This window comes from Saccoglossus kowalevskii, chromosome 18 (genome assembly GCF_978046115.1).
Source record: "Saccoglossus kowalevskii chromosome 18, keSacKowa6.1, whole genome shotgun sequence".
Taxonomy (NCBI): domain Eukaryota; kingdom Metazoa; phylum Hemichordata; class Enteropneusta; family Harrimaniidae; genus Saccoglossus; species Saccoglossus kowalevskii.
In genome coordinates, this window is record NC_140658.1 from 3218002 (window position 1) to 3343639 (window position 125638).

A 125638-nucleotide genomic window follows, 5' to 3' on the forward strand; every position below is an offset into this window, starting at 1 on the left:
AGACTGTGGGTAACATATATCAATGATCTATGTATGTACTCTGTCAAGACTATGGGTAACATGTATCAATGATCTATAGATGCACTCTGGTAAAACTACGTGTAAAATGTATCAATGATCTATGGATGCACTCTGTCAAGACTATGGTATCATGTATCAATGATCTATGGATGTACTCTGTCAAGACTATGGGTAACATGTATCAATGATCTATGGATGTACTCTGTCAAGACTATGGGTAACATATATCAATGATCTATGGATGTACTCTGTCAAGACTATGGGTAACATGTATCAATGATCTATGGATATACTCTGTCAAGACTATGTGTAACATGTATCATTGACCTGTGGATGCATTCTGTCATGACTATGTGTAACATGTATCAATGATCTATGGATGTACTCTGTAAAGACTATGGGTAACATGTATCAATGATCTATGGATGTACTCTGTCAAGACCATGGGTAACATGTATCAATGATCTATGGATGTACTCTGTCAAGACAATGTGTAAAATGTATCAATGATCTATAGATGCACTCTGTCAAGACTATGGATAACATATATCAATGATCTATGGATGTACTCTGTCAAGACTATGGGTAACATGTAACAATGATCTGTGGATGTACTCTGTCAAGACTATGGGTAACATGTATCAATGATCTATGCATGCACTCTGTCAAAACTATGGGTAACATATATCAATGATCTATGGATGTACTCTGTCAAGACTATGGGTAACATGTATCAACGACCTATGGATGTACTCTGTCAAGACTATGTCTAACATGTATCAATGATCTATAGATGCACTCTGTCAAGACTAATGGTAACATGTATCAATGATCTATAGATGTACTCTGTCAAGACTATGGTAACATGTATCAATGATCTATGGATGTGCTCTGTCAAGACTATGAATAACATGTATCAATGATCTATGGATGTACTCTGTCAAGACTATGTGTAACATGTATCAATGATCTATGGATGTACTCTGTCAAGACTATGTGTAACATGTATCAATGATCTATGGATGTACTCTGTCAAGACTATGGGTAACATGTATCAATGATCTATGGATGTACTCTGTCAAGACTATGGGTAACATGTATCAATGATCTATGGATGTGCTCTGTCAAGACAATGGGTAACATGTATCAATGATCTATAGATGTACCCTGTCAAGACTATGGGTAACATGTATCAATGATCTATAGATGCACTCTGTCAAGACTATGGGTAACATATATCAATGATCTATAGATGTACTCTGTCAAGAGTTTGGGTAACATGTATAAATGATCTAAGGATGTACTCTGTCAAGACTATGGGTAACATGTATCAATGATCTATGGATGTACTCTGTCAAGACTATGGGTAACATGTATCAATGATCTATGGATGTACTCTGGTAAGACTATTGGTAACATGTATCAATGATCTATGCATGTACTCTGCCAAGACTATGGGTAACATGTATCAATGATCTATGTATGTACTCTGTCAAGACTATGGGTAACATGTATCAATGATCTATGGATGTACTCTGTCAAGACTATGGGTAACATGTATCAATGATCTATGGATGTACTCTGGTAAGACTATGGGTAACATGTATCAATGATCTATGCATGTACTCTGTCAAGACTATGGGTAACATATATCAATGATCTATGTATGTACTCTGTCAAGACTATGGGTAACATGTATCAATGATCTATGGATGTACTCTGTCAAGACTATGGGTAACATGTATCAATGATCTATGTATGTACTCTGTCAAGACTATGGGTAACATGTATCAATGATCTATGGATGTACTCTGCCAAGACTATGTGTAACATGTATCAATGATCTATAGATGTACTATGTCAAGACTATGGGTAACATGTATCAATGATCTATAGATGCACTCTGTCAAGACTATGGGTAACATTTATCAATGATCTATGGGTGTACTCTGTCAAGACTATGGGTAACATATATCAATGATCTATGGATGTACTCTGTCAAGACTATGGGTAACATGTATCAATGATCTATGGATATACTCTGTCAAGACTATGTGTAACATGTATCAATGACCTGTGGATGCATTCTGTCATGACTATGTGTAACATGTATCAATGATCTATGGATGTATTCTATCAAGACTATGTGTCACATGTATCAATGATCTATGGATGCACTCTGTCAAGACTATGTGTAAAATGTATCAATGATCTATGGATGCACTCTGTCAAGACTATGTGTAACATCTATCAATGATCTATGGATGTACTCTGTCAAGACTATGTGTAAAATGTATCAATGATCTATGGATGCACTCTGTCACGACTATGTGTAACATGTATCAATGACCTATGGATGCACTCTGTTATGACTATGTGTAACATGTATCAATGATCTATGGATGTACTCTGTCAAGACTATGGGTAACATGTATCAATGATCTATAGATGCACTCTGTCAAGACTATGGATAACATATATCAATGATCTATGGATGTACTCTGTCAAGACTATGGGTAACATGTATCAATGATCTGTGGATGTACTCTGTCAAGACTATGGGTAACATGTATCAATGATCTATGGATGTACTCTGTCAAGACTATGGGTAACATATATCAATGATCTATGGATGTACTCTGTCAAGACTATGGGTAACATGTATCAATGACCTATGGATGTACTTTGTCAAGACTATGTCTAACATGTATCAATGATCTACAGATGCACTCTGTCAAGACTAATGGTAACATGTATCAATGATCTATAGATGTACTCTGTCAAGACTGTAGGTAACACGTATCAATGATCTATGGATGTACTCTGTCAAAACTATGGTAACATGTATCAATGATCTATGGATGTGCTCTGTCAAGACTATGGGTAACATGTATCAATGATCTATGGATGTACTCTGTCAAGACTATGGGTAACATGTATCAATGACCTATGGATGTACTCTGTCAAGACTATGGGTAACATGTATCAATGATCTATGGATGTACTCTGTCAATACTATGGGTAACATGTATCAATGATCTATAGATGCACTCTGTCAAGACTATGGATGACATGTATCAATGATCTATGGATGCACTCTGTCAAGTCTATGGGTAACATATATCAATGATCTATGGATGTACTCTGTCAAGACTATGGGTAACATGTATCAATGATCTATAGATGTACTCTGTCAAGACTATGGGTAACATGTATCAATGATCTATGGATGCACTCTGTCAAGACTATGGGTAACATGTATCAATGATCTATGGATGTACTCTGTCAAGACTATGGGTAACATATATCAATGATCTATGGATGTACTCTGTCAAGACTATGTGTACCTTGTATCAATGATCTATGGATGTACTCTATCAAGACTATGTGTAACATGTATCAATGATCTATGGATGTACTCTGTCAAGACTATGGATGACATGTATCAATGATCTATGGATGCACTCCGTCAAGACTATGGATAACATGTATCAATGATCTATGGATGTGCTCTGTCAAGACCATGGGTAACATGTATCAATGATCTATGGATGTACTCTGTCAAGACTATGTGTAACATGTATCAATGATCTATGGATGTACTCTGTCAAGACTATGTGTAACATGTATCAATGATCTATGGATGTACTCTGTCAAGACTATGTGTAACACGTATCAATGATCTATGGATGTACTCTGTCAAGACTATGGGTAACATGTATCAATGATCTATGGATGTACTCTGTCAAGACTATGGGTAACATGTATCAATGATCTATGGATGTGCTCTGTCAAGACAATGGGTAACATGTATCAATGATCTATAGATGTACCCTGTCAAGACTATGGGTAACATGTATCAATGATCTATAGATGCACTCTGTCAAGACTATGGGTAACATATATCAATGATCTATAGATGTACTCTGTCAAGAGTTTGGGTAACATGTATAAATGATCTAAGGATGTACTCTGTCAAGACTATGGGTAACATGTATCAATGATCTATGGATGTACTCTGTCAAGACTATGGGTAACATGTATCAATGATCTATGGATGTACTCTGGTAAGACTATTGGTAACATGTATCAATGATCTATGCATGTACTCTGCCAAGACTATGGGTAACATGTATCAATGATCTATGTATGTACTCTGTCAAGACTATGGTAACATGTATCAATGATCTATGGATGTACTCTGTCAAGACTATGGGTAACATGTATCAATGATCTATGGATGTACTCTGGTAAGACTATGGGTAACATGTATCAATGATCTATGCATGTACTCTGTCAAGACTATGGGTAACATATATCAATGATCTATGTATGTACTCTGTCAAGACTATGGGTAACATGTATCAATGATCTATGGATGTACTCTGTCAAGACTATGGGTAACATGTATCAATGATCTATGTATGTACTCTGTCAAGACTATGGGTAACATGTATCAATGATCTATGGATGTACTCTGCCAAGACTATGTGTAACATGTATCAATGATCTATAGATGTACTATGTCAAGACTATGGGTAACATGTATCAATGATCTATAGATGCACTCTGTCAAGACTATGGGTAACATTTATCAATGATCTATGGGTGTACTCTGTCAAGACTATGGGTAACATATATCAATGATCTATGGATGTACTCTGTCAAGACTATGGGTAACATGTATCAATGATCTATGGATATACTCTGTCAAGACTATGTGTAACATGTATCAATGACCTGTGGATGCATTCTGTCATGACTATGTGTAACATGTATCAATGATCTATGGATGTATTCTATCAAGACTATGTGTCACATGTATCAATGATCTATGGATGCACTCTGTCAAGACTATGTGTAAAATGTATCAATGATCTATGGATGCACTCTGTCAAGACTATGTGTAACATCTATCAATGATCTATGGATGTACTCTGTCAAGACTATGTGTAAAATGTATCAATGATCTATGGATGCACTCTGTCACGACTATGTGTAACATGTATCAATGACCTATGGATGCACTCTGTTATGACTATGTGTAACATGTATCAATGATCTATGGATGTACTCTGTCAAGACTATGGGTAACATGTATCAATGATCTATAGATGCACTCTGTCAAGACTATGGATAACATATATCAATGATCTATGGATGTACTCTGTCAAGACTATGGGTAACATGTATCAATGATCTGTGGATGTACTCTGTCAAGACTATGGGTAACATGTATCAATGATCTATGGATGTACTCTGTCAAGACTATGGGTAACATATATCAATGATCTATGGATGTACTCTGTCAAGACTATGGGTAACATGTATCAATGACCTATGGATGTACTTTGTCAAGACTATGTCTAACATGTATCAATGATCTACAGATGCACTCTGTCAAGACTAATGGTAACATGTATCAATGATCTATAGATGTACTCTGTCAAGACTGTAGGTAACACGTATCAATGATCTATGGATGTACTCTGTCAAAACTATGGTAACATGTATCAATGATCTATGGATGTGCTCTGTCAAGACTATGGGTAACATGTATCAATGATCTATGGATGTACTCTGTCAAGACTATGGGTAACATGTATCAATGATCTATGGATGTACTCTGTCAAGACTATGGGTAACATGTATCAATGATCTATGGATGTACTCTGTCAAGACTATGGGTAACATATATCAATGATCTATGGATGTACTCTGTCAAGACTATGGGTAACATGTATCAATGATCTATGGATGTACTCTGTCAAGACTATGGGTAACATGTATCAATGATCTATGGATATACTCTGTCAAGACTATGGGTAACATGTATCAATGATCTATGGATGCACTCTATCAAGACTATGTGTAACATGTATCAATGATCTATGGATGCACTCTGCCAAGACTATGTGTAAAATGTATCAATGATCTATGGATGCACTCTGTCAAGACTATGTGTAACATGTATCAATGATCTATGGATGTACTCTGTCAAGACTATGGATAACATGTATCAATGATCTATGGATGTGCTCTGTCAAGACCATGGGTAACATGTATCAATGATCTATGGATGTACTCTGTCAAGACTATGTGTAACATGTATCAATGATCTATGGATGTACTCTGTCAAGACTATGTGTAACATGTATCAATGATCTATGGATGTACTCTGTCAAGACTATGTGTAACATGTATCAATGATCTATGGATGTACTCTGTCAAGACTATGGGTAACATGTATCAATGATCTATGGATGTACTCTGTCAAGACTATGGGTAACATGTATCAATGATCTATGGATGTGCTCTGTCAAGACTATGGGTAACATGTATCAATGATCTATAGATGTACTCTGTCAAGACTATGGGTAACATGTATCAATGATCTATAGATGCACTCTGTCAAGACTATGGGTAACATAGATCAATGATCTATAGATGTACTCTGTCAAGATTTTGGGTAACATGTATCAATGATCTAAGGATGTACTCTGTCAAGACTATGGGTAACATGTATCAATGATCTATGGATGTACTCTGTCAAGACTATGGGTAACATGTATCAATGATCTATGGATGTACTCTGGTAAGACTATTGGTAACATGTATCAATGATCTATGAATGTACTCTGTCAAGACTATGGGTAACATGTATCAATGATCTATGTATGTACTCTGTCAAGACTATGGGTAACATGTATCAATGATCTATGGATGTACTCTGTCAAGACTATGGGTAACATGTATCAATGATCTATGGATGTACTCTGGTAAGACTATGGGTAACATGTATCAATGATCTATGCATGTACACTGTCAAGACTATGGGTAACATGTATCAATGATCTATGTATGTACTCTGTCAAGACTATGGGTAACATGTATCAATGATCTATGGATGTACTCTGTCAAGACTATGGGTAACATGTATCAATGATCTATAGATGTACTCTGTCAAGACTATGGGTAACATGTATCAATGATCTATAGATGCACTCTGTCAAGACTATGGGTAACATTTATCAATGATCTATGGGTGTACTCTGTCAAGACTATGGGTAACATATATCAATGATCTATGGATGTACTCTGTCAAGACTATGGGTAACATGTATCAATGATCTATGGATATACTCTGTCAAGACTATGTGTAACATGTATCAATGACCTGTGGATGCATTCTGTCATGACTATGTGTAACATGTATCAATGATCTATGGATGTATTCTATCAAGACTATGTGTAACATGTATCAATGATCTGTGGATGCACTCTGTCAAGACTATGTGTAAAATGTATCAATGATCTATGGATGCACTCTGTCACGACTATGTGTAACATGTATCAATGACCTATGGATGCACTCTGTTATGACTATGTGTAACATGTATCAATGATCTATGGATGTACTCTGTCAAGACTATGGGTAACATGTATCAATGATCTATAGATGCACTCTGTCAAGACTATGGATAACATATATCAATGATCTATGGATGTACTCTGTCAAGACTATGGGTAACATGTATCAATGATCTGTGGATGTACTCTGTCAAGACTATGGGTAACATGTATCAATGATCTATGGATGTACTCTGTCAAGACTATGGGTAACATATATCAATGATCTATGGATGTACTCTGTCAAGACTATGGGTAACATGTATCAATGACCTATGGATGTACTTTGTCAAGACTATGTCTAACATGTATCAATGATCTACAGATGCACTCTGTCAAGACTAATGGTAACATGTATCAATGATCTATAGATGTACTCTGTCAAGACTGTGGGTAACACGTATCAATGATCTATGGATGTACTCTGTCAAGACTATGGTAACATGTATCAATGATCTATGGATGTGCTCCGTCAAGACCATGGGTAACATGTATCAATGATCTATGGATGTACTCTGTCAAGACTATGTGTAACATGTATCAATGATCTATGGATGTACTCTGTCAAGACTATGTGTAACATGTATCAATGATCTATGGATGTACTCTGTCAAGACTATGTGTAACATGTATCAATGATCTATGGATGTACTCTGTCAAGACTATGGGTAACATGTATCAATGATCTATGGATGTACTCTGTCAAGACTATGGGTAACATGTATCAATGATCTATGGATGTGCTCTGTCAAGACTATGGGTAACATGTATCAATGATCTATAGATGTACTCTGTCAAGACTATGGGTAACATGTATCAATGATCTATAGATGCACTCTGTCAAGACTATGGGTAACATATATCAATGATCTATAGATGTACTCTGTCAAGATTTTGGGTAACATGTATCAATGATCTATGTATGTACTCTGTCAAGACTATGGGTAACATGTATCAATGATCTATGGATGTACTCTGCCAAGACTATGTGTAACATGTATCAATGATCTATAGATGTACTATGTCAAGACTATGGGTAACATGTATCAATGATCTATAGATGCACTCTGTCAAGACTATGGGTAACATTTATCAATGATCTATGGGTGTACTCTGTCAAGACTATGGGTAACATATATCAATGATCTATGGATGTACTCTGTCAAGACTATGGGTAACATGTATCAATGATCTATGGATATACTCTGTCAAGACTATGTGTAACATGTATCAATGACCTGTGGATGCATTCTGTCATGACTATGTGTAACATGTATCAATGATCTATGGATGTATTCTATCAAGACTATGTGTCACATGTATCAATGATCTATGGATGCACTCTGTCAAGACTATGTGTAAAATGTATCAATGATCTATGGATGCACTCTGTCAAGACTATGTGTAACATCTATCAATGATCTATGGATGTACTCTGTCAAGACTATGTGTAAAATGTATCAATGATCTATGGATGCACTCTGTCACGACTATGTGTAACATGTATCAATGACCTATGGATGCACTCTGTTATGACTATGTGTAACATGTATCAATGATCTATGGATGTACTCTGTCAAGACTATGGGTAACATGTATCAATGATCTATAGATGCACTCTGTCAAGACTATGGATAACATATATCAATGATCTATGGATGTACTCTGTCAAGACTATGGGTAACATGTATCAATGATCTGTGGATGTACTCTGTCAAGACTATGGGTAACATGTATCAATGATCTATGGATGTACTCTGTCAAGACTATGGGTAACATATATCAATGATCTATGGATGTACTCTGTCAAGACTATGGGTAACATGTATCAATGACCTATGGATGTACTTTGTCAAGACTATGTCTAACATGTATCAATGATCTACAGATGCACTCTGTCAAGACTAATGGTAACATGTATCAATGATCTATAGATGTACTCTGTCAAGACTGTAGGTAACACGTATCAATGTTCTATGGATGTACTCTGTCAAAACTATGGTAACATGTATCAATGATCTATGGATGTGCTCTGTCAAGACTATGGGTAACATGTATCAATGATCTATGGATGTACTCTGTCAAGACTATGGGTAACATGTATCAATGACCTATGGATGTACTCTGTCAAGACTATGGGTAACATGTATCAATGATCTATGGATGTACTCTGTCAATACTATGGGTAACATGTATCAATGATCTATAGATGCACTCTGTCAAGACTATGGATGACATGTATCAATGATCTATGGATGCACTCTGTCAAGTCTATGGGTAACATATATCAATGATCTATGGATGTACTCTGTCAAGACTATGGGTAACATGTATCAATGATCTATAGATGTACTCTGTCAAGACTATGGGTAACATGTATCAATGATCTATGGATGCACTCTGTCAAGACTATGGGTAACATGTATCAATGATCTATGGATGTACTCTGTCAAGACTATGGGTAACATATATCAATGATCTATGGATGTACTCTGTCAAGACTATGTGTACCTTGTATCAATGATCTATGGATGTACTCTATCAAGACTATGTGTAACATGTATCAATGATCTATGGATGTACTCTGTCAAGACTATGGATGACATGTATCAATGATCTATGGATGCACTCCGTCAAGACTATGGATAACATGTATCAATGATCTATGGATGTGCTCTGTCAAGACCATGGGTAACATGTATCAATGATCTATGGATGTACTCTGTCAAGACTATGTGTAACATGTATCAATGATCTATGGATGTACTCTGTCAAGACTATGTGTAACATGTATCAATGATCTATGGATGTACTCTGTCAAGACTATGTGTAACACGTATCAATGATCTATGGATGTACTCTGTCAAGACTATGGGTAACATGTATCAATGATCTATGGATGTACTCTGTCAAGACTATGGGTAACATGTATCAATGATCTATGGATGTGCTCTGTCAAGACAATGGGTAACATGTATCAATGATCTATAGATGTACCCTGTCAAGACTATGGGTAACATGTATCAATGATCTATAGATGCACTCTGTCAAGACTATGGGTAACATATATCAATGATCTATAGATGTACTCTGTCAAGAGTTTGGGTAACATGTATAAATGATCTAAGGATGTACTCTGTCAAGACTATGGGTAACATGTATCAATGATCTATGGATGTACTCTGTCAAGACTATGGGTAACATGTATCAATGATCTATGGATGTACTCTGGTAAGACTATTGGTAACATGTATCAATGATCTATGCATGTACTCTGCCAAGACTATGGGTAACATGTATCAATGATCTATGTATGTACTCTGTCAAGACTATGGTAACATGTATCAATGATCTATGGATGTACTCTGTCAAGACTATGGGTAACATGTATCAATGATCTATGGATGTACTCTGGTAAGACTATGGGTAACATGTATCAATGATCTATGCATGTACTCTGTCAAGACTATGGGTAACATATATCAATGATCTATGTATGTACTCTGTCAAGACTATGGGTAACATGTATCAATGATCTATGGATGTACTCTGTCAAGACTATGGGTAACATGTATCAATGATCTATGTATGTACTCTGTCAAGACTATGGGTAACATGTATCAATGATCTATGGATGTACTCTGCCAAGACTATGTGTAACATCTATCAATGATCTATGGATGTACTCTGTCAAGACTATGTGTAAAATGTATCAATGATCTATGGATGCACTCTGTCACGACTATGTGTAACATGTATCAATGACCTATGGATGCACTCTGTTATGACTATGTGTAACATGTATCAATGATCTATGGATGTACTCTGTCAAGACTATGGGTAACATGTATCAATGATCTATAGATGCACTCTGTCAAGACTATGGATAACATATATCAATGATCTATGGATGTACTCTGTCAAGACTATGGGTAACATGTATCAATGATCTGTGGATGTACTCTGTCAAGACTATGGGTAACATGTATCAATGATCTATGGATGTACTCTGTCAAGACTATGGGTAACATATATCAATGATCTATGGATGTACTCTGTCAAGACTATGGGTAACATGTATCAATGACCTATGGATGTACTTTGTCAAGACTATGTCTAACATGTATCAATGATCTACAGATGCACTCTGTCAAGACTAATGGTAACATGTATCAATGATCTATAGATGTACTCTGTCAAGACTGTAGGTAACACGTATCAATGATCTATGGATGTACTCTGTCAAAACTATGGTAACATGTATCAATGATCTATGGATGTGCTCTGTCAAGACTATGGGTAACATGTATCAATGATCTATGGATGTACTCTGTCAAGACTATGGGTAACATGTATCAATGACCTATGGATGTACTCTGTCAAGACTATGGGTAACATGTATCAATGATCTATGGATGTACTCTGTCAATACTATGGGTAACATGTATCAATGATCTATAGATGCACTCTGTCAAGACTATGGATGACATGTATCAATGATCTATGGATGCACTCTGTCAAGTCTATGGGTAACATATATCAATGATCTATGGATGTACTCTGTCAAGACTATGGGTAACATGTATCAATGATCTATAGATGTACTCTGTCAAGACTATGGGTAACATGTATCAATGATCTATGGATGCACTCTGTCAAGACTATGGGTAACATGTATCAATGATCTATGGATGTACTCTGTCAAGACTATGGGTAACATATATCAATGATCTATGGATGTACTCTGTCAAGACTATGTGTACCTTGTATCAATGATCTATGGATGTACTCTATCAAGACTATGTGTAACATGTATCAATGATCTATGGATGTACTCTGTCAAGACTATGGATGACATGTATCAATGATCTATGGATGCACTCCGTCAAGACTATGGATAACATGTATCAATGATCTATGGATGTGCTCTGTCAAGACCATGGGTAACATGTATCAATGATCTATGGATGTACTCTGTCAAGACTATGTGTAACATGTATCAATGATCTATGGATGTACTCTGTCAAGACTATGTGTAACATGTATCAATGATCTATGGATGTACTCTGTCAAGACTATGTGTAACACGTATCAATGATCTATGGATGTACTCTGTCAAGACTATGGGTAACATGTATCAATGATCTATGGATGTACTCTGTCAAGACTATGGGTAACATGTATCAATGATCTATGGATGTGCTCTGTCAAGACAATGGGTAACATGTATCAATGATCTATAGATGTACCCTGTCAAGACTATGGGTAACATGTATCAATGATCTATAGATGCACTCTGTCAAGACTATGGGTAACATATATCAATGATCTATAGATGTACTCTGTCAAGAGTTTGGGTAACATGTATAAATGATCTAAGGATGTACTCTGTCAAGACTATGGGTAACATGTATCAATGATCTATGGATGTACTCTGTCAAGACTATGGGTAACATGTATCAATGATCTATGGATGTACTCTGGTAAGACTATTGGTAACATGTATCAATGATCTATGCATGTACTCTGCCAAGACTATGGGTAACATGTATCAATGATCTATGTATGTACTCTGTCAAGACTATGGTAACATGTATCAATGATCTATGGATGTACTCTGTCAAGACTATGGGTAACATGTATCAATGATCTATGGATGTACTCTGGTAAGACTATGGGTAACATGTATCAATGATCTATGCATGTACTCTGTCAAGACTATGGGTAACATATATCAATGATCTATGTATGTACTCTGTCAAGACTATGGGTAACATGTATCAATGATCTATGGATGTACTCTGTCAAGACTATGGGTAACATGTATCAATGATCTATGTATGTACTCTGTCAAGACTATGGGTAACATGTATCAATGATCTATGGATGTACTCTGCCAAGACTATGTGTAACATGTATCAATGATCTATAGATGTACTATGTCAAGACTATGGGTAACATGTATCAATGATCTATAGATGCACTCTGTCAAGACTATGGGTAACATTTATCAATGATCTATGGGTGTACTCTGTCAAGACTATGGGTAACATATATCAATGATCTATGGATGTACTCTGTCAAGACTATGGGTAACATGTATCAATGATCTATGGATATACTCTGTCAAGACTATGTGTAACATGTATCAATGACCTGTGGATGCATTCTGTCATGACTATGTGTAACATGTATCAATGATCTATGGATGTATTCTATCAAGACTATGTGTCACATGTATCAATGATCTATGGATGCACTCTGTCAAGACTATGTGTAAAATGTATCAATGATCTATGGATGCACTCTGTCAAGACTATGTGTAACATCTATCAATGATCTATGGATGTACTCTGTCAAGACTATGTGTAAAATGTATCAATGATCTATGGATGCACTCTGTCACGACTATGTGTAACATGTATCAATGACCTATGGATGCACTCTGTTATGACTATGTGTAACATGTATCAATGATCTATGGATGTACTCTGTCAAGACTATGGGTAACATGTATCAATGATCTATAGATGCACTCTGTCAAGACTATGGATAACATATATCAATGATCTATGGATGTACTCTGTCAAGACTATGGGTAACATGTATCAATGATCTGTGGATGTACTCTGTCAAGACTATGGGTAACATGTATCAATGATCTATGGATGTACTCTGTCAAGACTATGGGTAACATATATCAATGATCTATGGATGTACTCTGTCAAGACTATGGGTAACATGTATCAATGACCTATGGATGTACTTTGTCAAGACTATGTCTAACATGTATCAATGATCTACAGATGCACTCTGTCAAGACTAATGGTAACATGTATCAATGATCTATAGATGTACTCTGTCAAGACTGTAGGTAACACGTATCAATGATCTATGGATGTACTCTGTCAAAACTATGGTAACATGTATCAATGATCTATGGATGTGCTCTGTCAAGACTATGGGTAACATGTATCAATGATCTATGGATGTACTCTGTCAAGACTATGGGTAACATGTATCAATGACCTATGGATGTACTCTGTCAAGACTATGGGTAACATGTATCAATGATCTATGGATGTACTCTGTCAAGACTATGGGTAACATGTATCAATGATCTATAGATGCACTCTGTCAAGACTATGGATGACATGTATCAATGATCTATGGATGCACTCTGTCAAGTCTATGGGTAACATATATCAATGATCTATGGATGTACTCTGTCAAGACTATGGGTAACATGTATCAATGATCTATGGATGTACTCTGTCAAGACTATGGGTAACATGTATCAATGATCTATGGATGTACTCTGTCAAGACTATGGGTAACATATATCAATGATCTATGGATGTACTCTGTCAAGACTATGGGTAACATGTATCAATGATCTATGGATGTACTCTGTCAAGACTATGGGTAACATGTATCAATGATCTATGGATATACTCTGTCAAGACTATGGGTAACATGTATCAATGATCTATGGATGCACTCTATCAAGACTATGTGTAACATGTATCAATGATCTATGGATGCACTCTGCCAAGACTATGTGTAAAATGTATCAATGATCTATGGATGCACTCTGTCAAGACTATGTGTAACATGTATCAATGATCTATGGATGTACTCTGTCAAGACTATGGATAACATGTATCAATGATCTATGGATGTGCTCTGTCAAGACCATGGGTAACATGTATCAATGATCTATGGATGTACTCTGTCAAGACTATGTGTAACATGTATCAATGATCTATGGATGTACTCTGTCAAGACTATGTGTAACATGTATCAATGATCTATGGATGTACTCTGTCAAGACTATGTGTAACATGTATCAATGATCTATGGATGTACTCTGTCAAGACTATGGGTAACATGTATCAATGATCTATGGATGTACTCTGTCAAGACTATGGGTAACATGTATCAATGATCTATGGATGTGCTCTGTCAAGACTATGGGTAACATGTATCAATGATCTATAGATGTACTCTGTCAAGACTATGGGTAACATGTATCAATGATCTATAGATGCACTCTGTCAAGACTATGGGTAACATAGATCAATGATCTATAGATGTACTCTGTCAAGATTTTGGGTAACATGTATCAATGATCTAAGGATGTACTCTGTCAAGACTATGGGTAACATGTATCAATGATCTATGGATGTACTCTGTCAAGACTATGGGTAACATGTATCAATGATCTATGGATGTACTCTGGTAAGACTATTGGTAACATGTATCAATGATCTATGAATGTACTCTGTCAAGACTATGGGTAACATGTATCAATGATCTATGTATGTACTCTGTCAAGACTATGGGTAACATGTATCAATGATCTATGGATGTACTCTGTCAAGACTATGGGTAACATGTATCAATGATCTATGGATGTACTCTGGTAAGACTATGGGTAACATGTATCAATGATCTATGCATGTACACTGTCAAGACTATGGGTAACATGTATCAATGATCTATGTATGTACTCTGTCAAGACTATGGGTAACATGTATCAATGATCTATGGATGTACTCTGTCAAGACTATGGGTAACATGTATCAATGATCTATAGATGTACTCTGTCAAGACTATGGGTAACATGTATCAATGATCTATAGATGCACTCTGTCAAGACTATGGGTAACATTTATCAATGATCTATGGGTGTACTCTGTCAAGACTATGGGTAACATATATCAATGATCTATGGATGTACTCTGTCAAGACTATGGGTAACATGTATCAATGATCTATGGATATACTCTGTCAAGACTATGTGTAACATGTATCAATGACCTGTGGATGCATTCTGTCATGACTATGTGTAACATGTATCAATGATCTATGGATGTATTCTATCAAGACTATGTGTAACATGTATCAATGATCTGTGGATGCACTCTGTCAAGACTATGTGTAAAATGTATCAATGATCTATGGATGCACTCTATCAAGACTATGTGTAACATGTATCAATGATCTATGGATGCACTCTGCCAAGACTATGTGTAAAATGTATCAATGATCTATGGATGCACTCTGTCAAGACTATGTGTAACATGTATCAATGATCTATGGATGTACTCTGTCAAGACTATGGATAACATGTATCAATGATCTATGGATGTGCTCTGTCAAGACCATGGGTAACATGTATCAATGATCTATGGATGTACTCTGTCAAGACTATGTGTAACATGTATCAATGATCTATGGATGTACTCTGTCAAGACTATGTGTAACATGTATCAATGATCTATGGATGTACTCTGTCAAGACTATGTGTAACATGTATCAATGATCTATGGATGTACTCTGTCAAGACTATGGGTAACATGTATCAATGATCTATGGATGTACTCTGTCAAGACTATGGGTAACATGTATCAATGATCTATGGATGTGCTCTGTCAAGACTATGGGTAACATGTATCAATGATCTATAGATGTACTCTGTCAAGACTATGGGTAACATGTATCAATGATCTATAGATGCACTCTGTCAAGACTATGGGTAACATAGATCAATGATCTATAGATGTACTCTGTCAAGATTTTGGGTAACATGTATCAATGATCTAAGGATGTACTCTGTCAAGACTATGGGTAACATGTATCAATGATCTATGGATGTACTCTGTCAAGACTATGGGTAACATGTATCAATGATCTATGGATGTACTCTGGTAAGACTATTGGTAACATGTATCAATGATCTATGAATGTACTCTGTCAAGACTATGGGTAACATGTATCAATGATCTATGTATGTACTCTGTCAAGACTATGGGTAACATGTATCAATGATCTTTGGATGTACTCTGTCAAGACTATGGGTAACATGTATCAATGATCTATGGATGTACTCTGGTAAGACTATGGGTAACATGTATCAATGATCTATGCATGTACACTGTCAAGACTATGGGTAACATGTATCAATGATCTATGTATGTACTCTGTCAAGACTATGGGTAACATGTATCAATGATCTATGGATGTACTCTGTCAAGACTATGGGTAACATGTATCAATGATCTATAGATGTACTCTGTCAAGACTATGGGTAACATGTATCAATGATCTATAGATGCACTCTGTCAAGACTATGGGTAACATTTATCAATGATCTATGGGTGTACTCTGTCAAGACTATGGGTAACATATATCAATGATCTATGGATGTACTCTGTCAAGACTATGGGTAACATGTATCAATGATCTATGGATATACTCTGTCAAGACTATGTGTAACATGTATCAATGACCTGTGGATGCATTCTGTCATGACTATGTGTAACATGTATCAATGATCTATGGATGTATTCTATCAAGACTATGTGTAACATGTATCAATGATCTGTGGATGCACTCTGTCAAGACTATGTGTAAAATGTATCAATGATCTATGGATGCACTCTGTCACGACTATGTGTAACATGTATCAATGACCTATGGATGCACTCTGTTATGACTATGTGTAACATGTATCAATGATCTATGGATGTACTCTGTCAAGACTATGGGTAACATGTATCAATGATCTATAGATGCACTCTGTCAAGACTATGGATAACATATATCAATGATCTATGGATGTACTCTGTCAAGACTATGGGTAACATGTATCAATGATCTGTGGATGTACTCTGTCAAGACTATGGGTAACATGTATCAATGATCTATGGATGTACTCTGTCAAGACTATGGGTAACATATATCAATGATCTATGGATGTACTCTGTCAAGACTATGGGTAACATGTATCAATGACCTATGGATGTACTTTGTCAAGACTATGTCTAACATGTATCAATGATCTACAGATGCACTCTGTCAAGACTAATGGTAACATGTATCAATGATCTATAGATGTACTCTGTCAAGACTGTGGGTAACACGTATCAATGATCTATGGATGTACTCTGTCAAGACTATGGTAACATGTATCAATGATCTATGGATGTGCTCCGTCAAGACCATGGGTAACATGTATCAATGATCTATGGATGTACTCTGTCAAGACTATGTGTAACATGTATCAATGATCTATGGATGTACTCTGTCAAGACTATGTGTAACATGTATCAATGATCTATGGATGTACTCTGTCAAGACTATGTGTAACATGTATCAATGATCTATGGATGTACTCTGTCAAGACTATGGGTAACATGTATCAATGATCTATGGATGTACTCTGTCAAGACTATGGGTAACATGTATCAATGATCTATGGATGTGCTCTGTCAAGACTATGGGTAACATGTATCAATGATCTATAGATGTACTCTGTCAAGACTATGGGTAACATGTATCAATGATCTATAGATGCACTCTGTCAAGACTATGGGTAACATATATCAATGATCTATAGATGTACTCTGTCAAGATTTTGGGTAACATGTATCAATGATCTAAGGATGTACTCTGTCAAGACTATGGGTAACATGTATCAATGATCTATGGATGTACTCTGTCAAGACTATGGGTAACATGTATCAATGATCTATGGATGTACTCTGGTAAGACTATTGGTAACATGTATCAATGATCTATGAATGTACTCTGTCAAGACTATGGGTAACATGTATCAATGATCTATGTATGTACTCTGTCAAGACTATGGGTAACATGTATCAATGATCTATGGATGTACTCTGTCAAGACTATGGGTAACATGTATCAATGATCTATAGATGCACTCTGTCAAGACTATGGATGACATGTATCAATGATCTATGGATGCACTCTGTCAAGTCTATGGGTAACATATATCAATGATCTATGGATGTACTCTGTCAAGACTATGGGTAACATGTATCAATGATCTATGGATGTACTCTGTCAAGACTATGGGTAACATGTATCAATGATCTATGGATGTACTCTGTCAAGACTATGGGTAACATATATCAACGATCTATGGATGTACTCTGTCAAGACTATGGGTAACATGTATCAATGATCTATGGATGTACTCTGTCAAGACTATGGGTAACATGTATCAATGATCTATGGATGTACTCTGTCAAGACTATGGGTAACATGTATCAATGATCTATGGATGCACTCTGTCAAGACTATGGGTAACATTTATCAATGATCTATGGATGTACTCTGTCAAGACTATGGGTAACATATATCAATGATCTATGGATGTACTCTGTCAAGTCTATGGGTAACATGTATCAATGATCTATGGATGCACTCTGTCAAGACTATGGGTAACATGTATCAATGATCTATGGATGCACTCTGTCAAGACTATGGGTAACATGTATCAATGATCTATGGATGTACTCTGTCAAGACTATGGGTAACATGTATCAATGATCTATGGATGTACTCTGTCAAGACTATGGGTAACATATATCAATGATCTATGGATGTACTCTGTCAAGACTATGGGTAACATGTATCAATGATCTATGGATGCACTCTGTCATGTTTATGTGACTACAAACTCTACTCTTCAGGAATGTATTGTAGTGGAAAACAATTTTTGCATAAACTTTTTTTGCTAATTTTAGTAAAATTGTCGAACTTCTTTGACTTGTATATTTTATGTACATATATTTTATGTTTACTTATATTTTATGCCCATCTGGTTTCGAATCGTTATGTCTACTGCGAGGTGATTCGTGATGATAAGCTGTGGCACAACGGGGACTTGGGAAATTTAAAGAAATGTTGGACGCCAACAAAACATTCATAATAACGGATACTATGTATAAGAATATTTTTCAGTAATGTTACAGTTTTACTAACGAATAACGTTTACAGTGAGGTTCGTCGAAAGAAATGTACAAGGCGTCATTTGATTGGTTGACTGTTAGTTGGAAGTTGTGTCTCTTCTGAGACATGATTCTGAACATGAAGCGTAATGACATAGATATCATTAATAGCTCAATAACATGAAACATGTTGCCATAACAACAGCCAACCAATTTTTAAAGAAGACAGTTGAAATATTTGAAGTATGCATAGGACATAATTGAAAAACATCCGTCGGTTATGAACAATTGAATTGTCGTTTAAGCGTGGACATGTTTGAATCCGGGCGTTTCGACCACTGTACTAGAACAGATATGTTGGTGTACATTGTAATATGAATAGTTTCGGATTTTAAAGTGAAAGTACTGTATATACTTGCCTGTTGTAGCTCAATCTGGCTCTGTATGTTCCAAAGGGCAGAATAGAAAGTAAAGTGCAAAGCAGACTTTGTCATTTATAGCAGTACGGGGTAAGTAATTTACCCTCGTATTTAACAGTCAAACACACTTATTTTCAAAAAAATGTAGAAATGTTGAATACACACGATTTTGACGTGTAGCCGCGAGGGAAATTATCCCTCTACGTACCAGAAGGGAGGGGCAATAACTGACTCGTGTCACTCACTTCCAGTGTTACCACAGTAATTGAATGGCTTCCATCATAGACGACAGGTAGGGTTAAATGTCAATGCTACTGTCACTCAATAAATCAGTAATCTTCTCAATCGCCAATGACCCTTTTTCGACTAACTGAAATACACTATACACAGTTAACGTTGCAGATGTTGAACTACACATGTAACAGCTATAGATCTCGTGCATAGATATAATGTGTAGAATAGAATAAAATAGAATAGAATAGAACTAAGCGCATAAATCATTACATTACATCAAAACAACTAATTCAAGAATAATAACCATTTGTTTGGGTTAATCACTGTTTCAACTATACTTTTTAATTTGTTCAACATGTGTGTCGTTGGGTGCACAGAATCACTCACTGTACAACAAGAAATTTGTCTCTGGGGATTTCTTATAACACAATAATCACATAACGCTGAGCAAGTCACAAGTTATTTTTATGCTTCACAACACTGCGCAGTGATCTTGTTTTTTCACGTCCTTGTTCGCTGAAGTACGAAAACCCATGCTGAGATCACTGTGTATCCATGCGCGTACAAGAACTGGTTTTGTAAAACGTTCTCTAATTTGATAGTAGGCACAAATATCGTCCAATGGCGCGAAGTGTCACATATGAGCCTGGACTATAAAGGTTTTGTCAATGTAAACTAAAATATTACTTCAGAAATGTTGAACGCCGCAACAATGATGCCAACAATGATGAACTAAATGAACGAACACTTCAGATTAAAGTTATTACCGAATATAGAACGTCTTGGAAGTGTTATTAATTCATTTATAATGGTGTCTCGCCCACGGAAGGCGTGATGAGTCGCTGGGCAGTGCCGGCATATTCACGTAACATTTTTGTCAGCGTGTAACTTCGAAAGCTTGTGTCAGTCGCTAGAGTACACACGGTTTCATACTATTAGTGATTCACGGTGATTTTAGGAAAGCTGCTCACATATTTTATAGGTAATTTATAACATTTAAATTTAATTGAGGCAACTGGATTGGCTAATAATTCGCGTAGTGTTCCACTATGCGCCGCAAAGCCAGTAGATTCTGGTCGATACGCCAACGCACACGCACGGGTGCGTGCATTTATTCGCGGTAATGTCACGGTGATTGTTCTGATTGTTCTCATGGTCACAAACCTTACATTTTGTAATAGGCTCTCTGAAACTGTACGTCAAACACATCAATTGGAGACGAGTTCGAAATTAACCCCAAAATACTAAATACATTTTGATCACAAAATAAACAGTGCATATGTATTTATTCATTTTTATCTTTAACACAATGTTTGTCCAAGGCTTCATTTTACGTCACTGTTATCCTGTATTTTTAAAAGTGCAAATTCCATATGCTTCCACAAAGTGCATCTTGCTATAAAACATTTTCTATGACTTGCAGTAAATCGAAATTCTGTGTGACCAGCTTCATATAAAAATGCTATTATGGTAATTTGATTTCCTGACTATTACTGCTATTTCATGTGCTCTTATGTTGAACAGTAAATATGTTATAACATTTTTAAACCATTTTTAGCGTACTAGTATATGCCGTCAGCAGATTGTATTTAAATGGAAGTTTAAAGCGTGTAATTGACCCCGTGCGAACCTAACCAAGTGTAACTATTTTTGTTCGTTACCAAGCTTTAACTTTAGGTATGTAGTTTCTTTGGTAAATGGAAGGAGTCGCCGGTAGTAATTATTGCACGTTGTAACTAGGTCAAAAGCTGTACTCGTGATTTTCATTAGAAAGAGTGCATTGGAATTGTGGTAAAATCAATGTTTATCAAAACAAATGTCGCACATGCGCGGCGCGACGACCACCGCCCTTTAACGGATGTTTCTGTGTACCAATGTTCAAATATGAAAGGCCATGTGATTGGCTAGTGGAGTGGAGTTTATATCAGAATCGTCTAGAATGTATAACGTTATATGCTTTTGCAAAGTGCTGAACAGATTGCGCTATCATGTTGTGTGTATTTATCGGAGTGAATAAGCTGTTATCCTCGCGAAAGTTCCTGAATATTGACAATATGGCGAATCCGATACCCAATAACCTAGCAGAAAAATACAATTAAAAAACAAACTAACTTAACATGACTCTCTTACTGCATACAAATGAATATAATCTTTTCTCAATTTAACATGTCTCATTTTAAAATACTATTTCACACATTTGTGTCTTGTTGGTTGTTAGTGACAATAAAACAACGGGGGACTTGATGTGAAAATGCATAAATGTAATAACTGTATGTTGATCTGTAAACGTTAAATAACAAAGCATCTGAACAATGAGAGACCGAATACGCAAACTATACGCGTTGACAAAAGTTCGTGTCGTGTAATTATGTGTTTAATATGATGATCCCTGACGATCTTTTACCAGGTTGAAAATAGAATGATTAAGTACAGACGTGACTGTACAATGTCTGGTTAAGTTAATATTCTGAATGGCTAAGGAGACCATGTTTTTATATTGCAAAAGAAAACGAAAAACACACTTCACAAAAATTTAGTCAATTTAGTCGACATGCGTCTTGCCTAAAAACCGTTTTACATGGGGCAATTCTTGAGTTGACTCAACGAGCAATAACGGTTACACAAGGCAACTAACTTTGACGGCTGGTGACGAGTTGCCTGACCAATCTGACGAGTTGTCGGACCAATTTGGCAAGTTTCCTGGCCAATCTGACCGGATGTTTGACCATATTTAGATGCACGTGTGGCATATAGAAAGTGACATATAGTCATCTGGCATGCAAGAAACATAATGATAGTATGTTTTGGCTCCGGTATATCAATGCCGAGCCTTACACGTCTAAGGTAAGGTTAGAAGTTCAAGTTCGACACCTCGCAATATACGATACTGATTACTCTAATGATCATTAAACAAATGGTGCGTGCTGTACTACTTATGGTCAGTATAATGAACACGATCAATCAACACACATTAAATCTTTGCACGAGTTGTCATAGTTTATAGTCACTGTTACAATCGTGCTGTATTGTGTATTGGTATTATTTGCCACGTTCTTAGCCCAGTGTCGTTTGACTGGTCTGACCAGTACGTGTGTAGAGGTAACTCATATTTGGTCAAAATGCAATATCATATTAGTCGTTTTTATAAGAAGCTTTAAATACCGGAATACTGGCTAATAGGACAATGATACAAGGAGCCAAACCAAGGTTTCTACCCTTTTTGTGACAGCAATGTATGCAGGGAAATATATCATGTATGCAGGGAAATATACCAGGGATCACATTGAATGGCGGATAACAATATCGAATTGTTGGAAGCAAATTCGCTCTTTTCACTTTTCAATGATTACAAAAACAAGAAAAAAACATTCAGAATGACAACTAAACAACAGATCTCAGGCAAATTGTATCCACTTTTCATAACATTTCTTGCATCAATTGTGTAATGGGACTGTAACTCCCCTTATATTAACAGTGAAAATGATTTGTACCATATGTATTGTAAATAAATATCAGCTTTATTGTGATAGAGCATGTAATCTATAGAGTCCCACGGGTATCAGAAAGTATATTATGATAAAGCATGTGTCCTATGGGAACAGTAGTATCAGCCAGTGTAATGTAATAAGGTGTGTATTCTATGGGGACACTTGTATCAGCCAGTGTAGTGTTGTATGTGACCTATGGGAACAGAGAATAGTAGTATCAGTGTAGTGTAATAAGGTATGTATTCTATGGAAGCCTAGGTATCACCCAGTGTAATGTAATAAGGTATTATTCTATGGGAGCCTAGGTATCACCCAGTGTAGTGTAATAAGGTATGTATTCTATGGGAGCTTAGGTATCACCCAGTGTAGTGTAATAAGGTATGCATTCTATGGGAGCCTAGGTATCACCCAGTGTAGTGTAATAAGGTATGTATTCTATGGGAGCTTAGGTATCACCCAGTGTAGTGTAATAAGGTATGTATTCTATGGGAGCTTAGGTATCACCCAGTGTAGTGTAATAAGGTATGTATTCCATGGGAGCTTAGGTATCACCCAGTGTAGTGTAATAAGGTATGCATTCTATGGGAGCTTAGGTATCACCCAGTGTAGTGTAATAAGGTATGCATTCTATGGGAGCTTAGGTATCACCCAGTGTAGTGTAATAAGGTATGTATTTTATGGGAGCTTAGGTATCACCCAGTGTAGTGTAATAAGGTATGTATTCTATGGGAGCCTAGGTATCACCCAGTGTAGTGTAATAAGGTATGCATTCTATGGGAGCTGGGGTATCACTCAGTGTAGTGTAATAAGTTATGTATTCTATGGGAGCCTGGGTATCACCCAGTGTAGTGTAATAAGGTATGTATTCTATGGGAGCCTAGGTATCACCCAGTGTAGTGTAATAAGGTATGTATTCTATGGGAGCCTAGCTATCACCCAGTGTAGTATAATAAGGTATGTAATTCTATGAGAGCTTAGGTATCACCCAGTGTAGTGTAATAAGGTATGTATTCTATGGGAGCCTAGCTATCACCCAGTGTAGTATAATAAGGTATGTAATTCTATGGGAGCTTAGGTATCACCCAGTGTAGTGTAATAAGGTATGTATTCTATGGGAGCCTAGCTATCACCCAGTGTAGTATAATAAGGTATGTAATTCTATGAGAGCTTAGGTATCACCCAGTGTAGTGTAATAAGGTATGTATTCTATGGGAGCCTAGGTATCACCCAGTGTAATGTAATAAGGTATGTATTCTATGGGAGCCTAGCTATCACCCAGTGTAGTGTAATAAGGTATGTATTCTATGGGAGCTTATGTATCACCCAGTGTAGTGTAATAAGGTATGTATTCTATGGGAGCTTAGGTATCACCCAGTGTAGTGTAATAAGGTATGCATTCTATGGGAGCATACTAGAGCGTTATGATAAGACTTGATAAATCATGTAACAATCGACAACTGTGGTATTAGTATGTATGTAACCATGAAGCAGGTAACCTACATGATGGGGAAACGGATCATAGATCATTCCAAAGGGTAACGGTCTTATACTGGAAACACTGCATTACATGGACCATTCCAAAAAGTAACGGTCTTATACTGAAAACACTGTGTTACATGGATCATTCCGAAGGGGTAATGGTCTGATACTGAAAACACTGTGTTACATGGATCATTTCAAAGAGTAATGGTCTTATACTGAAAACACTGCGTTACATGGATTTTTCCAAAAGGGTAATGGTCTTATACTGAAAACACTGTGTTACATGGATCATTCCAAAGGGTAATGGACTTATACTGAAAACACTGCGTTACATGGATCATTCCAAAGGGTAATGGTCTTATACTGAAAACACTGCATTACATTGATCATTCCAAAGAGTAATGGTCTTATACTGAAAACACTGCGTTACATGGATCATTCCAAAGGGTAAGGGTCTTATACTGAAAACACTGTGTTACATGGATCATCCCAAAGGATAACGGTCTTATACTGAAAACACTGTTTTACATGGATCACCCCAAAGGGTAACGGTCTTATACTGAAAACACTGTGTTACATGGATCATTCCAAAGGGTAATGGTCTTATACTGAAAACACTGTGTTACATGGATCATTCCAAAGGGTAATGGTCTTATACTGAAAACACTGTGTTACATGGATCATTCCAAAGAGTAATGGTCTTATACTGAAAACACTGCGTTACATGGATCATTCCAAAGGGTAATGGTCTTATACTGAAAACACTGTGTTACATGGATCATTCCAGAGGGTAATGGTCTTATACTGAAAACACTGTGTTACATGGATCATTCCAAAGAGTAATGGTCTTATACTGAAAGCACTGTGTTACATGGATCATTCCAAAGAGTAATGGTCTTATACTGAAAACACTGTGTTACATGGAACATTCCAAAGTGTAATGGTCTTATACTGAAAACACTGCGTTACATGGATCATTCCAAAGGGTAATGGTCTTATACTGAAAACACTGCATTACATGGATCATTCCAAAGAGTAATGGTCTTATACTGAAAACACTGCGTTACATGGATCATTCCAAAGGGTAACGGTCTTATACTGAAAACACTGTGTTACATGGATCATCCCAAAGGATAACGGTCTTATACTGAAAACACTGTGTTACATGGATCATCCCAAAGGGTAACGGTCTTATACTGAAAACACTGTGTTACATGGATCATTCCAAAAGGTAATGGCCTTATACTGAAAACACTGTGTTACATGTATCATTCCAAAGGGTAATGGTCTTATACTGAATATACTGTGTTACATTGATTATTCCAAAGGGTAATAGTCTTATACTGAAAACACTGTGTTACATGGATCATTCCAAAGGGTAACGGTCTTATACTGAAAACACTCTGTTACATAGATCATTCCAAAGGGCAACGGTCTTATACTGAAAACACTGTGTTACATGGATCATTCCAAAAGGTAATGGTCTTATACTGAAAACACTGTGTTACATGTATCATTCCAAAGGGTAATGGTCTTATACTGAATATACTGTGTTACATGGATCATTCCAAAGGGTAATGGTCTTATACTGAAAACACTGTGTTACATGGATCATTCCAAAGGGTAACGGTCTTATACTGAAAACACTGTGTTACATGGATCATTCCAAAGGGTAATGGTCTTATACTGAAAACACTGTGTTACATGGATCATTCCAAAAAGTAATTGTCTTATACTGAAAACACTGTGTTACATGGATCATTCCAAAGGGTAACGGTATTATACTGAAAACACTGTGTTACATGGATCATCCCAAAGTGTAATCGTCTTATACTGAAAACACTGTGTTACATGGATCATCCCAAAGTGTAATGGTCTTATACTGAAAACACTGTGTTACATGGATCATTCCAAAGTGTAATGGTCTTATACTGAAAACACTGTGTTACATGGATCATTCCAAAGGGTAGCGGTCTTATACTGAAAACACTGTGTTACATGGATCATTCCAAAGGGTAACGGTCTTATACTGAAAACACTGTGTTACATGGATCATTCCAAAGGGTAACGGTCTTATACTGAAAACACTGTGTTACATGGATCATTCCAAAGGGTAACGGTCGTATACTGAAAACACTGTGTTACATGGATCATTCCAAAGGGTAACGGTATTATACTGAAAACACTGTGTTACATGGATCATTTCAAAGGGTAACGGTATTATACTGAAAACACTGTGTTACATGGATCATCCCAAAGTCTAATGGTCTTATACTGAAAACACTGTGTTACATGGATCATTCCAAAGGGTAACGGTCTTATACTGAAAACACTGTGTTACATGGATCATCCCAAAGGGTAATCGTCTTATACTGAAAACACTGTGTTACATGGATCATTGCAAAGGGTAATGGTCTTATACTGAAAACACTGTGTTACATATATCACCCCAAAGGGTAATGGTCTTATACTGAAAACACTGTGTTACATGGATCATTCCAAAGGGTAACGGTCTTATACTGAAAACACTGTGTTACATGGATCATCCCAAAGGGTAATCGTCTTATACTGAAAACACTGTGTTACATGGATCATTGCAAAGGGTAATGGTCTTATACTGAAAACACTGTGTTACATATATCACCCCAAAGGGTAATGGTCTTATACTGAAAACACTGTGTTACATGGATCATCCCAAAGTGTAATGGTCTTATACTGAAAACACTGTGTTACATGGATCATCCCAAAGTGTAATGGTCTTATACTGAAAACACTGTGTTACATGGATCATTCCAAAGGGTAATGGTCTTATACTGAAAACACTGTGTTACATGGATCATCCCAAAGTGTAACGGTCTTATACTGAAAACACTGTGTTACATGGATCATCCCAAAGTGTAATGGTCTTATACTGAAAACACTGTGTTACATGGATCATCCCAAAGTGTAATGGTCTTATACTGAAAACACTGTGTTACATGGATCATTCCAAAGGGTAATGGTCTTATACTGAAAACACTGTGTTACATGGATCATCCCAAAGTGTAATGGTCTTATACTGAAAACACTGTGTTACATGGATCACCCCAAAGGATAATCGTCTTATACTGAAAACACTGTGTTACATGGATCACCCCAAAGGGTAACGGTCTTATACTGAAAACACTGTGTTACATGGATCATTCCAATGGGTAACGGTCTTATACTGAAAACACTGTGTTACATGGATCATTCCAAAGGGTAACGGTCTTATACTGAAAACACTGTGTTACATGGATCATTCCAAAGGGTAACGGTCTTATACTGAAAACACTGTGTTACATGGATCATTCCAAAGGGTAATGGTCTTATACTGAAAACACTGTGTTATATGGATCATTCCAAAGGGTAACGGTCTTATACTGAAAACACTGTGTTACATGGATCATTCCAAAGGGTAATGGTCTTATACTGAAAACACTGTGTTACATGGATCATTCCAAAGGGTAACGGTCTTATACTGAAAACACTGTGTTACATGGATCATTCCAAAGGGTAATGGTTTTATACTGAAAACACTGTGTTACATGGATCATTCCAAAAAGTAATTGTCTTATACTGAAAACACTGTGTTACATGGATCATTCCAAAGGGTAACGGTATTATACTGAAAACACTGTGTTACATGGATCATCCCAAAGTGTAATCGTCTTATACTGAAAACACTGTGTTACATGGATCATCCCAAAGTGTAATGGTCTTATACTGAAAACACTGTGTTACATGGATCATTCCAAAGGGTAGCGGTCTTATACTGAAAACACTGTGTTACATGGATCATTCCAAAGGGTAACGGTATTATACTGAAAACACTGTGTTACATGGATCATTCCAAAGGGTAATGGTATTATACTGAAAACACTGTGTTACATGGATCATTCCAAAGGGTAACGGTCTTATACTGAAAACACTGTGTTACATGGATCATCCCAAAGGGTAATCGTCTTATACTGAAAACACTGTGTTACATATATCACCCCAAAGGGTAATGGTCTTATACTGAAAACACTGTATTACATGGATCATTCCAAAGGGTAACGGTCTTATACTGAAAACACTGTGTTACATGGATCATTCCAAAGGGTAATGGTCTTATACTGAAAACACTGTGTTACATGGATCATTCCAAAGTGTAATGGTCTTATACTGAAAACACTGTGTTACATGGATCATCCCAAAGTGTAACGGTCTTATACTGAAAACACTGTGTTACATGGATCATCCCAAAGTGTAATGGTCTTATACTGAAAACACTGTGTTACATGGATCATCCCAAAGTGTAATGGTCTTATACTGAAAACACTGTGTTACATGGATCATTCCAAAGGGTAATGGTCTTATACTGAAAACACTGTGTTACATGGATCATCCCAAAGTGTAATGGTCTTATACTGAAAACACTGTGTTACATGGATCACCCCAAAGGGTAATCGTCTTATACTGAAAACACTGTGTTACATGGATCATTCCAAAGGGTAACGGTCTTATACTGAAAACACTGTGTTACATGGATCATCCCAAAGTGTAATGGTCTTATACTGAAAACACTGTGTTACATGGATCACCCCAAAGGATAATCGTCTTATACTGAAAACACTGTGTTACATGGATCATCCCAAAGTGTAATCGTCTTATACTGAAAACACTGTGTTACATGGATCATCCCAAAGTGTAACGGTCTTATACTGAAAACACTGTGTTACATGGATCATTCCAAAGGGTAATGGTCTTATACTGAAAACACTGTGTTACATGGATCATTCCAAAGGATAATCGTCTTATACTGAAAACACTGTGTTACATGGATCATCCCAAAGTGTAATGGTCTTATACTGAAAACACTGTGTTACATGGATCACCCCAAAGGATAATCGTCTTACACTGAAAACACTGTGTTACATGGATCACCCCAAAGGATAATCGTCTTATACTGAAAACACTGTGTTACATGGATCATCCCAAAGTGTAATGGTCTTATACTGAAAACACTGTGTTACATGGATCATTCCAAAGGGTAATGGTCTTATACTGAAAACACTGTGTTACATGGATCATTCCAAAGGGTAACGGTCTTATACTGAAAACACTGTGTTACATGGATCATTCCAAAGGGTAACGGTCTTATACTGAAAACACTGTGTTACATGGATCATTCCAAAGTGTAATGGTCTTATACTGAAAACACTGTGTTACATGGATCACCCCAAAGGGTAACGGTCTTATACTGAAAACACTGTGTTACATGGATCATTCCAAAGGGTAATGGTCTTATACTGAAAACACTGTGTTACATGGATCATTCCAAAGGGTAACGGTCTTATACTGAAAACACTGTGTTACATGGATCATTCCAAAGGGTAACGGTCTTATACTGAAAACACTGTGTTACATGGATCATTCCAAAGTGTAATGGTCTTATACTGAAAACACTGTGTTACATGGATCATTCCAAAGGGTAGCGGTCTTATACTGAAAACACTGTGTTACATGGATCATTCCAAAGTGTAATCGTCTTATACTGAAAACACTGTGTTACATGGATCATTCCAAAGTGTAATGGTCTTATACTGTAAACACTGTGTTACATGGATCATTCCAAAGGGTAACGGTCTTATACTGAAAACACTGTGTTACATGGATCATTCCAAAGTGTAATGGTCTTATACTGTAAACACTGCGTTACATGGATCATCCAATATAATAGGGTAATTTTATAAAGCAATCAAATCCATTCATTAGCATTATGCCTTCCATCGTCACATACAAATATACACTATATTGATTACTTGAAAGTAGCAGGTCGTCTTGAAATGTAATCTGAACGTGTTTTTCGTTTGTTTGATCTTGTGTGTCCGACCGTTCTTTGTGAATGGCGAACACATTGTGAACGTAAATGTGCACGTAATTCTACACGATATAGCGTAGCTGGTGTCGGTAAATAGATAAATCTATAAACCATGGCCCCAATCAGGGTTGGCGCTGCATACTAGTATAAGCCGACTTGCTAGTTTACGTTTTGTGCGCAGTGACTGCTTAGCGAGAGCTGGTCGTAGGGCCTGTATATAAAATAGTAATAAGCTCGGTAATAAGCACGTAATAAGCTCGGTTATTAAGCATCCTTTTTTGGGGATGCCCGGTGGCCGAGGGGAAGACGTGTAGTGGCGTGAAGCTAGGCGATTAGGTGCCGTACGCGAGCGCCGGTTCGAGTCACGCACGCAGTACGTATTTACTATAATTAGACATAGTCTTTACCTTGCCGTTTATTCGGTGTTATTTGCTTACTTTACTTCCTATGTCGACAGCAACTATGAGTTTAAAAATTATTTCTCAGTACTTATTCACTGTTAAAATGCTGTACCATTACTTTCACCATCCTACTACAGCCAGATCTGAAGGCCTTTGCCGCATTCTGGCCATGCTGTGTGGCGCGTATCGCGTGGACGGGTTTCACGTTCTCTGCACGTAATAAGCTCGGTTATTAAGCATCCTTTTTTGGGGATGCCCGGTGGCCGAGGGGAAGACGTGTAGTGGCGTGAAGCTAGGCGATTAGGTGCCGTACGCGAGCGCCGGTTCGAGTCACGCACGCAGTACGTATTTACTATAATTAGACATAGTCTTTACCTTGCCGTTTATTCGGTGTTATTTGCTTACTTTACTTCCTATGTCGACAGCAACTATGAGTTTAAAAATTATTTCTCAGTACTTATTCACTGTTAAAATGCTGTACCATTACTTTCACCATCCTACTACAGCCAGATCTGAAGGCCTTTGCCGCATTCTGGCCATGCTGTGTGGCGCGTATCGCGTGGACGGGTTTCACGTTCTCTGCACGTAATAAGCTCGGTTATTAAGCATCCTTTTTTGGGGATGCCCGGTGGCCGAGGGGAAGACGTGTAGTGGCGTGAAGCTAGGCGATTAGGTGCCGTACGCGAGCGCCGGTTCGAGTCACGCACGCAGTACGTATTTACTATAATTAGACATAGTCTTTACCTTGCCGTTTATTCGGTGTTATTTGCTTACTGTATATAAAATAGTGACGTTGTTCGCTGCTGCTGTAATTAAATATACATGCATTTGTTCCTGTTAATAAAACAACTTATCGGCAAAAATTTCAAAGCAGATTGTATGCAAGTAGTAATCAGTAAGCGACAACGTAACAGTGCAACAGCCTATAGCAATGAACATAACACGAAACAGTATTGCCACCGTGACGCGCGCTAATGTATGCTAATTGAGCCAAGTCTGTGATGGTCGAATACTCGGACCTTGGCTAGCGAATACGACACACGATTTCCCACAGATGAGAGTCTAACAGATTACATGACAGATTCCTACCAGGGGTAAGAAAAATGACGTTACTATCGAATAGCAATATTGAATACTATTGGATAACAACGCCCTAATATATCGTTGGTGGGAGCTGTCTGAAATTTTACCTGCCATCAAAGAGGTACTTCAGAACTGATATTATGTTGTCTCAGAATGTTATATATGGGCATGCTAGAAAGGAATATTGGTAACATATTTGTCGAGTCTTGGGACAGGTATTAGCAATACAATACAATAGAAAGAAAATGTTAAATATTATTGTTTTGTTTTTCGTATACTGCTTAAAACAAACACTACGAGGAAGCTAATACTGAATTGTAATCCAAATTAACTAGAAAGTAACAAAATCTCAAAATTTGTTCAATTTGTTTATGACTTACATACATATTTTCACCTCATTTTTATTAATTATTGTGGATACAAGCAGCCACATCCCAAAAACTATTCCTCTGAGGGACATTACTCTCACAAGTTTTTAAAAAATTCTCAAAGTCTTACGTGTGTTATTTAATTTACTTTGGAGAGAAATTTAAAACAGTTACAGTGCCCTACATCTTGATTGATCTGGACATTTATTTACAGCACGTTCTTCCTCGCTCATTTCAAGGCCATGCCACATGCTCCTTTACGTTCAGTTTGTATTTTATTTTATTTTTAATTGCGAGAGTTCATATTTGTTAAGCATTTTGTATTTCGAAAGTCTTTCAATTATGAAGACATACCCGAACCTATATTTGATATTTTATTGAGGTCATTATTGCGGTAGAATTGCGAACGTTTAAAAAATACTATTTAGGTCTTTTTTATTTATCCCAAGGCCACGCCATACACTTCTTTACGTGGTGTTTTTATTTTTTTAGATGCTCAGACTGATTCCAACTTGTTATTTTAGGCAATTTAATTCTGTCATTGTTTGTATCGTTACGCATTTAAACAGCTACATTTCTTTGTATGACACAGTATCCACTATTATTCCAAGGTCATGGACGATCTTAATTTGGTCGATTATACAATATCATATCCCTAATTCATTTGTATGACACAGTATCCACTATTATTCCAAGGTCATGGACGATCTTAATTTGGTCGATTATACAATATCATATCCCTAATTCATTTGTATGACACAGTATCCACTATTATTCCAAGGTCATGGACGATCTTAATTCGGTCGATTATACAATATCATATCCTTAATTCATGCATTCTCATGTCGCGTGTCTGGTTTACGAGGAATCAAGCAGACGGCAGATGACATTTATAGTGTGTCACCCGCGTATCATGGGACAAATACATTAATTTGTCTGTGTTAGTATTTCCTAACTTTCCCATCATATTACTATTGTGTCTTATATTGTATTAACACCTGGAGTTAACATTCGATGTATTGTGCGTGCCTAAACACTCCCAGGCACGCCACCTATTTTCTTATTGGCAAGTCATGAGTTAAAAAGTTCTAACCAATCACATTTACTTATTTTGGGAGTCATGGTGACTCCTGATGTCACGTGATTGGTCATATAAAATAGACTTGGGCACAAGAAATATTAGAGACGAGATTCATACTTGACTTCAGAACATACCGACACTAGACTCATAGTTGATACTTCAAGCTACTCTGTGGGAATGACCCCTTGGTCAACGCCTGAGACAACATTGTAATCTGTGCTTTATGTATCCTATGTCATCAACGAATAAAGTACTATAGTTAATGCCACCCTGCATCCTTTGCCTTTTTTTTCTTTATTACATAATTTAGTTATGCGTTAGATGATCTATAATGTTACGTGTCTAATGGATTTATAATATATTTGCTTATTAACTGCAGTCCCAAATACAGGTTACATAATCGGAATGGTGCTATTATAAAGTGTAAGTAAACCAAGACTTGACTCACAGTATTAAGTCGGTGTTATTTCCGTGGCATATTTGCATGACATTACATGTTACAGACATTCACATATTTTATTAATACATAAATTATGAGAATGTGTTATAAACCCAACAAATAATGGTACTGGATCCGGTTTAGTTTAAATCTGCCGTCATAGTCGATAAAATATGAGGTGAAGATAAACTAGGTTAAAGTGATATCATCGTTTCCGGGGTATGTCAATATGATGATCAGATGGTGCTGTGTTGATAAGTGCTAATATTGATAAGTAAAATTTCATATAATTATAATTGCGATACGTGTAGCAAGGAATATAACATTGACGAATATGTAAGCTGTGAATATAACGCTGACGAATGAACAATGAGTTCAGGCTTTGATCATTTCTACGTGGACTATTGGCGGGATTATTTTAACGCTGGCATTTAAACAAATAAAATATCAGTTAAATTTTGATTCATGATTTACATGTGCTACTATAGCAACAAAAACTGGATTCCACTAATACTGTCGTTGTTCATGTGTAGCGTCTCTGCGCTCCTTTGCAGGGGCAATCATCGAATGACTGAAGGAAGCTAATAATGCTCAATTGTCGCAAGCCGCCACAACTACGCATGCGCACTGATGCAAACTAAATCACATCGACATTGTACGCTTCTCCCACGTAAAGGACGTCCTTGAGTGTAGAAAATGGCGGTACTTGGCAACGTCAATGAACCTCGGTAATAATTATAATGAATTCTCCTATCTTGTCACTGCGATAGAAAATCAACCCTTGTGTCTGAGCCGAGTAACTACACAAAAGTGCGCCCTTATTAACAACGTCGCCATGGCAACGTGTTGGGTCTATATTCGCTGCCATGCACACATACACAAGTGAAAACACTGAGCTGTTATTAACCATTGTGTTATATCCCATCGTCATGGTAATGTACGAACGGGATGTGCTGTCTTTAAGCGCTATCGCTTGGGTATTGTAACAAAAATGAACGCAGTCAGAGTGAAACCCGTCAAAATGATATATCTGCCACGCAAACACATGGCGCGATCTTTAAGATCCATTTTGTCGTTATTCGTGCGAAAAAAAAAATCGTCAATCGACGTCTGTATTAGGTGAATGTGTGATGATCCTAACATTATTAATTTCATCACCGAGTGAGTGTGTGTTTGCATGCATGCATGTGGATGAGTGTATGTAGTGAATATTCATAGCAAGTAGACCTTGTTTAGTTGTCGCACTAAAATATTGGCGGCAGTTTCCGTGTCGGTTATTAATCACTAGGAACACTTCTACCATATTTGAACTGTACTTAATCACCCGCTATTGACGTTATGCTATTTTAATCTCTATGCTCTAATGATTGAACTGGGCGCTGGGCGCGTTTTTTTGTTTTGTTTTTTTGTTTGTTTTTTTCAATTTCAGTTTCTAAAGACCGCTTTTTACACTTGGATTTCTCAGTATCCAATTTAGTCGTGAACGAGGCTGACTATATCGTCATTAAATATACGTTACGTATAAACAAACCATACTATTCTCCGCCAATGTCATTCTTTTTTGAAGATTTGTCGATTATACAACTGTGAACGACCTGGGTTCAAAATCGAACCGCGATCAGTAAGAATGCACACAACGCCTCATTAATTTCCAGTTGTTATAGGCACAACTGGAAATTAGTAGTAGTTTTAGAAGATACACATACCCTGATAACACAGATCAGTTTCAATTATATCTTTCAAATATTCTGTAACCCTGTGGATACAGTGACTCTGCTGAGAGATGACATCAAAAGTGGTCCAATTTATTTGGAACACTGCGGTCTACATGCAACCAGATATATTATTAATATACCTAGAATAATACGAAATTCGACAATGCCGAAGGGGATTACACAACGGTAACACTTACGCCGCAATGTTGTGAATGACACATATGTCTGCCGAAATGAGGTCAATTGCTGCCAGCGTTGTATCAAGCTCTACAGCAGTAGCAGAAACCCCGCTATCTTCTCCGTATCATATACCGTTGTCAATTTTTTGCGACTAGATTTCCTGAGCTATATAACGTATCTCTCTTAAACTAATGACTTGACAATGTAAGTATTTTTACTATGTCAGTTCTCTCCGGGGAGACGACTAAGCGATGATCAAACAAAATTTGTTTATGATTTACATACGATATGTGAGAGGCTTATTTGCGGGTAAGTTGTTACAACGCCGCTAGAAATGAGCGGCGAACGCGCATGCCTGACCAGCCATCTCTCGCCATCTTGTAAAGTGAAAACAGACGGTGATAACACAAAATAAACGTTATTTACCTGTACGTTAGCCTTTTATGTTGTCACCTTTGATACGGCGTTAGAATATCCTCCATGCCATGGCGCGAGATATATCAACACAACACAGGATGATGGAAAACCGCCTGAGCTATTACCGTCATCCGTGAGGGTGAGTACTGCGCATGCGTAGAAGAGACAAAGGGAGAGAAAGACGACACAAAGGAAGAGAAGCGGCTAACATTTCAAAATGCAGCACTGAAAATACGTTCGCAAATCACTACAGTTTTACTTTGCTGTTTTAGTAAAATGTAAACAAACAAATTAGTAATATATTGGAATATAATGAAAGACGTTGGTGAAATAGGCTAGATCACACGGACAGCATATTGAACGACATTCGGCAAGGTTTTTGTTTTGTTTTAACAGCGACGAGTATTAATCTCAAAATCGCTGTATTTGCATGAACAAAGCAACTCAATTTCAATGGCAATATTACAATGACAATTACTAGTATAGAATAATATGTGATTTAAATTGAGTTCGTTGATGCTTAATTAGCGCCAGTAGGGTGTTCATTTATTTCTGTGGTAGAGTGTGTTTTCTGCATCACTACCGGTATTATTTACAACCGTGTTAATATTAGCATCAAATACACCATAAAAATAGCACAGTGGATAAAGAAAATGATCATGTGATATTGGCGTGTTATTTAGAATCTGTTCATCGTTGTAGATTGTCTCTGATCCTTCTTGCACTGGTCAGGGGACCACCGGATTACCTTGGCTAAATATTGACCACCGTCGCATAAGACCACCGCACTGTCCTGTATCCTGTCCCAGTCCTACATGCCCACACATATCACGTTAATGGTACGAGTATTTGACCGTGTTCATTATACCACATTTGAATTAAACTCATCGGCTACCCCGTCCCGACCCCAAACTGGTCACATTTTATGAACATATTGACTGTCCCGACCCCACACTGGTCACATTTTATGGACATATTGACTGTCCCGTCCCAACACTGGTCATATTGTATGGACATATTGACTGTCCCGACCCAACACTGGTCACATTTTATGGACATATTGACTGTCCCGACCCCACACTGGTCACAATTTATGGACATAATGACTGTCCCGACCCAACACTGGTCACATTTTATGGACATATTGACTGTCCCGACCCAACACTGGTCACATTTTAGGGACATGTTGACTTTCCCGACCCAACACTGGTCACATTTTAGGGACATGTTGACTGTCCCGACTCAACACTGGTCACATTTTATGAACATATTGACTGTCAGGACCCAACACTGGTCACATTTTAGGGACATATTGACTGTCCCGACCCAACACTGGTCACATTTTAGGGACATATTGACTGTCCCGACCCAACACTGGTCACATTTTATGGACATATTGACTGTCCCGATCCAACACTGGTCACATTTTAGGGACATATTGACTGTCCCGACCCAACACTGGTCACATTTTATGGCCAAATTGACTGTCCCAACCCCACACTGGTCACATGTTATGGACATATTGACTGTCCCGACCCAAATCTTGTAACATTTTATGGACATATTGACTGTCCCGACCCCACACTGGTCACAATATATGGACATATTGACTGTCCCGACCCCACACTGGTCAAATTGTATGGACATATTGACTGTCCCGACCCAACACTGGTCACATTTTAGGGACATGTTGATTTTCCCGAACCAACACTGGTGACATTATATGGACATATTGACTGTCCCGACCAAACACTGGTCACAGTTTATGGACATATTGACTGTCCCGATCCAACACTGGTCACATTTTAGGGACATATTGACTGTCCCGACCCAACACTGGTCACATTTTAGGGACATGTTGACTTTCCCGACCCAACACTGGTCACATTTTAGGGACATGTTGACTGTCCCGACCCAACACTGGTCACATTTTAGGTACATATTGACTCTCCCGACCAAACACTGGTCACATATTAGGGACATATTGACTGTCCCGACCCAACACTGGTCACATTTTAGGGACAAGTTGACTTTCCCGACCCAACACTGGTCTCATTTTATGGACATATTGACTGTCCCGACCCAACACTGTTCACATTTTATGGACATAATGGCAGTCCCGACCCAATACTGGTCACATTTTAGGGACATGTTGACTTTCCCGACCCAACACTGGTCACATTTTAGGGACATATTGACTGTCCCGACCCAACACTGGTCACATTTTAGGGACAAGTTGACTTTCCCGACCCAACACTGGTCTCATTTTATGGACATATTGACTGTCCCGACCCAACACTGGTCACATTTTAGGGACATATTGACTGTCCCGACCCAACACTGGTCACATTTTAGGGACATATTGACTGTCCCGAGCCAACACTGGTCACATTTTAGGGACATATTGACTGTCCCGACCCAACACTGGTCACATTTTATGGACATTTTGACTGTCCCGACCCAACACTGGTCACATTTTAGGGACATATTGACTGTCCCGACCCAACACTGGTCACATTTTAGGGACATATTGACTGTCCCGAGCCAACACTGGTCACATTTTAGGGACATATTGACTGTCCCGACCCAACACTGGTCACATTTTATGGACATATTGACTGTCCCGATCCAACACTGGTCACATTTTAGGGACATATTGACTGTCCTGACCCAACACTGGTCACATTTTAGGGACATGTTGACTGTCCCGACCCAACACTGGTCACATTTTATGGACATATTGACTCTCCCGACCAAACACTGGTCACATTTCATGGACATATTGACTGTCCCGACACAGCACTGGTCACATTTTAGAGACATGTTGACTTTCCCGACCCAACACTGGTCACATTTTAGGGATATGTTGACTGTCCCGACCCAATACTGGTCACATTTTATGGACATATTGAATGTCCCGACCCAACACTGGTCACATTTTAGGGACATGTTGACTTTCCCGACCCAACACTGGTCACATTTTAGAGACATGTTGACTGTACCGACCCAACACTGGTCACATTTTATAGACATATTGACTGTCCCGACCCAACACTGGTCACATTTTATTGCCATATTGACTGTCCCAACCCCACACTGGTCACATTTTATGGACATATTGATACTCCCGACTAAACACTGGTCACATTTTATGGACATATTGACTGTCCCGACCCAACACTGGTTACATTTTATGGACATTTTGAGTGTCCCGACCCAACACTGGACACATGTTATGGACATATTGACTGTCCCGACCTAACACTGGTCACATTTTATGGACATATTGACTGTCCCGACCCAACACTGGTCCATTTTAGGGTCATGTCGACGGACCCGACCCAACACTGGTCACATTTTATGGACATATTGACTGTCCCGACCCCACACTGGTCACATTTTATGGACATATTGACTGTCCCGACCCCACACTGATCACATTTTATGGACATATTGACTGTCCCGACCCCACACTGGTCACATTTTATAGACATATTGACTGTCCCGACCCCACACTGGTCACATTTTATGGACATATTGACTGTCCCGACCCCACACTGGTCACATTTTATGGACATATTGACTATCCCGACCCCATACTGGTCACATTTTATGGACATATTGACTGTCCCGACCCCACACTGGTCACATTTTATGGACATATTGACTGTCCCGACCCCATACTGGTCACATTTTATGGACATGTTGACTGTCCCGACCCAACACTGGTCACATTTTATGGACATATTGACTGACCCGACCCAGCACTGGTCACATTTTATGGACATATTGACTGCCCCGACCCAACACTGGTCACATTTTAGGGACATATTGACTGTCCCGACCCAACACTGGTCACATTTTAGGGACATATTGACTGTCCCGACCAACACTGGTCACATTTTATGGACACATTGACTGTCCCGATCCAACACTGGTGACATTTTAGGGACATATTGACTGTCCCGACCCAACACTGGTCACATTTTAGGGACATGTTCACTTTCCCGACCAAACACTGGTCACATTTTAGGGACATGTTGACTGTCCCGACCCAACACTGGTCACATGTTAGGGACATATTGAGTGTCCCGATCCAACACTGGTCACATTTTAGGGACATATTGACTGTCCCGACCCAACACTGGTCACATTTTAGGGACATATTGACTGTCCCGACCCAACACTGGTCACATTTTAGGGACATATTGACTGTCCCGACCCAACACTGGTCACATTTTAGGGACATATTGACTGTCCCGATCCAACACTGGTCACATTTTAGGGACATATTGACTGTCCCGACCCAACACTGGTCACATTTTAGGGACATGTTCACTTTCCCGACCCAACACTGGTTACATTTTAGGGACATGTTGACTGTCCCGACCCAACACTGGTCACATTTTAGGGACATATTGACTCTCCCGACCAAACACTGGTCACATTTTAGGGACATGTTGACTGTACCGACCCAACACTGGTCACATTTTATAGACATATTGACTGTCCCGACCCAACACTGGTCACATTTTATTGCCATATTGACTGTCCCAACCCCACACCGGTCACATTTTATGGACATATTGATACTCCCGACCCCACACTTGTCACATTTTATGGACATATTGACTGTCCCGACCCAACACTGGTCACATTTTATGGACATTTTGAGTGTCCCGACCCAACACTGGACACATGTTATGGACATATTGACTGTCCCGACCAAACACTGGTCACATTTTATGGACATATTGACTGTCCCGACCCAACACTGGTCCATTTTAGGGACATGTTGACTGTCCCGACTCAACACTGGTCACATTTTATGAACATATTGACTGTCCCGATCCAACACTGGTCACATTTTAGGGACATATTGACTGTCCCGACCCAACACTGGTCACATTTTATGGCCAAATTGACTGTCCCAACCCCACACTGGTCACATGTTATGGACATATTGACTGTCCCGACCCAATTCTTGTAACATTTTATGGACATATTGACTGTTCCGACCCCACACTGGTCACAATATATGGACATATTGACTGTCCCGACCCCACACTGGTCAAATTGTATGGACATATTGACTGTCCCGACCCAACACTGGTCACATTTTAGGGACATGTTGATTTTCCCGAACCAACACTGGTGACATTATATGGACATATTGACTGTTCCGACCAAACACTGGTCACATTTTATGGACATATTGACTGTCCCGACCCCACACTGGTCACATTTTATAGACATATTGACTGTCCCGACCCCACACTGGTCACATTTTATGGACATATTGACTGTCCCGACCCCACACTGGTCACATTTTATGGACATATTGACTATCCCGACCCCATACTGGTCACATTTTATGGACATATTGACTGTCCCGACCCCACACTGGTCACATTTTATGGACATATTGACTGTCCCGACCCCATACTGGTCACATTTTATGGACATGTTGACTGTCCCGACCCAACACTGGTCACATGTTATAGATATATTGACTGTCCCGAACCCACACTGGTCACATTTTATGGACATATTGACTGACCCGACCCAGCACTGGTCACATTTTATGGACATATTGACTGCCCCGACCCAACACTGGTCACATTTTAGGGACATATTGACTGTCCCGACCCAACACTGGTCACATTTTAGGGACATATTGACTGTCCCGACCAACACTGGTCACATTTTATGGACATATTGACTTTCCCGATCCAACACTGGTGACATTTTAGGGACATATTGACTGTCCCGACCCAACACTGGTCACATTTTAGGGACATGTTCACTTTCCCGACCTAACACTGGTCACATTTTAGGGACATGTTGACTGTCCCGACCCAACACTGGTCACATTTTAGGGACATATTGAGTGTCCCGATCCAACACTGGTCACATTTTAGGGACATATTGACTGTCCCGACCCAACACTGGTCACATTTTAGGGACATATTGACTTTCCCGACCCAACACTGGTCACATTTTAGGGACATATTGACTGTCCCGACCCAACACTGGTCACATTTTAGGGACATATTGACTGTCCCGATCCAACACTGGTCACATTTTAGGGACATATTGACTGTCCCGACCCAACACTGGTCACATTTTAGGGACATGTTCACTTTCCCGACCCAACACTGGTTACATTTTAGGGACATGTTGACTGTCCCGACCCAACACTGGTCACATTTTAGGGACATATTGACTCTCCCGACCAAACACTGGTTACATTTTAGGGACATGTTGACTGTACCGACCCAACACTGGTCACATTTTATAGACATATTGACTGTCCCGACCCAACACTGGTCACATTTTATTGCCATATTGACTGTCCCAACCCCACACTGGTCACATTTTATGGACATATTGATACTCCCGACCCCACACTGGTCACATTTTATGGACATATTGACTGTCCCGACCCAACACTGGTCACATTTTATGGACATTTTGAGTGTCCCGACCCAACACTGGACATATGTTATGGACATATTGACTGTCCCGACCTAACACTGGTCACATTTTATGGACATATTGACTGTCCCGACCCAACACTGGTCCATTTTAGGGACATGTTGACTGTCCCGACCCAACACTGGTCACATTTTATGGACATATTGACTGTCCCGACCCCACACTGGTCTGATTTTATGGACATATTGACTGTCCCGACCCCACACTGATCACATTTTATGGACATATTGACTGTCCCGACCCCACACTGGTCACATTTTATAGACATATTGACTGTCCCGACCCCACACTGGTCACATTTTATGGACATATTGACTGTCCCGACCCCACACTGGTCACATTTTGTGGACATATTGACTGTCCCTACCCCATACTGGTCACATTTTATGGACATGTTGACTGTCCCGACCCCACACTGGTCACATTTTATGAACATATTGACTGTCTCGACCCCACACTGGTCACATTTTATGGACATATTGACTGTCCCGACCCAACACTGGTCACATGTTATTGATATATTGACTGTCCCGACCCCACACTGGTCACATTTTATGGACATATTGACTGAACCGACCCAGCACTGGTCACATTTTATGGACATATTGACTGTCCCGACCCCACACTGGTCACATTGTATGGACATATTGACTGTCCCGACCCAACACTGGTCACATTTTATGGACATATTGACTGTCCCGACCCAACACTGGTCAGATTTTGTGGACATATTGACTGTCCCGTCTTAACACTGGTCAGATTTTATGGACATATTGACTGTACCAACACCACAATGGTCATGTTTTATGGACATATTGGCTGTCCCAACACCACACTGGTCATATTTTATAGACATATTGACTGTACCAACACCACACTGGTCATATTTTATAGACATATTGACTGTCCCGACCCAACACTGGTCACATTTTATGGACATATTGACTGTCCCAACACCACACTGGTCACATTTTATTGACATATTGATTTTCCCGACCGCCACACTTCGCATTTGGGGACATATTGATTGTTTCGACTCCATACTGGTACACGCCCCCCCCCCCCCCCGTCAGTTCTCCACTGTAACTTGCGACATTGTACTGGACCTGACCCGTACCCATGCTAGCTGCTATAACTGACCCATGACTGGACCTCTTCCTAATATCATACGAGACGGGATCTAGTTATATAATCGCCATATTCCATATTAGTAACGGCAGTGAGCCTTTTGACCTTCACCTTTCGAATTACAGTGGCAACTTCTCCCATGGGTATCCCTGGCTGTGTTTTGTTTTCACCAAAAAGCAGATGCTAAGCTTTGGACGAATAGTATTGACATAAATTTAGGCTGAAAGCTCAGTGAAAGACAACTAATTTTGAATATAGACACCAGTTATACAAAAGACATATATTTTTTCTTTGTGGTTGCCGTTCACGGATTATGTCCTCAGTACCCAAGAAAATTAGTTATTAGTACGTTTCTTTTTCGTCTTTTCATTAGTTCACATATTCTTAGTGTATTTATTTATTGGCATACGGGATAGGTTTAGCACACTGAATTATTTCTTATTGTCGCAGTATTGTACTGGTGAATATTAGACAGTCGTCGGTTCTAAGTACATATCTACGTACCCGTGCGTCCTATTTCTGAATAAGGTCCCATCCACACCGTCACGCTTTGTGAGCATTATGATAGCCTCCAATACATACCATTCACACACTTACAACGAACATGTACTAATATAGAAGGTCTATTTTGGAGGCATAAGCTTCAATGAAAGAAATGACAGGCATGTTAGGGGACGATGCATTTACAAATTACACACATGCTGTGTCACATTCCTTTACACTTGGCATAACACGTTAGTATTATTCTAGTCACGTGAGACACGTGTTTAAAGTGTGCTGTCGACTCAAATCCCGGCTACACAAATTCTTTCACGCAATCATGCGAGGCTTCAAACATTAGTCGGTTGAGTTTCAGCCTCGGATAAGTTTGCATCAAGGAACACATTTTATACATAAAAACAAAATTCGATGAGTAAAATTGTTTACTTACGATGCGATACGCGAAGAAGAGGTCTTTGTAATTATGATGTACAAATATGAATTATTATAAAGTTAGAAACAGTGGTCACGTGACTAATTATCACACAACAATATCCATAGATCCATAATAATATTATGTAGAAGACAAATGTGGATTGTTAAGTCTATATTAATTTCATCAATTTCACCAATATTAAAGCCCTTGACCCAATTGTTCATACTCTTCAAAATATATATTTTTTAATGGGACCGTTTCCCTGTCTTTTCACGGTATACGCGCGTATACTGCGCGGAAATCTGAGATGATCCATTATTCGTTCAGTCACGCAAACGGAAACACACGATTTACGAACATGTGTGACCTCTTGGTGCAACAGTTGCAATATGTGACCATATGACACAGATGCACTTGACGTACATCAAAAACAACGGAATGTCAACCAAATTTAGGCAGTGTTCACACACACACCTACTGGGCGTATAAGCCAAATATGAATAGAGTAATAGAGCCACCCTCCTATATGACTCCTGAAACACCCTCTCATATAGCTCCCAAACAATTGTGCTATACCAACCAAGCTTTAGTTCAACACAATACGGTAATCGTGTTACTAAAGAAAGTATTGGTCATAAATGGAAATACATAATGTCATAGCAACACATACATTACAGACACAGTGTTACAACGGATAGCAATTTAAACGCGCGGTAATACATAATGTAAATAACAACACATATCTCACGGTAATCGCGTTACTATACATATACATAATATATACATTACAATACAAACATTACGCTAATCGTTTTACTTAGGAAAGCGGTGTACAGAAATATAAAATAGGTCAATTGGGCTGTCACTTAACGTTTTTTTTTTTGTTTTTTTTTTGGTAAAAACGAGTGTATAACACTATTATATATTAGTAAAATGCACTGATTTCCACTGAAGCCTTATTAGGTCTGTGTATTATCACAAAGCATTATTGAAATATAATGATTGGTTCTTGGGATAATAGACAATAATTTAACTAACAGATTTGCAGATTTAGATTTAGTATTTTTCACCAAAACATTATCAGGTATAGAATTATTTCTATACAGCGATATACTCGGTTGTAATGGATTAGACTAGTAGCTCTTGAGATACCAGTAGTGAAGAGCCACATATACAAGTAATTTGCATGATAGTTCTACCCATCTGTGTTTTTACTAATTTACCCCTCTCTAAAACAAGCGATGTTACAGTCGAAATAGCTCCAATGTCGTTGTAGAGTGTCATCCCCAAAACAAAGTTGATAATGTTCTATATGGTGATATATTAGTAATTTACTATGGTTATTGATACCACAATGTTCTAAATCGCAACCATGGTAAATGGCTGTTGCTATGGCAATTGTAATTGTTATCATTGTTTCAAACCATGCCATGTATCAAAATAATTCAGCATTTTCACTAAAATGACAACAATATTCACTAAAATAGAGAATTGATGATATCGACACGAAATGAACATACAAGTATCAAATCAATTAGTTACATTACAGTAAAGCTAGTAGTCGAAAATATTCACTAATAACTGAGAATTGGAGATATCGTCATGAAATTAACAAAAATCTGACAGAGGTCATGCATGCATGCATGTGCACTATCAATATCCTCACTGTAGTATCACCATTATAGTTGTTGATAGCTGATTTGCATATTGTTTTTGCACATCGCTTTTTCATTAACAAGTTTCCATCTACATTCAACAACTCAAATGGTTCAGTGGTTTGGGGGAAAAAGTCGCCCGAATTCCTTCATCCAGACATCCATTCATTCAGACGCCGGTCATATAGCTCAACGTACCTACGGTCGCAATGTACAAATTTAGGAAATTGGACATTACAGTAATCATATTACTTGGGATAGCAATGTACAGAGATAGGAATACATAATGTTCATTACAATAGATACATTACAGTAATCGGGTTACTTGGGATAGCAATGTACAGAGGCAGGAATACATAATGTTCATTACAACAAAGACATTACAGTAATCGTGTTACTTGGAATAGCAATGTACAAATTTAGGAATACATAATGTTAATTACAACACAGACATTACAGTAATCGTGTTACTTGGGATAGAAATGTACAGAGACGGGAATACATAATGTTCATTACAACACATACATTACAATAATCGTGTTACTTGGGATAGCAATGTACAGAGATAGGAATACATAATGTTCATTACAACAAAGACATTACAGTAATCGTGTTACTTGGGATAGCAATGTACAAATTTAGGAATACATAATGTTAATTACAACACAGACATTACAGTAATCGTGTTACTTGGGATAGAAATGTATAGAGATAGGAATACATAATGTTCATTACAACACATACATTACAGTAATCGTGTTACTTGGGATAGCAATGTACAGAGATAGGAATACATAATGTTCATTACAACAAAGACATTACAGTAATCGTGTTACTTGGGATAGCAATGTACAAATTTAGGAATACATAATGTTAATTACAACACAGACATTACAGTAATCGTGTTACTTGGGATAGAAATGTACAGAGATGGGAATACATAATGTTCATTACAACACATACGTTACAGTAATCGTGTTACTTGGGATAGCAATGTACAGAGATGCGAATACATAATGTTCATTACAACACATACATTACAGTAATCGTGTTACTTGGGATAGCAATGTACAGAGATGGGAATACATAATGTTCATTACAACACATACGTTACAGTAATCGTGTTACTTGGGATAACAATGTACAGAGATAGGAATACATAATGTTCATTACAACACATACGTTACAGTAATCGTGTCACTTGGGATAGCAATGTACAGAGATGGGAATACATAATGTTCATTACAATACATATATTACAATAATCGTGTTACTTGGGATAGCAATGTACAGAGATAGGAATACATAATGTTCATTACAACACAAACATTACAGTAATCGTGTTACTTGAAATAGCAATGTACAGAGATAGGAATACATAATGTTCATTACAACACATACATTACAGTAATCGTGTTACTTGGGATAGCAATGTACAGAGATGGGAATACATAATGTTCATTACAACACATACGTTACAGTAATCGTGTTACTTGGGATAACAATGTACAGAGATAGGAATACATAATGTTCATTACAACACATACATTACAGTAATCGTGTCACTTGGGATAGCAATGTACAGAGATGGGAATACATAATGTTCATTACAATACATATATTACAATAATCGTGTTACTTGGGATAGCAATGTACAGAGACAGGAATACATAATGTTCATTACAATACATATATTACAATAATCGTGTTACTTGGGATAGCAATATACAGAGATGGGAATACATAATGTTCATTACAATACATATATTACAATAATCGTGTTACTTGGGATAGCAATGTACAGAGATAGGAATACATAATGTTCATTACAACACATACATTACAGTAATCGTGTTACTTGAAATAGCAATGTACAGAGATAGGAATACATAATGTTCATTACAAAACATACATTACAATAATCGTGTTACTTGGGATAGCAATGTACAGAGATAGGAATACATAATGTTCATTACAACACATACATTACAGTAATCGTGTTACTTGAAATAGCAATGTACAGAGATAGGAATACATAATGTTCATTACAAAACATACATTACAATAATCGTGTTACTTGGGATAGCAATGTACAGAGATAGGAATACATAATGTTCATTACAACACATACATTACAGTAATCGTGTTACTTGAAATAGCAATGTACAGAGATAGGAATACATAATGTTCATTACAACACATACATTACAGTAATCGTGTTACTTGGGATAGCAATGTACAGAGATAGGAATACATAATGTTCATTACAAAACATACGTTACAGTAATCGTGTTACTTTGGATAGCAATGTACAGAGATAGGAATACATACAATTGTCTGTATGAGAATGGTCACAAAATAATGAGCGTCGGTAATGATGGCATGTTACGTTCACTGAACAATTAATGCGTTGTTGTTTTGTTTTGTTTATTTTATTTCAGTTTAATTGACCTTTTATTTGATTTTAAAATTTATTGCGTCTGAAAACCGAGTGTTATTGTTGATTGTATTTGAATCCATATCACACACTACAGGCTGATTCATTGCAGCCTGGTAGTAGCGTGGTATTGTTGTTTAGAGTAGATACAGCATATGATACAAACGATAATCGTATTGTAAAAATGTTTACCTGTCTCACGTATACATACAGCTTGGGTTCTACCAATGACGCTCGTGCATAACATTGGCATTTCCAGTCCTCCACGTCGGATGGGTAATGACGTCATGCTACGTCATCGTCAGTTACTCTTGAGAGTGTATCATCGTCTCCGTTTACAAGATTCGTCGCCCTTAGGCTTTGTATAGCGAAAGAGGATCGTTTTGGAGATTGTCAGCCGAGTTAGATTGTAAACAACGACCTGAACTGTAAATAACGAAAACAGACATACTGTTCACCAGGTCAGTATGTACAGGTATATCGTGACGAGTGACGTCACGGATAATGAACCGCCGACCTATATTCACAGTCGGAACAGTACTCCTTCATTGACATGTTCGAATGTTTAAAACGTCGGTGCTCTCCTTGACAACGTCCATTAAGGTTATCGATGTGTTTCACATATGTTTTATAACCCGTTGTTTTTAGTACACACTCTCGTGAAGACAAAGACATTTTAACGACATATGTTTGACCCAATTTTGTAATTACAATTACAATCTTATTCGCTCATCTTTGGGAAATGAAAACACGCATTTTCAATAATGATACAAATTCATAGCCAGCGAGAATGTTATTAAATATTTATCCCTACCTTGGGTGAGTATGAGACAAACCGAAATGTACCTGACAAATATTTATTCACTAACATATGGATGAGCCATGATGTACGCCCTTGCCACGCAGTTTTAAACAATGCCTAGGGTGTACGCGCCATAATACACTAATTAGTGACGTCACACTAATGTGGTTCCCTGGTCATTATTTACTTAATACATTACAAATGTACGTGCAATTACAGCCGTTCTACACTGCCATCAACGGCAGATTGAACATTCTGTCGACGAATGGTGGCGCTAGATCCATGTCTTTTTTTGCTCATATAACAATTCTCAAATGAGCTCTGCTTCAAAATTAACGGTGTTAGACATTCGTGGGGGTCTTATATCCAGCGTCATTTACTGGTATAGACCTGGACTAGTGCTTTCATTACATGTGCAAAACACACTTTCTGAATATAATCACATAATTTATCATCGTGGCATGGCTTTAACCTTTGTAGTGTGCTCTTAAACGCGGCAAAAAGCGCATTTAGAGTTTAAAGGCTTCATGTGGTAATCTTGTTTGGACGTTTGAAGATCTGAAGGTTTCGGTGGAAAAGGTTAATAAAGGTGTTAACGACTTGACAGAAAAATAGTCAATCAATGATACAATCACATGCAAATAATATCAATGGTCGACTATTTCCGTAATTTGTTCATTCAAATTGATACGACACGTATACTCGGTTTTCGACATTTACACACTCCCGTGATATTTTAGTTTAATGGAATAAACACCAAACAATAAACAAGAGACTGTATGCCCGTCTAATACGATACCTGTATTTCATTTAACTATAAAACTATTGATGACTATTGTCGATACTTCGGATCAAGAAGATATGGAATTAGATTATGATTTCCTAAATTCTTTTTTCATTATTGCTGTCGAAAAATGGGTCCATTTTTTCCAAAGACTGTCTCTAGAGCTTGAGTGATCAAACTATCAGGAAAATGATCGTCGTGTGGCGACTTCGCGGTCATTCGGAATATTACACAGATCCTCACAGTGGTAATCAAAGCAGAACCCAGAAGCCACGAAACCTCAGATGAGCTAAAGTCAGCCGGAATAAAATGGTCAGATTTATCCTTAATCTACCTCTTCGTGTACGTGTAACCGGTCGTAGTTCGGAGTTGGGGAATAGTTTCAGTTCTCGGGGAAAGGAAAGTAATATATCGACCTGGTTCGGATCATAAGTTGGAGAATTTCTCGCTTGGCAAATGTGAGAAGTAAACTTGGGGATCAACTGACTCACTCGAAGACAAAGGTTAGACCAATAGGTAGAGTTAGTTCGTTTTAGTTCATAATTGTAAAACGCCAAAACAGAACAGTTCCGTCATAAAGACAGGGGTAAGGTCACCTAACGGTGACATGCGGATAAGCCAATCAGAAATGGGTAAAATAGAAATTAACACACTTACAGAGTATAATAAATTACCACAAATGATTATTAGTGATAATTAGCTAGGTAATTCAGAGTTTGATGTGCGTGAAAACATTTCGTATCTATTTGTACAAATTTATTTTGAATTAATGGTGTCTAGATTTATATTGTATTTTTGTAACGAGCATTTCTGTTTCCCGTTGGTGATGTGATGTGGTGTGGTGTGGTGCGGTGCGGTGTGGTGTGGTGTGGTGCGGTGCGGTGTGGTGTGGTGTGGCTCTTTGAGACTTTGTAAGACTATCCTAGGTATGCACTTCATTGTGGGGCTCTTGAGTTTAATTTCGTGTCTTTATCTACTTTGTATTTTCTTTTCTTGTAAATGTTTTCCCCCCATACCGAATAAGGTCTGATATCCAATCATTTGACTGATGCAAATTATTTTATTTTTCTCATGACACAGTTGCTGCATGCAAAATATCAAAGAACGATTAAAGCATTGATGAAACATAAATTCCCCACTGTGTGTCAACTGTTTTCAGTAATCCAACATGGCGGTTAAACCACGTGTGTTAGGAGTTCAAAGGGTTCTTGCGTTCAAAAGGGTCCCATGTCCCAATGAACAGAAGCTTAGGTGGTACTGCATAGGTACTGTCTGATAGCATATTTAATTCATGTTACTGCCTGCTCACCACAAATGCAGGCGTTTTACACATAAACTTCACTTTCTGAGGTTGTCTAAAAGGAAGATAAATGAAATTTGAAGACATTTGAAAAGAAATATGAATACTTATACAAAATCTGTTCATGTTAAATATGTAAATTAGACAATTTCCATATTCATTCTTTAGTAAATTGGGATTATCTCATGAAAACTCAACGGATTTGAACCAAATTTGATACGGGTGCTCATTGATGTTATTTGCAGGCAATATTACTATTGGGTAATTTACATATGTAAATTAGCCAATTTGCATTTTTTCACTAAGTTTGGATTCATTCATCAACAGATTTGAACTAAATTTGGTAGGGATATACATTGACATCATTTCTATGGCCCCTACTTTTAGAGATAATTTGCATATGTAAATTGCTTCATTTGCACATTACTAAATATGGATTATCTCAACAACTCGACAGATTTGGACGAAATATGATAGGCACATACATTGATGCAGTCTGCATCCATATTACTAGTGGTAATTATCTGAATATGCAAATTACAATACTAATGATTGTTTAATTGCATGAAAAATGGTGAATAATAAATGTTTCCCCCATTTTCTAGAGATAAACTATGCATGAAAAACATATCTGAATATTTTATTTTAAGTATATCAATGAGCTAATTAGAACAATCTTGAGTTTTGACATATTTGGTACAACTGTAATTTTTGGAGCTTCAGTACAAGATTTTTATTTCTGGTCTCAATACCCTTTCTAAGATTTGTTAAACTTACGATATTACGAGGTTTTAGAACGCCAAAAAATAATGCTTTTTAACTTCGTTGAAAAATAAGAATTTCAATGTAAACTTATTTATGACTAATATTAGTAGACATTTATTGAAATCTTAAATTACATAACTGTAAGATATTACCAGTATACTTTTGAATGTAAATAGGATACTTTTGAATTTCCATTTATTTATAATTAATATTAGTAGACATTTATTGAAATCTTCTAATACATAACATTACAATATTACGAGTATACTTTTGAACGTAAATAGGATACTTTTGAACTTCCATTTATTTATAATTAATATTAGTAGACATTTATTGAAATCTGCTATTACACAACTGTAAGACATTACGAGTATACTTTTGAATGTAAATAGGATACTTTTGAACTTCCATTTATTTATAATTAATATTAGTAGACATTTATTGAAATCTTCTAATACATAATATTACGATTTTACGAGTATACTTTTGAACTTCCATTTATTTATAATTAATATTAGTAGACATTTATTGAAATCTTCTAATATATAACATTACGATATTACGAGTATACTTTTGAACGTCAATAGGATACTTTTGAACTTCCATTTATTTATAATTATTATTAGTAGAAATTTATTGAAATCTTCTATTACATAACTGTAAGATATTACGAGTATACTTTTGAATGTAAATAGGATACTTTTGAACTTCCATTCATTTCTAATTAATATTAGTAGACATTTATTGAAATCTTCTATTACCTAACTGTAAGATATTACCAGTATACTTTTGAATGTAAATAGGATACTTTTGAACTTCCATTTATTTATAATTAATATTAGTAGACATTTATTGAGGGCACTTTTGAACATCATGTTTTATAAATTATTGAACTATTTGTGAAGTAGACGGGGAAACAAAACACCTAAAATGTATCATTTGAGAAAATCATTTATTCAAGTTAATATTAAACACACATTTGCAAAACAAAACAATAATATCAGGTTGCATGTATGCAAGGTTTAGGAGGGTCAGGATCTGACAAATTTCCACCAATCCGGTCTTCATTACAACTCCTTAGTTAATTGGTGTACTGCATTTATCCTGTGAATAAAAAGAAATGTATAATGAACCTTAATTTAAACCGTACAGAAATATACTACAACATTTTATTTTGTGTCAGCTTTCTTGAGAAGTAAATATATAATATTAAACATGCAATATATATGCTCCTAATGCAGATATCAGAATAGCTTGTTGATATACGGTTACTGCATATCTACTACTTAAATATTAAGATTAGTTATCAAGGTACAATTGGAACAAGATATTATTCATACAAAAAAGTTATAAGTTAAAGTGAATTAATGATGCACAGATTGACACCAACAACTAGTTAGATCTTATATAAGTGCCTTAAATTATCTGTGATTTCATCTGGATATTAGAAATATAATTTTCAGTGTTCTGGGTTGTATGTGGCGATTTTGTTTTGAGATATTAGCACCAGAAGAATTCATTATAATGCAAATTTTCCTGATTAAATATGCACAGATTTGTAACAAAACCTTTCGTTTGCCCCATACTATCCGATTGCCGAGTTTTGTCTGAATATGATCACTGGTCCTAGATTTATATTTATATTTATTTATTTCACCAGTATACAAACAAAATATTTACATGTTCATGTACGGGACAAAATTGTATAATGCTGGTGGGGACCAAGGAAATAGTCCATTTGGACTAGTCTAGTCCATGGCGCTTAATATTAAATAAAAAAATCACAGTAAACAAACAAAAGTAATGAATTAAATAAATGAGATCAACCAGTAAATAGTATAATCAATCATCACAATGAATGAATGATATTAAAATTATTTACTAAGAGTATTCAAATGAATATGCTCTATGTACATAGATAAATATCACTCACTGAGAAGCATTTTCTTCAGCTCTTGTTTGAAAATGCTTCTACTGCCCATGCTTTTTAGGGTTGGGGGGGGGGGGCAGAGTTCAGATGTTTAATAGTGGCGTATTGAAAATTATGTTGTGTAATGGTTAAACACATGTAAGGGACAGTGAAGTTACCAGTAGACCAGATGTGGTTGGATAGGGATGATGAATGTACTGGGGGAAATAATCGCTGACACCATGGACAAATCGATTTGTTTTGAGGTCAAAATTTGTAATTGTAATTAGTAATTTATTCAGTTAAAACAGTACATCCATAAATGGTTTTTCATGCACAGCATATAGATATAAAATTTTACATAAAATTGAACAATCCACTGCAAAAATGACGAGAACACAATAAAGAAATGCATAAATAGGGTATAAAATAAAATGACTACGAAATAATATGATAAAATTACAATTAAAAACAAGTCATTGAAAATTGCACAGTCCCCGTAAAATTTTTCAAAGTTCTTTTTGTGCTCGTCATATTAAAGCGGAGGAGTTGTCGCGAGCGTGTCCTTGAAACTTGAGTTCCAAGTGGCGTATACATGTACAACAGATTGTTTATTTACATCAAAACATGTGTTCTGTGTAGTAGTAATATGGCCAAAAATAAAAACAGTCGTTATTCGGCCGTCTATGATCTGATTATGAAACACACTGATATGTATGATGTATGCCAAATACAAATGAAAATGGTACATAAATTGTGGAAATATAGTAGTAAGGCCAAAAAGTCAGATGGCTGTCAATCGGCCATCCTTTACCAGATTTTGAAACAAATTGTCATGGACATACATCCTAACATGTATAAAGTACATGTATGTGCGAAATTTGAATGAAAACTGACAGAGTACGTCCAAGATACCGCATAAAAAAAACAAGATGCCTGCCAGTCAACAATCTTTGATCCAATTGCGAAATAAATCGTCATGGACATGTATCCTAATATGTATAATCTATGTACCAAGTTTGAATGACAACTGACAAAGCATGTCCAAAATACAACATTTTCAGAAAACAAGATGGCTGCCAGTCGGCCATTTTGAATCGAATCATGAAACCACGGCATGTGCATATGCCCCACATAATGTACTAGGCACATGCAAAGAATGAACGGGATCAGTTCACAGGATTCTGAAAAATGACTCTGGACAGAGGGATGGACAGAGGGACACACGGACGGACACACGGACGGACAGACTCAGGAACTCACGGACGGCCAGGGACATGTATCCTAACATGTATGATCTATGTACTAAATTTGAATGAAAACTGACAAAGCATGTTTAAAATACAACATTTTCAAAAAACAAGAAGACTGCCAGTCGGCCATCTTTGATCCAATTGTGAAATAAATTGTCATGGACATGTATCCTAACATGTATAATCTATGTACCAAGTTTGAATGAAAACTGACAAAGCATGTCCAAAATACAACATTTTCAAAAAACAAGATGGCTGCCAGTCAGCCATTTTGAATCGAATCGCTAAACCACTGGGCACATACAAAGAATGAACGGAATCGGTCCATGGGATTCTGAGATATGACTCTGGACGAACGCACAGACGCACGGACGGAGACCGAATTATAAGTCCCCGTTTTCAGACTTCGTCCGAACGGGGACTAAAAACATAGCAGTCCGAAAAAACGATAAAATGCATAAATGGGGTAAAATATGAATTTACAACAAAGTGGTAAGATAAAATTATACAATATTGTTAGCAGCTGTAGTAATACATTTGTAAGTGAGAAAACTAAACCCCTTTTCAGATAGAAGTTTTTAACAAGCAGTCTCTCGATTGAGATAGCTCCGCTGTTAGCAATGCACATTTCAATTAAAGAACAGAAGATATGATTAGAAAATGAACAATATGCATAGTATCAATGCAATGGGACTTGTTTTCAACAAGAATTCAAAAATATCATTTTTCACCATATATGATTGTGGTTTTTAACAAGAAGTCAAAAATATCACTTTTACTAAAAATGATAAAAATATTCATCAAAATTAGAGAATTGAAGTGTCATCATGAAATGAACAAATTTGAGAGTGGTCCACATGTAGTACCTATATATGTAATATCAAAGCAATTAGACTTGTGGTTTTTAACAAGAAGCCGAAAATATCACTTTTTACCAAAAATGACAAAAATATTCACCAAAATTAGAAAATTGAAGATATCAATACAAAATGAACAAATCTGAGAGAGATCTACCCAAGGTACATATACACTATGTATCAAAGCATTCAGGCTTGTAGTTTTCAAGAAGAAGTCGAAAAAGTAAAACATTGACAAGGACGACGGACGGACGAAGACGGACAATCACTCATATGATAAGCTCCGCTCGACAAAGTCGACAGCGTTGCTAAAAATCATCCCCCTTTTCATACAGACTGCTCAAAATTTAAATCCCTTCTGACCGCACATGTATGTGTTGCATCCGGTTAGTTATACATGTACAGTTTCCAAATAGATAAAATGCTATTTACAGGTAATGGTGATTTTGTGTGTTAAGTTCAATAAATCACTTTGTTCAAATGTCTTAATATGTAAATAAAACAAGAAAACCATCAGAGATGGTTGATTCCCAAGCTGTTCATGGAAAATTGGAATCATTCACTAGCAGTTACAGCTTTGGGTACCTTACATTGCTATTACAGTGACTATAAGGCAGTGTATGGTATTTTTAAATCTGGTTGATTACACTGAACAAATCTGTATGTAGTTGCTAGAAATTTTTGAACTCTTTATTCTTGCAATTTAAGTTAAACACTGAAAAGCTTTAGTGTGAATAGAGAGAATTTGTAAATTGAGAGCAACAGTTTTAAAAATAAGCATGACAGTCAATACAGTTTAGAAAAAGTCAGCATAGAAATGCCAGACACAATTTGGTCTATAAGCATTAATATATGCAAACGTATGCAAATTAGCACACACACAATATGTTGTCAGAACCAGAACCATAAGTACACTAACCATACCAAGTTTGGAGAAGATCAACATAGAAACACCAGATACGACTTTGTCCATGAACATTAATATATGCAAATAATATTCAGATATGCAAATTAGCACACACACTATATATGGTCACCACCGGATCAATCATTACATTAATCATGCTAAGTGTGAAGAATATCAGCCATGCCAGAGATATGACTTCATCCATAAGCATTACAATTTACAAATATACAAATTAGCACACACACTATATGTTGTCAGCACCGGACCCATAAGTACACTAATCATACCCAGTTTGGAGAAGATTGGCATAGAAATGGCAGAGATATGACTGTTCGTACACTTGTAACCAATATGCTGGACCAAACATTGTGAAAAGGGATTGTCAATGGAGTTCCAACCAATCATGCAGATAAATCAGTAACGGAAACACAGACGTGCAGATTTGCCAGTTAGAACCTTCGATAAAAGCGATCAGGTCGATCATGAAATGTACATGATTGTTTAGACAAAACTCAATCAGATCAAAGGCCGCACCTTTGGAGTTTAGATACATGTTTCGCAGGCAGTTGGGAGATACCACTTTTATGACAGACATGGAGATGCGCAACATGTGAGAATTGTTTAACTTAAATACAACATTTTCTGTTTTGTATACTATGCTGTTGTAAATATGTATTACATAATAGTGTACAGTAGTGTACGCCTGTGTTTCCTTTGCTGTATTGTTTCTAAATTTCTCTAAAAAATGTTTTTTAAGTTTACTGAAAAAGAGTACTTCAAAATAGTATAAATTATAAAAATATGATCATACAAAATCTTGGATAAAAGAATAAAGTGTGTACAGTTTGTGTTTTTTCCCAAATTAAATTTATCATATAAAATTTACAAACAGGTTCTCATTCTTTTTAAAACAGAATAAAATAATAAATTCATAGTAAACATATTTTTCTTTAGATCTTGACCAAATGCAGACAGAAAATGTTACATCAACAACACAAAACATATGGTAATGTTCAGTATATACTTTTATGGGATACAAATTAAATAATTTTGAATAAGGTCACAGTGACCTTTAAATTATGATAAGACTTGTTTGTAACTCAAAATTTGTAACTCAAACATACTTGCCCTCCTTTGGGTAGAGGTATTACAGTGTATCAATTTATCTTGACAAGTTAATAATGCGTATCATTGTACATTCGATCAATTGGAGGCACACATGGAATGACTTGATGGGGCTTGCGTTGCCAGTCTGCTTCTAATTTTCGTGTTCAGAGCTGTACGACGCACAGGCATATTTTAAAAAAATCAGATTTCTCAAAACACATTACCAAAATTACAAAAACACTGAGACAGCACCATGCAGATTGTCTATCAGGACACTGATGTTTTTTACCTCCATGATCAGGATAAGTGGCGACCGACTAAACTGCGACGAGCTGTTTGTCGGGCATATTTTAGAAGCAACATGAACAATTTATATGCTAGCTATGATTGCTGATTACATTGTATCTCCCAATTCATAGCACCCGGACTGCAGCTCACACCATCACATCACTGCACTAGTAAACGAGCACTCTGTCTTTGGCACTGGAACCATCGTCAGCGACAACTGTCCACGAAGGGGCTTAGACATATTACGAAACGACCCAAAAACGAGCCAAACGATCCAAACGATCCAAAAACGGACCAAACGAGCCAAAAACGAACCAAACGAGCCAAAAACGAGCCAAACGATCCAAAAAACGAGCCAAAATGACAACAACAAATCGTCAAACTGTCCAATTACCACGATATTATTGCGACAGCCATTTTAATGAGCACATCCAGGGTTCTCCCCAGGGCTTTTTAGCGCCGAGGTCCGCGGCGCTATACCTGTGAATCTCGGCGCTTCACTTGGGACCTCGGCGCTATGTGTTCCCACCTCGGCGCTTGATTTCATATTTGACATGCCAATATCAGATGTGAAAAAGCTTTGTTCGCCACGCCGGTCGGCCCCGACCGTCACTCAAAATTAGTGACCACCACGGAAATGCTTCCGACGAGGACTATTGTCTGATTGTTGGTATAATTACGTACCGACCGACACGCATCCTGCCATTCGTGGATTATAATTTATAAACAATATAGACCTAGTCGCACGATACGTAGCGGCTAGTCAAATTTGTGGAATTAGCACCTCTTTGTTTGTAAGTACATACTTTCTGCGATAGACACAGTCTTTAGATTGAAATCAATTCAATTCCACCTCGATATAACATGGTCAAATCGGAGTTCACGATCAGTTCACGCTACTCAAGAAAAAACAACGTGTTTATTGCGTGATTTGGTAAAATACATTTGAACTGTTATCATTACGAATCATGTAAAAACTCTTCTTTCAAGGCCTAATTTACCTTTTAAAAATTGCAAATCACCTCTTTCGAAAGCTGTCATGCAGTTTTCAATTGAAATCGATGCCAACACATCGTGCTACGACATCGCTTTACTTCCGCAATGTAATTTTTATGATCACTACCATTCGGAAAACTTCGGGTTCTACCGGCATTACCATGCGGCATTTTGATTGGTTAATGGAATTCTTGACCCATCGGGTCAAAGGACACATGCTAATGTTTCACAAACATCATGGCGGGTCTGTTTTTTTTTACCGAAGCGATCAAGTGATCAAAAATAATCGCTCCCGATAAAAATAAGTCGGATTTTACTTACATTTCATATCAAAAAAAAAAAGAAGTAAAATTTGTTGAGGAATTATTGCTATAACTGGTGTATAACATGGCCAAGTAAGTTATGTCACGTAGTAACTTTGATGATCGTTTTGAAGCCTTATTTGTTCGCTCATTACTGTAATTGTAAACGTTTTAGAAGTTGATGGTACGAATAATAAATTACAACAATACGTCAATTAATTACGTGATCGATTTTTTGAAGGAGAATGTTTTTGGAGTGAATAAAATTATGAGATTCGTGAACATAAATCTGGCTTAACGTTTTGAATGCGTTTCCTTCAACGTTTTACAAAACAATTAAATTGCAACAATAATGTATTTGTGTTTGTTTTTAGTCTGTAGCATTTGTATTTCGAGAATATTTCAAACTCTTCTAAATTGTGAAACATAATGTGTTGATTCCATTAAAAAAAATATTTGCCCTGTGACTGAGCTCACTAATATTCATAATTGTAAATAAGTTCTGTTAATCAATGAAGGAAAGATATGTAAATGACATGCAAATTATTATGCAAATTAGCCCCGGCGCTACGCATTTTTTCTGGGGAGAACCCTGACATCGGCCGATGAGGGCGCTGTTCACATCAAGCCGCATCAAAATATTTGTATCTTCTGGTTTCATTAAGTCAATGAACTTAGTAAAATTAGGTGGATTATAAAAAAAATACGGTAAGTACTTGTCTCTGAAATTTGCAAAAAATGTACAGACTAAAAGAAAATGATATTCATTTTCAATTTGGTTCAAGTCACAGAGAGTACAAACTTTCCGTTTTTCCTCGGTTAGCTTCAATAAGCAAACAATGGGCTGAGCAACGGAATCTTGATATTTTAAATAGCTTCTATGTTTAAAGATATTAACTGAAATATATAATGCTCGGGTGTAATTGTAGTTTTGAATTCTCTGTAAGTTTCTAATTTATTCATTGTACATATGTCCCCAACCCATTCACGATGCAAGAAATATTTGAATCGTTCGCAAAAAACATCCATAAATATATTGATATTTTTAACCTCCTGGGCATGCCACATTTCATCTAAGTTACATAGAAATAACAAGTTTTTCACTTCAGCTACCCATGTTTTCGTTGAGCTGAACCCTGACTCTTCTATGTTATACAACATATTGTAACATTTGCGTGGATACCTGGAAGATGGCATATTGGCCAATATCGCCTAGTAATTCACACACCGCTTTGCTGTATAAAAGTAAATGGGATATCTCCCACATTCACCCTAAACACTATTATTCGGAGCTCTGTTTGAAATGCCTAGAAATCGTCTGCATGCATAATACTGGACTCGCTCTAAAGTGTCATATTTCCTAAAACCCCATATCTCTGCCGCGTATGTTAATATTGGCAAGACCATTAAATCGAAAATTTTGAAAAAAGTTTTATAGGGCAGGGGATCTATTTGTCTTGTATTTTTTGAGATGGCAATAAATTGTTTTTTTTTTTTGCTTGTTGGGCCAAAACGTTAGTTGTCGAAGATCACTGCAACCTGCAGGAAAATACAATACCTAGATATTTGCAGTATGACACCACTTTACGGGTGGTCCCCATAGTACCACTTCTCGTTAGATGACCGCCATCATGATTTTTTTAAAAGCTATAACCTTTGTCTTTTCTATGTTTACTACTATTTTCCACTTTTCGCAATATAAATTCAGTTTATTAAATAAACGTTGCAACCCTACTATTGAATCAGAGAACATTGTTACATCATCCGCGAATAATAAGCAAAATAATTCCGTATCATGCGGGGAAAGTTGAGTCCCATGTTGTTCCGTTGTTTCCAGTTCAGTTACCAACTCGTTGATAAAAAAAGGAGAATAAAAAGGGGCTCAATATACAGCCTTGGCGAACACCAATTGGGCACTCAAAATAATCTGTAAAACATTATAATACACACTTGTCAAAATTTTGAACATTTTACCACTTATTCCCCCTTTTAATAAGGTATACCCAGTGTAGGAAATTCCTGCCCGTCCGCACGCCCGAGACGGGTAACTTTCGTATCGGACTGGTTGAATTTCAAACTTCCCTGTCCGGTGGTCGGGTAACATGTTACCACATTCTTCCGCCGAAATTAAAATAAAAACAAGCTACCATTCTTTATATGTGCTCTAAACATTTTAAACAGAAACGTGATCAGCCAAAACTATGAAAATATTGCATTGCCGTCGCACATCGCGACTTGCCGACACGCATTCTCAACCCACAACACGGAATCCATTGACTTATTAACATAATAATAGGTATGTGACCTCGGGTCAGGTCCTATCTCCCATGGTGCAGTGACACTTCCGGTGACCCCTGACCAGTTCTATCGTTGAGTAGTTTGTTTACAAAGTTTTCATTTCGCGTACAACATGTATCGTTTTTTGAGGATACCCTCCAACAAAGAAACAGAAGTCGAGCATCGATAGAATTGCGGCAAATAAGGAGTATGACCAGTCAAAACGTACTCGCAAAATCGTTCCAAGCTGGAAGACTGAGTTCAAAGAATGGCTGGTCACCGATGACACCGGTAATCAATCATACGGTGTATTGCCGTATCTGCCGGGCTATTTGCGGGCCGTTATCAAACCGCAAAATACCAGACAAACTCCGTAAGTACGGAAAGGGATCGTTTGTAACCGGCTGTACCAAATTAAGACATGATGCCCTCACATGCCATGAAATGTCAATTGTCATAAACAAGCCAAATCGATATTCGACGCAAAGAATGCTCCACCCACAGTCACTTGGGGGCTGAAAATCAATAAATACTAATTTTTTTAAAAAACCAAGTTTTATGGAAGGACAGAGGAGAAAGAAGTTGAGTGCTATACAGGCAGTAGATGAAGCAGTAGAGCAGCAGAGAGCTGCTGAAGCACTTGATGAGCAGGAAGTTGCAGAAGCTGAAACAGATGGTGATGGTGATGCTCATTTGGTAGCTGGATTAGATTCTGACTATGGTTCAGATTTTTCTGATCTAGCCGAGAGCAACAGTGACACAGACCTCTGATATATCATGTTCTGAATATGCATGTTCTCTACAGCTACTTTGTTGTTAAAATAAACCGTGCATAGTATATTGTATACAACTTGTGTTTATTTGTGTGTGTGTGTGCGAAAATAATTGAAAAAATGTGCGGGACTGGTAACATTTTAGCAGGGCTTGTAACTTTTGAAAGTTACCAGCCCTGATGTCTGGTATGTAATCTGGACAAATTTCCTACACTGGTATACCAAAGTCTTTGTCTCTCTACTCTGTCGAAGGCCTTCGAAAAGTCTACAAAGGCACAGTAGAATTTATCCCGTTTTTTTGTTTGTTTCTGGACAATAGACTGAAGAACAAACACATTGTCAAAAGTGGAATAACCACGTTTAAATCCCGCATGTGCCTCGTCTACCTTTCGAAAGGCCTCCGCCCAGAAATAAAGCCGTTTATTTAAGATGAATGTAAAAAAAAATCCCAAAACATTGAGTAACGAAATCGGCCTGTAGTTTCCTGGGTCGTCTGAATCTCCTTTCGTGTGAATGGGTACAACAATTGTCCTAGCCCAATCATGTGGAAAATTACCAGAGTCAAAGATATTATTAAAAATAATGTTTAGGTAAGGGGTTAGAATATTTATTGATGCCTTGAAATACTCCCCAATAAGACCGTCCGGTCCTGCTGTTTTTCCGTTTTTCCGTTCTTTTAAGGAATTTATGCTTTGGCGAATCTCTTCCTCCGTAATAATCCCATTTAAAAGGTCCCAGTCTATTTCCATATTTGTGTCGAGCAGAAAAACATATGCTACATCGATCATATTTTCTATATCCTTTGCTAAAGGGAAATCTTCTACATTTGAACAGGAGAAGAAAGTACTGAACTTGAAGTATTCAGACCACTGGTCGGATGAAATTGACAAGGTCAATCTAACCCGACCAGTGGAATAATTAATGCGTTTTAGAGAAGACCAAAATGACTTGAAAGTGATACATTCAATATCTGATCTTAGACAATTTATATATTCAGATTTCTTTGTACGGCATTTAATCTTATAACTGTTACGTTTTGCTCGATAGTCTTGCAAGTCAGTGATGTCGTTTGCATTGCGGAATTTTCTCAATGCTTTGTACACCTGTTTTTTACATCCTCTACAATCCGCGTCAAACCAAGGTGCCTGTGTTTTGGGGGCATAATTGAAAAGTTGTCGACTTTGGGAAATAAATTAGAGGATAATATTACATAATCGAGAGTACTAGTTCCATTTGTGGTAATACATGTAAACTCACCAATACCTGCATCATTCCCCACCCTCCCATTTAGAATATGTACATTAAATAAACAGCACAGGGACAAAAGTCATCGCCCAAAGTTGTTTACAATATTATCTTTTGCAAAGCGGGGAGTATTAAAATACGATACAGGCATTGAAGTCCCCACTTGAAATTAATTCCACATCCTCCAAATTGGAAACAATATCTAACAAACTGTTTTCTAATAATTCAATCCCATTATAAGTGTCAATTCTGTCATATATCGTAGCATTTTGTGGTGGAATATACGCATTACAATATAAAATACCTTTTCCAATATTAAATAATTCCTTTTTGAGCAAGTCATTTTTAATATGTTTTACATAATTTACCAAATTCTTTTTGATATGAGTAATTACTCCACCAGCAAAACGTCCACGTGATTTAATTTTACGGCGACAATAATTAAAAACAATAAAACTTGGGAAATTGTCAGAGAATTGCTCATCGTACTCTGACCAAGTTTCTGATAATGAAATTATATCGTATGACATAATAAACTGAACAAAATCATCTATTGATAATTGTTCTACTGATAATGTATTTCTTTCTTATTTCTGGTATCAGAGTATCCCAGAATTCGCATAATGTCAAGGAATATATATTTAGATTTAGTGAAGCCATATGGTCATTCAACCCCAAAGTCAATCAACCACCCTTCCGTATGAGGGTACTGGCAGTATATTCACTATGATAATGGGCACGACAGATCTAGATAACAATTTGGTATTATGAATGGCAAATAATATTATAAATAAGAACAAAAAATCAACAGAAAAAAATCCATCTCTGGGTTTAGAAGTTATGCACGGAAAAGCCTGCAAAATTATTATGCAAAGTAAGTAATTAATATGCTTCTGGTATTATCTGAAATTATCAACCCGGTATTCCTCGACGTTCTGTGATTCCGTTATTTCTACTCACTGGCGGATCCAGAAATTCGGTGAGAAGGGAGGGCGCTCCTATTGACGTGGCCGAAGGTGGACTGGGTTTGTCAATTCATTTGTCTTTTTTTTTTGCGGGCTGAAGATAGGAAGGCGCCTTGCGTGACTCCCCCTAACTCCGCTAGTGCTACTAATACGATTTCGTAATCATGGTAAACCCTATATCAAATGAATATACGCTGCACGGTACGAGGTTTTACCCAGAATTCAACACGTTCTGTACCAACGCATATTGCTATGCGCAGAACTGAAATTCTGGCATCGTTCTGCGCAAAAACCGTTTTTAGTGCTTGAGTTGTTTCCGGGTTAGCCTTCCATGTGCTTATCGTGCGATTTATTGTACCAATATCACATTTTCTGGACGTATTCCTACACAATCATGCTAAGAGTATCCAAAAGAGTCAAGCAGGCAAGTTTAGCCGCAAAATTACGTGGGAAATTGGCTTCAACTGCTCACTCGATCGCCGATGTTGTCCGTCGGCACACAAGGTCGTTCGCTTTCTGATCTTTCTTCCGAGACTTTGACTCGAATATTCGGGTTTTGTTGCTTTTTTAATGACAGTGATGACTATATATCACAGTTTGAGAAAGTTAAAACGATGTGCTCACTTCGAATGGTTTGTAGGCGATTTTATGCTATCGCGTCGAATGATTTGTTCGTTATGGGAATGACGGCAAGCTCTATTGCCAGCCGTGCTTTTCACAGATTTAAGCTGATGAAGGCGAGATTGCTCGTTGCTAATGAAATAGGGCAACTTTCCGATTTGATCATTCAAAAAGGGCCATCTCAAGTAAGACAAGTGGTGAGAAATTTGCTGGAAAATTTAAAGGGTCACGAATGGGATGATTCAAAGAAATATTTGGAAGTCTCTCTTGCAGTTCTATTTAGCACGAAAAGATCAGCAATTTCTAAGAAAGCCACTGGGAGTCGAGCCTACATCAGTAAAATCTTAAATCAGCACCAGGCAGTAGGTGAAAAGTTGTCTGGATTTGATGAGAGTGTCCTTTGGCAATTACGATTAAATAAAGATAAAACATTTGCCAAATCAGTATTATCTGTATCATTTTTCAAGGAAGCCATTACATCAGATATTCTGCCTCCTTCTGTTAAATTGGCTTTATTAGCAGCACCATCTTCCCAGAAATTAGATCAGACTACAAATGACACTAAATTATGGAATGATTCTGAAGCAGAACACATATTTATCCATCTAGGGGGCGGTCTATCTGAATCTGACAATGATGGTTTAGAGAAATCTCTGAGAACACAAGAAAATGTTTCAAGAATTCTCAAATTAACCACTTTGTGAAATAATTTGAAATGGTGTCAGAAACTGCCTCTCAAAATAAAAAGGGCTGGTTTGTTCATGATTTTGAAGGCCTTGTTTGGAGAAGTGTCCTCAACATATTGACTGAAAAGAAATTGGATTATGACCTTGATGATGAAAATGAGAGACAGAAGTTAGAAATAGTTGTAGGTGAGGGTGGCCACACTTTCCAAGATTTCAAGGGAGTGTTCCAAAATTTCAAAGTATTTGCCATCAGTGGTGCTATACGTCTGATAAAATATAATGGTAATGAAGTATGGAGAAATCCAAATCCAGTCTTCTGATGCAAGCCGCATTCCATTTGCCATTATAAATGCCCCAGAGAGTGATGCACTGATAGAAGTTGATATTCTTCCTGTTCTGGCATGCACTGAAAAATTTGCCCAACATGGTATAAAGGGGATGAAATACTGTAGAAAACTGGAACGAGATGAAAAGTATAAAAGTTTGGTCTTGCAGAGAAAGAATACCAGTTTTTTCTGCAATTTATGTTTGGCTACAGTTCATAAATGTCACAATCCAAATCATGAATGGGATATGTCTATCACTCTTGCGGATATGAATTCATGGGCAGAAGAAAAAAGTAATGGTCAGAGTAATCATCCTCTTATAAAGTATGACCTCATAAATGAATACACTATGGATCACCTTCATGCTAAATTGAGAAACGTGGGTAAACTAATTGACAAGCTCTTCAACGAGGCTCAAAAGATCGACCAACAACTGGAATTTATACAAAAGTTTGCAAAGTTATCTGAAGATCAAAAACATGATGTGAAGCAATATGAAACAAAACTGGTCGACCAATTTGATACCAAGGTTAAAATTAATGAAGCAAATCATTCAGCAAAGTTACTTCAAGTTACTAAAAAGGATGATCTTAACAAACTTGATAAGAAACTTGAAGCAGCTTCACTAGCATTTGAAATTAAATACACTGAACACATTGAAGTGAATTTGTTGGATTCTGCTGAATCACATTTTGAAATTTTATTTGGCACACACAAGGAATACAAAACACTATGTGCATCACATCTCCATGTTGTATATAAAATCAAGCCAGGTATCACTCGTCACATGCAAACTGTCCATGGTAAGTTCAGCACAAAAGATCTGAAACAAAACACAAGATGCATTACTAATCTCAATATTTAATATCAAAAATCTGTCATAATAATAAATTATTATTTACACTTGGTAAAACTATTCCAAAGTCAGCCTAAATTGTCAAATTTGTAATGACACTATTTTCTATGAAGTCTTTGACTGTAAAAAATGGGGCATCTGGAGGGGGCCTGGCACATTTTCTTTGAAAATCATTTGTTATTAAACTAATCTCAATATTTAATATAAAAAATCTGTCATAATAATAAATTATTATTTACACTTGGTAAAACTATTCTAAAGTCAGCCTAAATTGTCAAATTTGTAATGACACTATTTTCTAGGTATTAATTCTTCAACTTCAAACACATCAATGTGTGTCACGTTTACTGGAGAAATGGGGCAAGTGGAGGGGGCGTGGCACATTTTTTTTGAAAATCATTTGTTATTAACTATATTTAGTATATTCTCACTTTAATATTACATAATTTATTATGAATAATATGTCAGAAAATAATATTGAGAGAAACGAATGAAATGCATTGGTATCAAAAACAGATACATGGAAAATGTTCATTTTATCCCTATACCCATAGTATCTCAAAAGTGTATATATTATCTCAATAGTGAATATATGGTATGCAAATTAATGACAAAATACATTATGACACTTTATTCACTACTCCTATGAGGGACATAACGTGTATATGGTCGATCTACATATCGTTGTAAAGCTCTCGAAATCCCCAACAAAATTACGTTTTTCATTTTCACGACCAACATTATTGCAACAAAAAAGGCGCCAACAATTGAAGAAATCGAACGTTATTTTCTAAAAATTGCTTTTTTTGTGTGTAAAACGTAAAAAAAAAGGACTTACTGAACGTAACTTTGTGAGCCGCCATGTTGACAATCCATAGGAGGCACTCTCGCGGTAATTCTAACATAACAGTGAGAGGAGTAGGCCAAACACCACCAAAAATGCAGTAATTTCGCATAATCAATTATAGTCTATAACTATTTATTGAAATGGTTAAAACGATCCGGGTAAAAAACTTTAAATACATCAAAAAAATGAGAATTCCAGTATCAAGTTGGGAATGAGGCTGGTGAGTCAATTGAGGTCATAGAATGGTAATAGCGTGTATGCTAGTTTTTCTTTCAATTTGAAATTGCGCCCTCGTGCGGAGATAAAGTGTATATTGGATGGTACAAAACGCATTGAACTCTGGGATATCACATTTGCCGTGCACTGTGTTCATAATCCCCTGTTCGACCATATGCTTACTTACTTGTATAATTGTCGCCGAGGATCGAACAAGACAAAACGCATAAAGGAACGTCAACAAGAATGACATAATGGTAGGGTAACATTGCTCGTTGTAATCGAAGAAAAGAAACGAAACGAAACGGAATGATACACATAGAGACAATTAATCTCTAATCAGAGAAAATGGATTTTAAATGCAAAATATTTACAAAATATAGTTTGCCGAAAATAACAATATTTTAAGCAGTAAATGGTTCGTGTCGCTTACATAATTGCTTAATTACGGAATTCTGTAATCAGGGAAACAAGGGTTCTACACGTACAATATTCACAACTGTCGGACGATATCCGACCAGTATAGCACCTTTCAGTCGTGCATATAACGACATAAAACATTTGCCGAAAATTGTCTGATTATATGTAAGCGTTGACCTTATATACAACAAAAAGTTCACAAAAGGTGTGATCATTCATGCCATCTTAATCAACATTGGAAATAATATTGTCTCTTAATTTGAAACCGTCGGATACATACTTTGATGAACTCAGAGGTAAAAACGAGTCACGAGAGTTTAAAAGTGAAATAACTGTTATTTTTTATGGGTATTTGTAATAGTAAGGGGAGAGAAAATTTCTCTCAAATGTTTGTATAAGTTCAAATCAAATAAGTGGTTCTCAAAATATAAAATTATTTGCGGGGAAAATGGTAAATTATTATGCAAATTTGACAATTAGTATGATTTAGTGGCACAACAATATTATCAGAACTTGCATTTGTCACATGCTGTCTGCACAAAATGTCATCCGAATCAATACTTAAAATGAAAATCATGAGACAGGTTCTTGGTTTTAGAGTGGGCATGATGCGAAATTCATATTACACGCATTTAGGCTGACAAGGACAGATGATTTGTTTAACATGTAAATCAGTAAAAATACCTCATTATAATTAAGACCAACAATTAGTCTTACTGTGGTATGTTAAAGATAAACCAACAAATGAATAAATTTATTGACTAGCAATTTAGTTGTCAAACTTTGTATGTTTGTTGTTGTTATTTATTTATTATTTATAAATTATGTTTTTTTATATACCCTATATATAAAATATGTTTTTGAAATGCAGTCCCTCGCCCTCTTAGACATTTTCGCCGATTTTTAGTCGCCGGAGTGATTCACGTCCCAAATTTTGGTTCTCCAGGCGTCTCTAATAAATACCCTATCTAACCGCTGGACTGAATTAGTGAAATTATGAAAAATTCATAGAAGATTGGGCGAAAATCGGTCGTTTTTGGCCTCAACGTTTTTTTGCTCGGAAACGCAAGGGCGATAAGACTCGATTTTCAAGAACGCAGGTCGCTCGGATCGGACGGTTTCTATTGTTTCGAGTCCGTTGTGTGTCTAAAAACATAACAACTTTGTTTTTTGGTGAGTATAGAACATGCTCTGTTCCAATAAAGGATTTTGATATGCAAATCGATCAATTTTAATAGTTCCTTATTGTAACGTCTCCTACATAAATAGTCCTCTACTCCCCAGAATTTGACAATGATACTAGCCCAGAATGGACTTTCTGCTCAGCGCGTCTTTGATTGTAGCAATGTTTACGCCACTGTACGAAAATACGCACACTCGCGAATTTGACAACATTCACTTGAGTGTTCTAGGATAGTGGGAATATAAGCAAATAGGTGGAAATGCCAGTTACATCACTCATGAAGATTGATGATTCGATTGCTGGCTGGGATAGATGTATTAAGTGTCTCTTTCTAACAATATGTCTACACATGCGATTCTCAATTTCGATGTGTAAAATCATATCGCTGCTGTGGACGGCAACAGATTGTTTTGGTTTTGCGGCTCTCTTGGCATGGGCAACTGATTTTTAGGTTTCTGTTTTTATATATTCTGACGATTACTTGGTCGTATTTTGTATATACCACTCAGACACTGACAACAAGTGAGTAAAGGGACCAGGACATAGTCTTACAAATTTACAATATCATTCTTCCGAACAATCTGATATTTATGCTGGATAACAAAGTATACAAGTACTGTCTACGATATACTGCAAAATGGAAATAACATCGACAAAACAAAAATACTTCACAGTCACTGTAGCCACACCAGTAAGAAAAAGATACTGTGGAAACTCATTGCAAATGTAAATACAAAATAAATGTCAGTGAATACAATATTTATTAATTTGCAGCCTCCATGGACAAGTTCACAGAAGAATTAATACGTGAACACTGGAAATCACACATACAGACACACAAAATTAATTTATCCTAAATTTGTAGGAGATACATTTGGCACGAAGCTATCCAGTTTTTTTTACTGTTACTATGGCAACAGTGTGACCTGCTTGCCAAGTTTGAGGGAAATAGGCCAAGCCAAAACACAGAAGAATTAATACGTGAAAACACTGGAATCACACACACAGACACACAAAATTGATTTTAAGGGCAATCCTAGCGGAGCGGATCGTCAATAGTGAACAAAAATGTTCGTAAATATTACTGACCGCAAAAGACGCTCATCGCGAAGTGACTTGTTTTATAATAATATTTATTTCTAGTAAATATTTATTTATTTGCTTATTTATCATTATTTACTATTATTGTTTATCAATATTATGTATGTGTTTATTATAAATCATTGTTTATTCAGATATTTATTATGTAATATTTATGTTTGGTTTTCGGGACAGCGGCAATCCAGATGATAACAGCGCCCCCATCGGTCGATGTGCTCCTTAAAATGGCTGGCGCAATAATATCGCGGTAATTGGACAGTCTTTGTTTGACGATTTGTTGTGGTCGTTTTGGCTCGTTTTTTGGCTCGTTTGGGTCGTTTTGGGGTCGTTTGGCTCGTTTTTGGGTTGTATGGCTCGTTTTTGGGTCGTTTGGCTCGTTTTTGGGTCGTTTCGTAATATGTCTAAGCCCGTCCACGAAGCGATTACAATCATGAAACACCTACCTCCCATTATTTAGTATTTGTACATATTTGTTAACAAATTGAATGCAATAACTACCCACCTTTTAGTCGCAGTGATGTAAAATAGCAATCTATGTGGAAGATTCGCGGGACGGTTCAACAGCAACAGAAAGGCCATTGATTTCCGGTAGACAAATTTAAAGTTTTCCCATGGTGCCATTTTCATACTCCTCAGGCTAGTAGTCAATTATCGACGGGTTTTTTCGCACGTTTGAAGAAGTAGAACGGGGTTTCCGACGAAAAAGAGTTATTAATAATAAATAGAGTCTCGCAAAAATAAGGAAACGCCAACAGTATCTGTTGATAATATAAAGTTAAACAACTTTCTGCTAAAATGAATGTAAGAGTCATAAATTAGTGAGTAATTAAGATATAAAAAATATACAGGGGAGACTTTTGAACTCCTAACACACGTGACCAGTCAGTTTGTTTTTCTGGTCAGAAGCTTTGTCCGTATACGCTTCACACAAACTATTTAATAGGTTGTTCGGTTAAAGCAGTCATAAGAAACAAATGCCACAAATTGGGGATATTTTGCCTTAATCCATGATCATACATTCTTCGAACAAAATAAAAAGTTGATCGGTTAAAACTGTCATAAGAAATAAATACCCTAAATCGTCGGTGGTCATTTTTGTAGGAATTTCAAGATGGCGGCCAGACTACGTAACTGACGTCAGTAGTGTTGGTCATGAACTACATGCCAAATGTTCAGTTTAAGTACTCGTAAGAAATGTCCCATAATGCCATTTTTGCTGAATATCCATGATGACGGCAAAATGACGTGGCTGATAAGAATTAAGGTTGCTGTCTGAAGAGATTTGGTATGGAGATACTACAACATGCCAAATTTCAAAACCATTTTGTTTTCTAAAACGGGCTTCAATAAAAACGACGAAAGACGTGGAAGAAGTAACATCCGAATAACTATTATAACCTGTTTTGAAAAATGAGAATCTATATATCCTCCTTGAAACTACGGCGATTATGAAACTGTTCAACTCACTCTATGTGCTAACTACCTAGTTCGTGCACTCTTGTTGTATCTTTACGTTTAAACATCTTCTAAGATACAAAAAAAAACCAATGCTTAAAAAGTCAAGCTATTTTGAATAGTTAATTACGAAATATTGCCTTCTATCATATATAGACATAGATTAATCACCCATGCCTTCTTTGTATATAGGCATATGTCACGTTATAAGATGTTTTGTCTTTTTTGTTTCAGGGTGGACAACTAAGATACACTTTAGTATGACGATATCGAACACAATATGTTATAGGGAAAATAATACAACAGTGACACGTATTGATAGTTTATTTAACAAAACACATCACTCTAACACTTGTGTACTGTGCATTCACCCAGCATTTGAAGTGATATAGTCACGTAGAGTATTGTATAAACACTATTGTAACGATTTAGCAAACGACTGAATTCAGGTTGCCAGTCAGTTTAGCTGGCCCTGCTTCCCGTACAAACATAAGTAAAATACACATAAACAAAAAAATGCAAATCCCAATCACATTGGACAGTGCTACATTCCCACACTTGTACAAAGTGCACATGTCAAATGTCCCAGGCTTTCTCGCGTCTTCCCCTCGAGTTGTCTTGGATACTGTCTGTGAATAATAAACATATTAATATTAGTTTTTGCCAGAACTGAGTTGAAAGTAATTTCATTGGAAGTTCAGTTCACAGTCAAGTGTTTCAACACTGCAACATTTATTTTCGTATTACTAGCATAATGTACTAGCATGAAATGATTGCCAGATGGTTAAAGAGTCTTTACTGCAATATCATCATTCTGGAAGTAACCACGTGACGACATGTATGCACGTGATATAACATTTTGATACAATTTTATAGACTTAGTTCATTGGGTTATTATGTAAAATCACGGAGCTGTTCTACAGCACAATAAAATAGCATTCTTTTGTGTGTTCAAGTTAGTGGCGTATTTTGAGAAACTTGTTCATAGAACACAATGTTGAAGAAAAATTGACACTTTTTAAAAACCCAGATTTTTTAAATAATTGTGGCAAAAATGTACCCCATCATAAACAATACAATTTGTGATATGGATTAATACCTCTGTCATAGGAAGCGATGGGAAACGAAAATGGCCACTATCCATCATTTTCTCGCATTGCATGTGACTGATGTTGTGAGCTAATACTAGATCCTACTAGTGACGCGTAATAAAACAAGTTTTTCTAAGTCTTCGTGTGCGACGGAGTACTCCGGGTTATCAGATATCCGATGCGACGTTATACGAAAAGACAAACGTGCAACACATCATTAAGAAAAATCTGTCAATATAGCGGTCTACAAAATTACAAATGCACTATCTTAGAGTACAGAAGACGGTAATAAATGTATCACCTTACGTACAGAACAAAAGGTCGTATCAATTTCCTAACCGACGTACCATTCGAAGGTTTCCGTCAAGCATTTTAAATTTATGCAGGAACTCGGAACTAACACGAACAATCAAGCTAGCGTAATTTCAAAAAAAGAACTAGTTGTGGAAATTATAATTTAATGAACCATTCCCCACGTGTACTACTTCACATAATAATATTTTTGAATATTATTAATTTTGGTCCCAAAAGCGGGTAAGAGTACTATTGTTTGGGATTTAGCACGTCTCAATTTTGTCAAACAATTTTGTTTAAAATATTAGATTATGTACATTTACTGTTTTGATTCTGTTTTGTCAATTTTTTTGAAGTTAATACCGATGATAACATTCCTAATAATTTAAATCGATTAAATGTTTTTAGTAGTTGTTTTCAATATTCATTCATACTCATGTATTTAAAACCCGGGTGATTATTTATATACTCAGAAATCTGTTTTGTTTTTGTGTTTGCTCGGACGTTTACTGTGATAATATCTCCAGTCGCGATATATCAGAACCTTTTAATGAAGTACCAAATATGAGGTAATATGGCAGAAAGTTTTCCAGTTCGTTCATTCACACTTCCAAATTATCAGACTAATATAAAGTTACTCTCCCAAATACCAACATCTGAAACAATTGTTTAAGTTGTGTGTGCCTTGTGGTTGGTCTGCCGAATGAAGCTGACCTGCATGAGATGCATCATTCTTCATCAGATACTCAGACTTCACATAAGCTAATTACATTAATTTCAATATATTCCCTTATTAGAACCAGTGTGCGAAGTCATTCCAGTTTGTTCATTCATACCTTACATGGTCCATTTAACAATCATTTACAAGTTTTATTCACATATGATTGAACAATAGATTACAACTAATAGAAATGCAGATATAATATATTGAAGACCATACACTAGTGGGTTTTTGCGAATTACTGAGAAAGCATAAATATCAGATAATTTCTGATTAATTCACTTTGGTTTGGTGCAAAAATAGCCACCATATTTAATGTTTATCCCACACACAAGTGTATCAAAGCAATTTTAGTAGTAATTTTTTATCAAAAATGACAAATAATAGCTAAAAATATAGAAATAAAAATATCGGGCTGAAATGAACAAATCTGAAAGAAGGCCACCCAAGATGCCTACACATTAAGTATCAAAGCAATTGAGCTGGTATTTTTTTTTTGCAAATACTTGTTAAAAAGATTATGCCACGAAATGAGAAAATTTGAAATTCCACGCAAGGAACCTACATGCCAAGTATGAAGGCACTTGAGCTGGTAGTTTTCAAGAAGTCGAAAATAGCATCTGTTCTGAAAAGCGGAAATCGAGAAGCGGAATACAATTAGCTACGACTACAAAATGCGAGTCTTGGGTTTTGAAATTTCTAACTAGTTATTATTTCTTCATTTGTATTTCAAGTCAATTATACAGAGTAATCGCGCAAATCGAGACTCTGTCGCCCACCACAGTCCAGCCAAGATTGGAAGTCGATCACCCATTCCATCCCATATCAGGTCAGGTCAGGATAATCCAGAGTGGAAGGGAAGCCTGGGTCATTCATCCACGTCGAGTCGCGATTGAAGGGTAATCCCTAATATCCCATCCCGGCCATATCTACGATTGGAGGGCAATCCCTAATATCCCATCCCAGTAATATCTACGATTAGAGGGTAATTCCTAATATTCCATCCCAGCCATGTCTACGATTGGAGGGCAATCCCGAATATCCCATCCCAGTCATATCTACGATTGGAGGGCAATCACTAATATCCAATACCAGCCATGGATACGATTGGAGGGCAATCTCTAATATCCCATCCCAGCCATATCTACGATTGGAGGGAAATCACTAATATCCAATCCCAGCCATGGATACGATTGGAGGGCAATCACTAATATACAATCCCAGCCATATCTACGATTGGAGGGCAATTCTTAATATTCCATCCCAGCTATATCTACGATTGGAGGGCAATCCCTAATATCCCACCGCAGCAATGTCTAGGAATGGAGGGCAATCCTTAATATTCCATCCCAGCTATATCTACTATTGGAGGGTAATCCCTAATATCCCATCCCAGCCATATCTACGATTGGAGGGCAATCCCTAGTATCCCATCCCAGCCATGTCTACAATTGGAGGGCAATCCCTAATATCCCATTCCAGCCATACCTACGATTGGAGGGCAATCCCTAATATTCCATTCCAGCCATGTCTACGATTGGAGGGTAATCCCTAATATCCCATTCCAGCCATGACTACGATTGGAGGGCAATAATAATATCCCATCCCAGCCATGTCTACGATTAGAGGACGATCCCTAATATTCCATCCCAGCCATATCTACGATTGGAGGGTAATCCATAATATTCCATCCCAGCCATGTTTACGATTAGAGGACAATCCATAATATTCCATCCCAGCCATATCTACGATTGGAGGGTAATAATAATATTCCATCCCAGTCATATCTACGATTGGAGGGCAATCCCTAATATCCCATCCCAGCCATGTCTACGATTGGAGGGCAATCCCCAATATCCCATCCCAGCCATATCTACAATTGTAGGGCAATTCCTAATATTCCATCCCACCCATATCTACGATTGGAGGGCAATTCCTAATATCCCATCCCACCCATATCTACAATTGTAGGGCAATTCCTAATATTCCATCCCACCCATATCTACGATTGGAGGACAATTCCTAATATCCCATCCCACCCATATCTATGATTGGAGGGCAATCCCCAATATCCCATCCCAGCCATATCTACGATTGGAGGGCAATCCCCAATATCCCATCCCAGCCATATCTACAATTGTAGGGCAATTCCTAATATTCCATCCCACCCATATCTACGATTGGAGGGCAATTCCTAATATCCCATCCCACCCATATCTATGATTGTAGGGCAATTCCTAATATCCCATCCCACCCATATATACGGTTGGAGGGTAATCCCTAATATCCCATCCCAGCCATATCTACGATTGGAGAGCAATCCCCAATATCCCATCCCAGCCATATCTACGATTGTAGGGCAATTCCTAATATTCCATCCCACCCATATCTACGATTGTAGGGCAATTCCTAATATCCCATCCCACCCATATCTACGATTGTAGGGCAATTCCTAATATCCCATCCCACCCATATCTACGATTGGAGAGCAATTCCTAATATCCCATCCCAGCCATATCTACGATTGCAGGGAAATTCCTAATATTCCATCCCACCCATATCTACGATTGGAGAGCAATTCCTAATATCCCATCCCAGCCATATCTACGATTGCAGGGAAATTCCTAATATCCCATCCCACCCATATCTACGATTGGAGAGCAATTCCTAATATCCCATCCCAGCCATATCTACGATTGCAGGGAAATTCCTAATATCCCATCCCACCCATATCTACGATTGTAGGGCAATTCCTAATATCCCTTCCCAGCCATATCTACGATTGGAGGGCAATCCCTAATATTCCATCCTAGCCATATCTACGATTGGAGGGTAATCCCTAATATCCCATCCCACCCATATCTACGATTGGAGGGTAATCCCTAATATCCCATCCAAGCCATATATACGATTGTTGGACAATCCCCAATATCCCATCCCAGCCATAACTACGATTAGAGGGCAATCCATAATATCCCATCCCAGCCATATCTACGATTAGAGGGCAATCAATCCCTAATATTCTATCCCAGCCATATCAACGATTGGAGGGCAATCCCTAATATCCCACCCCAGCCATATCTACGATTGGAGGGCAATAATAATATTCCATCCCAGTCATATCTACGATTGGAAGGCAATCCCTAATATCCCATCCCAGCCATGTCTACGATTGGAGGACAATCCCCAATATCCCATTTCAGCCATATCTATGATTGGATGGCAATCCCTAATATTCCATCCCAGCCATATCTACGATTGGAGGGTAATCCCTAATATTCCATCCCAGCCATATCTACGATTGGAGGGCAATCCCTAATATCCCATCCCAGCCATGTCTACGATTGCAGGGCAATCCCCAATATCCCATCCCAGCCATATCTACGATTGGAGGGCAATACCTAATATCCCATCCCAGCCATATCTACGATTGTAGGGCAATTCCTAATATTCCATTCAAACCATATCTACGATTGGAGGGCAATCCATAATATTCCATCCCAGCCATATCTACGATTGGAGGGCAATCTCTAATATCCCATCCCACCCATATATACGATTGGAGGGTAATCCCTAATATCCCATCCCAGCCATATCTACGATTGTAGGGCAATTCCTAATATTCCATCCCACCCATATCTACGATTGTAGGGCAATTCCTAATATCCCATCCCACCCATATATACGATTGGAGGGTAATTCCTAATATCCCATCCCAGCCATATCTACGATTGTAGGGCAATTCCTAATATCCCATCCCACCCATATCTACAATTGTAGGGCAATTCCTAATATCCCATCCCACCCATATCTACGATTGTAGGGCAATTCCTAATATCCCATCCCACCCATATCTACGATTGGAGGGCAATTCCTAATATCCCATCCCAGCCATATCTACGATTGGAGGGAAATTCCTAATATCCTATCCCAGCAATATCTACGATTGGAGGGCAATCCCTAATATTCGATCCCAGCCATATCTACGATTGGAGGGCAATTCCTAATATCCCATCCCACCCATATCTACGATTGGAGGGCAATTCCTAATATCCCATCCCAGCCATGTCTACGATTGCAGGGCAATCCCCAATATCCCATCCCAGCCATATCTACGATTGGAGGGCAATCCCTAATATTCCATCCCAGCCATATCTACGATTGGAGGGCAATCCCCAATATCCCATCCCAGCCATATCTACGATTGTAGGGCAATTCCTAATATTCCATTCAAACCATATCTACGATTGGAGGGCAATCCATAATATTCCATCCCAGCCATATCTACGATTGGAGGGCAATCTCTAATATCCTATCCCAGCCATATCTACGATTGGAGGGCAATCCCCAATATCCCATCCCAGCCATATCTACGATTGTAGGGCAATTCCTAATATTCCATCGCACCCATATCTACGATTGGAGGGCAATTCCTAATATCCCATCCCACCCATATCTACGATTGTAGGGCAATTCCTAATATCCCTTCCCACCCATATATACGATTGGAGGGTAATCCCTAATATCCCATCCCAGGCATATCTACGATTGTAGGGCAATTCCTAATATTCCATCCCACCCATATCTACGATTGTAGGGCAATTCCTAATATCCCATCCCACCCATATATACGATTGGAGGGTAATTCCTAATATCCCATCCCAGCCATATCTACGATTGTAGGGCAATTCCTAATATCCCATCCCACCCATATCTACGATTGTAGGGCAATTCCTAATATCCCATCCCACCCATATCTACGATTGGAGGGCAATTCCTAATATCCCATCCCACCCATATCTACGATTGGAGGGCAATTCCTAATATCCCATCCCAGCCATATCTACGATTGGAGGGAAATTCCTAATATCCTATCCCAGCAATATCTACGATTGGAGGGCAATCCCTAATATTCCATCCCAGCCATATCTACTATTGGAGGATAATCCCTAATATCCCATCCCACCCAAATCTACGATTGGAGAGTAATCCCTAATATCCCATCCCACCCATATATACGATTGTAGGGCAATTCCTAATATCCCATCCCACCATATCTACGATTGCAGGGCAATTCCTAATATCCCTTCCCAGCCATATCGACGATTGTAGGGCAATTCCTAATATCCCATCCCACCCATATATACGATTGGAGGGTAATCCCTAATATCCCATGCCAGCCATATCTATGATTGGAGGGCAATTCCTAATATCCCATCCCACCCATATATACGATTGGAGGGTAATCTCTAATATCTCATCCCAGCCATATCTACGATTGGAGGGCAATTCCTAATATCCCATCCCAGCCATATCTACGATTGGAGGGTAATCCATAATATTCCATCCCAGTCATATCTACGATTGCAGGGCAATCACTAATATTCCACCCCGGCCATATCTAGGATTAGAGGACAATCCCTAATATCCCATCCCAGCCATATCTACGATTGGAAGGTAATCCCTAATATCCCATCCCAGCCATATCTACGATTGGAGGGTAATCCATAATATTCCATGCCAGTCATATCTACGATTGCAGGGCAATCACTAATATTCCACCCCGGCCATATCTAGGATTAGAGGACAATCCCTAATATCCCATCCCATCCATATATACGATTGGAGGGTAATCCCTAATATCTCATCCTAGCCATATCTACGATTGGAGGGTAATCCCTAATATCCCATCCAAACCATATCTACGATTGGAGGGCAATCCATAATATTCCATCCCAGCCATATCTACGATTGGAGGGCAATCCCTAATATCTCATCCCAGCCATATCTACGATTGGAGGGTAATCCCTAATATCCCATCCAAACCATATCTACGATTGGAGGGTAATCCCTAATATCCCATCCCAGCCATATCTACGATTGGAGGACAATCCATAATATTCCATCCCAGCCATATCTACGATTGGAGGGCAATCCCTAATATCTCATCCCAGCCATATCTACGATTGGAGGGTAATCCCAAATATCCCATCCAAACCATATCTACGATTGGAGGGTAATCCCTAATATCCCATCCAAACCATATATACGATTGGAGGGCAATCCATAATATTCCATCCCAGCCTTATCTACGATTGGAGGGCAATCCCTAATATCTCATCCCAGCCATATCTACGATTGGAGGGTAATCCCTAATATCTCATCCCAGCCATATCTACGATGGGAGGGTAATCCCTAATATCCCATCCAAACCATATCTACGATTGGAGGGCAATCCATAATATTCCATCCCAGCCATATCTACGATTGGAGGGCAATCCCTAATATCTCATCCCAGCCAAATCTACGATTGGAGGGTAATCCCTAATATCCCATCCAAACCATATCTACGATTGGAGGGTAATCCCTAATATCCCATCCAAACCATATCTACGATTGGAGGGCAATCCATAATATTCCATCCCAGCCATATCTACGATTGGAGGGCAATCCCTAATATCTCATCCCAGCCATATCTACGATTGGTGGGCAATTCCTAATATCCCATCGCACCCATATCTACGATTGGAGGGCAATTCCTAATATCCCATCCCACCCATATCTACGATTGTAGGGCAATTCCTAATATCCCTTCCCACCCATATATACGATTGGAGGGTAATCCCTAATATCCCATCCCAGGCATATCTACGATTGTAGGGCAATTCCTAATATTCCATCCCACCCATATCTACGATTGTAGGGCAATTCCTAATATCCCATCCCACCCATATATACGATTGGAGGGTAATTCCTAATATCCCATCCCAGCCATATCTACGATTGTAGGGCAATTCCTAATATCCCATCCCACCCATATCTACGATTGTAGGGCAATTCCTAATATCCCATCCCACCCATATCTACGATTGTAGGGCAATTCCTAATATCCCATCCCACCCATATCTACGATTGGAGGGCAATTCCTAATATCCCATCCCAGCCATATCGACGATTGGAGGGAAATTCCTAATATCCTATCCCAGCAATATCTACTATTGGAGGGCAATCCCTAATATTCCATCCCAGCCATATCTACGATTGTAGGGCAATTCCTAATATCCCATCCCACCCATATCTACGATTGTAGGGCAATTCCTAATATCCCATCCCACCCATATCTACGATTGGAGGGCAATTCCTAATATCCCATCCCACCCATATCTACGATTGGAGGGCAATCCCTAATATTCCATCCCAGCCATATCTACTATTGGAGGATAATCCCTAATATCCCATCCCACCCAAATCTACGATTGGAGAGTAATCCCTAATATCCCATCCCACCCATATATACGATTGTAGGGCAATTCCTAATATCCCATCCCACCCATATCTACGATTGCAGGGCAATTCCTAATATCCCTTCCCAGCCATATCGACGATTGTAGGGCAATTCCTAATATCCCATCCCACCCATATATACGATTGGAGGGTAATCCCTAATATCCCATGCCAGCCATATCTATGATTGGAGGGCAATTCCTAATATCCCATCCCACCCATATATACGATTGGAGGGTAATCTCTAATATCTCATCCCAGCCATATCTACGATTGGAGGGCAATTCCTAATATCCCATCCCAGCCATATCACGATTGGAGGGTAATCCATAATATTCCATCCCAGTCATATCTACGATTGCAGGGCAATCACTAATATTCCACCCCGGCCATATCTAGGATTAGAGGACAATCCCTAATATCCCATCCCAGCCATATCTACGATTGGAAGGTAATCCCTAATATCCCATCCAAACCATATTTACGATTGGAGGGCAATTCCTAATATTCCATCCCAGCCATATCTACAATTGGAGGGCAATCCCTAATATCTCATCCCAGCCATATCTACGATTGGAGGGTAATCCCTAATATCCCATCCCAGCCATATCTACGATTGGAGGGTAATCCCTAATATCCCATCCCAGCCATATCTACGATTGGAGGGTAATCCCTAATATTCCATCCCAGTCATATCTACGATTGCAGGGCAATCACTAATATTCCACCCCGGCCATATCTAGGATTAGAGGACAATCCCTAATATCCCATCCCAGCCATATATACGATTGGAGGGTAATCCCTAATATCCCATCCAAACCATATCTACGATTGGAGGGCAATCCATAATATTCCATCCCAGCCATATCTACGATTGGAGGGCAATCCCTAATATCTCATCCCAGCCATATCTACGATTGGAGGGTAATCCCTAATATCCCATCCAAACCATATCTACGATTGGAGGGTAATCCCTAATATCCCATCCCAGCCATATCTACGATTGGAGGGCAATCCATAATATTCCATCCCAGCCATATCTACGATTGGAGGGCAATCCCTAATATCTCATCCCAGCCATATCTACGATTGGAGGGTAATCCCTAATATCCCATCCAAACCATATCTACGATTGGAGGGTAATCCCTAATATCCCATCCAAACCATATCTACGATTGGAGGGCAATCCATAATATTCCATCCCAACCTTATCTACGATTGGAGGGCAATCCCTAATATCTCATCCCAGCCATATCTACGATTGGAGGGTAATCCCTAATATCTCATCCCAGCCATATCTACGATGGGAGGGTAATCCCTAATATCCCATCCAAACCATATCTACGATTGGAGGGCAATCCATAATATTCCATCCCAGCCATATCTACGATTGGAGGGCAATCCCTAATATCTCATCCCAGCCAAATCTACGATTGGAGGGTAATCCCTAATATCCCATCCAAACCATATCTACGATTGGAGGGTAATCCCTAATATCCCATCCAAACCATATCTACGATTGGAGGGCAATCCATAATATTTCATCCCAGCCATATCTACGATTGGAGGGCAATCCCTAATATCTCATCCCAGCCATATCTACGATTAGAGGGTAATCCCTAATATCCCATCCAAACCATATCTACGATTGGAGGGCAATCCATAATATTCCATCCCAGCCATATCTACGATTGGAGGGCAATCCCTAATATCTCATCCCAGCCATATCTACGATTGGTGGGCAATCCATAATATTCCATCCCAGCCATATCTACGATTGGAGGGCAATCCCTAATATCTCATCCCAGCCATATCTACGATTGGAGGGTAATCCCTAATATCTCATCCCAGCCATATCTACGATTGGTGGGCAATCCATAATATTCCATCCCAGCCATATCTACGATTGGAGGGCAATCCCTAATATCTCATCCCAGCCATATCTACGATTGGTGGGCAATCCATAATATTCCATCCCAGCCATATCTACGATTGGAGGGCAATCCCTAATATCTCATCCCAGCCATATCTACGATTGGTGGGCAATCCATAATATTCCATCCCAGCCATATCTACGATTGGAGGGCAATCCCTAATATCTCATCCCACCCATATCTACGATTGGAGGGTAATCCCTAATATCTCATCCCAGCCATATCTACGATTGGAGGGCAATCCATAATATTCCATCCCAGCCATATCTACGATTGTAGGGCAATCCCTAATATCTCATCCCAGCCATATCTACGATTGGAGGGCAATCCCTAATATTCCATCCCAGCCATATCTACGGTTGGAGGGCAATCCCTAATATCTCATCCCAGCCATATCTACGATTGGAGGGCAATCCCTAATATTCCATCCCACCCATATATACGATTGGAGGGTAATCCCTAATATCCCATCCCAGCCATATCTACGATTGGAGGGTAATCCCTAATATCCCATCCAAACCATATCTACGATTGGAGGGCAATCCATAATATTCCATCCCAGCCATATCTACGATTGGAGGGCAATCCCTAATATCTCATCCCAGCCATATCTACGATTGGAGGGTAATCCCTAATATCCCATCCAAACCATATCTACGATTGGAGGGTAATCCCTAATATCCCATCCAAACCATATCTACGATTGGAGGGTAATCCATAATATTCCATCCCAGCCATATCTACGATTGGAGGGCAATCCCTAATATCTCATCCCAGCCATATCTACGATTGGAGGGCAATCCATAATATTCCATCCCAGCCATATCTACGATTGGAGGGCAATCCCTAATATCTCATCCCAGCCATGTCTACGATTGGAGGGCAATCCCTAATATCCCATCCCACCTATATCTGCGATTGGAGGGTAATACCCAATATCACATCCCAGCCATATCTACGATTGGAGGGCAATTCCTAATATCCCATCCCAGCCATATATACGATTGGAGGGTAATCCCTAATATCCCATCCCAGCCATATCTACAATTGGAGGGTAATCCCTAATATCCCATCCCGGCCACATCTACGATTGGAGGGCAATTCCTAATATCCCATCCCAGCCATAACTACGATTGGAGGGTAATCCCTAATATCCCATCCCGGCCACATCTACGATTGGAGGGCAATCCCTAATATCCCATCCCAGCCATATCTACGATTGGAGGGCAATCCATACTATTCCATCCCAGCCATATCTACGATTGGAGGGCAATCCATACTATTCCATCCCAGCCATATCTACGATTGGAGGGCAATTCATAATATTCCATCCCAGCCATATCTACGATTCCAGCTGTGAGCGCACAATATATCGCAACAACACCTACTTATTAGTATAGTCAGAAACACTATTATTAATTGTACCTGTTGATCGTCTTCTTCTTCTATTCGGCTTTGGTTCCGTATTGTTTTCTTTTTCAATCGCCTTCATCAAATAACAAGTAAACAAGATCCCAACAATCTGAATAACGGAATATTTAAATATGGTTGACTAATATTAACACGAACAAAACATGAGTCGATTGAACAAAATAAACTGATGACAAATCAAGGCATGGATTGACTGTATAGTATAAACAATAATACTACACTAAATGACGCACAGTTTAACTGGGTAGTGTAAACAAATGTTATGTTAATTTATTAATGAATTAACTAGGAAGTAAAATCAAATGAAATTGGAATAACCGAAGCGTACATCAACTACAGTGTAATCAAATATAATTAACTTACCTCAAAAAGAACCAGACTGCCTCCGATGATTGCCGATGTAGTCACATTGTCCAGTATCATGTCCACGAACTTATCGTAGCAACCAATCTTCAAAAAAAGAAAATGCGTGTGGAGTGTGAATCTATTACAATGTTGTCGGGACTATTAATTTGAGTGTAGTTTGTTCATAGTTCAGACTGATATCTGCATACTACAATAACGCAAGTTCAATTGAAAACGTTGATCTATTTTGCCATATTCGCGATAAAAAGTTGTTATTTTCGAATTGATTTGTATAATATGGCATATGTGTATTTTATGATGCCTACATACGAAGACAACGGCGGATATACAATACACTGGGTGTACAGTTATGGCCGTTACAGACACTACACTCCAATACATTGGGTGTACAGTGAGGTTCATTACGAACACTATAGACTTCAATACAGTGGGTGTACAGTGAGGTCCATTACGAACACTACACTTCAATACATTGGGTGTACAGTGAGGTTCATTACGAACACTACACATCAATACATTGGGTGTACAGTGAGATTCATTACGAACAAAATACACTTCAATACAGTGGGTGTACAGTGAGGTTCATTACGAACACTACACTCTAATACATTGGGTGTACAGTGAGGTTCATTACAGACACTACAGTCCAATACTTTGGGGGTACAGTGAGATTCATTACGAACACTACACTTCAATACATTGGGTGTACAGTGAGGTTCATTACGAACCAGACACTTCAATACATTGGGTGTACAGTGAGGTTCATTACGAACCAGACACTTCAATACATTGGGTGTACAGTGAGGTTCATTACGAACCAGACACTTCAATACATTGGGTGTACAGCGAGGTTCATTACGAACACAACACTTCAATACATTGGTGTACAGTGAGGTTCATTACGAACACTACACTTCAATACATTGGGTGTACAGTGAGGTCCATTACGAACACTACACCCCAATACATTAGGTGTACAGTGAGGTTAATTACGAACACTACACTCCAATACATTGGGTGTACAGTGAGGTCCATTACGAACACTACACTTCAATACATTGGGTGTACAGTGAGGTCCATTACGAACACTACACTTCAATAAATTGGGTGTACAGTGAGGTCCATTACGAACACTCCACTCCAATACATTGGTTATGCAGTGAGGTCCATTACAACACTATACTCCAATACATTGGGAGTACAGTGAGGTCCATTACGAACACTACACTTAAATACATTGGGTGTACAGTGAGGTTCATTACGAACACTACACTTCAATACATTGGGTGTACAGTGAGGTTCATTACGAACACTACACTTCAATACATTGGGTATACAGTGAGGTCCATTACAAACACTACAGTCCAATGCATTGGGAGTACAGTGAGGTTCATTACGAACACTACACTTCAATACATTGGGTGTACAGTGAGGTTCATTACGAACACTACACTTCAATACATTGGTGTACAGTGAGGTTCATTACGAACACTACACTTCAATACATTGGGTGTACAGTGATGTCCATTACGAACACTGCACTTCAATACATTGGGTGTACAGTGAGGTTCATTACGAACACTATACACTTCAATACAGTGGGTGTACAGTGAGGTCCATTACGAACAATACACCCCAATACATTAGGTGTACAGTGAGGTTAATTACGAACACTACACTTCAATACATTGGGTGTACAGTGAGGTCCATTACGAACACTATACTTCAATAAATTGGGTGTACAGTGAGGTCCATTACGAACACTACACTCCAATACATTGGGTGTACAGTGAGGTCCATTACGAACACTATACTCCAATACATTGGGAGTACAGTGAGGTCCATTACGAACACTACACTTCAATACATTGGGTGTACAGTGATGTCCATTACGAACACTGCACTTCAATACATTGGGTGTACAGTGAGGTTCATTACGAACACCATACACTTCAATACAGTGGGTGTACAGTGAGGTCCATTACGAACACTACACTTCAATACATTGGGTGTACAGTGAGGTCCATTACGAACACTACACCCCAATACATTAGGTGTACAGTGAGGTTAATTACGAACACTACACTCCAATACATTGGGTGTACAGTGAGGTCCATTACGAACACTACACTTCAATACATTGGGTGTACAGTGAGGTTCATTACGAACACTACACTTCAATACATTGGGTGTACAGTGAGGTCCATTACGAACACTACACTTCAATAAATTGGGTGTACAGTGAGGTCCATTACGAACACTCCACTCCAGTACATTGGTTATACAGTGAGGTCCATTACAACACTATACTCCAATACATACTATTAATTTGAGTGTAGTTTGTTCATAGTTCAGACTGATATCTGCATACTACAATAACGCAAGTTCAATTGAAAACGTTGATCTATTTTGCCATATTCGCGATAAAAAGTTGTTATTTTCGAATTGATTTGTATAATATGGCATATGTGTATTTTATGATGCCTACATACGAAGACAACGGCGGATATACAATACACTGGGTGTACAGTTATGGCCGTTACAGACACTACACTCCAATACATTGGGTGTACAGTGAGGTTCACTACGAACACTATAGACTTCAATACAGTGGGTGTACAGTGAGGTCCATTACGAACACTACACTTCAATACATTGGGTGTACAGTGAGGTTCATTACGAACACTACACATCAATACATTGGGTGTACAGTGAGATTCATTACGAACAAAATACACTTCAATACAGTGGGTGTACAGTGAGGTTCATTACGAACACTACACTCTAATACATTGGGTGTACAGTGAGGTTCATTACAAACACTACAGTCCAATACTTTGGGGGTACAGTGAGATTCATTACGAACACTACACTTCAATACATTGGGTGTACAGTGAGGTTCATTACGAACACAACACTTCAATACATTGGTGTACAGTGAGGTTCATTACGAACACTACACTTCAATACATTGGGTGTACAGTGAGGTTCATTACGAACACTACACTTCAATACATTGGGTGTACAGTGAGGTCCATTACGAACACTACACTTCAATAAATTGGGTGTACAGTGAGGTCCATTACGAACACTCCACTCCAGTACATTGGTTATACAGTGAGGTCCATTACAACACTATACTCCAATACATTGGGAGTACAGTGAGGTCCATTACGAACACTACACTTCAATAAATTGGGTGTACAGTGAGGTCCATTACGAACACTCCACTCCAGTACATTGGTTATACAGTGAGGTCCATTACAACACTATACTCCAATACATTGGGAGTACAGTGAGGTCCATTACGAACACTACACTTAAATACATTGGGTGTACAGTGAGGTGCATTACGAACACTACACTTCAATACAATGGGTGTACAGTGAGGTTCATTACGAACACTACACTTCAATACATTGGGTATACAGTGAGGTCCATTACAAAACACTACAGTCCAATACATTGGGAGTACAGTGAGGTTCATTACGAACACTACACTTCAATACATTGGGTATACAGTGAGGTCCATTACAAACACTACAGTCCAATACATTGGGAGTACAGTGAGGTTCATTACGAACACTACACTTCAATACATTGGGTATACAGTGAGGTCCATTACAAAACACTACAGTCCAATACATTGGGAGTACAGTGAGGTTCATTACGAACACTACACTTCAATATATTGGGTATACAGTGAGGTCCATTACAAACACTACAGTCCAATACATTGGGAGTACAGTGAGGTTCATTACGAACACTACACTTCAATACATTGGGTGTACAGTGAGGTCCATTACGAACACTACACTCCAATACATTGGATGCACAGTGGGGTTCATTACGAACACTGCACTACAATACAATACATTGGGTGTACAGTGAGGTCCATTACGAACCATACACTCCAATACATTGGATTGGTGTACAGTGAGGTTCATTACGAACACTACACTTCAATTCATTGGGTGTACAGTAAGGTCCATTACGAACACGACACTCCAATACATTGGGTGTACAGTGAGGTTCATTACGAACTCTACACTCCAATACATTGGGTGTACAGTGAGGTTCATTACGAACACTACACTTCAATACATTGGGTGTACAGTGAGGTTCATTACGAACACTACACTTCAATACATTGTGTGTACAGTGAGATCCATTACGAACACTACACTTCAATAAATTGGGTGTACAGTGAGGTTCATTACGAACATATTACACTTCAATACAGTGGGTGCACAGTGAGGTTCATTACGAACACTACACTTCAATACATTGGGTGTACAGTGCGGTTCATTACGAACACTACACTTCAATACATTGGGTGTACAGTGAGGTCCATTACGAACCATACACTTCAATACATTGGTGTACAGTGAGGTCCATTACGAACACTACACTTCAATACATTGGGTGTATAGTGAGGTCCATTACGAACACTACACTCCAATACATTGGTGTACAGTGAGGTCCATTACGAACACTGCACTTCAATACATTGGGTGTACAGTGAGGTTCATTACGAACACTATACACTTCAATACAGTGGGTGTACAGTGAGGTCCATTAGGAACACTACACTCCAATACATTGGATGCACAGTGGGGTTCATTACGAACACTACACTTCAATTCATTGGGTGTACAGTGAGGTCCATTACGAACACGACACTCCAATACATTGGGTGTACAGTGAGGTTCATTACGAACTCTACACTCCAATACATTGGGTGTACAGTGAGGTTCATTACGAACACTACACTTCAATACATTGGGTGTACAGTGAGGTTCATTACGAACACTACACTTGAATACATTGGGTGTACAGTGAGGTTCATTACGAACACTATACACTTCAATACAGTGGGTGTACAGTGAGGTCCATTACGAACACTACACTCCAATACATTGGGTGTACAGTGAGGTCCATTACGAACACTACACTTCAATACAGTGGGTGTATAGTGAGGTCCATTACGAACCCTACACTCCAATACATTGGGTGTACAGTGAGGTCCATTACGAACACTACACTCCAATACATTGGGTGTACAGTGAGGTTCATTACGAACACTATAAACTTCAATACATTGGGAGTACAGTGAGGTCCATTACGAACACTACACTTCAATACTGTGGGTGTACAGTGAGGTTCATTACGAACACTACACTTCAATACATTGGGTGTACAGTGAGGTCCATTACGAACACTGCACTTCAATACATTGGGTGTGCAGTGAGGTTCATTACGAACACTATACACTTCAATACAGTGGGTGTACAGTGAGGTCCATTACGAACACTACACTTCAATACATTGGGTGTACAGTGAGGTTCATTACGAACACTACACATCAATACATTGGGTGTACAGTGAGATTCATTACGAACACAATACACTTCAATACAGTGGGTGTACAGTGAGGTTCATTACGAACACTACACTTCAATACATTGGGTGTAGAGTGAGGTTCATTACGAACACTACACTTCAATACATTGGGTGTAGAGTGAGGTTCATTGCGAACACTACACTTCAATACATTGGGTGTACAGTGAGGTTCACTGCGAACACTACATTTCATTACATTGGGTATACAGTGAGGTCCATTACAAACACTACAGTCCAATACATTGGGGGTACAGTGAGGTTCATTACGAACACTACACTTCAATACATTGGGTGTACAGTGAGGTTCATTACGAACACTACACTTCAATACATTGGGTGTACAGTGAGGTTCATTGCGAACACTACACTTCAATACATTGGGTGTACAGTGAGGTCCATTACGAACACTACATTTCATTACATTGGGTATACAGTGAGGTCCATTACAAACACTACAGTCCAATACATTGGGGGTACAGTGAGGTTCATTACGAACACTACACTTCAATACATTGGGTGTACAGTGAGGTTCGTTACGAACACTACACTTCAATACATTGGGTGTACAGTGAGGTTCATTGCGAACACTACACTTCAATACATTGGGTGTACAGTGAGGTTCACTGCGAACACTACACTTCAATACAGTGGGTGTACAGTGAGGTCCATTACGAACACTACACTTCAATACAATGGGTGTACATTGAGGTTCATTACGAACACTACACTTCAATACAGTAGGTGTATAGTGAGGTCCCTTACGAACCCTACACTCCAATACATTGGGTGTACAGTGAGGTCCATTACGAACACTACACTCCAATACATTGGGTGTACAGTGAGGTTCATTACGAACACTATAAACTTCAATACATTGGGAGTACAGTGAGGTCCATTACGAACACTACACTTCAATACTGTGGGTGTACAGTGAGGTTCATTACGAACACTACACTTCAATACATTGAGTGTACAGTGAGGTCCATTACGAACACTGCACTTCAATACATTGGGTGTACAGTGAGGTTCATTACGAACACTATACACTTCAATACAGTGGGTGTACAGTGAGGTCCATTAGGAACACTACACTCCAATACATTGGATGCACAGTGGGGTTCATTACGAACAATACACTTCAATACATTGGGTGTACAGTGAGGTCCATTACGACCCATACACTCCAATACATTGGATTGGTGTACAGTGAGGTCCATTACGAACACTACACTTCAATTCATTGGGTGTACAGTGAGGTCCATTACGAACTCTACACTCCAATACATTGGGTGTACAGTGAGGTTCATTACGAACACTACACTTCAATACATTGGGTGTACAGTGAGGTTCATTACGAACACTACACTCCAATACATTGGGTGTACAGTGATGTTCATTACGAACACTACACTTCAATACATTGGGTGTACAGTGAGGTTCATTACGAACTCTACACTCCAATACATTGGGTGTACAGTGAGGTTCATTACGAACACTACACTTCAATACATTGGGTGTACAGTGAGGTTCATTACGAACACTACACTTGAATACATTGGGTGTACAGTGAGGTTCATTACGAACACTATACACTTCAATACAGTGGGTGTACAGTGAGGTTCATTACGAACACTACACTCCAATACATTGGGTGTACATTGAGGTTCATTACGAACACTACACTTCAATACATTGGGTGTACAGTGAGGTTCATTACGAACACTACACTTGAATACATTGGGTGTACAGTGAGGTTCATTACGAACACTATACACTTCAATACAGTGGGTGTACAGTGAGGTTCATTACGAACACTACACTTCAATACATTGGGTGTACAGTGAGGTTCATTACGAACACTACACTTCAATACATTGGGTGTACAGTGAGGTTCATTACGAACACTATACACTTCAATACAGTGGGTGTACAGTGAGGTCCATTACGAACACTACACTTCAATACAATGGGTGTACATTGAGGTTCATTACGAACACTACACTTCAATACAGTAGGTGTATAGTGAGGTCCCTTACGAACCCTACACTCCAATACATTGGGTGTACAGTGAGGTCCATTACGAACACTACACTCCAATACATTGGGTGTACAGTGAGGTTCATTACGAACACTATAAACTTCAATACATTGGGAGTACAGTGAGGTCCATTACGAACACTACACTTCAATACTGTGGGTGTACAGTGAGGTTCATTACGAACACTACACTTCAATACATTGGGTGTACAGTGAGGTCCATTACGAACACTGCACTTCAATACATTGGGTGTACAGTGGGGTTCATTACGAACAATACACTTCAATACATTGGGTGTACAGTGAGGTCCATTACGAACCATACACTCCAATACATTGGATTGGTGTACAGTGAGGTCCATTACGAACACTACACTTCAATTCATTGGGTGTACAGTGAGGTCCATTACGAACTCTACACTCCAATACATTGGGTGTACAGTGAGGTTCATTACGAACACTACACTTCAATACATTGGGTGTACAGTGAGGTTCATTACGAACACTACACTTGAATACATTGGGTGTACAGTGAGGTTCATTACGAACTCTACACTCCAATACATTGGGTGTACAGTGATGTTCATTACGAACACTACACTTCAATACATTGGGTGTACAGTGAGGTTCATTACGAACTCTACACTCCAATACATTGGGTGTACAGTGAGGTTCATTACGAACACTACACTTCAATACATTGGGTGTACAGTGAGGTTCATTACGAACACTACACTTGAATACATTGGGTGTACAGTGAGGTTCATTACGAACACTATACACTTCAATACAGTGGGTGTACAGTGAGGTTCATTACGAACACTACACTCCAATACATTGGGTGTACATTGAGGTTCATTACGAACACTACACTTCAATACATTGGGTGTACAGTGAGGTTCATTACGAACACTACACTTGAATACATTGGGTGTACAGTGAGGTTCATTACGAACACTATACACTTCAATACAGTGGGTGTACAGTGAGGTTCATTACGAACACTACACTTCAATACATTGGGTGTACAGTGAGGTTCATTACGAACACTACACTTCAATACATTGGGTGTACAGTGAGGTTCATTACGAACACTATACACTTCAATACAGTGGGTGTACAGTGAGGTCCATTACGAACACTACACTTCAATACAATGGGTGTACATTGAGGTTCATTACGAACACTACACTTCAATACAGTAGGTGTATAGTGAGGTCCCTTACGAACCCTACACTCCAATACATTGGGTGTACAGTGAGGTCCATTACGAACACTACACTCCAATACATTGGGTGTACAGTGAGGTTCATTACGAACACTATAAACTTCAATACATTGGGAGTACAGTGAGGTCCATTACGAACACTACACTTCAATACTGTGGGTGTACAGTGAGGTTCATTACGAACACTACACTTCAATACATTGGGTGTACAGTGAGGTCCATTACGAACACTGCACTTCAATACATTGGGTGTACAGTGAGGTTCATTACGAACACTATACACTTCAATACAGTGGGTGTACAGTGAGGTCCATTAGGAACACTACACTCCAATACATTGGATGCACAGTGGGGGTTCATTACGAACAATACACTTCAATACATTGGGTGTACAGTGAGGTCCATTACGAACCATACACTCCAATACATTGGATTGGTGTACAGTGAGGTCCATTACGAACACTACACTTCAATTCATTGGGTGTACAGTGAGGTCCATTACGAACTCTACACTCCAATACATTGGGTGTACAGTGAGGTTCATTACGAACACTACACTTCAATACATTGGGTGTACAGTGAGGTTCATTACGAACACTACACTTGAATACATTGGGTGTACAGTGAGGTTCATTACGAACTCTACACTCCAATACATTGGGTGTACAGTGAGGTTCATTACGAACACTACACTTCAATACATTGGGTGTACAGTGAGGTTCATTACGAACTCTACACTCCAATACATTGGGTGTACAGTGAGGTTCATTACGAACACTACACTTCAATACATTGGGTGTACAGTGAGGTTCATTACGAACACTACACTTCAATACATTGGGTGTACAGTGAGGTTCATTACGAACACTACACTTGAATACATTGGGTGTACAGTGAGGTTCATTACGAACACTATACACTTCAATACAGTGGGTGTACAGTGAGGTCCATTACGAACACTACACTCCAATACATTGGGTGTACAGTGAGGTCCATTACGAACACTACACTCCAATACATTGGGTGTACAGTGAGGTTCATTACGAACACTATAAACTTCAATACATTGGGAGTACAGTGAGGTCCATTACGAACACTACACTTCAATACTGTGGGTGTACAGTGAGGTTCATTACGAACACTACACTTCAATACATTGGGTGTACAGTGAGGTCCATTACGAACACTACACTCCAATACATTGGGTGTACAGTGAGGTTCATTACGAACACTATAAACTTCAATACATTGGGAGTACAGTGAGGTCCATTACGAACACTACACTTCAATACTGTGGGTGTACAGTGAGGTTCATTACGAACACTACACTTCAATACATTGGGTGTACAGTGAGGTCCATTACGAACACTGCACTTCAATACATTGGGTGTACAGTGAGGTTCATTACGAACACTATACACTTCAATACAGTGGGTGTACAGTGAGGTCCATTACGAACACTACACTTCAATACATTGGGTGTACAGTGAGGTTCATTACGAACACTACACATCAATACATTGGGTGTACAGTAAGATTCATTACGAACACAATACACTTCAATACAGTGGGTGTACAGTGAGGTTCATTACGAACACTACACTTCAATACATTGGGTGTAGAGTGAGGTTCATTGCGAACACTACACTTCAATACATTGGGTGTACAGTGAGGTTCACTGCGAACACTACATTTCATTACATTGGGTATACAGTGAGGTCCATTACAAACACTACAGTCCAATACATTGGGGGTACAGTGAGGTTCATTACGAACACTACACTTCAATACATTGGGTGTACAGTGACGTTCATTACGAACACTACACTTCAATACATTGGGTGTACAGTGAGGTTCATTGCGAACACTACACTTCAATACATTGGGTGTACAGTGAGGTCCATTACGAACACTACATTTCATTACATTGGGTATACAGTGAGGTCCATTACAAACACTACAGTCCAATACATTGGGGGTACAGTGAGGTTCATTACGAACACTACACTTCAATACATTGGGTGTACAGTGAGGTTCATTACGAACACTACACTTCAATACATTGGGTGTACAGTGAGGTTCATTGCGAACACTACACTTCAATACATTGGGTGTACAGTGAGGTTCACTGCGAACACTACACTTCAATACATTGGGTGTACAGTGAGGTTCACTGCGAACACTACACTTCCATACAGTGAGTGTACAGTGAGGTCCATTACGAACACTACACTCCAATACATTGGGTGTACGGTGAGGTTCATTACGAACACTACACTTCAATACATTGGGTGTACAGTGAGGTCCATAACGAACCATACACTTCAATACATTGGTGTACAGTGAGGTCCATTACGAACACTACACTTCAATACATTGGATGTACAGTGAGGTCCATTAGGAACACTACACTCCAATATATTGGATGCACAGTGGGGTTCATTACGAACACTACACTTCAATACATTGGGTGTACAGTGAGGTCCATTACGAACCATACACTCCAATACATTGGATTGGTGTACAGTGAGGTCCATTACGAACACTACACTTCAATTCATTGGGTGTACAGTGAGGTCCATTACGAACACGACACTCCAATACATTGGGTGTACAGTGAGGTTCATTACGAACTCTACACACCAATACATTGGGTGTACAGTGAGGTTCATTACGAACACTACACTTCAATACATTGGGTGTACAGTGAGGTTCATTACGAACACTTCACTTCAATACATTGGGTGTACAGTGAGGTTCATTCCGAACACTATACACTTCAATACAGTGGGTGTACAGTGAGGTCCATTACGAACACTACACTCCAATACATTGGGTGTACAGTGAGGTCCATTACGAACACTACACTTCAATACAGTGGGTGTATAGTGAGGTCCATTACGAACCCTACACTCCAATACATTGGGTGTACAGTGAGGTCCATTACGAACACTACACTCCAATACATTGGGTGTACAGTGAGGTTCATTACGAACACTATAAACTTCAATACATTGGGAGTACAGTGAGGTCCATTACGAACACTACACTTCAATACTGTGGGTGTACAGTGAGGTTCATTACGAACACTACACTTCAATACATTGGGTGTACAGTGAGGTCCATTACGAACTCTGCACTCCAATACATTGGGTGTACAGTGAGGTTCATTACGAACACTATACACTTCAATACAGTGGGTGTACAGTGAGGTCCATTACGAACACTACACTTCAATACATTGGGTGTACAGTGAGGTTCATTACGAACACTACACATCAATACATTGGGTGTACAGTGAGATTCATTACGAACACAATACACTTCAATACAGTGGGTGTACAGTGAGGTTCATTACGAACACTACACTTCAATACATTGGGTGTAGAGTGAGGTTCATTACGAACACTACATTTCATTACATTGGGTATACAGTGAGGTCCATTACAAACACTACAGTCCAATACATTGGGGGTACAGTGAGGTTCATTACGAACACTACACTTCAATACATTGGGTGTACAGTGAGGTTCATTACGAACACTACACTTCAATACATTGGTGTACAGTGAGGTTCATTACGAACACTACACTTCAATACATTGGGTGTACAGTGAGCTTCACTACGAACACTACACTTTAATACATTGGGTGTACAGTGATGTCCATTACGAACACTGCACTTCAATACATTGGGTGTACAGTGAGGTTCATTACGAACACTATACACTTCAATACAGTGGGTGTACAGTGAGGTCCATTACGAACACTACACTTCAATACAGTGGGTGTATAGTGAGGTTCATTACGAACACTACACTTCAATACATTGGGTGTACAGTGAGGTTCATTACGAACACTATACACTTCAATACAGTGGGTGTACAGTGAGGTCCATTACGAACACTACACTCCAATACATTGGGTGTACAGTGAGGTCCATTACGAACACTACACTTCAATACAGTGGGTGTATAGTGAGGTCCATTACGAACCCTACACTCCAATACATTGGGTGTACAGTGAGGTCCATTACGAACACTACACTCCAATACATTGGGTGTACAGTGAGGTTCATTACGAACACTATAATCTTCAATACATTGGGAGTACAGTGAGGTCCATTACGAACACTACACTTCAATACTGTGGGTGTACAGTGAGGTTCATTACGAACACTACACTTCAATACATTGGGTGTACAGTGAGGTCCATTACGAACACTGCACTTCAATACATTGGGTGTACAGTGAGGTTCATTACGAACACTATACACTTCAATACAGTGGGTGTACAGTGAGGTCCATTACGAACACTACACTTCAATACATTGGGTGTACAGTGAGGTTCATTACGAAAACTACACATCAATACATTGGGTGTACAGTGAGATTCATTACGAACACAATACACTTCAATACAGTGGGTGTACAGTGAGGTTCATTACGAACACTACACTTCAATACATTGGGTGTAGAGTGAGGTTCATTACGAACACTACATTTTATTACATTGGGTATACAGTGAGGTCCATTACAAACACTACAATCCAATACATTGGGGGTACAGTGAGGTTCATTACGAACACTACACTTCAATACATTGGGTGTACAGTGAGGTTCATTACGAACACTACACTTCAATACATTGGTGTACAGTGAGGTTCATTACGAACACTACACTTCAATACATTGGGTGTACAGTGAGCTTCACTACGAACACTACACTTCAATACATTGGGTGTACAGTGATGTCCATTACGAACACTGCACTTCAATACATTGGGTGTACAGTGAGGTTCATTACGAACACTATTCACTTCAATACAGTGGGTGTACAGTGAGGTCCATTACGAACACTACACTTCAATACAGTCGGTGTATAGTGAGGTTCATTACGAACCCTACACTCCAATACATTGGGTGTACAGTGAGGTCCATTACGAACACTACACTCCAATACATTGGGTGTACAGTGAGGTTCATTACGAACACTATAAACTTCAATACATTGGGAGTACAGTGAGGTCCATTACGAACACTACACTTCAATACTGTGGGTGTACAGTGAGGTTCATTACGAACACTACACTTCAATACATTGGGTGTACAGTGAGGTCCATTACGAACACTGCACTTCAATACATTGGGTGTACAGTGAGGTTCATTACGAACACTATACACTTCAATACAGTGGGTGTACAGTGAGGTCCATTACGAACACTACACTTCAATACATTGGGTGTACAGTGAGGTTCATTACGAACACTACACATCAATACATTGGGTGTACAGTGAGATTCATTACGAACACAATACACTTCAATACAGTGGGTGTACAGTGAGGTTCATTACGAACACTACACTTCAATACATTGGGTGTAGAGTGAGGTTCATTACGAACACTACATTTCATTACATTGGGTATACAGTGAGGTCCATTACAAACACTACAGTCCAATACATTGGGGGTACAGTGAGGTTCATTACGAACACTACACTTCAATACATTGGGTGTACAGTGAGGTTCATTACGAACACTACACTTCAATACATTGGGTGTACAGTGAGGTTCATTGCGAACACTACACTTCAATACATTGGGTGTACAGTGAGGTTCACTGCGAACACTACACTTCAATACATTGGGTGTACAGTGAGGTTCACTGCGAACACTACACTTCAATTCATTGGGTGTACAGTGAGGTCCATTACGAAAACGACACTCCAATACATTGGGTGTACAGTGAGGTTCATTACGAACACTACACTTCAATACATTGGGTGTACAGTGAGGTTCATTACGAACACTACACTTCAATACATTGGGTGTACAGTGAGGTTCATTGCGAACACTATACACTTCAATACAGTGGGTGTACAGTGAGGTCCATTACGAACACTACACTCCAATACATTGGGTGTACAGTGAGGTCCGTTACGAACACTACACTTCAATACAGTGGGTGTATAGTGAGGTCCATTACGAACCCTACACTCCAATACATTGGGTGTACAGTGAGGTCCATTACGAACACTACACTCCAATACATTGGGTGTACAGTGAGGTTCATTACGAACACTATAAACTTCAATACATTGGGAGTACAGTGAGGTCCATTACGAACACTACACTTCAATACTGTGGGTGTACAGTGAGGTTCATTACGAACACTACACTTCAATACATTGGGTGTACAGTGAGGTCCATTACGAACACGACACTCCAATACATTGGGTGTACAGTGAGGTTCATTACGAACACTACACTTCAATACATTGGGTGTACAGTGAGGTTCATTACGAACACTACACTTCAATACATTGGGTGTACAGTGAGGTTCATTACGAACACTATACACTTCAATACAGTGGGTGTACAGTGAGGTCCATTACGAACACTACACTCCAATACATTGGGTGTACAGTGAGGTCCATTACGAACACTACACTTCAATACAGTGGGTGTATAGTGAGGTCCATTACGAACCCTACACTCCAATACATTGGGTGTACAGTGAGGTCCATTACGAACACTACACTCCAATACATTGGGTGTACAGTGAGGTTCATTACGAACACTATAAACTTCAATACATTGGGAGTACAGTGAGGTCCATTACGAACACTACACTTCAATACTGTGGGTGTACAGTGAGGTTCATTACGAACACTACACTTCAATACATTGGGTGTACAGTGAGGTCCATTACGAACACTGCACTTCAATACATTGGGTGTACAGTGAGGTTCATTACCAACACTATACACTTCAATACAGTGGGTGTACAGTGAGGTCCATTACGAACACTACACTTCAATACATTGGGTGTACAGTGAGGTTCATTACGAACACTACACATCAATACATTGGGTGTACAGTGAGATTCATTACGAACACAATACACTTCAATACAGTTGGTGTACAGTGAGGTTCATTACGAACACTACACTTCAATACATTGGGTGTAGAGTGAGGTTCATTACGAACACTATATTTCATTACATTGGGTATACAGTGAGGTCCATTACAAACACTACAGTCCAATACATTGGGAGTACAGTGAGGTCCATTACAAACACTACAGTCCAATACATTGGGTGTACAGTGAGGTTCATTACGAACACTACACTTCAATACATTGGGTGTACAGTGAGGTTCATTACGAACACTACACTTCAATACATTGGTGTACAGTGAGGTTCATTACGAACACTACACTTCAATACATTGGGTGTACAGTGAGCTTCACTACGAACACTACACTTCAATACATTGGGTGTACAGTGATGTCCATTACGAACACTGCACTTCAATACATTGGGTGTACAGTGAGGTTCATTACGAACACTATACACTTCAATACAGTGGGTGTACAGTGAGGTCCATTACGAACACTACACTTCAATACATTGGGTGTACAGTGAGATCCATTACGAACACTACACCCCAATACATTAGGTGTACAGTGAGGTTAATTACGAACACTACACTCCAATACATTGGGTGTACAGTGAGGTCCATTACGAACACTACACTTCAATACATTGGGTGTACAGTGAGGTCCATTACGAACACTACACTTCAATACATTGGGTGTACAGTGAGGTCCATTACGAACACTACACTTCAATAAATTGGGTGTACAGTGAGGTCCATTACGAACACTCCACTCCAATACATTGGGTATACAGTGAGGTCCATTACAACACTATACTCCAATACATTGGGAGTACAGTGAGGTCCATTACGAACACTACACTTCAATACATTGGGTGTATAGGGAGGTTCATTACGAACACTACACTTCAATACATTGGGTGTACAGTGAGGTTCATTACGAACACTACACTTCAATACATTGGATGTACAGTGAGATCCATTACGAACACTACACTTCAAAAAATTGAGTGTACAGTGAGGTTCATTACGAACACTACACTTCAATACATTGGGTGTACAGTGAGGTCCATTATGAACACTACACTTCAATACATTGGGTGTACAGTGAGATTTATTACGAACACTATACACTTCAATTCAGTGGGTGTACAGTGAGGTCCATTACGAACACTACACTTTAATACATTGGGTGTACAGTGAGGTCCATTACGAACAGTACACTTTAGTACATTGGGTGTACAGTGAGGTCCATTACGAACACTACACTTCAATACATTAGGTGTACAGTGAGGTCCATTACGAACACTACACTCCAATACATTGGGTGTACAGTGAGGTCCATTACGAACACTACACTTTAAAACATTGGGTGTACAGTGAGGTCCTTTACGAACCCTACACTCCAATACATTGGTGTACAGTGAGGTCCATTACGAACACTTCACTCCAATACATTGGGTGTACAGTGAGGTTCATTACAACACTATACTCCAATGCATTGGGAGTACAGTGAGGTCCATTACGAACACTACACTTCAATACATTGGGTGTACAGTGAGGTTCATTACGAACACTACACTTCAACACATTGGGTGTATAGTAAGGTTCATTACGAACACTACACTTCAATACATTGGGTATACAGTGAGGTCCATTACAAACACTACAGTCCAATACATTGGGAGTACAGTGAGGTTCATTACGAACACTACACTTCAATACATTGGGTGTACAGTGAGGTCCATTACGAACACTACACTTCAATACATTGGTGTACAGTGAGGTTCATTACGAACACTACACTTCAATACATTGGGTGTACAGTGAGCTTCACTACGAACACTACACTTCAATACATTGGGTGTACAGTGATGTCCATTACAAACACTACTGTCCAATACATTGGGAGTACAGTGAGGTTCATTACGAACACTACACTTCAATACATTGTGTGTACAGTGAGGTCCATTACGAACACTGCACTTCAATACATTGTGTGTACAGTGAGGTCCATTACGAACACTACACTCCAATACATTGGGTGTACAGTGAGGTCCATTACGAACACTACACTTCAAAACATTGGGTGTACAGTGAGGTCCTTTACGAACCCTACACTCCAATACATTGGTGTACAGTGAGGTCCATAACGAACACTGCACTTCAATACATTGGGTGTACAGTGAGGTCCATTACGAACAATACACTCCAATACATTGGGTGTACAGTGAGGTTCATTACGAACACTACACTCCAATACATTCCGTGTACAGTGCGGTTCATTACGAACACTGCACTTCAATACATTGGGTGTACAGTGAGTTTCACTACGAACACTACACTTCAATACATTGGGTGTATAGTGAGGTTCATTACGAACACTACACTTCAATACATTGGGTGTACAGTGAGGTTCATTACGAACACTACACTTCAATACATTGGGTGTACAGTGAGGTCCATTACGAACACTACACTTCAAAACATTGAGTGTACAGTGAGGTCCATAACGAACACTGCACTTCAATACATTGGGTATACAGTGAGGTCCATTACAAACACTACAGTCCAATACATTGGGAGTACAGTGAGGTTCATTACGAACACTAAACTTCAATACATTGGTGTACAGTGAGGTTCATTACGAACACTACTCTTCAATACATGGGGTGTACAGTGAGGTTCATTACGAACACTACACTTCAATACATTGGGTGTACAGTGAGGTCCATTACGAACTCTACACTTCAATAAATTGGGTGTACAGTGAGGTTCATTACGAACACTATACACTTCAATACAGTGGGTGTACAGTGAGGTTCATTACGAACACTACACGTCAATACAGTGGGTGTACAGTGAGGTCCATTACGAACCAGACACTTCAATATATTGGTGTACAGTGAGGTCCATTACGAACACTACACTTCAATACATTGGGTGTACAGTGAGGTCCATTACGAACACTACACTCCAATACATTGGTGTACAGTAAGGTCCATTACGAACACTACACTCCAATACATTGGAAGCACAGTGGGGTTCTTTACGAACACTACACTTCAATATATTGGGTGTACAGTGAGGTCCTTTACGAACCCGACACTCCAATACATTGGTGTACAGTGAGGTCCATAACGAACACTACACTTCAATACATTGGGTGTACAGTGAGGTCTATTACGAACTCTACACTCCAATACATTGGGTGTACAGTGAGGTCCATTAAGAACACTACACTCCAATACATTGGGAGTACAGTGAGGTCCATTACAAACACTACACCCCAATACATTGGGAGTACAGTGAGGTCCATTACGAACACTACACTTCAATACATTGGATGTACAGTGAGGTTCATTACGAACACTACACTTCAATACATTGGGTGTACAGTGAGGTTCATTACGAACACTACACTTCAATACATTGGGAGTACAGTGAGGTCCATTACAAACACTACATCCCAATACATTGGGAGTACAGTGAGGTCCATTACGAACACTACACTTCAATACATTGGGTGTACAGTGAGGTTCATTACGAAAACTACACTTCAATACATTGGGTGTACAGTGTGGTTCATTACGAACACTACACTTCAATACATTATGTATACATTGAGGTCCATTACAAACACTACAGTCCAATACATTGGGAGTACAGCGAGGTTCATTACGAACACTACACTTCAATACATTGGGTGTACAGTGAGGTTCATTACGAACACTACACTTCAATACATTGGGTGTACAGTGAGGTCCATTACGAACACTACACTTCAATAAATTGGGTGTACAGTGAGGTTCATTACGAACAATATACACTTCAATACAGTGGGTGTACAGTGAGGTTCATTACGAACACTACACTTCAATACATTGGGTGTACAGTGAGGTTCATTACGAACACTACACTTCAATACATTGGGATTACAGTGAGGTCCATTACAAACACTACACCCCAATACATTGGGAGTACAGTGAGGTCCATTACAAACACTACACTTCAATACATTGGGTGTACAGTGAGGTTCATTACGAACACTACACTTCAATACATTGAGTGTACAGTGAGGTCCATTACGAACACTACACTTCAATAAATTGGGTGTACAGTGAGGTTCATTACGAACACTATACACCTCAATACATTGGGTGTACAGTGAGGTTCATTACGAACACTACACTTCAATACATTGGGAGTACAGTGAGGTCCATTACAAACACTACACCCCAATACATTGGGAGTACAGTGAGGTCCATTACGAACACTACACTTCAATACATTGGGTGTACAGTGAGGTTCATTACGAACACTACACTTCAATACATTGGGAGTACAGTGAGGTCCATTACAAACACTACACCCCAATACATTGGGAGTACAGTGAGGTCCATTACAAACACTACACTTCAATACATTGGGTGTACAGTGAGGTTCATTACGAACACTACACTTCAATACATTGGGTTTACAGTGAGGTTCATTACGAACACTACACTTCAATACATTGTGTATACATTGAGGTCCATTACAAACACTATAGTCCAATACATTGGGAGTACAGTGAGGTTCATTACGAACACTACACTTCAATACATTGGGTGTACAGTGAGGTTCATTACGAACACTACACTTCAATACATTGGGTGTACAGTGAGGTCCATTACGAACACTACACTTCAATAAATTGGGTGTACAGTGAGGTTCATTACGAACACTATACACTTCAATACAGTGGGTGTACAGTGAGGTTCATTACGAACACTACACTTCAATACATTGGGTGTACAGTGAGGTTCATTACGAACACTACACTTCAATACATTGGGTGTACAGTGAGGTCCATTACGAACACTTCACTTCAATACATTGGATGTATAGTGACGTCCGTTATGAACACTACACTCCAATACACTGGCTGTACAGTGAGGTCCATTACGAACACTACACTTCAATACAATGGGTGTACAGTGAGGTTCATTACGAACACTACACTCCAATACATTGGATTGGTGTACAGTGAGGTCCATTACGAACACTACACTTCAATTCATTGGGTGTACATTGAGGTCCATTACGAACTCTACACTCCAATACATTGGGTGTACAGTGAGGTTCATTACGAACACTACACTTCAATACATTGGGTGTACAGTGAGATCCATTACGAACACTACACTTCAATAAATTGGGTGTACAGTGAGGTTCATTACGAACACTATACACTTCAATACAGTGGGTGTACAGTGAGGTTCATTACGAACACTACACTTCAATACATTGGGTGTACAGTGAGGTTCATTACGAACACTACACTTCAATACATTGGGTGTACAGTGAGGTCCATTACGAACACTTCACTTCAATACATTGGATGTATAGTGACGTCCGTTATGAACACTACACTCCAATACACTGGCTGTACAGTGAGGTCCATTACGAACACTACACTTCAATACAATGGGTGTACAGTGAGGTTCATTACGAACACTACACTCCAATATATTGGGTGTACAGTGAGGTTCATTGCGAACACTACACTTCAATTCATTGGGTGTACAGTGAGGTTCACTGCGAACACTACACTTCAATACATTGGGTGTACAGTGAGGTTCATTACGAACACTATACACTTCAATACAGTGGGTGTGCAGTGAGGTCCATTACGAACACTACACTCCAATACATTGGGTGTACAGTGAGGTTCATTACGAACACTACACTTCAATACATTGGGTGTACAGTGAGGTCCATTACGAACCATACACTTCAATACATTGGTGTACAGTGAGGTCCATTACGAACACTACACTTCAATACATTGGGTGTACAGTGAGGTCCATTACGAACACTACACTCCAATACATTGGATGCACAGTGGGGTTCATTACGAACACTACACTTCAATACATTGGGAGTACAGTGAGGTCCATTACGAACACTACACTTCAATTCATTGGGTGTACAGTGAGGTTCATTACGAACTCTACACTCCAATACATTGGGTGTACAGTGAGGTTCAATACGAACACTACACTTCAATACATTGGGTGTACAGTGAGGTTCATTACGAACACTACACTTCAATACATTGTGTGTACAGTGAGGTTCATTACGAACACTATACACTTCAACACAGTGGGTGTACAGTGAGGTCCATTACGAACACTACACTCCAATACATTGGGTGTACAGTGAGGTCCATTACGAACACTACACTTCAATACAGTGGGTGTACAGTGAGGTCCATTACGAACCCTACACTCCAATACATTGGGTGTACAGTGAGGTCCATTACGAACACTACACTTTAATACATTGGGTGTACAGTGAGGTCCATTACGAACACTACACTTTAATACATTGGGTGTACAGTGAGGTCCATTACGAACCCTACACTTCAATACATTGGGTGTACAGTGAGGTCCATTACGAACACTACATTCCAATACATTGGTGTACAGTGAGGTTCATTACGAACACTACACTTCAATACATTGGGTGTACAGTGAGGTCCATTACGAACACTACACTTTAATACATTGGGTGTACAGTGAGGTCCATTACGAACCCTACACTTCAATACATTGGGTGTACAGTGAGGTCCATTACGAACACTACACTCCAATACATTGGTGTACAGTGCGGTTCATTACGAACACTACACTTCAATACATTGGGTGTACAGTGAGGTCCATTACGAACACTACACTCCAATACATTGGTGTACAGTGAGGTCCATTACGAACACTACACTTCAATACATTGGGTGTACAGTGAGGTCCATTACGAACACTACACTCCAGTACATTGGTGTACAGTGAGGTCCTTTACGAACACTACACTCCAATACATTGGTGTACAGTGAGGTCCATTACGAACACTACACTCCAATACATTGGTGTACAGTGAGGTCCATTACGAACACTACACTTCAATACATTGGGTGTACAGTGAGGTCCATTACGAACCCTACACTCCAATACATTGGTGTACAGTGAGGTCCATTACGAACACTACACTTCAATACATTGTGTATACATTGAGGTCCATTACGAACACTATACACTTCAATACAGTGGGTGTACAGTGAGGTTCATTGCGAACACTACACTTCAATACATTGGGTGTACAGTGAGGTTCATTACGAACACTACACTTCAATACATTGGGTGTACAGTGAGGTCCATTACGAACACTTCACTTCAATACATTGGATGTATAGTGACGTCCGTTATGAACACTACACTCCAATACACTGGCTGTACAGTGAGGTCCATTACGAACACTACACTTCAATACAATGGGTGTACAGTGAGGTTCATTACGAACACTACACTCCAATACATTGGGTGTACAGTGAGGTTCATTGCGAACACTACACTTCAATACATTGGGTGTACAGTGAGGTTCACTGCGAACACTACACTTCAATACATTGGGTGTACAGTGAGTTTCATTACGAACACTATACACTTCAATACAGTGGGTGTGCAGTGAGGTCCATTACGAACACTACACTCCAATACATTGGGTGTACAGTGAGGTTCATTACGAACACTACACTTCAATACATTGGGTGTACAGTGAGGTCCATTACGAACCATACACTTCAATACATTGGTGTACAGTGAGGTCCATTACGAACACTACACTTCAATACATTGGGTGTACAGTGAGGTCCATTACGAACACTACACTCCAATACATTGGATGCACAGTGGGGTTCATTACGAACACTACACTTCAATACATTGGGTGTACAGTGAGGTCCATTACGAACCATACACTCCAATACATTGGATTGGTGTACAGTGAGGTCCATTACGAACACTACACTTCAATTCATTGGGTGTACAGTGAGGTCCATTACGAACACGACACTCCAATACATTGGGTGTAGAGTGAGGTCCATTACGAACCCTACACTTCAATACATTGGGTGTACAGTGAGGTCCATTACGAACACTACACTCCAATACATTGGGTGTACAGTGAGGTTCAATACGAACACTACACTTCAATACATTGGGTGTACAGTGAGGTTCATTACGAACACTACACTTCAATACATTGTGTGTACAGTGAGGTTCATTACGAACACTATACACTTCAACACAGTGGGTGTACAGTGAGGTCCATTACGAACACTACACTCCAATACATTGGGTGTACAGTGAGGTCCATTACGAACACTACACTTCAATACAGTGGGTGTACAGTGAGGTCCATTACGAACCCTACACTCCAATACATTGGGTGTACAGTGAGGTCCATTACGAACACTACACTTTAATACATTGGGTGTACAGTGAGGTCCATTACGAACACTACACTTTAATACATTGGGTGTACAGTGAGGTCCATTACGAACCCTACACTTCAATACATTGGGTTTACAGTGAGGTCCATTACGAACACTACACTCCAATACATTGGTGTACAGTGCGGTTCATTACGAACACTACACTTCAATACATTGTGTGTACAGTGAGGTCCATTACGAACCCTACACTTCAATACATTGGGTGTACAGTGAGGTCCATTACGAACACTACACTCCAATACATTGGTGTACAGTGCGGTTCATTACGAACACTACACTTCAATACATTGGGTGTACAGTGAGGTCCATTACGAACACTACACTCCAATACATTGGTGTACAGTGAGGTCCATTACGAACACTACACTTCAATACATTGGGTGTACAGTGAGGTCCATTACGAACACTACACTCCAGTACATTGGTGTACAGTGAGGTCCTTTACGAACACTACACTCCAATACATTGGTGTACAGTGAGGTCCATTACGAACACTACACTCCAATACATTGGTGTACAGTGAGGTCCATTACGAACACTACACTTCAATACATTGGGTGTACAGTGAGGTCCATTACGAACCCTACACTCCAATACATTGGTGTACAGTGAGGTCCATTACGAACACTACACTTCAATACATTGGGTGTACAGTGAGGTTCATTACGTAGAATTACGTAGTCAACCAAAATATTGCACAGCAGAATATTTGTGAAGGCAAATTTCCTGACAGGCGAATCTTTGGAAAGAGTAACATGGCGCCATAGTAGTTATTTGTGTGTTATACTTACGTCATATAGAGTGGTGGATACTGTAACGTTACTGTAACACGATAACGATATGTTCAGTTGTTCATTAACAACATATTCAGTGTAGTTGAGAAATCCACAGCAATGGAGCTATTGGGGTAAGTAATATGAATGTTATTTCAATTGAGTGAACCAATGTACAGTGGGTATTACACGCAGTCGCGATGTACATATACTTGGTAATCGATCGCTGGTTGCGTAATTGCCGTAAAAGAAATCTACAAACATTGAAAATCAAAGGGGTTCAACAATGCAAGTACCCCATAGTATGCCCCTAGCACACAGCAATGACATTAATATTAAATAAGACGTTTTCTTTACATACCTGACTTTGTACAAGGTTTATGGTGATTTGGTCGAGAAAGTTCCATGCCATGTGTACGTAAGTGATAAACTGTAAAACAATCGAGCACGTGATATTATAATGGGCTGCATATAGCGAGTATCAAAAACAGGAGTCGAGTTGTGATTAGCTCGTTGTTCGTTTAGCCATCACAAATTTCTCACCAACACCAATTGCACAAATGTCACGGTGAAAGGAAACAAAGGTTGTATGTTATGACGCACAAAAAAACACATGCATATGATATCGCTGAGTAAGAAATAGTAAGAATTGGGCGTGATTTGATCTTTGCCAAGAATGGACTTAACCTAATGGGTTACGTGTGAATGAACGAGTTTTATTCCGGAGAAATATCCCCTAAGGCCTTTCACAGTGGAGAATCTGTTCCGAGTATTTGCGCGGCAACAAGAACGCCCCCCCCCCCCTTCCCACGTGCATAAACATTGATAAGTGCATAAGCGTCAAGTTCTGATTATCCCGACTTGACACATGGAGCCGGGAACAGCCACTGGTGGCGCTGTATACAATAGAAACCTATTCGGGCTTGCCAACGCTCAGGCTGGCATCAATGTAAAACGCAAAAACATTTGTTAGATTTGGTGATCAGTTTAGTATGATAGAAAGCGTCTTCAAATAACCAAAATAGACAAACGGGGTCAAGAGCGAATATACGTAATTCCGGCGTTTAATAATAAGTGCTTTCTATTAATACTTGCACTTTAAAATAATATTCATGAGATATGTCTACGTCATAATCTCGTTAACGTTATTAGCATAATGTGTATTAGCGTATTCCACAATCATCACAGTGAGGCCAATTGAAATTTACGTTTTATGCGAGGTAGCGTTCAGCACCGTCAACGAGGTTTGTCAATCAAACCTCATTAAAAATGCTGAACTTCGTTGTGTTTGTATTCGAAGTCAACACATAAACGAAGATACCAGATATATACACAAGTTAACAAGCCACACCAACGCAACGATTGCATTTGTACACACTCCCACCATGTCATACCTGCAACATGCAATTACAATTCTCAGTGGTTTCCCCCACTGAACTCTGGGTTAGACACTATCAAATGAATATGTAATAAACACACATTGGTTGTGTATGTGTTTGTTTTATAAATTATCAAAAAAAGTGAATGGGGTTGTAAACTATTTACGTATCTTACCTGCTCTTCCATAAAGTAGATGAAAACACCAGCACCGATTTCTGCCATAAACAACGATGATATTATTCCATTGTACTGAAAGATAAAATACGAATTGATTTAAATAAATATTTCCCATACGACATTCAAATCGTCGATGTCAATCAAGATTGCTTTTTAGATATTTACTGTAAGTTCTCTATGTCAAACGAGTACACAATCAAACGAAGTTGTCGATTTGAATGGCATTGCTTTCACGTATATACGTCATTGTGACGTCACAAGAAGTTTGCCACTAGATGGCGCGACTTGTAGGAAAGGTACAAGATTATGTTAATTATTACCGACTACGCGATATAGCATGGTTATGCTGGATAAAAACGAAATATGTAGATGACGTAATGTATTCGTGTTTAAAGTTCAAAAGAAGTTAATTAGAAATGAATTATTTATAGTTTACCGTTTTCAAGATGCCCGGGCTCTCCTTGAGGGCCCCACAACATCCAAGGAAACCTGTGTAACATAAACATTTCAAAATCATTATTTAAAAACGCTAAATCGGCAACGGTGGCCATTATGCACAATAAACTGCACGATCTACACATAATGGCGACGTTAAAGCATAGTCTACGTCAACGTACGTACAATGTACAATGTAATACAGCAAGTCAGTGCCGACTCGTCCCATGGGTCAGGGCCGACGTGTTCCGTGGGTCAGTGCCGACTCGTCCCGTGGGTCAGTGCCGACTCGTTCCATAGGTTAGTCCCGACTCGTTCCGTGGGTCAGTGCCGACTCGTCCCATGGGTCAGTGCCGACTCGTTCCGTGGAAAATATGATAAAACTATACTAAGTTTTGAAATTATGTCAAAAGTTCAAATGGTTCATGTGACTTACCAAGAAGGAAAAGAAATGCCCCGAGTGCAATACATATGTAGCATACGACCTGTAACAACAAATAAATAAATAATGTCACTGTCCGTTCAAACAATGTGTTCTACATCTAATCTACTGTCGAAAGAAATCATGTGTAATCTGTCAAGTCCGAATTTGATCAAAGTGTTTTTGGAATAGAAGACATGCTCGGTCACGTGTTATGCAAATTAGATTGTTGTAATGAATTTACTGACATATTGACATCATACAATTCATTTCACTTAGGAAGGAACGTAGTTTATAAATCTTGACCGTTGAAAACAACTTGTCCAATCACAAACGGCTAGCGCTTTAATGGCACTATTAATTACGTGATCATTTTCTTGCTATATGTTTATTATTAGTATTAGTAAATTCATACATTAATGTCTTTATGTAAATCGTAAACCGCTATAGTTGTATTCATACACAATTATAAACTGCTAGTGCTACTGTAATAACACCTTGCACATTTCGATGTGAGTTTTCGAAAAATACACGCATTTAGAATTCAAGGCTTTCAATGACATGGGGTACCTTGAATTATTAATGAGCAAACGACAGATCGTACACTAGACATTTTGTATTCATGTAAATCAGTCTTAGTTACTGATTGTGTGTAGCTTAATCGTTTTATTTTATCGTTTTCGTCGAAGTACAAATCAGAAATTCAAACTCGTTTTTGTTGGTTTAAAAGATAAACATTGTTTGGGTTAGAATCTTGTGAATGTCTATTCGGTGTGTTTACTGTCAGTGTGAAATCTCAATACTAATACCTAAAAATGATTGCGTTATAACTTATATCAGTTATATGATTGCCACCAAACTATAGTGACAACGACACTTGTAATATCTCAAATATACAAACGATTCGTTTTTAGCGTTTTTAAATATATTTTAAATTGATGGCATCTACGATTCAAATATTCCGGCATCTGAAAGTAGCTCGGGGTATTCCGGCATCTGAAAGTAGCTCGGGGTATTCCGGCATCTGAAAGTAGCTCGGGGTATTCCGGCATCTGAAAGTAGCTCTGGGTATTCCGGCATCTGAAAGTAGCTCGGGGTATTCCGGCATCTGAAAGTAGCTCGGGGTATTCCGGCATCTGAAAGTAGCTCGGGGTATTCCGGCATCTGAAAGTAGCTCGGGGTATTCCGGCATCTGAAAGTAGCTCGGGGTATTCCGGCATCTGAAAGTAGCTCGGGGGTATTCCGGCATCTGAAAGTAGCTCGGGGGTATTCCGGCATCTGAAAGTAGCTCGGGGGTATTCCGGTAAAAATGTTTTAGAAATTTCCATGTAGTAAAATACTTTATTTTAGCTGGAACTAATTTCGCTGAAAAGTTTTTTTGGGTGTATTGTTTGGGATTTATTTTCACTGAGTTGAATGTAAAATACAGGAAAAAGGTATATTCGCTGAATTTTATTTTCACTGAATCATTCCTTCAGCGAAAATAGCAAAAATTAAATCCAACCGAAATTCAAGTTTTTTACAGTATTATTTCCATATAGTAAACGTAGAATCGCGTGAATTCGCACCCAAATTTCACAACCAAACCTGGTGACCGTATTCGTGTAACGCAGAATAATATTAGTCTGGGTCTCGTACAAACGTTTATATTGTGGCTAGTTATAAACTCATGCCATGGATTCATACTGTAATGTTAAGAAACATGTGGCACTGGACATTTCTAAAGCTGCAACCCCCGTAACAAATGAAACGTATCTTTGCTAATCTTATACTGATGTGTAGATTGTTTGATAATGAACTGAGCCACATTTAACCAAGAGTTAAAACTTTGTTTATAGTGTGGAGTGTAACAATAGTAAAGATGACAACTCCCGTTGTTTCATCCGAAATAAGAGAATGAAGATTTTATCTGAGAGATATTTTGTTTTTCGCTTTTCTGATCTATGTTTTAGAGTGACATTCCTATAGTGTCAGACTCAGACAATGGTTTAGCGTGAACAAGTTTACAACATCGTTGTGAAAACAGCAGTTCCTACCAAAATCGTTTTTCGAAAAAATATACACGCGACTGATGTAGCGGGAATATAACCAAGAAAATAGAATCTGAGTGGCATATCAACACTCTTTTTTACTTTGTGGCTCCATGCTGTAGACACTTTGGGAAAATCAACTCTAAAACTGATACGTTAAATAATTTGTCAATATTATGCACATGTTGTTTGACGCCACTAAGACGCTATGACATTTGTCCTGTTTTTACGTTCGATTTCACGCATAACGCGGGATCTCGCAGTGAACGGAAAATGATCTATTCTAAAAGAATATATCTTGTGTATCTTTCATACGCAGTTCGGCTCCGTCTCATCGAATCCAATGGATATATACATGAATACTCAACTACAAATTGCACGGATTACGTCACTTGTGTTAATTATAAAAATTTGGGATTGAATACTCACATTAGCACCAGCTACGAGCTCGAGTTCTGCATAAGGTAGTGTTCCGGGTTCAGCGGTCAGCAAGTAAACAGCGCCCCCTATAATCGCACATCCGATCAGCTAGAATAAGAAATACGTAACACTATATCACTAATATATGTATGTGTGTCAAATTTAATTTTAATGAAAACTTGGAATACAGTAAGTTCTGACATCAAACCTGGAAAATTCAGCATTTAATTGTTCTGTTGTTCGCAACATTTGTGGCATTTAGCTTGGTAATAAAACGTTAAAGTGGGAGGGTTGTCATCTGTGCACGCGAGTCCCAAGCGACGATAACAACAAACGCTAAAAACGCAAAGCCTCATGGGTAGACACTTGTGTGTAGACAATGACACCATTAACACTGCAGGTCGGCGTCCTTTCTACACCAATCTGACGCATATCGCGCAAGGTGTGCCGGGAGTTTGTTCGAAATTTCGAATGTTTAGAAGTGAATCGTCGGTCGGCACGTATTTTACGGATATATCAAAATCGTTTCAGGGGCATGTTTACTAAATAACGATAAATAAAACTTAGAAATATTGTAAGGACAAACTGGCCCCAAAATTGGGCAAATTTCCACTGCTAGTGTCGGAAGGCGTTCTACGTGTGATTTTATTGCGCTCAAGGACGTTCTATTTTCGAACTAGTTGAAACCGGAAATAACGCAACTACTTTCGAACTTCAAACACAAATTTGATTATCGTTATTATGTGTTAGTTTCTGTTGTTTCAAAGATTGAATTATGTATGACAATAATATTTCACTCTATAAACATTATTTCACTAAAATATGTGATTCAAAGGCAACCCAAATTGTAAAAAGCAATATCAAGTTCCGCGTATAAACACTGTTGTAAAGAGGCGGCGGAGCGGAATTTTAGCCAAAATCGGCTAGTAAGGCGTCATATGACACAGGTTTCTTGAGTTGTGCTGGGACAGCGCTTCCGGTGACGACACAACGCAATGACACCATTGACGCTGAAGTTCGGCGTTTTCTACATCGATCTGACGCATATCGCGCAAGGTGTGCCGGGAGTTTGTTCGAAATTTCGAACGTTTTGAAGTCAATCGTCGATTGGCACGTATTTTACGGATATATTTAATCGTTCCAGAGACCTGTTTACTAAATAATGATAAATGAAACTTAGAAAACTTGTAAGAACAAACTGGGCCCAAATTGCGCAAATTGCAATAAGTTTACGCTGCTAGAGTCTGGTTTGGACGGAGTTCTACGCGTGATTTTATTGCGCTCAAGGACGTTCTATTTTCGAACTAGTTGAAACCGGAAATAACGCAACTACTTTCGAACTTCAAACACAAATTTGATTATCGTTATTATGTGTTAGTTTCTGTTGTTTCAAAGATTGAATTATGTATGACAATAATATTTCACTCTATAAACAATATTTCACTAAAATATGTGATTCAAAGGCAACCCAAATTGTAAAAAGCAATATCAAGTTCCGCGTATGAATACTGTTGTAAAGGGGCGGCGGAGCGGAATTTTAGCCAAAATCGGCTAGTAAGGCGTCATATGACACAGGTTTGTGGTGGGACAGCGCTTCCGGTGACGACACAACGCAATGACCGAACTCCGCACAGTTCGATGCGTGTTACTTATCGTCACTGCACGAAGCAGCTTTGCATAGAACTCATTTGCATATTCGAATATGTTCGAACTACAAGACCCTGTCGGTTAACAAAGTTATGCGTAAGTCACTCGGTTACTTTAATCACTTTATTAAGAGGTTTCACGCCCTGACTCTAAATAAAATTTTCAGTTATTTATACAAATTATACATGACTTGCGTTAGAAAATTACAATCCTTTCCTACATGCCAAAGCACTAGTTTCTACTATAAATGACTAACTTTATAAACTTACTAGAACCTGTGTGTTCTAATGCTGTTAGACGCGCAAAATCGAACCCGTTCAAGCCAGAAATAGTATTGATATATTCACCAGAATACAAGATGAACGGAAATGTTAGAAAACTTTTTTCAGTTAAATTAGTCTTTAATGTTTCTTTCCCAACTATATTCGTTAACAGAACGTTTTTTCTTCCAAGTTTTAGTGTATCACGTGCGCCATTTCACTACAGTAACATTACCTTGCAAAACATAGTCCGCGATAAAATGGTTCGTATTTGCGTTTTTACTGAGGTCTGACATTAATAGTTCGTGAAAATGGCCGTGCGTAGTGAGGTGATTGACCACAAAATTGAAGGCTGCCTGTGGCAGAGGCACTATTGCGTAAAGCGCAAAGGCCTCTTGGAAGGAGATTGCGCAATGACACACTATGGCCATCTGACGCATGAGCAGGTGACGACTCTCCCGCTTTAACATGGACCACGTACTACTTTCTCTAAAAATAATAACTACTATCCAGTGGGTATAAACATTATAAAGCCAGTAACTATAAGGAATTATTCGCTTATAATCTATGCTATACATTAACGATAAACACGTCCCGGGGCATGTTGGAAGGTAGCATGTCGATACAAGTATCGCCATAATCGCCATCCAGTCTAAAAAACTACGTCGTTGAGGAAGTCATTCGCACATCTAAATAGACTCCGAATGTGCCAAATAATACTCCACAAAATCACAACTTTCTTTACAATATTAGTCACGTAAGTCATTGTAACTACAAACATCGTCTAGTCGTGTCTTTGTAATACAGCTGAATTAGGTATTGTATTAGATGGTCTACGGGAAATACACACAACACATTTAACTTTCAATTATTTTAAAGACAGTGTCTAGCATTATAGATATAAACAAACATAAACAAACAAACAAGTCATGTCAAGATTTGCGAGCTACACACATGGAGCTCCATGCTAGACACCCCCTCAATCACTTAACGAACCAACCGTGACGAACACCGCTCTGTACACATACAGTACATATACAGTTAGTGGGGGGAATATGTTCCCATATATTCTGCATTGCTACATTAAAACAATATTTGCATAATAGCGCCCATAATATATAATGAAGCAGGGCATCACGGGTATTCTCTGGTTAACTGTACAAACTCCAAAATGGTCACTTTAAAATCTCCTTCCATTCAACATAAACTTCTGCTTCTAAAGTACATATGTTATAGTTTGGGTGTAATTGAAGAATGAATTTTCTGTCCCTATTAAAAATTAGAACTTTGTTTGAGTTTTCACATTTAGTTCCGTTGTTGGAGTAACTCACTGTTTTATGTGATATTTCGCCTATTGTACATTCATGAACATATCACTGATGGGACTGACCGATGGTTTAGTAGTGAATGACTTGTTTGTATGGTACATGGTATTATAATGCTGGATCACAAGGACTGTGGCTGGACATTCCCTTTTAATTGTTTGTTCGACTTTAATTTTAACGCTTTTGAATGGGAGATACTGAATTGTTCGAGTTACGGAAATCGAGTTACGATCGAGCTACGAAAACATCGAGTTAAACAAATGACCACGCACATAATTTAGAAACCATGCTCACTTTTAGAAACCATGCTCACTTTTAGAAACCATGCTCACTTTTAGAAACCATGCTCACTTTTAGAAACCATGCTCACTTTTAGAAACCATGCTCACTTTTAGAAACCATGCTCACTTTTAGAAACCATGCTCACTTTTAGAAACCATGCTCACTTTTAGAAACCATGCTCACTTTTAGAAACCACGCTCACTTTTAGAAAACCACGCCAAAATTTTAACTCGATGTTCAATTAACAGTTAACAGAACTTCGAATTACGACCATAATACATTTTTTTTGAACGTCCACATTTAGTAACTCGGGCAGCATAAAATTGACCGTAACTAGAAGTTCGGTTAGTTGTTTACTAAGTTCGAGTTACTACCTAATCGCGTTTTTTTTTTTCAGTCTGGGATATGCCGTTAACGTCACCAGGAATACGAAATCATTTAGACCCCTGGAACACACGATAGACAACTCTTGCCAGTGAAAATACCATGTCAACCTGATATGTCGTTTAATTTCTGGCATGTCCCGCTCGGCATCAGATTGTTGATTCGTCTTTTGTGATCGACTGTACACTGAAATATACTGCACACATGACAGATTCGTAGTATTCGGTGGTGGCAATGTGGTGTGCAGTCAGAATGAAAGTAAGAAGTGTGTGCTTCTAGAACACGTAAAATAACACAGCATCCTCATCTCAAAGTGTACATGTACTCACCCAAAGGATAATGTTGACGGCGGTTAATAAGGCTTTCACACATGTAGCAGCCATCGATGCGTTGCCGATCTCTCCACTTTATATATCTTGAACTCTGTAAATAAGAAGTCGGGAGTAGAACTGTCTGCGTTTTTGTTACGGCTAGAGAGTTTCACATTTTCATACACACATATGCAACATTCAATATTTTAGTACTGGCTAAGTCCGAGTCACTCACAATGAACAATAGACGCGTAATCGGCTGCAATGTTAGTTGGGTTCGTTGTTGTGTTGACAAAGTAACAAGCCTTGGGGTCATGCAAGCAAATCAAAGATTTAAGTTTTTGTTGTGCCATTACAACAGTATATACTAGTAGTTATGTACAGCACTGAGATGTGTTTTTAAATCGACTTCACTGTGCTACGTTTTATTTTTGTTTGTTTGATTTGACAGAGACGCAACGAAGATTTAAACATTAATGCACTGCACCAATTTACTGAAATCGACATCACGCAATTACAACGACGATTATACTGCCGATTTTTAGATATGTGTAACTATGAAGTTCTAACACAATAATCGTGTATTTTGTATGGTCATTAGCAAGACAAATGTCTAATGTTTGATTACACTATATTTCGTACATTTCTTTGGCTCTTATTTGCCATTTGTATTCAACTTTACAGGGTTACAAACACTAAAACTGTAACTATTTTTTGTCATACAATGTGATAATTCATAGATTGATAACCATGGCTACAACACTGGCCGCGTTACAGTTTTATTTATTCACCATAGAAATGCGGTGAAATATTGATTCCATATCAACCGATTGCAATTTTCCTGGATATTTGACCGTTACCCCCAAGTGTTTTGTAACGAACTTGGAATTAAAATGGTGTTCGTATTATGCGCCCTTTGTGATGTAACCGTGTATGTAGAAGTAGCTAGTCTGATACCCCCCCCCCCCTGAGTGGAGATATCGTCGTGGATGGAATGGTTGTCATGTAAACAATTCCGTTGAAAATATATAGATTCATTCGCACTGTACAAGTGCATTATAACTACGACTGTCGTCACGTGACCAGGTTTTTTTTGTACGTACATTGTATGTGCACGTATGTTTTATATATTTTACAATTTTACAAAAAATGATTGAATTTTTCGAGGACTTGAAAATGCTAATTAATAAAAAAAATATTACATAATGCCGCCTTTCTGTTTGTAAGTTTGTTTATTAATTTCTAATGAATAACGTTCCAAGAAGGCAATGCGGTATTTAGCTCGAAAATATAATAGACACATATGATACTGCTGTAAATAAATAAATAATACGATGTTGTTAATTCGTAAATATATGAATTTATATGTATGTGTATGTGACCAGCATAAATTTCACATGCATCCAGCCCCATAATACTCCAAAGTGGTCAGAGCAGTCTCGCCTTCCAGACGGTATCTTTGAGTTACCCGATGGCGTTTCTTAAAATGGTTTCTATGGAAATACGAAATATTTAGAGTTGACTTTTGACACACTCATGGTTGAATAGCCACAACACAAAAACCCGCAACCTAAAGCAGTGTAATGTGTATGGCACACTGTGGGAAAGTCAATCGGAAGGCGGCGACACTCGTGGGTGAATAATGAAAAAAAAAACAGGATCAATATGTTGCATTAATGGTTCGCAAAGAAAGCTGATTTTTGTCAGCGACATACCTTTAGGCACTAATGAGCTTCCTGACTTTATTTCCCACGTTTCAGCACTGCTACTAATAGTAGATTCGCACAACGAATACGTGTAATCGCGTGCTTAAACGAATGTTCGAATACAAGTGTCAGTGTCAGGACCAGGGAACAACTGTTGAGTCAGGGCTTTTAACTCAATATATATATATGAAAAATACCGTGAGTTTATGGTAATTACTGTAATTATTTTTTCCAATAGGGCAATATAAACAACAGTAGGTAGTACACATAGCCGTACACATCATTAATTACTGGTAATTTAAGAGAATATCGCCACCAACGGCCTTTTTTATTCAACAGTCAGGTCCCAGCAAATCGTGATCGCGCTCCGCGCAGGGGACGCTGAATTGTTCGAGTTACGAACATCGAATCCACGCCCAGAGAGGGCGCCATCCGATATGAATGGAACGTTTCGATGTCAGTCGTCCGTAGCCCACCGTCAAAGCAACAACGTCCCGTTTACGAAAAGATGAAATAATTTCAGCAATTTCTTTACAGAATAATCCTCAACAAAACTTAGAAACATTTTATAGACAAATACAGACTCCAAAATTATGTCTATCGCAAAACAATTCAACCGACAACCAGTTGACGCCACAATTTCTTGCTGGAGCCCGAGTTCTACGCGTGATTTTATTGCGTTCAAAACTGTTCCATTTCAAACTGCGCATGCACACACACTGTGGTTTCTCGAAATGCATACTAATAAGGTAACTTGTTACTGATAAAAGTCACCGAAAACATTTTGAGCAATTTTGAGCAATAGTACTAGAGTGAAATATAAACGTGCCTCTGCATTCTCCATTAATTTCGTAACTTGCTATGATCAGCATGGTAAAGAGAAAACCTGTGCTTACTTTCAACATTTAGCTGGAGTCCGATCGAAAATGTGTCTCAAAAATACTTTTACATCATTTTTCCGATTATTTTTTCAGCTCGTAACGATAGAATCAGTCAATTTAGAACTAACATGTATACTATCGGAAAGCATTTTGGCACAATTTTACTGAAAAGACGAGTTTTTCATTGCTCATGAATATTAATTTATGCAAATGAGACGATTATTTCAACCAATCGTGTCATGCAACTCCCCCCCCCCCCCGACCAAATTGTAACTCGATGTTCAATTAGCAGAATTAGAGTGACGGGCAATATACATTTTGGTTTTTGTTGAACGTCCAAATTCAGTACGACTCGAACTTCAAATAACAGTTAACCAAACTTCGAGTTACGGGTAACATATATTTTTTTGTTTTTGTTTCAAATTGTGTAACTCGAACTTTAAAGTTAATGGCAGGCAAGCTCATTGAGTTAACGACATTCCAATATCCAATCAGAACAGAGTATTGTCTTGGAGGTACAAAATACCTATTTTTACATCCATAATAATCTGCAATTCAATTGCATCCACGTAAAAAGCGTTCATGTAAGCGTATTAGCAAAATTAGACAGCAATTTATCAATAGTAAGGAATTAATTGATAGTTGAATAACGTAACATGTAGATGAGAAAATAAAATACAATTGCATTTTATAAATTATTCCCTTACCTCCAATCCACCAAGTCCATTGGTAAATCAGAACCAAGTATCTAAACCCATAGCAGTAACATACTGTGGATACATTCGATCATACAACAGGTTATTATTAGTTTTTCTATTAAATTCCGACGAAATTATCTGTAAATTGTACAGAAACTCTCAACACAAGAAACACAAGACAAGTAAAATGTGTATTCACTTTAGCAGATATTACCACAACTTAGATAACAATAAACAGCTCATAACGATGTAAAACTATGACCTTAGTTTTAGGAAAGTCCAAGTAGCAGCAGGTCGGGGGGTAATACATAGAACTTTGGGACGTGCCCCTGAAATGGGTCTCGTTTTTTGGATTTTAGGTATAGGTATCGGTCTTATTTCTGGTCAAGATAGGTATAAATATCGGTAATATTTTTCATATTTGGTATACTTATGGGTCCGTATATGAGCGAATATCTCCACCTCAGATCCCGGCCTCAGATTCCTAAATACATCAACCCGGAAATTTAACAAGGCAATCAACATTTGTGTTAATAATATGCTCTTATGTAAGTGACAAAGGTATTTCTATGGTCAAAATACATATTTTAATAAATCAATATACAATGCAACTGTTGGCTTACATGTGCTTCTATTGGAGATGCTCTTCTGATTTATTTGGAATAAACAGTGACGACAGAAATGGTACTTTGGTATAAATATGGGTGTAGATTTTGCCACTATCCAGGTATAAAAATGGTTACATTTTTTAGCACTACCCAGCTACCAACTGCCCCCCCGGGCAGCAAGTGACACATGATTCAATAATTTAATGCAAAATAAATATAAATCCACGAAACCACTATGACCATAAATGCCCCGATAAAAACATTAAAGTTATACATTCAAGATATAGAATTCGAAATATAATATTACGTACTTGTAACAAGGGAACAAATACAAACATGGACTTACAGAAACATTTAGTTACAAATAAGACCACGCCAATATTTTAGAAACCACGCACATTACTCGATGACGCTTAGGTTAAGTTTGATTTACTGAATGTTTTTTACGCAACTTTAAATTTAGTACCAGTTTGCAATCCCTGGCGTATGATGGTCATAAGTTTATTATATTGTTCAATGCGTGAACAAAATTGAAATTAGGCAAAATGTCAAATTCTAAAGTTGAAAACGGCGCACGGGTTGTCTAAAACACCAATATTTCGCTGTTCTATTTAT

The 125638-nt window shown here is 38.4% G+C and overlaps 1 protein-coding gene and 3 long non-coding RNA genes across 4 annotated transcripts; all 4 read right to left on the reverse strand.

Moving 5' to 3' along the window:
• Positions 1–47573: 47573 nt before the first annotated feature.
• Positions 47574–50935, reverse strand: LOC146731490 (uncharacterized). Its single transcript, XR_014927097.1, has 3 exons — positions 50835–50935; positions 50213–50446; positions 47574–47781 (listed from the first exon to the last, which is right to left on the reverse strand). It is a non-coding gene; the product is annotated as an uncharacterized LOC146731490 (long non-coding RNA).
• Positions 50936–54604: 3669 nt separating this feature from the next.
• LOC146731491 (uncharacterized) lies at positions 54605–73772 on the reverse strand. Its single transcript, XR_014927022.1, has 2 exons — positions 73309–73772; positions 54605–54775 (listed from the first exon to the last, which is right to left on the reverse strand). It is a non-coding gene; the product is annotated as an uncharacterized LOC146731491 (long non-coding RNA).
• LOC146731492 (uncharacterized) lies at positions 68846–69928 on the reverse strand. The gene is made up of 2 exons (XR_014926999.1): positions 69878–69928; positions 68846–69006 (listed from the first exon to the last, which is right to left on the reverse strand). It is a non-coding gene; the product is annotated as an uncharacterized LOC146731492 (long non-coding RNA).
• Positions 73773–74570: 798 nt separating the features above from the next.
• On the reverse strand, positions 74571–121381 carry LOC102804337 (CD63 antigen-like). The gene is made up of 10 exons (XM_085492844.1): positions 121149–121381; positions 116931–117029; positions 114487–114535; positions 114052–114104; positions 113613–113687; positions 112420–112488; positions 112077–112184; positions 87380–87466; positions 87011–87107; positions 74571–74890 (listed from the first exon to the last, which is right to left on the reverse strand). The coding sequence occupies exons 1-10, from the start codon at positions 121200–121202 to the stop codon at positions 74838–74840; spliced, it is 744 nt and encodes a 247-aa protein (XP_085348970.1). The 5' UTR covers positions 121203–121381; the 3' UTR covers positions 74571–74837.
• Between the last annotated feature and the right edge of the window lie 4257 nt (positions 121382–125638).

Coding starts and splice junctions, on each gene's coding strand:
- LOC102804337 (XM_085492844.1), bottom strand. CDS start 121,202: ATGGCTGCTACATGTGTGAAAGCCTTATTAACCGCCGTCAACATTATC. Junction 114,105..114,486: donor GGCATTTCTTTTCCTTCTTG/GTAAGTCACATG, acceptor TATGTTACACAG/GTTTCCTTGGATGTTGTGGG. Junction 74,891..87,010: donor AAGAAGAAGACGATCAACAG/GTACAATTAATA, acceptor TATTATTCACAG/ACAGTATCCAAGACAACTCG.